The 144,179-nt window shown below is 42.8% G+C and overlaps 1 long non-coding RNA gene and 1 pseudogene across 1 annotated transcript; one reads left to right on the forward strand and one right to left on the reverse strand.

The window, feature by feature from the left end:
* Positions 1-23,981: 23,981 nt before the first annotated feature.
* Positions 23,982-111,590, reverse strand: LOC149868030 (uncharacterized). Its single transcript, XR_016440943.1, has 3 exons — positions 111,501-111,590; positions 25,765-25,935; positions 23,982-24,495 (listed from the first exon to the last, which is right to left on the reverse strand). It is a non-coding gene; the product is annotated as an uncharacterized LOC149868030 (long non-coding RNA).
* Positions 111,591-131,323: 19,733 nt separating this feature from the next.
* Positions 131,324-132,432, forward strand: LOC149868031 (uncharacterized; annotated as a pseudogene).
* Positions 132,433-144,179: the final 11,747 nt, after the last annotated feature.

Raw genomic sequence — 144,179 nt, forward strand, 5'->3', positions numbered from 1 at the left:
TTTTCCAAAGAAAAATGGTTTCAACCCAAACATTCTGACCAGCTTTAGTCATGGTGCATCATACACTAAAAAAGCATATTGAAAGTAGAATAAAAATATTTCATTTTAAGCTTTTGATGTTTGCAGCTAGTTTGAAGATACATTTTTGTGGTATAATATTAGTCCTTGTCAGCTGCTGGGCCAGAAACCCCTCTTTGTTCATTAATTGGGTAATGAATGGGCAGAGATAATTCAGGTCTCCTTTCAATACTGTGCCAATTTAGCTCAGTTTTACTCCACAGGACCACCCTGTCCTTAAAGTTTTGGTTAGAAAAGTACAAAACCTTGAAGCTGAAATTTTGAATCCCATGGATTGTGGAATATATTTAGATGATTAAAGTTCCGCGGGTATAAGTGAAATCAGAATGTTTTCCAGAACGTTACTTCCTTTACATGTGAGTAAACATCTTTTTTCTGTTCTTTTTTCCATTTAGAATAACATGTTTCCCCTGGTAGGGCTGTCAAACGATTAAAAAATTTGATCGCAATTAGTTGCGCAATTAAAAAAATTTAGTTGCAATTAATCACGATTTTAATCCCACAGCTAAAACCTCAAAATTATGCAAAATTATGCAGGTACTTTGTATGGTTTGGGGTGGGTGTTGGGGGGTGTGGGGGGATTTGTGAAGTTGTGGGGGCTGTGGGTGTGGGGTTGGAGCCTGGGGAGGAGGGGTTCCCACAGGGGGTCTGGAGCTGAGGGAGGGGGGACCCCCACATGTAGGGGATCAGGAGTGAGGGGCAGCAGCAGAGCTGGGGGGCTGTGGCTTGGGAGTGAGGGACAGGGGCAGGGCACGGACACATCACTGTCCCCCCCACAATCTTATCTCACACACACACACACACACACACACACACACACACACACACCCTTCTTTTCTGAAACTGGAAATATTGTAACCCTACAGGAATGCAGCCCTGTGGTGTACAGACCAGTGCCCAGCAAATACATCTGTGGAGGGGAAGGGGTGGGGGGAGAGGGAAGGGCAAGTCAAGGCCCCGTGGTGAGGGAGGGAGTGAGGCAAGGCCAGGAGCAGGGGCAGCGGCTGGGGTGAATGGGACATTGGGGCCAGGGCTGGGGGGGGGGGGGCTTGGAACGGAGCTGCCGAAGGCTCGTCCAGGGGCATGGGGAGGGGTTCCCCATTGCTGTGTGCACCACTGAGAAAGCGTGGAGGACATGTGCCCCCCAGATTTGTGCACAGGGCAGAGGCAGGCTGCCTGCTGTGGGCTGGGGCTCCATGCCCTGCTGTCTTTGGCCCAAGAGCCATGCATTGGCTGTGCCGTGCCCTCTACCCACCCAGCAATGGGAGGCATAACATGACATTGCTTGGCTCCTGGGGCAAATGCAGCAGGACACAGAACCCCAGCCTGGGTCCAGCCTGCCTCTGCCCCATGCACAAATCTGGGGGGCACATGCATCCCCCATGCCTCCCCCAGGGATGCACAGCAGTGGGGAGTTTCCCTCCCCTGCACCCATGCACGAGCTTCCTGTGGCTCCATCTCATGACCTGGCCCAGCCCTGGCCCTGGGGTCCTATTCACCCCAGCCCCTGCCCCACTCCCTCCCTCAGTGTGGGAGCCTTGATCATTCCTTTTGCACCCCTTTCCTCTCCCCCTGTCCTTTCCCTTCCACAGACTTATCTGCAAGACATTACTCTACTTGCTGCTGGGCTGTGTTCCTGGCCATGTGCATGCTAAAGCTGTGCACCTGCATGCAGTGTCCCGATATGGCACCAACATATTGGTGCACCTCTGGTGTGAGTCTGTGTCTGTGTAGTCCCCATCCCCTCACTTCCTGCTGCAGCAGCCCAGAGCCCATGTTGCTCTGCAGCTCCTTTGCACTGCCACCACTGCTGTGATGGGTGGCCTGGGGGTGGTGGTGATGGTAGCAGAGAGGAGCCCGGGTGCAGGCTCCAAAACCACATGCACAATTAACGCATTTAGAAAATTAATATGTTAATTGGTTCTTGCGTTAATCGTGCACATTAACTGTGATTACTTGACAGCCCTACTAACTATACACTGTGCAACTAAATAGGTACATAGAAGTCTCCATTTCTTGTGCTCCTTTCAATATCTACTAGGGTGTTTTATATGGAAACTACCAGGAGTATTTAACAAAACACGGAATTTTTCTCCACCTTTTGTTTTTTATTTAAAGCCACAGGAATGATTGTTAAATTTTCTCTATGTGAGGAGACTTTTAACATGTCAGAATTAAGTCAAAAGCCAGGGAATCCCAAGGCTAAGGTGAGTGGAGTTCAGACCCTTTAGTAGAACGGACTACAGTTCTTATGACTTAGAAACTCTGCTGAGTTCTTGCTGTCAGGTCTTGGATGATTCTTCTATACCAAATATTATTCTAAAGATGTTTGAAATTAAAATCTCATGTAAAGTAAGCCATTTTTTTCTGTGTGAGTGCATATGCATATTTTAGGTGGGATGAACAGCACCACCTATTTTTTATGTCCAATATTTTCCATTTTAAGAAACTGTTTTGACTTCCTTAGAACTTTAACTGTTAGGGCTTATTTTTTCTACATACTAGCTGTCTGCCTGATTCATGCCACTACCCTCCATAGCCATTCAACTGTTTCTAAGAAGATGGTGTTTTATCTTTAAAAATTCTATTGACCATTTCTTTGAAAAGTTCATTGTCCCTGTGTTTTGAAGCAGGGACCTGAGATTTGGCAGGAGAGGAAATGGGATGCAAATTATGCCATTCCTATGAAATCTACCTAGAATTGACTCAATTACAAAACTTAAAAATTACAGTTCGCCCATACCCAGTAAAAACTTACTCCATTTCTGCAGCTAAATTCTTCAAAGATTTGGGGCTAAATCCTATTTCACCTTTACATGCTTAAGTAGCCCTTCTGTAGCCATGTACATCCCATTTTTGGCATAGAGTTCTAGTTACACTTGTAGCTATTCTTGCTCTGTGCTTCCCTTCTGAACATGCTCAGAAGGCTTCATCTTGGCTATGTACAATTCAAGGCAAAATAGAATTGCCTGGGTATACACGTAACATCACGTAACCACCTGCCCCCACCTGCAAACTTTAATTATAGAAAAACCACAACTGCTGACTGCCAGTGAAAGAGGAGGACCCATCTACCTTTTAGCCCAGTGGCTGCCCAGGTTGTGGGAGACCTCAGTTATGGGTCCTGCTCCACAAGAGGAGCTTTGCGCCTGCATCTCCCTCTTCCCAAAGAAGTGTTGTAACCACTAGGTCCTGGGAAAGGCGTTATTTAAAAGTATTCTCCAGACTGTAAAGAAGATAACAAAGCAAAGTATGGTTCAGTAATACAGACTTGGCCCTAAAATAGAAGGGGCTTTAGCCCTTGGCCCCAAGTGGGGCAGAAATTATCACACTGCAGTTCATTCACTGAATATTTACTGCAAGGTATAGAAAACCCATTAGAGGCCACAGTAGCGAACTGATGTTTTTTCAGTTTAAAACATGGTCAGATTTGGCCTAATTTTTATTATGGCAAAACATCACAGAAAAACATCATCTTTGATATCACAGAAAACCCCAAGCCAAATTTCTTTTCTATGCGTCAGGTAATAGAAGCTCTGTAGCTTCTCAATGAAACTCAAAGAAGCATCTTGATGTAAGACTATTTATTGTAGCAAGGCAAATTACTATTACCTCATCTCATTGTCAAGAACAGCTGAACTGTTTTAACTGAAATGTTAAAAAAATGGCACCACACCACTATGAAAAATTTCACCATAATGTGTTAAAACATGCACAGAAAAAGGTATCTTAACAGAAACTGTTAGGCAGCCAGAACTATAGGTGATTGCTATTTCTGCCTATAATTTGCAGCAAAGAACACACTTCACACCCCGTTGCTCACAGAGAATCTTTCCACACAGAATAAGACTAGGTGAGGTACCACCTAGGGCGACTTCAGAAAGCCCACAACACATTTGCTCATATTCAGTGAGCAAGTTTAGCTTGACTGCTTTAATTTGCCCACAGCAAAGCCTTCAGTCAAGTAAGGTTGGGTGTGTGTGTAAGGCTATGCATTACCTAAACTGCTTGCTTTTCTATCTTGTAGAGTGCCCATGTTGAGAGTTCAGTCCTAGTTGTGTTTTATTTTTAATAATTGTTAGCTACTCTTTCAATATAGCTTCTTTCTCTTGGACTGAGAACTTGGATGCCAAGACTATGCACAGGGCAAATTGAAACAATCAGCTAAAAGCTTCCTAAATGCAGGAGTAGCTATAATTGTTCCTATCAATTACACATGCATTAGTGATCATTAGAACAAACTGAGGGTACAGTCTAGAAAACCAGCAGAAATGCTCCAGAAATCTTCCAGAAGATTACTGCAGTCATAGAACAACATAATAGATATTTGTTCACATTTGCCTTTGATTTACAGTGATTTTACAGTTATTATAACTCATGGTATGAATGAGTTCCAGCCACAAAACTGTAGATGTGGCACATTGCCTAGCAGAAGTTCTGCCATGATGGAAGTTTTGGCACTTAGTTTCTTATAAGGTCAGCCACAACGCGCCTTGTCAGAACATCGTATGCTTCTGTTATTTAGAGCAGCAATAAACGTTGATGATTTTAGCATTTATCTCTACCTCTTAACCTGAGTTTTGCTGTCCTCCATCTCAGTATGGTTTGTAAAGATTCTTACACCATTTCGGCTTGGCCTCTTTCATAGATACTGCACCAGCTTTTTTTTGTCAGATCAAGGTAAATGGGATTGCTCGTGTCTTCCATAACACCAAATACCAGAAAGAACTGGTGTTTACTACTGAGACTCTGTGTGTAGGAGAACATTTCCACTCACAAAGGTACCACTGGAGCCAACATCCCTTCACACTTCAGTGCTCCCCCATGCCCAGGAACCCCGTAGCGCTCACCTAGTTACATGCTTGCTGATAGTGTTAATGGAATAACTGCATGATGGATATCATAGTAGTGATGTATGGTGTTGAATTTCAGTGAAAGCTGACATTTGAACTCATAACGTTCTCACTCAAGAATTAGCACAATCTGTTTATTTGCACTAGGTCCTCTTGCTTTTTATTTCTTCATCCAACTTTTTTTGCTTATGTCCTTTCCCATCTCAGCACATGTCTAAATTGTGTATAAACTGCACTTACAATAATTATAATTCTGCTTAGAACAAGATTCACCCCATATCAGCAGAGATATTATTCCTTTATCTGTCTTAACCTTACCCTTGCATCTACTTCCAGAAAACAGCTCTCTCAAACAAGGCCCGATTCTTCATTAATTTGCACCATATGGAGTCATTTAGACCTGTGCAAAATGGATGTAAAATACTAACATCTTTCAAAGTGAGTGTAAATGAACCTAGAAGATGGAAAGTAGTGGACTGTCAAGCTTACGGTTTCTTAGGAAGAGGGTGGCTTCTGTAAAGAATAGATCCTTTCAGTTACTAATGGAAGTTATGAAAGTCACTCTGGGCTAGGTTTTGCTTGGCTTTTATGAGTATGAACAGGTTGTGAGGAATCAGGAGCCTGAACGAAACATTAGGTGAACCTGGTAGTTCACTTTCTCTCAAAAAAAATACATACATATACACTTATCTAGTAACTTTTCATTATTTTGTGTCACGCATCCCTCATTTGTTGCTATGCATATTGTGCCATTATAACAGGAAATTACATTTGCATCTTGTGTGGCACAAGCATGTTGTGAATATCATAAAAACACATATGGTCATAAATGATTTAAAAAAAAAGGCGATAAAACTGACATTTAGGAAACAGCTTTTGAAAAGACAAAACATGTTCCTAGAGCTTTCGTATATTTCATCTATGTGCAAAATTCTGTGATTTCACTTCAGAGGCATTTTAGGCAAACTTCTTAATTTTTCATATCATATTAGCCTTAATGTTGCCTGAATTTCACTTTGAATTTTGTGTCTGAACAAGCTAAATCTTTCAAGAGGATATTGAGTTTTCCCTTGTTATACACTGAAAACAACATTATAGCTATCAATATGCTACTCTTACCTGTCTGATTTTATTTGGGAGTGAACAAAGTCAGAACATGCATATTTTCAAAATGAAATTCTCTGAATTTCAATAGGTTTCGAACAGAAATTGGATCATGGTGTAAAGTTGGTGGGTGCTGATGCATAGGGTTCTTTCAGCTTTTACAGACATGGATGTCAGCATGAAAGCTGGATTAAATTCAAATTTCCCTGGTGTGGGAACAAGGGACACCTTTGAATATGAAAGTTTAGTTCATGTCTACACTTAGTTTTAACCAAGACTCTGGAGCAGGTGAAAGTTGCACACGACACAAAATCATAGTAAAAAAAATAGCTAAAGAAATAATAGTGCTAGGATTATCAAGTAATAGGAAGTCCTTTCAACCATAAGAAACTATAGCAAATATTCTGGCTTTTTATTTGCTCTATAAGCCGCTGCCTCCCTTCAACATTCTTTCCTTATAACTCTTAACTTCTCACAAGGCTAACCAGGATCAGAATCTACTCATTGTAATAAAAATGTACAATGGGTGATCTTCTAAATATGAATATCTTCTTAACCATTACTTATTAAAACCTTCCTCAGTGTTCATTATCTGATGAGGTAGGTAGTCTATTACTTGCTAGTCTATATAACTTTTATGCTTTGCTTATTATTTACAGGGACGTACCGTATTTTTCAGACCATAAGACGCACCTGACCATAAGATGCACCCAGTTTTTATGGCAGGAGAGACTATGTGTGCTGGTGGCCGGCCATTTTTATTGCCGGCTCCCGGCCACCGGCACGGGCGCCGGCTTCCGGTGTAAACAAGCGGCGGATGTCCCGCTCGGGCTCCGCCGCCTCCGCGGGCAAGCTCTGCCCCGTCTCCCCGGGACACGGCATAAACAAGCGGCGGGTGTCCCGCTCGGGCTTTGCCGCCTCCGCGGGCAAGCTCCGCCCCGTCTTCCCGGGACACACACCTTCGGACCATAAGACGCACCCTTGTTTTCCCCCCACTTTTGGGGGGAAAAAAGTGCGTCTTATGGTCCGAAAAATACGGTAATCATTTCTTCAAAGTTCCTTTTGCCATCACTGGGCACGTCTACACGAGATGCTACATCGCTGCAGCAACAAGCTACAGCAATATAGCTCATCTCTATAGTGACATGGCATTAGCAAACATAAACCATGATACCAACACTACTGTGCAGTAGCAATGTGCTACTATGCAGTAACTTGTTGCTGTTGTGCAGTAGGGTTGGAAACAACCCATGCACCACCAGGACTGCACAGTAACAACTGTTACTGCTAAAGTGAGTACTAAATGTCTGCACAGTAAAAACTGTACAGTTGGGCTCATATGTAGATGCACCCAGTCAACTGTAGACCTTGGCCAATCTTGGTGTCTCCAAAAAAAAAAAAAAATTGCTGCCACTCGTTTTTTGTGTTCACATCATGGCATTCATTCTAATTTCTCAAAACTGTAAATTGCAAATCTTTAATTGTCACCTTTAACAGAATTAGTGACAGCCAGATTTTATCAGCTAAAGAAGTACAGGTTGGATGACTGGACTATAAGGTGGATAGAAAACTGGTTGAATCATTGTGCTCAAAAGGCAGTAATCAATGGCCTGATATCTACTTGGCAGCTGCTATCAAGTCAGGTGCTTCATGGGTTGGTCCTAGAGCCAGTTTCATTCAACGTCTTCATCACCTGTCTGTAAGATGAGATGGAGTACCCTCAGTAAGTTTGCAGATGACACCAAGTTGGAGGAAGTAGCAGATACACTGGAGGGTAGGCTAGGATTCAGAGAGACCTTGACAAATTGGAGGATTGGGCCAAAAGAACTCAAGAAGCTCAATAAGGAAAGATGCAAAGTCCTGCACTTAGAACAGAACAATCCCATGCAATGGTACAGGCTGGGGATTGACTGGCTAAGAAGCAGCTCTGCAGAAAAGGGGGTTACAGAAGACAATAAGCTGAATATGAGCCAATAGTGTGTCCCTGTGGCCAAGGAAGCTAACAGAATACTAGACTGTTTTAGTAGGAGGGATGCCAGTAGCTCAATGGAAGTAATTCCTCTCTATTTGGCACTGGTCGGGCCACATCTGGAGTAAAGTCTGATTTTGGCCCCCCCCCCCCCACTACAGAAAAGATGTGAACAAATTGGAGAGAGACCAGAGGAGGGCAATGAAAATGGCTAGGGGTCTGGGACACTTGACTTATGACCATGAGTGACTGGTACCTCCTGAATCTGAGTTAGGACACCTGCAGAAACTGCCAATCCTGTCAGGGGAGGCACCAGCCCTACCAACAGCAACAGTGTCGGCTGTCAGGGGGGCACCGGCTCCACCAAGGAGGGCATGTACACCCCTATGCACCTGTCAACCAGTCGCCTATGCTTATGAGGACAGGCTGAGAGAACCGGGTTTATTTAGTCCGGAGAAGAGAAGACGGGGGCGCGGGGGTGGTAATTTCAGCCTTCCACTCCCTGAAGCAGGGCTCCAAAGAGCTAGACTGTTCCCAGCGGTGGCAGATGACAGAACAAGGAGCAGGGTTGTAAAGCACTGGAATAGGTTACCCACAGAGGTTGTGGATTCTCCATCCTTAGAGGTTTTTAAGACACAGCTAGACAAAGCCTTGGCTGAGATAATATAGTTGGGGATGATTCTGTTTTGGGCAGGGGGTTGGATTAGATGACCTGCTAAGGTCCCTTCCAACCCTAATTTTCTATGATTCTATGATCACCTGTCATGTTTCAAATCCTCCTGAAGCTTTCTTTCACTCAGATATTATGGTACTGATTCATACATAAACCAAAAACATGCTGGAGGATGAATAAATAGGACATCTCTCACTACCACATCTCTGCTCTCTGCATGAAATGATCAAAAGAATGGTTTGCCAAGCCAATTCGCTTTGGCAGCTCAGTAGGTTGTTTTGTAGGCAGCACCAAATCTATTTTCCCCCCAGTTAATTATTCTATTTTCATGCAGCTGTTTCTTGAGTTGTGTACTCTTTTGGCAAACTGGTTGTGTTAAGAGATTCAAAGAATCAAGGATTTGCATAATAGCTGAATGCAAAAAAAAAGTCAAATTTACTGATTTTCTATAGAAAATGGAGACCTGTCCTTCATTTGTTTGTCCTCCTTAGCTGCCAAGTCCTTAATCTTTTGTGCTAAATTCGAGTCAGGTGCTGTTTCCAAAACAATACAACCTTGCCCCGATTTTACAAACCTGTTCAAAGCACAGAGTGTGTTTTCATTTTTCCTTCACATTTTAGCACTTATATTCTGAATAACGTTCAATGAAATTCATTTAGCAGCTAGTTACTTTCACCTGGTGGATTTTATCCAGTTTCTGAAAACACCATCACATTCAGCCATCTGAAAAGTGAATGCTAACATGCTCTGCTGTCTGCAGAAATTTGAGCTGGAAAAATCACGAGTCTGCCTTCTCCCCCAGGTGCACTGCCTCCCAACCAGTACACCTTCCTTGGCTTCTGGCTTGTTTTAATCACACCAGCAAATGCTAATTAACACCACCACCAAGGCTGGACTTTATGGGCCAGATTCTCAGTTAGTGTGGAACTGCATTCACCCCTGCTGAGGCGCTCCCCAACCATGCCTTTATTGCAGTTCCCAGGATTTCTTGCCTAAAGCAAGGTGCTTCTGCTGTGTCTCAAGGATTTCATTCAGAAAATTTCAAATTCCTGGTAAATTTCACAACTTCCTTTCTCTCTGACATAGTAGTTACCAAATATCTTTGTTGCTCCCACTTTCGAGATTTTTTTTTTGTTTTGCTTTTAGCATAACTAAAATGCCTACATTAGATTGTCAACCGACATTAATTTCAGTGGAGCTAAACTGATCTATTCTACCTGAGCATCCAGTGACCTGATACACTGCTGCCTGTAGCCTGGAAATAAAAATGGGGAGAAAATAGTTCAAAACCAGGAATTTAAAGTTAGGTTTTCTAAATTCAATGTTAGGAGCTTCGGGGCCAAGCTGCAACTTGCAGGGGCACAAGGTGAAAGAAAGGAGGAGTGCTTACAGCTCTGCACTAGCTGTGCATCTTGTAGGTAGCAAAAAGGAACAACAAGCGAACTCCAGAAAGCCTGCTTGAATAAAGCTGAGGCAGGAAGAGGTCCTGCTTGGTTACCTGGGCTCTATCCTCCTCCAGTGCACCAACCAATATAGGTGCACAAGTCTGTCAAGGATCGTACGTTAGGCTGAATAAAGACCTACAGCAGTGTAATCCTGTGGAGCAGCAGGGAAACCAAGGAGAACATGACTCAGTCCACACCCTTCAGGGGTGGCTAAAGCATGGGGCCAGGGCAGCATTTGTGAGACCTTGCTGCTCATTACACAGGGCTTGTGGTAAAACTAGGACTGAGCTTGAAATAAGTAGTCTGTTCTTCAAAAGGGCTGCATCAGAATTTGCGTTACTCCCCAGAGGCGACAAGAGCCAAGTGTATAATGTAAAAAATATAGGCTGATTCATATTTTAAAAGGGAGAAAAATCAGTCCATGTTTGCATGTGGTACACGAGCACAGAAAGGGCAGAAATCCAAACCTTTTTCCCCTCCTTCCTGAGTGAAGGTGTGCACTGCCAACTTTTGTGTTGCACTTGTTCTGGGCATGAATACAGGATTCGACTGCCTAAACCCCCATCCTGCAAACTCTTGTGGAAGTGCTTAACCTCAAGCAATTGAACAGTTCTACTCAACCTGTGATTACTCACATGCCTAAGCACATGTGAAAATGTTGGCAGGAACAAGACCTAATCCAGAAGTCACCTGGGAGTTGTACTTATGTATCTGAGTGCAAAATTTGGCCCAGTATCTTCCAAAGTAGGCTTGTGTTTATATATTCATAGATTTTTATGGCCAAAAAAGACCTTAACTCAGGCCATGTAATTTTACCTAACAATTTCCTAGTAGTTTCCAATAACCTGTGGCTACACTAAAGCATAAGGAGGAGAAATGTAAAAAAACTACGCAATGAGATGGAAAATATCTCACTACTTTTAGTAAATCGTTCCTATACTTATTTTTATCCTGTTAGTCCTACTTATAGTTCCACCAGGAATACCCATTACAATTCCTCCCTTTGGTTTTAGTAATGAAATATTTAACCTTTTAAAGTGATTAGAATTAGGTAAAAGTCTGCTTTGGCAGAGCCTTCTAGCAAGGCATCCACTATGAGCCCATACCTCAGGGAAACATCTTTGCTTAAAATGCCATTATTTAAAATATGTTTTCCTCAGTGGATTTAGTTTATATGGTTAAGTACATCTCAAGTGATGTAAACACAGTTTTAAAAGAGGGTAAGGAAACATGGTGGCTAGGACATTAAGCAAAGTGTTGGGAGACTGGGGTCCAACTTTCTGGCTTTCCACAGCTGTCCTGTGTGACTGTAGGTAAACGGCTTTGGGTAAGTCTACACTACAGTCACATCGGTCTTGGAAATGAGTCAGCAAGGATTCCCTAACTTGCCTATTTTAAGCCTTCTGGAAAGTCAAGTCTCGAGTGTAGTGCTGGAGGTTTCCCAGGGTACCTTTATTGTCTTATTTCCAGGGTTGATATGAAGAGTGAGAACAGGTATTTCCTTGGCAATGTGACTGAACATTTTCCCACCACAGTGTATAGACATTGACTTTGCTCCTTTGTGACTTGGTTTCCCATCTGTTAAATGGGGGCGGTACTACTTCTTACCTCCCAGGGGTGTAACAAGGGTGGATAACCGAAAAGGCTGCAAGGTGCACTCATATTGTGGTAGTTATACATGCACCTGAATCATATGGACAGAGTTGTTCTTCCAGCCCCACTGAAAAATTAGTATTTTCTTTTGTTGTTATTTTTTAAAACATGCACACAAGCACACGCATGCACACCACCTCAGCCACTTCCTTTGTAAAACCATTTTATCCCTTTATTGTATTCTTTCACTGACCAGAGGAAGGGGTCCGGAATTCGTAGTGACATTGTACAAACTAATTCATTCTGTCTGTGGAAAAACTTAATTAGTACCAATGTGTGAATTTGATCAGAAGTAAAATTTCACCACTTACTTCAGCTTTGCATTGCAAACCTGGTTTATATGCCTCCAGATTTGTAAGGATCTGTATTCCAGTATTTAAGAGATTTGTCATCCTCAGCCTAATAAGCAAATCTTCATCATCATAGCCTTGGTATAACTTGTTCTGATCACTTATTTTCATTCTGACTTAATGTGAATATGAACATTTTGTGCTTCCTGAATTTAGATAGGTGTCATACTAGTTGCTGAGCACCCATAATTTTTGGAATAATGTTTACACTGAAAATGGAAACCTGTCATTTCTCCACGCATCCCTGCTACATTTAATTGCATCAGCTATTGTGTTTGAATGTTTCACGTCTCTGAGTTATCATAATGTTGTTGAGACTGAATTCAATGTACAGCCCAAAAATTTCTTTAAGCAGCTTTTTCCCCACTTTTTAAAATAACTGCAGCTATTAATATGCCAATAGATTTGTATTTTTGATCAGAATAAACTAATAAAAATAGGTGAGTATTACAGAAAGTTTAAACAGAAAGATAAACCAGGATATCTGATTTTAGCAAACTACTCCTTTGTTCAAGAGAAATCCAGCATTTGGAAATTAATTTGATATATGGAAGTAACAAGTATTCTGGGCCAGATTGTAAACTATTTAAATCAGCATAGAGTAAGTTAACTTGACTTCATCATATGATACTAGCTGAAGAAATGGCCTTCTAAGTTTTCCTGGAGCATTTCTGGAGATGTGAGTATCTGACACCTGTGTGCTTATGCAGTGAACAAAAGAGGTAAAGAATGTAATAATCTTAATAATGTTTGTAAAACTGAAACATAGTTCCCTTGGCCCATTATCTCCAGTAAAAATATAAGATGCATGTCTTGGGAGCAGATGTTCATTACCAACCGTTTCAATGTTCTCGGTGATCCTAATGTTGTTATTACTGCTTATTTGTGTTGCATTAGCATACAAAGGACACAGAAAAAAAGCAGGGCCCCATTCTGGAAGGCCAATACACTCAAAAAACAAAAACCTAAAAAAAAATCCCAAACAGTCTGCTTTGAAAAGGTTATAGTTCAAAACTAAATTAAAAGGATAGCTATTCATCTGTGGCTATATAAATACATGTATTACTCATACACACATGCAACAGTGGGAATAGAACCCAGAATCAAAACCAGGCTTATACACAAACTAAAGGAAAACAGCTATTAACTGTAGCAGTACTAGTGTTATGTTTTCCGTATAATAGGGAGTTGAGAGCAAATGATTGATCCTTATTTTTTTTTGAAAAGATGCTTCTTTTTATATAGAATAGAAACATTTTTCAAAAGTTTATTTGCCACTTCTTTTAGTACACCTAAGGTATTATTTTCCAGCCCTGTCTTTTAAGGATTTTCTCTTTGTCTGAAGTCCCAAAAGGCAGTGGTATGGATTTAAGGAACAACTAGAGCTGGGAAAATTGTCAAAATATTTTTCCATGGACATGCATTCAAACCTGAAAGAAAATATCAATTTGACGGTATTGATGGCCCTTTCCTGTGATCTTTATGCTCCCTTTCTGCCAACATACAAGTGTTTAATCTTCATTAAGGATATTATTTGAAAATACCCATTTGTAAATTTGAATGCTAATGTATTTACTGAAAGAAAACTCTGAACTTTTTTTTTTTTTTTAAACAGTCTCAAAAGGTCTTTTGTAAAAAGTGTACTGTTCAGGCACTTTGCTAGTTGTGCGACTGATAAAGAGATTTTGTTTTCTAACAAGATGCCTTACATAACCTATCAATTTAACACAGATTTTGAATTGTATTTTTTATTCTAATAATTGCATTTTAAGTTTCATGCTCTTTTGGTTAGTTGCATCATTATTCAGTCATGGAACAAAACCATTTTTACTCAACTTATATAACTAACCACTGCAATGCATACTGTCAGTGTCCACAAACTGCCATTTGTAAGAATTCTGTGTACCAAAAAATTTGAAGATTTTGCAAGGAATTGTAAATAGCAATTATGTTTGAGGATTTTTTTCAATCTGTTTACAAAAAATTACCATTAGGAAAGAACAGTGGACATCTGATTCCTGACATGCTATTTACTAAATCCTAATAACTAGGAACTATGGGTTTGTTACAGTGCTGGGAGATTTAGAATTGCTCTCCAGTGAATAGCTCATATTTGAGGATTAACATCATCTGCCTCAGGTGTTATGCAATGTCCTGACATATGTGCATGTGCATCACTACCCTGTTCTGGATAAATCTAAAACTTTTCTAATTAGTGTCGTGGGCCTTATATTTCAAAAGGCTCAAAAAAGATTCTCCTGAAACAGTAGCAGAGCACATGTTCTGTTCACCATTACTGCCTAGAAAAGGGACATCTATGAAATTTTAGGTGACTGAGGATTTACTACCATCCTTTAATTTCAGATGTTTCTATGAAGGAACACAAGTTACCCAAGGTTCTCACCTCCCCTGTGCATTACAGCCATCCTTGCAATCTGGGGAGAGCGGTTGTTGGCCACTGTAAAGACACCCTCCCATCTTCCTCCTTACATTACCAAGAAACAGTGGGTTAAGGCACCAGCACTAACCTTGCTTGCATTCTGAAAAGCAGTTTGCTTCACTGTACACAAGCTGCTGTTTTCAATCAATTATGTGGCTCTAATTACTTACACATGGAAAACTCGTACTGAATTAAACAGAACAGTCCTAATCTTCTTTTTGGTGCAGCACCAGTCTGGATCAGGACATTTTCAGCGAGATGTCTTTCCCCCTGCCTAATACACATAGCTTAGAAAAACAGAGGCAAACTCTATTGGTCATTCAATAAGCTCTACAGGCACTGAGGCATATTCTGCTTTTACCCAGTGTAAAATTCAGAGCACAGATCAAATCTCCTGGAACCAGCAAATTTACCCAGTGTGCCTAAGAGCTGAATTGGTCTCACTGACAGCAGCACAGCAGAATTTTTCAGTCCTCTTCCATTTGCCGGATTTCTGAGAATTTAAAATTAATATAACAGGTCTCTGTTCTCAATCTGTAACATGAAAAATCCAGCCGTGTGCCAACAGCCAAATGGTCAGAAAGGCTGCTGTACACTGAAGAATCTGCTTGAAATCCAGGGGCAACATCTTCTCCAAGAATCCAGATAATTAAGAGATTATGAAAAGGTAGAGACATTGGCAAGATTTGCACAGAGCAGAAAGTAATCAAATAGCCAGAGTTGCGTTTAAGGCAGTAAAAGATCCAACTACACAAGCGGAGCTAGAAGGAATTTATTATACTTGCCAGATGTCATAAAGCGCGGCAGAGTTAGCTAGAGATACTTGTGTACAGGAGCAAATCAGTCAGATGATTTGCAATCACTGCTCTGTTACAGGGGCTAATACAAACTATACCCACAGTGACAAGGCATTGCCAGGAGCAGTCCAGCCTGGCAGTTTGAGATTATGTTAACGAATACAGCTGAAACCAAGGTTAAGAGATGAAGATGTCTTCTACTGTAGCAGGGAGAACAGCCCCAGAGCACCCACGGCTCTCTAACAGCTGTGATTTGATTTCTCATTACTGCTGGTTGACTTGAAAATGGTAATTGTGGAGAGGAGCGAACTGTTAGATATGACCTGGTAGATCCAAAAGGGAAAAAATATTTCACTAAGACAGGAAATAGCATTGAAGCCATGTTTGTGCCACTGAACCTGTGAAGAGGAAAGAAACCAAGAAATGGGACAGAAAAAAGAGCAGAGAACGCAGGCACATGGGCTGGGTCCTTGGGGATCACTATAAATATTTGACATATTATAAATTAATAAAAAAATCAGTGTGTTTTTTAAAAACAACATAAGTAAATTGAGCATTAAAAATAATAATGCACAGGGATCTGGGATTAAAATAAAGGTGCAGTAGAGAAGACAGTTTGCTTTGTCAGTGAGTAAGCATTCAGTTACCCTGCTGGGCACCTGCGTAAGCCAGAGGTGAATCCATAATCCATAAAAAAACCTTAAAGAACATAAAACATGTTTGGCATTGTTACAAACTATTACAAACCAAAAAAAAGGGGAATGGATTGATGTTCAAACAGGCTGGCGCACAGGAGGGATGACTCCATTAGACCAGTTCAGCTAAACTTCAGTAATTTTACCCCTGAGTGAAAAAGGAGAGAAGTTGCTGAAGTTTAGCTTCACCTACTGCAGGCTGGGGTGAGGACAGAAAGATCAAGAGAGAAAGAGCAAGAGAGCATACATACACATGCATGGATGTGTTACCCAAATGCTGCACTACATGTTCAACTCTCCACTGTTTCTGGCTGAGGCTGAAAGAAAGCGCCGATGACATCAGCTAGTCATCATAACCAATGTGTTACTACAAGGGGCTCATCCACTATGCAGGGGAAGGCTGTACAAGCACCGTGGCAGCAGAGTAGAAGTTGGTTGTCACTTCATAGTGGGTAACTTATTCTTTCAAGAGCAGGCCTAGGGCCTAATCCATTGTCCAACAATGTTTATTTGGCATTCGGCGCTTGGACCTGCAAAGAAAAACAAAGCAACCCATACTTGGCAGTTATTTATGCAGGAGGGGAAGGGGCAGCTGCTGCTCCTTTAACTATAGGGTAGGGACAAATAAGCAGAGCAGCTGAGATCTTTTCATAGGAGAGGATTGAGAGCACAGAGCTAGGCCCTGCTGGAGCGAAGGCTAGGAGAGCCAGAGCTTGGGAGACCAGCAGGAATGGGGGAAGCAGCAACAGAATCAGCACCAGATGGTGGGAAGAATTGATCTTAGCAGGTCAGATAGGCTGTGTGGAGAGGAAACTGATTGTTTGTGGGGGGTATTGATTGGTGGGACAAATGAATTTGGTAAGGTTGAACTATTGTGGAGGCAGACTTAGAGGGGGAAGAATGAATAACTGGAGAAATGTAACCGAGTGGAGTGGTTAGGGGCAAAATTCAGTTATTTGGGGCAAATGTGCTCCTTGAAAAAAAACAAAACAATTATTCCAAATATATACTTGCTGCTAGCTGGTTCATTTCAGGCCCTTCTTTAGCAACATGTATTTTTATAATAGTTTCTTATAAAAAGGCTCTATAGACTTGAACACTCGGTGACGACTCTGTGACCTACCCTGCAGACTTCAATAACCAGGAGACAAAGTTCCTTTAAATTCTATAGGATGATACAAGTATCCTATACGAAGGAGACCATTTTTTGTTATATGTTATAGGCTCTCGTAATAATTTCTATGGAACCCTTATGCATTTCTGTAAAGCCCTATTGATTTCAGTTCCATTAAATTTCACTGGATTTTCCCATCTTGTGGGACTTTTCAGGAGAGCCAGCCCTGCCCCTTAATATGAAAATGGGGTTTGAATACACAAAAGCAGCTGGATATCACCAAAATAAAGAAACAGACAGGCAGTTTTGCTATGGTGCATTAAATGTTGCTCTCATTGATAAATGTGTTGTCTACTCTGCACAGAATCTGAACTTTCCCTTCCTTTCTTCTTTGCTGTGCTCCCTCCCACACATCTTGATAACAAAGCCACAGCAATGTAGCTAGGAAACAAAGGCAGTACAATTCTAGGCACAGTTACTGTGACCCAGACCCACAAAGAGCCTTAGGTGTGGTGACACTGGACATCACGACTCCCAACTCCAGGAGTGGAATTAATAAGTGTGAATTAGGCACTTGAATTTCCTATACAGTGGTTGCATTACACGAGACACTGACTGCCTAACCAGCTACTAAATGACTGCATGGTAACCAGTGTTACTGAGCAGTAGTGTCCCAGCATGGTTGCCTAATGACATGTACTGCTCAGTAGTTTGTTACTACTGCACAGTAGCGTTGCATCGTGGTTCAAACCCAGCAATACTACTGTGCAATAATAACGAGCTAGTAGTAATGAACTACTGTGCAGTAAGCGTCTTGTGTAGATGTGGCCAGTGAGTGAGTTAGAATTAGATGACTGGGATGGCATTCCCAACACCAAGCCCAATGTCTTTCTCTCTTAATCTTGCCTATACCTTGGGGGTAAGGGCACTCTCCTAAGAAGAGGGAGATGAGTGTCTTGAACCCTTTCAGACTGAGGAGATCCTAGAATCCAGATTTCAGAGTAAATGCTTTGACCCTTAGGTTGGTATACACTCAAAGAAAATTCATTTTAGTTTTAATTTAGCCCTGTTTGATTTTTATTGCCTATAAATAATGATTCAGTAAGAGGAAGACATCTCTAGCTAGATTTTTCCCATCTTCTCAATAAGGTTTGCTCTATCCCCGGGTGCTTTCACTATTGTTGGAAAACTAGGTAAAATCCTACTGATCCCTCACAGGTTAATTCACAGCCTGCTCCCTCCTCTCCAGCTGGAAAGCCAGTTGGACTCTGAGAATCAGAACTTGCCCTCCTCAACGTATAGGTATATTTTTTTCCAGCTACATCAGTCCAAAATAAGGCAAAGATGTTCTCAGCTTAGTATTAAGCTTTCTAGGATTAGAAAGCAAAGTACAGTAAAACTATTCTAGCAGCCAAGGCGACATTTCACTAAAATTGTCTGCCACAGGCACATCTGAAATTACGTTTAGGATTTAATGGAAAACAGAAAACAGATCTGAAAAAAAATCCTACAACCACCTCAAAACCCATCATTTTTATAGTGTCACAAATCAATTGAAAGAGAACCAGGTCCCTGTGGCCACATGGTAGTGTATTGTGTGGGCATGCAGGAAAGTCAGCTGCAAAAGGGATTGGGAACTCTCACTTCCATTTTGACAAGAGGCAATGTGACTGTGGGGCAATAGGAAGCATCCTAGAAGTACTATTCAAAAGGTACTTGACTAGTTGAATACCAGTGCTATGGACTCATTTAATAACTCCATCCCTTTGCTGCCACTCATAACCAAGACCTCTCAATGGTCATTTCAGAATATAAACATTGGAATCAGCAAGCAAAACTGGGATGAAAATGTAGAGAAAAGGAAAACAAAAAAAATGGACTTTTGGAAGCCGCTTCAAGCCCATAATCTCGTGATGTTTGTACTGAGAGAATAAATTAATGTTCCATTTCAGACTTGGAACAGTGTGGCGAGAAATATAAACAAGGCTGGATTTGGTACTTTATGCAGCCTGCAGTTGTAATGCCTTATGCTGTGCTTTTGTCAACCATTACCTGTGAAACAGTTGAGGTGTGGGATCTCAGAGGAAAATCAGGGGTATTGGTGTTTGAGGATTCAGAAAGTACATTTCCTACTAAAACAGAGCTATGCCAGTCCAGCAGAGAACTGTTATGTGAAGCTTAGGTTTCTACTTTTACTGAAGTTTAGATACGTTTCATAATGTGAATTTGTTATTCATGAGATAAAAGCACTCTGTCATTGAAAGGGACACAATTTAACAACTTCATTAGGAAAGCAGAATTCACATATCCATGCCAGTGTGTGTGTGTGTTATACAAATACTATGTTATAGTAGATAATATTATATTACTATATAATATTATATGAACTGGATGAAAGCATAAAAACATAAGATGTGCCAGACCAATGGTTCATCTAGTCCTGTCTCCCACAGCAGGGGTAGATGCTAAGAGAAGAACATTGAAACAGATAGGTCTAGAGTAGGGATGGGCCATTATTTTAGCTGCAGAGCCACTTAATGAGTTTTGGTGATCTGGCAAGGGCCACTAGGGTAGCCCCACCCCTAGACAGGTGCCCTGCCCTCTGGTCTCCATCTAAGGACCAGAAATCCCATCCAAACTCTGACCTTTGCCACTCACAGTGCTTCTTTGGGAGGGGAGCGGGGAGAGTTGCCATGTTGGAACCTAAACAAACCAAATCATATACTAAAAGTCAAACATCTACTATCACATATTTTAATTTCATTTCAAAAAATATTTTTATCCTGATTTGTGTGCGTTTGCATAGCATATATAGAGACAATTGCATAATAGCTCAAAAATAAAGTTGCGCGTGTGCACATGCATGCGTGTGCGGATGGAGTGGGCGCATGTGCGTGTGCAGATGGAGTGGGCGCATGTGCGGGTGTCTGGGGGCCTTCCCCGTTTCCTGCCACCACGTGCAACTCACGGGACTTCACCAGAAGTGGCATGGTGGGGAGCCCTGCATCCTGTTTCCCAGCAGAGTCCTGGCAGCTGCATGTGGAGGCAGGGAGCAGAGCCAGGCTGCCAGCTCCATCACATGGGACATCCCCTCCTTGGTATCATGCAAGTCCCAGGAGCTGCATGTGAGCCATGGGGAGACCCACACAATAGAGGTGGGGTGGCCTGGCTCTACTTCTTTCTACCATGTGCAGCTCCCAGAACTGGCTGGAGCCACACACTACCTGGCAGCTGCACCTGCACAGGCCATAACCACCCTGGGGGCCCACTGCCTGCTGCTGCTGCCACCACCAGTGGAAGCTGTGCACCATGGTGGGAGAAGTGTGTGGGGTGGTCCTTACACCCTCCTACCCTCCTTCACACACCCCCAACCTCCCTCATACCCGCACCATGTCCACCTGAGCTCCATGATCCTGCTGCACCCCTGGGCATGGGCCCTGGGCTCCATGCTCCCACCAGCCCCAGCTGGGACCTTCAGCTCACACTAGCCCTGGCCCACCTCCAGGCCAATCAGGACCCCAGGCCCCTGGCTCTTGGGCATCCCTCTTGGTGGGCCTCCTTGCCCTTCTGACCCTCCTGGTCCTGGCCCACGCCTGGGCCAGTCAGGGGAAGCTCTGGCAGGCCTCGCTGTATGACCCATACTGGTATCCTGGGGTTCCCCTCCCTGGATCCTCCTCCACAGATGTGGGGAGCTGGGGCTACCTCACACCATGACTGGTGCCTCAGGGTCTCACAAGGGACTGTCACTCCCCCCCCAGGCAGCAGATCATGGTACTACTACTGGTGTTATATTCAACCCAAACTCTGCCTCCCCACATTGGAGGACTTACTGGGGTCAGGACTCAGCTCTCTCTCTGGCTGAGCCCTCTCTCCCTTCACAGGGCTCCACACGCTGCCTCCCTCACACTGGGGGCTCCACACTGCTCATAACACCCCCTTTACTTGGGGTCTCAGGGCTTTCCTCCACAGGTGGGCTCAGGTGGCCATAGCCATGCCTGGCCCCAACTCTCTTCCTTGGGGTCTCGAACCCCCACAGGGCTCAGGCAGCCTTGGCCACACCTGGCCTCCAACTCTCCTCCTCGGGGCTTGCACCCCCACAACTACCTCCAGTGTACCACAACCCACCCAAAGGTGAGGACTAGGGGTTAAGGCACCCCAACCTACCTTTCACCAGGGTGATCACTGGCCTGGCATTTCCTGGGGGCTCCCACGCCACTGGGAACCCCACCAGGCCACGCACTCCCAGCAGGATGTAGTTCCCAGTCATAACCAGGACCAGGAGCCTCCTACCATCCCCTACAGCTCCTCCCTTATCTCCAGAGGAAACTTAGCAGCCCTCAGGCCAGGCAATGTTATTGCCTCCTCCTCCAGCAACCAAACTGCCTTCTTTATATAGGCCGCCCTGAGCCTAAAATGGCTGCCCTCTTTAGGCACCCGGAGGCTGCCAGCTCCAGGGTCTTAAAGTGGCAGGCACACATAGTGCCCTGCCACACTCTCCATTTCTTAAAAACCAGCAGAGCTAGTCTGGTGAAGCAAATATTGAAATTCACTACTGGAAGAGACCAAGTGCCAAGTACTGCCTCCTCTCCTCCACGAGGAGGGGAAACAGGGAGAGAATTACACCTCCAAATGTTGTTTCTGAGACCTGTTGGTGCTTTGGGGATGATGAAGTTTATCATGCTCAGTGTGGTTTCACAGTCTAGTTCCAGGAATAAAAATGAAATGGGGACTGTAATTGTAACTTTTATTATAAATAGTCAAGTTACCCCACTGTAGATCTAAGTCTATGTCTGCTGTGGGTTATAGTGATGGTTTTTAGACTCCATGGAGAGAGGACTTAGTGCACATAGCTTTTTGAGCTTTTAACAGAATAATACAGAAATTAGTATGTCTCTCAGGCATTACATTATGAGCCAGGCATTCACACGTACAGCTTGTGCATTTGTTCTTGTTTAGTCTCACCAAAGCTCATGTGAAGAATTTTGGTGGTTTCTATACCATGATTTCCAATTTTTTTATATTGTAAGCATGATGTTGCAGTTGTGATAGTCTAGAAATTATTTCTTAGAGTGATTTCTTATTGGACCAACTATGTAGTTGGGGAAAAGTTAGATAAGTTTTTGAATGCAAGATATTTTTCACCAGGTGGGACCTGATGAAGAATGCCTTGTATTCAAAAGCTTGTCTAATTTATTTTTTTTTAGACAATCTTTGTTGTTCACATGATGCTTCATTGTTCTGGGAACTTTAGAACATCTGCAGTGTCCTAACTTTCTGTTTAAACAGCCAAAGTGCTAATATTTTTTATAACCACAAAATTATTTTTCAAAGCATGTTGCTGCCCCAATTCAAATTTGCTTTGTCTTAACCAGGAAGGGTCTAGCAGAACAAAAAAATCAATGCGATGAACAGCGTTTGGAGTGAGGAGAGAAGTAAAATTAGAACAGAAACTATCAAATTTGTTCTTTTGCTGAGAGCGAATGTTAACACTCATTCAGTGTTTCATAATAAACTCATTCAGAACACTAAGTTATTTGGAAAAAGCCTCCACTCTGAGAAATATGCACATGCCACGGCTGACTCACAAGCTGGCATTAGTGACACTAGCACAATCTTTTAAGTGTACTTTTCTCTTATATATTCATAGAGAAAGGGCCGTTAGGAATAGAAAAGCTCACCTCCAGTAATGAATTCTTTGGGTCCATAGTTTGCTTTTGAGTTAGAGCAGGTCTTTTAGAAAGACAACCATCTTGACATGAAGATTTAGAGATGGGAAGTCTACTATCACTTTTGGCAAGAGTTTCCTATGGTTACTTTTTCTACTGTGATAAAAAATGGTGCCTTATCAGTAGCTTGAATTGATCCAGCTTTAGTTTCCAGAAACTATATCTTGTTACTTCCTTGGTTACTAGGTTAAAGAGCATTCAAATCTTTTCATGGGTAATTATAAACTGTCATCTCTCTTACCGCTTACCCGTCTCTTTTTGGTAAGCTAAAGATATTCAGCATATTATGTATCTCACTGTAAGGCAGGCTTCCCAGACCTCTGATGATTCTTGGGGTTCTTTTCTAAACCCTTGTTTGACAGACCAGACAGCGTATCCTTAAAAGAACAGATGGTAGAGCAGGTGAATCTATACTAGTGCTTTGGTGAACATTTTTCTTTCACCTTTATCCATTCAAATGGTTGTAATTTTGTAGTGGCATTGTGTAGGCCTAAAATTTACCTTTTGTTTTGTGCAACATTTGACAAAACACATTTTAAATTACAAAAACAAAGCTTAAATGTAAGTATGTCATGTCAAGTGTCAATTTGTAATGGTGCAATTTTATGTGGGAACTCATTTTTATTAGGGAAAAAAGGACCATTTGCAAGAGGAAAACTGTAAAACCTGGCAGATTTTTTGGTAAAAGGGGCCATTTTCTTGTTCATAATTAAAGGGGGGGGGGGAGGAATCAGGATGAAGTTTTTAGTTTGTTTGTTTGTGGTAAATATTTTGCATACTTCTTGTCTGAACTCACTGGCATTTGATACTACAGAAGGTGCCATTTACCAGAGAATCAGGCCCATTTTCTCTGTAAAATACAGACTCCTAACCTTGGCACCCTGAGTTATATTGCTAAGACAGACTGCAAAACTTCTCAAGCAACCTTTTTGCAATACTTTTATTTCTGAAGTTCAAGCACTGTAAAATCAATTTTTTCATACCAATCTGAACACTGCAAACAATTACTATCTTCTAATATCAGGTTGGCACATCTGAACTGTATGTAGAGGAAAGATAGTACGCACTGTATAATTATTATAGCAGGAGCTTAGCTGCATCTGCTATACTTATTAAGGTTACATCAGTATTTTCATTACAACCCATTTTCAGATGCTCAAAAATCTTTCTAAAAAAATTCTCCTTCCATAGAGATTGATAAACTGATGCTTGCTTAAAAGCAAGTTGGAAGTAACATGGAAGAGTTGTCTAAACTGTGGTTCACCTTGCCACCTTTATTCAGGCAAGAAATCCTTACATATGTCAGGGTCCCTGGGTAGCTGTTTCAGTCCTATTCACACTTTACATGTTTTCAGGATCTCTTCTCCCAGTTCTGGGTGTATTTCTCTATTAAGTCCCATAGATGGAATTTGACTTCCCTCGGTTCAGTCTATCCTTCCTTAGCTGCACACTTACCAGCTAAGTGAAGAAATCAAAATCAAGTTGTTCCAGGGCAAGCAAATCCAATTCTTCTCAATGAGGGTTGTTTCCACGACAAACATCATGGTGCAACTTTCAGTGATTTTGGCAAACATTTCTTCAAACACAGTTATCACTGACTGAAAAAAAAGAGGGCTAAAATTGAAACAGTTATGAACTTTATCTGTGGTAATTGCTATCCTAATGAAGACATACAGTTTCCTCCACAGCACACGTCTCCCTTATTCTTGTCTTTTATACCTGAGGAAGGATTGTGGAATGCAACAGTAGGAAAGGATGGAAAGGATCTCAGGAGGATCTCTAATCTAACCTCCCTGATCAAGTCAGGATCATCCCAACCTAAATTATGAACGTTTGTCTAACCTGTTTTACAAGACTTCCAGTGAACTAGCATGGAATTCAAATGATTCAAACCTGATTCAACTCAATTCAGTTCTATTACAGTTATGTGACTTTTGAGAAATCACTTAAACTAACAGTATTTCAGTGTCCTGGCCCTCTTTTTAGATGGTTAGGTCTTTGGGACAGGGACTGTTTGTTAGTCTCTGTTTGCATTGTGTCTTGCATTGTGCCTAGCACAATGGGTGTCTGATTTCAGTTAGGCTTCTAGAAGTCACCATAATACAAGTTAATAATTAAAATGTTCTTTTTTAAAACTGTGATTATATATATATATATATATATATATATATATAGGAAGATGTCCTTTTTATCTGACTGCCCCCCGGTGGTCTTTCATGAAGCTTTGACTCATTAATTACAAGGTGACATTTCCCTGGAGTGCTGAATTTAGTTGATTTTAGACTGTTAAGAACTGGTAAGCTTAGTTAATGTGGGGGAGAGTGTGATGCAAAGTTATGGTGACCTGCCAATGTATTGTTGTGGAAGTGCTGATCAGATCAAGCACAGATGGGCGACACAGAGCTGTCATAATCAGCCTGGATTTGAAAATGTTATAATTGGGATGGTAAACAAGTTCACAAGGACCCTGATGAGGCAATGAATTGCCATGGTAACAGACCAGAAAAGTCTGGAAATGAGAGAGGTATCAATAATTGGTGGCAGCAGGAAGCTATTAGAAGTGGGCATTTGAGGGATGCTGTTGTTCTACAGATCCTTTTTGACACCCTGGCAAAGTGCAACAAAACCCACAGGGGGCAAAGGAGACAATCCAGTCCCTTCACAGCTGTTATTCAACCTTCTGGACTGAAATAGTAGTCGATAGTTACAGAATCCTGCCCCTCCTCTAGCCATCACCAGATCAGCTCATGTTAACCCGGGCTGAAGCAGGTTGCAACTTGGATTGACGTGTCATGTAGGTCTTGCGCTGGTTTCTGCACTTAGGTGAATTTCACTCTCTGAACTGGTTATGTACAAACTTTACTCACCAGGATTTCCTGTTGAAGAATTTGTATTAAAGTATCTGAGTGCGTATGTTGGATATCCTTTGTACTTTGTATGTTTGTGGTCAAATTAAATTCCTTGCACAAAATTCCTGTCCCCTGAGTCAGCTGACTCGATGTTGTTCTTTTGAACAAGACTTCAAGGATCTAACACATCTGCAAACAAAAAACAGAGCAGAGAGCAAACCATTTCAGCACTTCCAAGTATCCCAAGCTATATCTCCCTGCTGGAACGGTTGCATAAAATGTTAGGGTGAGGCATTTGACATGTGGAATTTACAACAGGAAGGAAAACAAATATCCCCTTAATACAGCCGAGCCAAGGAATCTATTATTTATTTCAAAATATTTTTTTTTAAACAACCCCTATTTTGCTAATCAGCTATTTATCTTTAATAGGTTAATACTTTTCATTCCAAGACAAATGTAGCAATTTTCTCCACCCTTGTAAAACAATAAAATTAGTTTATAGGCAAAAAAGAAATGTTAAGGGCCCAATGGCACTAAAAACTCATTAACAAATCTTTTTTAAGTGGCAGCCTTGCAGTTTGAACAAATGGATGGAAAATAAAGTCCTGCTATTCAAATAATCCGATATTGAATTTGATAATCAATCTACTACAGGAAGCAGCACAGTGCATATAATGATTTCTTCTGGTTTGGTGCACAAGCTGAAAAAAGATCTTATTTTCTCACGTTTGTGTTTTTAAAAATAATTAAATTTGCATTGTGCTAAGCACAGTGGTATATTTTGAAGAAAAACCCACAGGGGGCAAGTATTTAACTTTAACACTTGAAAATTCAAAATATTTCATTAACACCTATTAACATTAAATCTTTGCAGTTTTTGAGATGATTTTAAAGCTTGATTGCCTGAAACAGTTAGACAAATCTAATAATTTCAGCTGAGACTATTTCATATCTTTCAGAAGAAAAAAGGTTTGCCTAAAATTTTTGCCTGACTCCTAAATAGGATACAGCATTTTAAGGACTACAGCAGCAGTAAGCCAGGAAGCAGATATTTGGAATATACTAATTGAGCTTCATGGTTCATTTTAGGTATACGTTCTTTTCCAACCACATGTGCAAACAAAAAACTGTTTGCTCGAAAGTTCACAGGGAAAAATAACATCGCCATGAGCCATTTCTCTGCTTTTAGCCTCCATCCAAATAAACTTGAGCATGACCATGTGTTTGGATATGTGTTATGAGTTGTATGGTTTTTTGTTGGTTTCCTTATTTGCTTGGTTGTTTTAATGTTTATCTAGTGCTAAACAAAAATGCCTCAAACTGTATACAATAAACAAGAGAATACACGGCCTTTAAAGGAAGTTTCTGGGGGAAGGAAATTGTGTGTGAAGATGGGTGTCCAATTTGCATATCACTTCAGTTAAATTTTGTGGAGCTGTGGCTAAATCGTTGCATGGCTTTATATAATTAAGAGTACCAAGGACGGGAGCTGGTGCCTTCACTGTTCTCATCAATTTAAATACAAAAATAAGGGCAAGTGCTAATTTAACAATGACTCTTTTTTTGCTGTGCTCTGTCTCAAACTGGTCTCAAACGCAAGTAATGTTACACTTTATCAGGTGCAGAATACACTTAGGTGGCTTTTAATGCCTAAGAATTATAGGAAGTGCTTTTGGGAGGAAGGAGGAATTTGTAAAACTTCTACATCCAGTAAACATTTCTTAAAAGGTCAAATGATGGAGCTTCTACAGCTTCCATGGGGGATTAGTCCACAGTCTAAGTTTTCCATTGGGAGAACTTTCTCAGTAATCAGGATCATTTTACGTATGGGTCTGAACAAGAAAAATAAATAGGGATTTATGCCTATGCTAGATTAAGAAAAGGCATCAAGAAACAATCTCTCAAAACAGGTACTTCTAAGGGGGCAGGAAATCTTCAGTATGCAAGGGAGCAGGCCCCATGGGCTGTGACAATAAATGATGCAGCAGGCAGGCTGAGTTTTACGAAAGAGATCCACTGGGTTATGAGGGGAGCCAGGGTTGGGACAGGTTTCCATCCCACCCCAGCCCCCACCCCATGCTGCTGCTGGTGGGGATGGGAAGGCTGTCTCGGCTCTGTGACAGCTGGGGGCAGGGCTGCCCAGCTGGCTGGAGCAGACAAGATGGGGTGGAGGCTAGCCCATCCAATCTGCCACAGGGAGGGTTAGGAGGGGCTGCAATGCATCCTGGGATTTAGGGGGACTGAGATATAACTTTTCGGGAAGGATTCTGGGACAGAAGTTTGATAGACTGTTTGAGCCTAAATCAGTTAAGATTGATACTGCATCCATCCAGGTCTATTTTCAACCAGTTTCAGCCATTTTGAAACCAGTCTTTGTGCACTTCTGTTCTGTTGCAGGTTTAAACCAGTTTCCAATCACTTCTACAAGTCTATGTGTCATGTCTGTCCTAGTCCTAAGGTATCCCCCCCAGAATCTTCATTTAGACAAGCCACACAAATAATTAAAAACCTGGTATCTGGAGATAATAATTGACATAGGTATAAAAAAGCTTATTTCAATAAGTTCTTGCTGCAGTTACGATGAAATAATCAAATGTGACTGTAGAATTCTACCTAAGTCATTACAATTAATATCAGAAAAAATTTTCAGTTCTTTATTTTAGACTGAGGATGAGATTCAGGAAGACGTTTCCATGATTCAAATCCAGACGAAAGAGAATGACTCAGGACATGCTCTCTCATTGAGTGCCTAAACCTGGTGCCACCATTTTGGACAACAGTTTCCCAAGGTTCCCAAGTCTATGCTTCCAAGTATGGACAAAAATGCTTCAGTCTGAGCAGTTAGGAAGCTAATGTTTATAACAACTCCATTGTAATCCAGGTACAAAGCAAATCAACTGCTATATTCTGCTGAAATCCCCAAAAGTCTACTTAAAATATTCCTAACACACAACAGTAGTATTGATTTCAGTACAAATTAAGCACTTTACCCAAAAAATAGCACACAACAAGCTATGGCCCATGCTTTCTGTAATGGCCAGATCCCAGTTCTTCACCCCAGTTCTCTCCTTCCCAGTCAAAACCCCTAACTACTAGACTATTCTGTCTTTCCTATTTGCTGTCTTCTTAGCTCCATGAGTCTTGCACTACTGACTGCAGCTGCAATAAGAGTTGGAGGGTGCACTGCCACCCAGCCTGTTCTATAGCCCAGTACTTAGGCCAGCCTTCTAGGAAGTGGGAGATGTGGGTTTGAATCTCCTCTGGCAGTGGAGGGTATAGAACTTGTATCACTTACTTCTGTGAGAGTAAACTTGTATGCAAAAGGTGGGTGACATGATACCATCACACTGTTATTTAGGCACTTAACACTCTGAAGAGGAGTGCAGGTCTTGGACCCCAGATGGATGGAAACTCCAGAATAGGGCAGGAGTTCAGAGAAAGGCAGCACCTCTGTGCTCTCTGCTTCCAACTATCTAGCTCTAAGTGTCACTACCCTCAGTACCTGGGCTCTCTGGATCACCATTTAGAAGCACCTAACTCTCCCCATTTACTGTATAGACAGTCTAGTTGCTTAACCCTCTTTGGACCATCCTTTAGTACGCAGCTGCCTACTTTTTAGTCATTGTGACATCTAAGTTGGACCAGGGCTGGATTAATGCATGGGCAAATTAGGCACATGCCTAGGGCCCTGAGCAGGAGGGGTGGGGGGCCTGGTCCTTCTCTCCATGGTGGTGGCACAAATGGCCCTGTCCACCTCCCTTCCCTTCCAGCCGGGGCTGCTGCTGCTGCCACCTCAGGGACCCGCGTGTCTTCCCCAGCCTCTGGCTTGCTCTGGGGACCAGGTATGAAGAGGGCAGGTGGAGGGGGGAGGGTTTGCATCTGAGTGGGGGGCAGAGCTCGGGTGGGCAGGGTGTGGGCGTGAGGCACAATGGGCAGTGGGGACCCCCTACACACAGCCCCTGCCACCAGCAGCAGCAGCCCTCAGGGCATGCTTGTTGCCTGAACAGGCCCAGGCATGCGGCTCCAGCCAGTGATGCATGGTGGGAGCGAGGAGCACAGCCCCTCTGGCTGCCTCTCTCATGCTGGGCTCTGCACAATACACGTGCAGCTCCACACTACCAGGGAAAGCCCAGAACTGGCTGCCTTCCCCACCCCCTGCTACACAAGTCACGGGAAGCAGGGGACAGGGAAGGCAGCCGGCTCCAGCCCATACCATTTCTCCCCCAGTAGCATGGAGCTGCGTGTGGGCTGTGCGGAGCCTGGTGTGAGAGAGGTGGCCAGCGGAGCTGTGCTCTTCTCCATCACCATGCACCGCTGGCCAGAGCCATGCGCTGTGAAGCACTGGTGCCTGCGTGGGCCCCAAAGGCAGCCCCCGCTCATAGTGGGGTCTGTGTGCCATGGGAGGGATCACCTGGGGAGGGTCTCCCCACCCCCCACCCTCCCTTACACCCCACATACCCTGCCCCCACAGCCCCTGCTCCCACATATACACCCCAATCTAACTTATTGCCCCCCAAAACACAGCCATACCCCCTCACAGCCCCCCCCACACACTTCCCACCCTCATTGCTCTCTTTGAAATGTTGGGCTTGTTTTAAAAGGCAGCACTGGAGGGGGGTGGTTTCCTCTAGAGACTTGGCAACACTGCTCTGAGCCCTGTTCCCCTCAGGCGGCAGCACCAGGGTAGGGAGGAGGGTCTGCCCTGAGTTTATTTGCCTAGGGCCTATTAAAAGGTTAATCCAGCCCTGAGTTGGAGATGTTTAATGCGACCCTCTGAATCGCTGAATAAAAATCCCAGTTTCTTCTCACATAGGCCCCTGGAGTTCAACCAGGTTTCACTAGTGTAACTTGCCTTGTAAACACATCCCTGCTCCACACACACCACCTCCCCACCAACTACTTTGATATAAAAACTCCACAAGTGCCTAGAGTTCCCCATTTTTCTCTTTGCTTCAGGAGCTGATCCCTTGAGATGTTGAGCAACCTCAGTTCTTGCTGACTTTGCTGGGAAACCCGGGAGCCTAGCATCTCCTGGGAGCTCTTTCATAAACAGGCCCTTTACGTACATTTCTATTCATGCTACAACTCGGCTAACCATGAAGAATCCGAATGCCAAATAGCAGTCTTTTCCAAAAGTGAAGATCAAACGTATCATTATGTAGCAAAGATGAAAGCCTAGATTTTTTCCACCCCTATCATAACTGTACTGCAGCACTATTTATCGCTTTTCCAGTTGCTGCATTCTGTTCCGTTCATAATGAGTTGCTATGAAATACCTTTAATAATAACTAGCCACTAAGACCTATGAGACTTCATTTATTATGGCATAATATACACATTACCTAACTTGTGTTGGACCATATGGAGAGCTCTCTGTTGAATTTGGCGTAGTTACTGGGGTGAAACAAGGATGAATTTTGTTCCTCATTCTCTTCAATTATGCCATAGATTGGATCATGCAGCAAACTCCAACAGATCATCTGGGCATAGCAATCAGCCCTCAGGACCACATCACTGATTTAGTCTATGCCAATAAACACCGTGTTATATGCTAAAACACCAAAGGAAGGATATGTGGAACTGAACTGCACAGATCCCTAGAGCAAATCAGTAGGGTTTAACACTTACCTAAAGCTAAGGTTTTCTCAGCAAATGGGCCCAGTCACTTCAGTTTGTCACTTGGAGGCAAGAAGTGTTTTTGAAATAGTAAATTTGTATCTCACCTTGTAAGGGAGATAGTGATAAAATCAAAACTTATGCAAACTAAGGTCAGTTAAATCACTGTTTGAAACAGCAAGAAATAGAGCTGTAAAGCTAACCTGTGCAGGAGTAAATCATTTGGCAAAATGTGCTGTGCAAATCATCCATAAGATTATCCTGCCTCACATCTTTTATGCATAAACATGTGCATGCTCACATATAGCCACACATGTGTCTGTGTGCATGCATTTTATACATATTTACAGCATGGGTTGGTTTTTTTACAGACCTTACAACTTGCTGCTACCAAATTTAGTTAACTAAACTTCACCCCTGCCTGGCTGAAATTCCATGAAGTTGAAATTTTGCATGAGTTTGAGGGACTCAGCACCAGGCAGGTATGCTCAGCACGTGGCTGGATTGAATCCTAAAGGTTCTGGTGGTTGGCTGAGACATCAGGCACTTAACACCAGAATGACTGTGCCTGAATTTAAGTCTATCACAAAACCCCCCTGACAAATAGACTCTATTTGACTAAAATCCCCTTTTTGGTAGATCTGTACTAATAGAACATGACATTTATTATTCCAAAGAGGTGGCAAATGAATCAAAACACTGATTCAATGTGAACAGGCAGAATATGATCCCATCCTCCTGTCTCTCTGCCTCTCTCTTTCCCTCTCTCAAACATAAATAATAGAACCGTTCCCATTCCCATTCCATTATCACTAATAATGAGTTATGGGTAAAGCACACCCTGTCCCTTGAAAAAAGAGGAGATATGTCTACGCTTATGGTTGATTATTAGAGGATAAAATAAAAAGATTGATGCCCCCCAAAAAAGTCTAATTAGTGTTAGTCTATTGGAGAGGAAGCTGAGCATGCTGCTCCACCACTGCCAAATGAAATTAAGGCCCAATTATTGATAAATGAAGAGTGGTTTGTGCTGGAGCCTGGCCTGGAGTCGAGGAAATACATCTGTCATTTGGCCTGCACAGGAGTCATTCATGTGTGACATAGCATCCTGTGCATTTATCATGCATCTGTAGATTTTTGTTTTAATTCAGTTAGCTGTCTAACTAGATTCGGTGCTGGATGCCTTGTATGTAGTCAGAATTTGGACTGACAGATGCAATTCTAGTCTGAAATGGTGTGTGACATGACTAGCTATCCTGCATATTAATTATTACTGAAACAGTTATAGCCAAAGCCACTAATGGTCTATTTTGTTATCTGTTTTTGTGACTCCTATGTTTAACAATTGCCCAGTTGCACTGGGCCAGGCAAGAGACAAACTAGATCAACAGACCATTGTTGTTCAGCGCCCTTACTATTACCATGAAAATTAGAATTGAGGTGTTTGAAATGTGGGAGTGAAAATGCCCCTGATTTACCATTATGCAAAATGCAAATTCTATAAATGAGATAAGTGGGGTCAGGGGCTGAAGAGTGGGATCATTTTTATAAACCTTAAATTGGTAATATAGTTTATTAATTCCATTGTCAAATGCAAATGGAAAACAAACATTTGTTAAGATGATAAAACTGTAATGCTGGCATGACTGTTCTGACGCCAGTTCAGCGCAGTCAGCTGTGAGACTTATTTATCCTGTCGCACTAAAGTTTGATTTAAAGTTCATGTAATTTCATCATCATATTGTAGGGAGAATTGAAAATAAATGTCACCTTCATACAGAAAGAGCTAATGGGGTTTTTCAAAAGTTCTGAAAAAATATTATGCATGGGAAACATTAACGAAGGCAGACTCCTGGACAGCTTTTGTACTTCAACCTCTTATGCACATTTCCTTTGCCATTTATTTGCTTTCTTCTGATCACATGGCTCTTGTACCAGTGCCTGAAGTTTGACAATAACTTGTCAGAAACTTTTTTTGGTCCTGTTTGCATGGACTAAATTGATATGACTTAAGTATACTAAATCTTAGTCTAGAACAGTACAGGGAACCAGGGACCTTTTATTGGGCATTCAGCACAGCTGGAATGGGGCTGTTTTTTTGACTTCACATCAGTACAAGCAAGTGAAAGATGCTTTGATACCACAGCGATGGCTGCAGTAGAAGAACCTAAATAATACATTCTGACACTATGATAAAAATCAGAAATAATTTTGATTAGACAAAGGGTAAAAATAGACACCCGAGTCCCATTTTCAAAACTGGCTTAAGCTCATCTCATCATCGATATTTAGGTATCTAAAACCCTTGTTACACAGGTTTTGGGAGGTTGCTGGAGCTCTCAACAACTGAATTGTCTACACATTGACACCTGAAACTAGTTTGAAGCACTTGTTACACCACTCCTTGGCAGGATTATCTCTGATCCATGTTTCCCAGCTCATGTTATACTAAGGTGCAGCCACTCTAGGCTACATCTTAGGATGCTTACACAAGTTAAGTTTTTTGTGCGATTGGGCCCCTGAAAGTGCTCTACAGTTGTGGCATAACACAAGTGCATGACTGCAGAATGCTTCTGAAATGGGCATTCATGCAACAAAAAAATAACTCTTGATAAATCGGGTATTAGCTGAAGTCGCTATAGAGCAAAGCACCATGGAGAACTTGTGTTCAGGTTCCCTCAAGGGTTAATTTTTCATGACTTTGTGGGGCTTGGCTGGTGGGAAGGTGGGAGGGAACTGAGGGGAGCCCCCCCGGGACAAAGGACAAGGGGCAAGTCGAGAATGGGAGGGAGGGGATTCTTACCTTTCAATCCTCCAGATCCCTCTTGGCCTATGAAGTGACTGCTCCAAACTCAGGTTAGCACTAATACCGATCAACATTTGTACAGCTCATCATGTAATGTGCAGCAAAGCCTACTGATCTCCTCTTATCAGTCTCAAAGAGGGTTAAGTGTTAAAATCCCTCTGAGGTTTTGAACCTTAGGGCCAGATCCTAAATGCCTGCTCAGGCTCTTTCACTTAGGCATTACAGCATCTAGAATTTAGGCACCTTGACTTGGGGCAAGGAGAGGAAGACAAGCCTAACTGACAGAGTTAGACATCCAGGGCATCTATTAGGGCTGTGCAAAATGGCACCGGTCTATTTCGACTTGAGTTGCAAGGCTTTGACAGCACAGCGTGTCATTTCAAATTTCATTTCGATTCAAAACCGCTGCTCCATTTCGCTTCATCAAAACAGTGATGCTGTTTCAATGTTTCACCCATATGCTATAATGGGGAAGCTTGAAATGGCCTGTCTCATCCAGCAGGTGGATGGGGGCCTGCAACCCCAGGAGGGCTGCAGGGGCTATGCCAGTCCTCCCAGGGCTGTGGGCCCTAGTCTGCCTGCCAGATGAGGGAGGGAAACCAGGTGCTGCCACCTGGGACTGGGGAGCTGGGGAAGGGACCTGAGCCCGATCACTCAGTTCCCTCCCCAGCGCTGCGATAGATCCGGCTGGGGGAGGGAACTCAGCCCACCTGACCCGAGCTCCCATCGCCAGCACTACAACTGGGCTGGGGAAAGGAACTCAGCCCAGCTGGGCTGAGCTCCCATCGCCAGCACTAGATCAGCTTGGCTGAGTTCCTTTCCCCAGCCTGATCGTAGCACTGGGGAGGGGAACTGAGAGATCAGGCTCAGTTCCCTACCCCAGCCCAATCTAGCACTGGCAATGGGAACTCAGCTCAGCTAGGCTGAGTTCCTTTCCCCTGCACTGTGATCGGCTTCCTGCAGCCCAGCTGCAGGAGGCGGGGAGAGCCAGAGCTGCACTCCTGGCTGAGCCACACGGAGCTGGGAGTGCAGCCCTGGCTCTCCCCTGTCTCCCACCACCTGGCTGCTGCTGCTTTGAAACTTGAAATGTTTTGAAACTTTTGAAACATTTCGACTGGCCCTGTTTTGAGGCTGTTTTGAAGCCCTTCATTTCAATTTGATTTTACTGTTTCAAGTTTAAATTGAGTCAAAACAGTGTTGAATCAAAACAGCCAGTGAAATTTCACACATCCCTAGAGTCTATACATGTGCTCCAGGATGGAGAGCCGATCTAATTAAAGTGCCCACAGTGTTACATGTATTCAACGTCCTGCACTTCAGGACGTTGGCGTCCTGGCAGAGGTGCTTTAACTCAAAGCACTCAAAATGGTGGCAGAGGTGCTTTAACTAAAGCTCTTTCAACGAGCTTTAATTAAAGTGCCCCCACTGCCATTTTGAAAAGCGGAGACACTGAATACACATGATGCAGAGACTGCTGGAGTACGCTAATTAGCATGCTTCAGCAGCCTCAATTAATCAAGTCTCCTCTGACACATGCTAATTAGCACACATTGCAGCAGAGCTCCATCACGTATATAGGTGCCCTTAGGCTTCCTATACAATGAATGGGAAACCTAGGTACCTCCCAGGGCAAAAAAATTGCCAAGAAACTCATTAGGGAGGTGCTTAGAGCTAGCCAAAAGGAAGAATAGGCACAGGGGTATATCCAGGTTCCTGCTCCTCCTCAAAGCTTACATGCTTGCACCGTGTCAGGATCCAGACTGCTCAGAGGGGAGATGTTTACTTGAACCAGAATGACTGAAGTGACAGTATTATTGACTTCATTATAAAGCACTGAGCTGGAGAAGCCAACATTTTTCTTTTCTCCCCCGCCCCCCATCTCAATTATTTTTTCCTAGGAAGCTAGCTCAACTTTTTGGTTCTGCCAGCTAGATGCATGCCTGGGGTTCGTCCATGTACCAGATCAGGCCCTGGTGGTACTAGCACTGTCCCCTGCCACTCCCTCCTGCCAGGATTGGGCTGTGAGAGCCCAGCACCACCCCCTTCTGTCAGAATTGTGTCCTGGGTCCTGGCACCTCCCTCTCCCACCCCTATGTGCTGGGATTCGGCCCTGGGACCTGGCATTGCCCCCACACAACCCTGCATGCTGCAATTAGGCAGCCAATCCAGTGCACAGGGCTTGGGGTTCCCCATGGTTCATGGAATTTGACAGCAGGGGAGCAGTGCCACCACTCGGCTGCCAACAAATGTCCAGAGTTGTGGGGACTCCCATGGACTGGATGACATGGCACTGCAGGTTGGATCTGCCCCATGAACCATGGGCTGGGGGTTGAGCACCTCTGATCTAGAGGTTGGAGTCTCTTGGAAGACGGTACCCTCAGTTCTAGGCAATTCAAGCACCATTCCCCACTCCTCAGAAGAGTGCCCTAAATCATCGGCTCAAAAAGGACTAGCCCAGCATGTTTTGTTGAAGTTGGCCACTGTGCAGCTGGCAGGCCAAAGGAAGACAGTGGCTCACTGACAAGTGCACTCCTCTGGGAGAGCTGGTCCTCTTCCCTCTTGCCAGTGTCAGTTCTCTGTTTCAGCCAATGATGATCTAATATTAAATGCTAAATAGCTTTAGCAGCAGGGACCAGGAACTTTCATAATTGGCTTCCCAGCAGGTGATCTTCAGCTGAAAGAAGGGCACTGTCTTGAGAACTGGGTTCTTTGGGTTCAAACCCCGTCAGGCTGGGGATGTTGTTTGAATCTGGATCTCTCCATTCCTGGACAAGTGCTGTTATCACTAGGTTGCACGCAAGGCTGCACACAAAAGATGCACTTGGTTTTCCCCATCTAATGGATGTGCCTTGTGAACATAGCAGAACCTAAGTGGGATTTAGCACTTAGGTGCTATTTGGGGTGCTTCTAAGCATGTATAAGAACCCAAATCTATGATTATTCAATATCTTTAAAGGGCAAAATGGAGGTGATTAATGGATCTAGGAACCTATACAGTTTTGTGACCACAGAGCAGAGTCCATGTGAATCACTCTTTACACCTTGAGTGCCAAAATACATGCCCCGGAGCCCATATTTCTTGGCCCTTGCCCTTAAGCTCATATTTAAGGGTATTTATATGATGCTTCACTCAAGACTGTAGGACTGTTTTAACAATACCTATGTGAAGAGATTTTCCAAAACAGCTAAGCACTAAAATCAATGACAAATACTAGGTTTTGAAAATCCTACTAGGCATTTATCTGTATCTTTAAGTGCCAAATATCTATGAAGATCTGCACCCAAGTTTATCTCTAAATAGGACAGAAAATGTCCTTTAAAAAAAAAAAGAACAGAAAAAAAGCTGTAGGCAAGGATAGCATTTTCTAAATCACCTAACATTGCTTAAAAATCAGATTTCCATTTGAACAGTGGCTTAGGCTTAGGTCTTCAGAAAGTGTTTAAACACCAAACTCCTATTGATTTCAAACGGACTTACTTAGGTGCTGAAAGGCTTTCTGGGGTATATACATCCAAACTAGATGATTTTTGAAAACCCCACCCAAGATATACATGCGCTTTCCTGTGGGTTAAGAATAAATGCACTTCTGTTTATTATGTGTATGTCAGTCAAGTCTACATATTTAACATTTCATTATGATTTGCTGCTAAAGCATATAAACCTTTCATTTTCTTTAAACAGAAATCCAATTCATTCCTCATAGTTAAGACTCATGCAAATGAGATACTAATAGAATTTTCTTCCTGGGGTTTACAATATTTTAATCAGTATTCTAACCAGTGAATGCTCAAGAAGATGCATCCTGTCTGAAATATGTTTCTTTTTGTCTTACTTCTACTTGAGCCCCCTCAAACATACGGATGACATCCCATTCCATTCCAAAGCCCTCTTGTTCGAGTACACTGTGCCTCTGAGAGGCGAGTCTCAAAATAAAGAATACAACAACCAAATCAGATTCCCCTTTTTCATCAAAATTCAGTTTGGGGATGACATAAGCTAAGAGCCATACGGAGATTTGCTGGCCACTTCTGTTGAATGATGCAGCATTTCTGAAGGGAAGGAGACTGCATTGCTCTGCCTTGGCAGGCCCAACACAGAGTCCAGCATACTGGATGTGAAACACAGCTTGACTCTTTGGTTCTCCATTGCTGTACCCTCCTACAGTAATGCCCAGCATTTGCTTTCATAGGCAACAGCCTACTTCATCAGCTGCGTCAGACAAAGAATACTCATACCTCTTTGAACAAGTTAGTCTCAAAGGTGCTACCCTGTTTTACCTTCTACCTTAAGTATTCTGTGTCAACTAGATAGCATCAATAAAAGATATTCATAGAGCCCTACCTCAGAATGCCTTAAAGCCTGGTAATTAGTGCTATGGACCATGTGGATTCAAGTATTAGGGAAGAAACTTAAGTCTTACCCACCTATATGGTAGGTGAGGAAATTCTAACCACACTTGTTGCATTAGTACATCCTTCCCTGGTGACTGTGCTGTCTGAGAGAGGGCTTAGAGTCATGTCACATGGGACACTTAGCTTGGGTTGTATTTAGAGTGTAGTAAACAGTAACACACCATATTAAAAGGTAGAACTCATTCAACCAGTTATGCAGTAATGCTTACTGTGATCTCAGCCCACCCTGGACAGGGCTGGAGCTGACTGTGCCCCCTTTCCCCCTTAACCTGGCCCTGGCACTGCATGCTACACATCCACCCTACTCCCTCTCCACTGTATGCCCAGCCTGGAAGTGCCTCACATCAGGGGGTGAGCCTGGTCTCTACCTCAGGTGGTGGGCAGAGGAAGGAATGGGGAGCCAAGCCTGGGAGAGGGTGCTACCACTCCTGCCATTGGATCAGCATCTGCCATTGGATCCACAGGGAAAACTTGGTGGGGCTGGGGCTGGGACTGATCAATGGCCAGCACCACACCAAAATCTTGAATTCATATTATCTCCATGGAGCAGTCCAATACTAGCTGAACATGCTACTCGATACAATCAGGAGATACTCCTCCCATGAAAAGTTGTGACTTTGCTATGCTACAATGGCACTGAACATGTATTTTACTGCTTGAAATCATGAGCTTCTGCATTTTAAGTGCAGTTTACATGTCCTACATGTAACATGGCACTTAGATATGCAATTGCTGGAAAGGATGCGTGTCTGTGTATCCCAAGGACCCTACCTGGTATTTCATATTGATGAATATAGCTAACTCTCTGCTCATAATGTTGGCCTATGTGGGTGTCCTTGCTTAGTACCTACTTCTCCTTATTGCAGGTTTTGAAAGTGATGGGAGGAAATCCCTTCTGCATTTGGTCTCAGCAGCTGATCGATTAGACCACTTGTCCAGGAAGCCTAAGACTCAGGTTTTAACCAGTCAGGGTTTGAACCTGCATCTCTCTAACTTCCTAGCTGGATGCTCTAACCATCATGGCATAAGTCAAGCATTTTCCACACCTCTCTCTGGTGCTCTTTTTGAAGCTACTTACATGGCCATACTCTACATGCTCCATCTACACACATACCCTTATGTGGCCATATTGCCAGGGAAACAGAATCACTACTTGCACATAGGTGCCAAAAATACCACTTATACAGCTAAATAGCTGGCACTAATATGTGTAAAGGAAAAAAGAGTTGCACCTCAGGATCCTAACTTGGGGGTTGTAGCTTCTATTAGAATCACAGAGAAGTAAAGACCTAGTCCAGCACCCTGCCTGAGGCAGGATGATCCCTATCTAAACCATCCCATACAAAACCTTTTCCCAACCTATTAGCAAAACTATACAGTGAACCCTGACACAACCATAAGACATAGCACCCTAATCTACCACAGGCAAAGCAGAGGGACCACAGCAGCAAACATACTACTGATTTAAAGGCTGTCCCAATACACCTGAGATCCAAGGAAGAGGGCCACATTTCCTGCTATAGAAAAAGGAAAAAACTCCACAGTCTGTACCAGTCTAACCCGGGGTAAAATGCTTTCCTGACCCCAAATATGGCAGTCATTCTGAACTTGAGCAGAGGGGCAAGACCCTGGGGCACTGGGAACCTGACTCGGCAGAAAAAATTGGCATTCCCCAGTCAAAATTCCCAGTCTTGGTTGCAGATAGTACCCAATACTTGTGTGGAAGATATAAAAAATCCTGATACCTATAGCAGCAAGAGGGGAAAAATTCCCACCTGGCCCCATGTGGCAACCAGCAAAGCCCAGACACATAGGAAATACCCATAAGGTGGTTAGGTGCTAGCCACTAGAAGATGTGAGTTCTTTTGTGAATTGAGCATTTTGTCCCCAATTTAAAAAAATACAAATATGCCAACACAAACATCCGACAACTTTGTCAACTCATTATTGAGGAGAGGAAAAAAAGCCCAAATTTGTGTGGGCTGAACCACATGCCCTTTCTTGTGTGCATGTATATTTGGCTAAAAATCTGTTTCATGCTATTTTCCTCTACCTATTTATGATGCATTTATAGTGGTCACCATTTAAAAAGTCAGCATTTGACAACTGTTATCCTATAATACACAGACATTGCTTTTTCTAATGTACAAAATAATTGCTACAACCTCTGATACCTCTGCGCTATACTAGGCAGCAACAACGACTACCACCCTGCTATTTGCAGATAACAACTGTTTGTCATGTTCAAACAAATTGATTTGACAGGGCTCATGCTTTATAAGTAAATGGCATCCCAATATCTATTTGTAAGCCTAGATTTATATTTAAAGTTTATGATCTGATATTTGGCTGATACATGCTCCATAATTGCAAATGTTTTCACTTAACAATATGGCCCCTGACTGGAAGTCAGGATTCTTTCAATTTGTCTCTGGCTCTACAACTGAACTTGTGGGCCATGAACAAGTTGCTTTATCATCCTGTTTTCCAGTTTATTTACCTGTACAGTGGATAGACCTTCTCAGAAATGAGGGGATAATACACCTCATAATCTGATCTCCCTACAAACACATTTTTGAAATATTCCAATCAGCCTTAAAAATGCTTATTATCACACCACCCTCACAGAATGTCAGGTCACTTTATTAATTAGCCTTTATATATAGTTACTTTGTATGCCATTTTCTGTATATAGTATGACTTAATCATCATGCCAAAACCACGCTTCATTCAGATCCCATAAGAAGTCACTTTTTCTGCTATGTTCAGGAGCCCTTCCTTGCCCCAGATATAGACCTATTGTAATATAATTTTCCTCTACAAAATAATACATTACTCCTTATGCTAAGTGAACTGTTTTTTCTTCTTTTGCTGTGTCTAGCTTTTAGATGCAAGTAATTCAAGGTAATTACTATCCTTATCTTTGTCTTATATAGCACCAAACATCTGATCAGGTATTAGTAATTAGTGATAGCCATATTCATCTGTATGGTAAATCCACTTATTCCATAGCAATTGATAAGCCAAGGGAGTACTATTAATAGCTATTTAACTAAATTAAGAAAAAGGAATGTGAAATGACTTCCCTGAAGGTACACAACCCAGGAGAAGGATAGTTCAGAAGACAACTTGAATCCCAAGACTATTGAACCAACACTCTACCTATTTAACCACAATGCATAAACTTCATGCATCTTAAATAATAATTAATTCCTCAACTTTTGTAGAAGTGAGCCCTTATAAAGCATTTGGACCAACATATTTCTGTTCTGGAAAATACTTTTGATGTGTATCTCATGTAAGAACTAAGTTAAAACTTGAGTTGGGGCATCAGAATCTGGCCCAGTATTAATGATGAGAACAGCTGATCTTACTCTTTCACCTTCAAGTTCTCCCACCTGCATTGTGACTCCATAACTTTCATGGAAAAGCAGTTTTTGCTGCCACAACAGTTTTATTTTTACAAAAGAATATGCAAAATAGCACTAGGTACAGAATGACTTTTTCTTCTTCACAGAGAGACACATTTTAGTGCTGTTTTGCTTTGGGTGTTTGACTATTTTAAATTGCTTTACTCATTGTACCAAATTAAAGAACTGCTGTTGTGCAGCAAAGAATCTGGCTGTAACATGTTCTGTATGGCACACGCCTTGTACTTGTTGCTTTCAGAGTCCCAAACAGCCCACATGCAAACTACAATGCCATAAGCATGTTGGTGAGCGTAGTTTCAAGCATGTGGTGGATGTTTGGAGCCTCACCCCTACTACCATAGACACACCTTGTCAAAGAACAAGCTGGATGAAAATGTTCAACACATCAAAACTTCACATTTTACTATATGTGGTTGAGACGCTTCTAGACGGTCTGAAGCTTTGGTAAGCAACCAAGGTCAGAAAAATGTATAAAGCCATCACTTCTACTTACTTGACACCCATTTTCCCAAGACATCACCCCCAAAACTTGTGAAAAGTGTGAGAATATACAAGACTTATGTTTGACTTATACAGAATCTACCTTCATGCCTGGAGGATTAAAGCATTAAATGGGCCTGAAATCAAAGGCAATACTGTTGCAGGCCTGCTTCTAGAAACATGAACTGCTTTACACTTCAGAATCCATAAAGAGCTTCAAAGGACAGATGACAGGTTGGTAGGAAGAGGTTTCCCTCCAACCATGCACACACACACCCCCCCACATACGTCTTGTGTGTTAAAAGCAGAACCAACACCATAATCCATATAAGTGAAACTCTCTGAAATATTCTTGTGAATAAAGCTGCTTCTATAGCTAGAGTTGCACACCCTTCATAAATTCATAGATGTTAGGGTCGGAAGAGAACCTCAGTAGGTCACTGAGTCGGATCCCCTGCCTTGGGCAGGAAAGAGCACTAGGGTCGGACAACCAGAGCCAGGTGCTTTTCCAGTCTCCTCTTGAAGACCCTCAGGGTAGGGGAGAGCATCACCTCCCTTGGAAGCCCGTTCCAGATTCTGGCAACCCTTACTGTGAAGAAGTTCTTTCTAATGTCTAGCCTAAATTTGCTCTCCATCAATTTGTGGCCATTGTTCCTAGTTACTCCAGGGGTGCCCTAGTAAATAGAGCATCTCCTATTCCCTGCTGCCCTCTTTTGATGAATTTATAGGCAGCCACAAGATCACCTCTCAGCCTTCTCTTGCAAAGGCTGAAGAGATCTAGGTACCTCAGTCTTTCCTCATAGGGCCTTGCCTGCAGGCCTCTGACCATATGAGTGGCCTCCTCTGAACCCTCTCAAGATTCTCCACACCCCTCTTGAAGCGCAGTGCCCAAAACTGGATGCAGTACTACAACTGTAGCCTGACCAGTGCCGCATAGAGCAGAAGCATCACCTCCCTGGACCTGTTCATCATGCATCTGCTAATGCATGATAAACTGTGGTTAGCCTTGTTGATCACTTTGCCACATTGATGACTCATGTTCATTTTGGAGTCAACTATGACTCCAAGATCCCTTTCCGCTGCCGTGCTGCTGACAAGGTCATCTCCAGCCTGTAAGTGTGTTGGCGGTTCTTTTTGCCCAGGTGTAGCACTTTGCACTTGTCTTTGTCCTTCATTTCTCTCTCTACAACTTCCGGACCATATGCAGTTCAGGAGGTAACCTAACATACCTGGGACTTAGCATTACAGTTCCCAGTAGCTAAAACCCCATCACCCTGTAAATTCCTATTGCTGGCTTGAGTGTACATAGTCACTCTGAAGTCAATAGGGAGCTGCTGGGCACTTTGAAAATCAGATCGCTAATACCTAAATACAGAGCTTGATGCCCAAGCCCCCATTTTGAAAATGAAGGTGTTAACCCTTTCTTTGGTACTCAAGCTTGGAACTTCAGGCACCCAGGCTTGTCAGGTTCACGTCCTCCAGGAACGTTAATTTCCATCTTCAGCCTAAGGTTAAGAAGCAGTTGTAAGAAATAATTACTTCCCAAATTTGCTGATCAGTGATTCTAAGTTTGCCCATTCCCTAATGCAGAAATAAGTGCTGCCCTGTGGTGAGGAGACACATAGGCACAGAAAGCCTAAGGATACAAGAGAATGGGCAAGCACACATGTGACTTGACTAGCATGGAGGTATAGCAGCACACATGGGAACCCTAAGTAGAGAATTAGAGCAGCCGCAGCAGCAGGCTATTGTAGCTGCAAGAGAAAGGGATAATGGAAGGGAGTAGAGGGAAAATAATGAAAGAAGCACAAGAGGTTGAAAGAGGGGACAGGCCAGAGCAGCAGGATGTAGCTGTAGAGAAAGGAGGCCTCAAGGCTATACAGAGACTGCAGAAAGACAGGAGACAACCAGCCAGCTGTAGCTGTATATGTAATGTTGTCTATTTTCCACTCCATATTTATATAATGCTTATAATGTATTTATAAGCCCATATGCACAAGTTCACTCTGTTCCCTTATAGTTAGTTGCTTTACATGTAGCTTGTGGAATGATGTCTTGTCAGTTTAATTTCCCTCCCAGCTCTAATTACAGAAACTGGTCAAGTTAATTGGCATAATTAAAATGCACCTGGGGTATAAATACTCCATTGAGAGTTTTGTTCTGGGGAAGAGGGTGATTGGATCAGAAACTGGTTTCCTGTGGTGTCTAGATAGGAAGAATAAGAAAGCCATAGAAAGAGCCTGGGATTGTGAATAGTACCTGCTGTTTGCTCTGTTGTTTAATATGATTTGGACCTACAGGCAGTGCAGCTCACATAAATGCACTGGAGTGAAGTTTTGGATGTACTTAGTTACTAGGTGAATTGTATTAACAGTAGGAACTGTAAGAAGTTGTAACACAACAACCCTCTGCAGTGGGCTTCACTGTTATTTAAGTGGAGATATGAAGCGGAGTCTGAAGCTATAATATGTGGCTGTAACCACTAGCCAAAAAGCGAGTTCTGATTTTCAGTTGTCTTTTAGGACAAAGGGCAGGAGAAGACCTTCAACTCCAGGAGTGGATTCAGGGTTGTTCCTCAACAATTCCTGAATGGAGGGAAGCACATGAGTTTTTGGAAAGGGCTGAGGTTCTAAGATGCCTAAAATCACTCATAGGAAATGTTTAGGAGAGTGTTGCAATTCCCAAATTAGCTTGCCAGCTTATTTGAATCCCATTCTTAAACACTTAACTTCCCCTATGAGAGTTAAGCATTGAGGACCTAGATACTTAACTTGGAGATATGAAATCCAATATGTATGCAGGTGCCTAAAAATAAGATATTGCAATAATGAACTTAAGTCTTCTTTCAGGCTGCAGCCTTAAATCATTGTTGTGGCTCCATCTACGTAAATGGGTATGAAAAATTACACACGGATCCCAAATTTCTAAAAATGAGATATTCATTAATTAAGCTTCCAAAGTGCCTGTCAGGTTTGTATGGTGTGTGCTTTGGTTTCCCATTTTACTGGTAAGGAAACTTAAAGAAAGAAGCTATGGCTTAGATCCTCACTTGAATCAATGGATCTCGAGAACCTGGATCTAAATAATTCCTCCAGGTTTCCTGACCAAGTTAGCATATGCCTTTTAAAGTTCTGTCTCCTGTCCAGGGGCACCACCATAAGCATGACCCATTTGCTCTCACCCTAGATGCCAAATTCCCAAATGAGACAATATAGCCAAATGGTGCTGCATGCCAACCAGCAAACATGCCTCAGACAGAGTCTGAGTATGGCACTGATTACATGGTTAGCACTGTTCTAATAGATCTAATGTTCAGAATTTAGCATGTGTGGAGTGGGAGTGAATGGATGGGATGTGGTTCATGATGGCAGTGCAAAGATTGTGTAGATGTGACATTAAGGATACAACTGAGATTAGAATCTATGCATAAAATATTGGTCCCCAGTGTAGTCTATGAAAGCTTTCTTTCTGACTTTTCTGGAGTCAAGATTTCACTCCACATCTCTCCAGCCGCATAGTCTGACAATTAGACTATCCCTAAATTATTTCCATTGCACCATTGCTTTCTCTTAACTACTCAGTCACTGGAACATTATGTAGACATTTCTGCATCATCCACTGAAGGATTTGTTATAGTTCTTTGTGATCTGCTTTTCTTTTTTTCCTCTTTAACTTATAAATTCGTCCTTGATCATCCTGACTCTAGTTGGAAATGTCTTATAATTTAAGCTTTCAAAATCTTTTTAGCCAAAATTAGCCTTGGTGGAATTATCAGCTGGTTCCTATGGAGCTCATGTGAAAACTGCCATTTTGGAACAGAGTAAAGGGCCCAATGGTGCTTCTGGCCTCTGACTTTCCAACACAGAAACTCAGGAGAATCTAGATTAAATATTTTAATATAGTCTATTGGGACTTCCATAAAACAATACAGTACTGAGCCAATTATAGTAAAACTCACCCAAGGTTCGACAAGATTTGTAGTGGAATCCTAAGATTTCCAGTTAAGCATGTTCTTTTAGGATTTATTTGTCCTGCCTTGGCCAGGATCACCAGTGATTAAAATAAAGTCCTAAGGTCCTCCTATAATCAGTAACAGCAATGGGGATCCTTCAGCTGCAGCGTGCACAGTACCTGGAAAGGTAAAACCATTCTGTCCCAAGAATACCTTCTAGAAAGGGACTTCCATGGGATGACTTGAGAATAAAATTACACAAGTGCTTAGGTAGTCTGTTTAACTGGTCCCTCAAAATAGGACTGAGATTGCCTGTAGGTCTTATGCTGCCCCTTGCACATGGATGGGTAATATCACCCACAGAGCCTTATTTCATTTTCACAAATGTAAGTTGGATCTTTCCATCTTTCTTTAATGAATTGATATGTTGGTTAGTTGGATCATTTTTGGTTTGCTTCATTTGGTTTGTCTATTTTTGGTTTTGGTTTTGTTTGTTGATTATTATAATGGTTATATTATTATTATTATTTTTATTATTATTGTTGTTGTTGTTGTTGTTGTTGTCTTTATGGATCTGAACACAGAGAAAAATCCAGTGTCATAGAATCATAGGATTGGAAGGAACCTCAGAAGGTCGTCTAAGCCAAAATCTCCTAAGATCAAGGTATATTGCATCTACTGCTCTCCCCCCATCTACAAAGCCACAAAGCATCATCAGAATAAGAAATCAAGTTGGTTAAACATAGGGTGACAATATGGGTCTTGGTTTGGCTAAGACAGTCCTGGGTTCCTCAGGCTGGTCTGGAATGGTTGTTCAAAAGTCTGGGGCTGGAGTCCAGCAGGGATGCGGAGGGGCACGGTGTGCCAGGCAGGCAGGTGGGCAGGCACCACTGCTGTTATGCAGAAGCAAGAGATGTAGGTCCCTTGGATATGGGATCTTAGATAGGGTGATCATATGTCCACCTGCCTTGCTCCTGCACAATGGCAGCTATGCCTGCCCACCCATCTGCCTGCCCACCATGCCCCTCTGCTTCCCAGCTGGACTCTGGCTCAGGACTGTTGACCAACCAGCTGGGACCCGCCTATGGAATCTAGGACTGTCCCCGCTCAACCAGGACTCTTTCCTGCCATGGCAGGGGGTCGGACTTGATGATCTGCTCGGGTCCCTTCCGACCCTACAAACTATGAAACTATGAAACTAGGACGTATGGTCACACTAGTTAAACATGATTAGCTCATGACAAACCCATGGTGGTTTTTCCCAATCACCTTGTTATCTGAAAAAAGGAAGTTGATTCTTTGATATGCTACAGCTCTGGTGCCCAGCGCATCTAGCCAGGGGTTGGAAGATTGGCATGTGGCCAGTCTGTGTGTCTGATCTGGTGCATGGGGCAATGTTATCTGGTCTGTGGGGCTCCCCATATCTTGGTCACCTCTGTGCTACAGTATCTTTCCAGGTATCAAAATTTGACTGACTAGTCTGTAACTCCCTGGCTTCTCCTTTTTCTCCTTTATAAAGCTGGACACAATATTCTAGTCTTCTAGGACCTTTGCTGACTTCCTTCAGGTCTTAAAGTTATAGCCAATCACTGTCTATTACCTTTGCAATTTTTTTTTTTTGAATACTGCAGATTTAAAACAATCACCTTGTTTAGGTAATTTCTTTCCCAACTCTAGGTTGATAATTGGCTCCCTTCCCTGCAACTAATTATGCCTGTCCTACAACTGCAAAAGCCCCCTTTACAGCCCTTAAGGTTCTTCTGCTCTCAGTAGAATCTGTTTGCTACCAGAGTCTGACTTGTGACATAAGGCCTGAGGGAAGATACTATTTTTTAAAAATTTCATCTTCTATTCTTCCAGGTTTAGTCAAGAATTGCAGTGTCTGCATGCTTTCTGAAGCACAGGGGAACTTTTTTTTTTTACTTTGATTAATTTCTTTTTGCTCTTCACATAAAAGAGCTTAAGAATCCCATTTATTCAACAGCAATGAGATTAATTTTGTGGTATCATTAAAAATACATTCATATGCACAGTCTTAGCTGTCCTGCATGCATTGCACTAGAACTGTGCACTAGGCATTCTTACACAGAAATGAGACTGGCAGCATCCCTTCTTTCACTGTGCTAGCAGAAATGTGAAGTTCACCTTTTATCAGAGTTGTTCCTTTTTATCTTTGAGTAAACTACTCGGTGCATACTGACAACAACACATGTACAGCAGGAGAAGAACAGGCCAGGAGGTGAGATCTTTAAGCTGCATCATCATCTTCTCTTAATCAGAATCTCATCTGTGTGACCAGGGTCCTCATACCTACGGGGAGAGTTTGGGCCTTGTTACATGGTCAGTTTGGGAAACTCCTGGAACTCTTAACACCTGGACTGTCCACACATTAGCACCAGAAACTAGCTTTGAGCACTTGTTAGGTGGCTAAAAGTTACACCGCTCCATGGCAGGATTATCTCTGATCTGTGTTACCCAAGTCATGTTACACTAAGGTGTAGCCACTGTAGGCTACACTTTAGTGTAAACACCTCACTTGCGCTCCCCCCCTCCTTCTCCACCCCATAGGTGCTGACTTTTATTTTTGTGGGGGAGATGGGGGGCTAAGATGATAGATAATATGTGTACGTTTTACACATTTCAGGTGACAACCCTCTTCCTGAAGGGGGCTAGGGCCTTCATTCAGGCTGCCATGTACCCCCACCCCACCCCACCTCCACTTAACCTCCAAGCTAGTGGACAGAGATAGTTTAAAAATAGGTGTCACCAAATGAAGTAGATCAGCTATGCCAGGATATGTCCGAGAACAGTTGAGTCCCTTCATTGGACAAAACACACATCACTACTTGTCCACTTGTTGATATTGTAGGACAATGGACAATAAATTCCCTACTGCCAGATATGTAGTCCCAGCAATCTCAGGGTTCTCAGAGATTGTTGAGGGTGTGTCTGTGCAAGTGGAGGAACCCTGACTTTGCCTGCTTCCCAAGACTTGCCGCAGAAATCCCAGAAGGGTACCTCTTGGGAAGTGGGGAAAAGAGGGACACACTCTGGGGTGGTATGCAGTTCTGGGGCTGGGGACACTAACTAACTGATTGGCATCACCAGTCCTAGAACTGCACTGGAGTGTCCTGAATTTCCCTACTTCCAGAGATACATCCCAGAGATTGCCAATGGTGCTTTCCTACAGAAGCAGGAAAAGCTGGGCAGGTGCTCCTGGGGCTTGAGGAGCCTGATCCTGAAGAGGAATTCCTAGGGTGCACTAGACTAGGCCCCTCAAGTTCAGGGAGCATTTGCCCAGGACAGTAGGAGGGTGCAGGCAGCTTAAGGTTGCCCATGCTCTCCCACCACAAAGCAAATAGATATCCACTACAGTAAAGTGGCAATAGTGTATTACCACCTTTTGTCATGGCCACATTTTGGAATGACAAAAGGTTTTGGTGTATATTTGCTCTCACGTTGTGCCAACATAAACAAAGGCAAACTCTGTTTCTGTCAATTTAAAGACACGATCTCCTTCTAGCCCCTCTTGGTGATGGTCCACTGGGCAGCCAAGAAGGAAATAGCCATGAGGTCAGAAGGAAATAAAAAAACCAGGGGAAGTCTAACTGTGTTGTAGGGGGAAAGACAGTGCCCTAAAGGAGAAAGAACTACGAGTTTGAGTTCCTGCTTCCAAGGTTCATGCATTTTGCCCGATGAACCTTTAACCACAAATAAATAATGTACCAAGGTGTATGTCCAGAGTCTTAATGTAAGTCATGGCATTATAGTAATGGGGACTGAAGGGAGGTCTTCAGTTGAGCTTGTGAATCTCAGGTTGGCCTCCTTGGTCATCTACGGACTCACTGATGACTTCCCTATTTACTGGAAGACTGTCATCCTCATACCAAGAGGCTGCTGATGACTGCTCTGGTACTGATTTGTACTGAAAAGCTCCTGTAGATAAGGAAACTAGGACATAGGGCTACTAGCAGCATTGCTCCTGTCTATTATCCTTCATATTGCTATATTTTAGGGGCCTTTGCTATATACCAGAGGGCAGAGGGATTGGAAATTTGGCCTCCATAAAACATTCTTTCCTCCTAATGGCTCCCTGATCTTTTCACCACGAATGAGTTGCTTTTTAGCAACAGGGAAGAAAAAAGACCTTGGTTACTAAACCAATACTTCTTAGCTACTCATAAAGTAAAGATCTCTGAAACTGCAGTAGCGAGGGCAATGAAAATATCTCAACAAAGTTAACTGTGAGACTAAAAATGCTTAAGTGGCACCAACAGGGGTTGTGGATATACAGCCCAATACTCCCTAAGCAGCAAAGGAGGGAGGGAAGATTAGACGTTTGCTTTTCAAGTCTCATGTCAGGCTGCTGATGGTCAATGCAATTGTGTACCCTGTGAACTAGGCCTGTTAAAACGCATTAATGAAAACAAGTTACCAACAGAAATAATTAGGAATCCTAAGGATTTTGTAGGAAATTGAATGAGTTCTGACTAGTGGCTGCCTACAATTCAATTATTGTAGTGCAGAGACAAATACCTTTCAACTATCTGTGACAGAGACATGCTGATCCCCTGATGATAAGCTTCTGGACCACATATCTTCCATACTGTTATTAACTTAAGCATGGGGGGTTTTCTCTAATGAGGATAATCACCCAAGCAGTTATGAAACAAAACATAGTGAGGGCCCCGCCAGACCACAACAATCTCCAGTTAATATAATAGTAGTGATAGTATATATTTATGTCACTTCCCCTTTCTTATTGCTGAAGATAAGGATGGGTCTATTTTATTCAACTTGCCTATCAATGGAGCATGGTAAGCATGCAGAAGAAGCATCAGAAGGGCTTAGAGTATGTTACAGAGGGTGTATCTATATGTGTAAGTAATCTGGGAGCAGTTTATTCCCAAGTAAATTACTTGAGAGTAAACTCTCCTGGGCACATGTCCCGTGCAGGGACACGGGAGCAGATCTGCTGCTTCTAGCAGCAGACTGCTCCTTCTCCCTGCAGCCTTGCAATGGCTGGGACATTGCTGCTGCTGGGGTTAGCTCTACCACCAGAGCCCAGGCAGGGACAATGTCCCCCTGCCCTGGCAGCAGGGAGCTCCCACCCTAAGCCCTGTGGTCATGGGGCCCAGGCTGGGAGATCCTTACTTCCCAGCACCAACTTTCATAGTTTCATCATTTGTAAAACTTTGCAGTTGTCAGGCCGGCACTAGGAGATCCTTCTCTCCCGGCATCAGTTCTGCAGTCATAGGGTGAGTGCTAAGAGATCCTTCTTTCCTGCAGAGCTGGCACTGGGAGAGAAGAATGTCCCAGCCTGGGCCCCACGACCATGGGCCTTGGGCTAGGCGATAAGGATCTCCCAGCCCCAGCTGGAAGCTCCCTGCTGCCAGGGCAGGGGGACATTGTCCCCACCTGGGCTCCAGTGATGGAGCCCACCCCAGCAGTAGGCAATTCCTGGGGGCAGGGAGCAATCTCCTACCCCCTGCTGCCCAGCTGACCCAGGCCACTTTTGCTCCTGGTCAGGCATCTACGCGTGAGCTACTGAAGTGAACAGTAAGTAATCTCAAGAAAATTTGCTACTTGCAAACTTGCTGATGTGCTCAGAACCAACCATTTTGCTGCACACACCTATGTACTTTTTTGTTTTATCCTTATCACTGATTCTGGAAAGAAGGGCAAATTAATGTTGCCTTAAGATACTTTCCAGTACTTGTGGCACTATACAGATAGTCAATGCATTTGATTCCTCATCCTTAATGTTTCATGGTTTATGCCAGGAGCTCCCACTGGCTTTAGGAAGGCACGCTGGAGCCAATAAGAGCCATAGCAAGATTTTTCAAAAGAGCCTAAGGGAACTAAATGCCCGGTTCTACCTGAAACTTGCTGGGAATTTGTCACCTCACTACCTAATACTAGTTCACAAACCACAGCCTTTCTATTTGCATCTTCAGTTTTTTATTTGCCCTATTCTGATGCAAATGCAGCTGAATATATTAAACAAGCGGCTGCTGCATTATGGCTGAATTAACTTATGAAACAAGACCCAGGCTACAAGCTGGATTAGAAACATAAATTACTGTAACTTTTCAAGTGAACATAAATCATTTTTTCTTTCTTTTTATCTTTTTTTAAGTGTTGTGGAATTTAGAAACCGTAAAGCTGAATTATACCAACACAACAATTGCTTGAGGGCTGAGACCTTATAAAGAAATCTTGAGCCTAGTGTAGATTTTTACAGTGAGGCTTTATACTACTTTAAAATGTCAGGTTTGATTTTGACATGGTTATTTGTGCCTCATAAAAATAAAGTAACTTGAAGACCCTTTGGGGCCGTAGAAAAGCTCCCACACTTGCTATATAGACCTTCCTTCTCATTTTGGCATAAGCTGTGTATTGCCTTTTGCAATACTGTGGTTATTAGGTTAGATCAGCAGCACTCCTATTAGAGACCTCTATTGATCATGTACAGTACTTGAATGGTCGGCAGCTTTTTATGTGAAGAGAATAAATGATATACTTGTTTCTAGCTATTAAACTATAGGGTTAGCAAGGGATTGAATAACTGCCCTTAATATGGCAATTATTTTTGCAGGTACAGTATTTGGTAATGTTTAAGCATAATTACCTAGTAATCTGGTATTTACTATGTTACTGCAAGTGTAATATTTGCACCCTGTAAAATAAAACAAGCATTTAAAAATATTTAATGCTTTCTGGCTCTCCTTTGTGTTTCTGCCTGTGTTACCCAGAATGCAGTGCTGTAGCAGGTTTCCTTTCAACCAACCGCTCGTAATTGTGGTAAGATTGTGTAATGCAGAATTTTTTTTTAATTTATGAGATTGGCATCCTGCCCTCTCCACTGAGATTATCAATTTGCCATTTTTCACAGGGCCTGTGACTTCCAAACTCACTGGTAGCATAGGATAGAGAGCTGTGGTGGTCTCTGAAGCCCAGAGAAACTGTATATATGTTAGTGCTGTGATGGCTTGAAGGTAGATGCCTAGACACCATATTCTCAAGCCTAAGGGAAGCTTAATTAAAGTCAGTAGAGACATTTTCTTTTCACTTGCTGATGATTAAGGGAGGAAAACAGTAATTTAGAAATCATTCGGGGCATCATCCATATTGTCTCCTCCTCCTCATAATCTTTCTAAAGTTTGCTTCAGCGCATTGAAATAACCCGTAAGTATCATGACCAATGTATTTCTAAGGTTGTGTGAGCCCTGAAGGGTTTATTCTGTGAGTGGAATGCAAAATGAACTGTACACATTTGATTTATTTGAATCGATTGATTTGAATTGGAAGCAAAAACTGTAGTTTAAGCGTGGTGCCTGAAGGTTGATTAGGATATTTTGAATTTGTCCTGAGGGAATACTCTGTGGGTATGGAGCCTACTGTGTAGAGAGAGGTTTGCATCTTAGGCTCTTAAAGAACCTTACATCATGCTTGCAAACATCTCAAATGCCCATGTGAAGTCCATCCACCCTCCAAGCCATGCTATAATCAAGTGGATATAATGTGAATATTGTCCACTACCATAAATACTGCAAGTTTCAGCTAAATAGAACTTGTATTAGAATCATCTAAATATTAAGGGGGTGGTAACCCCAATGAGGAAAACTTTTAAAATTAGAAATCCAAAATGTTTGAAAATGGCAATTGACAATGGGGAGAGAATTAATCCAATGACCCAAACTCTCTTCTATCTCTAGTGCTTATAGCTTAAATTAAAGGTGTGAAGACTGCTGACAGTGAAGGAAGTTGAGGGATCAAGTTACTGGAGGAAGATGGGTATTTGTGTATGATAAGACTGAACCAATTTGAGTTCCTAGAGAAATAATTGTCTATGGATCCTGTATGCCTCTTAGATACAGATGCTCTGGGGACATTTTTTAAGCATTGAAAGGAGGCTAAACGCCCCCTTCCCCTCATTCTCCATCTCTCCTGCCTACTGCTGATGCTTCCCCACTGTCCCTGGGGCAGGGGAAGCATCAGAGCTGTTCCTGTTTACCCTAGCGGGACTACATGTGGCCTGGGCTCAGCTGGGGACGAAGTGACAGTGGGGACGGTGGTTACTCCTGGGGGATGGAGCAGGGAGAGGAGAACTACTCCCCCACTCTAATGTGGCTGCTGTCCCCATCCCCAAACTAGTCTACCCCCCACGCAGCTCAGCTGACGTGGGCAAAAACAGCTCTGGTGCTTCCCCTGCCCCCAGAACAGCAGGAAAGCAACAGCAGCAGGCAGGCAAGGGATTTTCACCTGCTTTAGGGACTTAAAAAAGTCCCCCGGAGAAGTCTGGGGCCTGGGATGCAGCCACCCCTGCAGTGCAGGTTGCTGCTCCTGCACCCGCTTTGGGAAATCCTGGATCTGCCCCTGCTTATAACCAGTGTATTAACTAAACTAACAAGTATATCAAGCAGGATTTGAGGCGGTATCTTGTACTGGATCACCTGGTAGTGGAGAAGGATGTTAAACAAGCTTGTGGATGCAAAAATGTCCTTCCCCAGATCTGGGGCACATTAACTAAGAAATCTTGCTTCTTGTTCATACCCTGTAACTTCTCAAATATGACTACAATACTATAACCAACAAGGTTCAGTTAGTCTTAAAACTACTTCATGCTGGGCACATCTCCATGAGACACTACGTCACTGTAGCAATGTACTATGGTGATGTAGTGTCAGCAGGCAAAAACTGTGATACCACAGCGACACTGCCGTGGCAATGTGCTCCATTGGTATAGCACGTCACTATGGTGATGTAGCGACTAAAAATAACTATGCGCTGTCGGCATGGTGCAGTAACAGCTGTTACTATGCCATCATTTAGTGCTTCCTAAAGGCACAGTAACAATGTGTCACAGTAAATGATGGCACAGCAACAATGGCGCCATGGAGGCACGTGTGGATGCACCCACTGTTGCATACACCTATGAAACATCAACACCATTGTTGACAGGATGTGATAAATCCATTCATTCTGGTTGTGCCACGTCCTGAGGGTCTGCTCCTTCAGCCTTGGCCAAAATTATTGTCTCAGCAGCCCTTATCCCCATTTCCTTCTCTAATTTGGAGAAGGTGCTACCTTTTTCTCCGTATTCCAGGTTAATCTGCCCAGAGCAATAAAACCAGTGATACCAATACGGCTGGTAACCATAATTTCCTGTTTTCATGAAGACGTGGCAGTTTCTGGGACTTCAACTTCTTCAGAGGTTTTTGTTTTGCCATATCTGTCTCTCTCTGTATCTGCAAATCCCCAGTTACCCTGACATCAGTTTCTAACAGTGCAGGCAATCTTGCTGACATTTTGTTCAACAAAAACCTGAAAACGTGTGACAACCCATTCTTATTTAGTGCCTTCCTGTAGTTTAGCAGTGCTAAATATGGATCAGAGTCTGAGTCTGTAGCCTTTTTTTAGTAGGCGCTTAATTATTTTGACACTGTTTTTCTATCAGCCATTTAGATTTGAAATAATGGGGACTAGTGGTGACACTTCTAAACATGTATTTCACTGCAAACAGCTTAAATTCATGCCCGATAAACTGTGCTCCATCATCAGACAATGCCAGGTATACTGTGTCTAGCTTTAGTATCTTCCAGTAAAGCTATCTCAGGGAAATGAGGATATTAGACTAGGACTCATACATCATTTATTTTTTCAAGCCAGCATAAACAAGTTTATGCTTTCTTTGTTACCACAGGCCATTTTTTCCATGTCCTATCCACACTGTCTCTTTTGCTTGACTTGGCTTGGGTTTTTTTGGCATGTCCAATGTGCATGAGCAGCTGTCTCAATGTCATAGTTCACTCAAGGCTAGTAAAAACATTTCCAGCCTTCTTCTTAGATTTTACATTCCCTAAATGGCCTTAATACATCATTATTCCTCCTCCCATATTTTCCTGCAATGCTTCAAGAATGAATGCCTTGGTGCTTTTGAACAAAATCCCATCCTAGGGAGCAGATTGTTCCCTATGAAAGTGCTAAATTCTAGCTCTGGAATTTGCTTTCTGCAGTCTTCACATTTCCTTAAAAGCATGTTTACAAGGTACAAAATCTCTTCCATGTTTGTAAGCAATTAAACAAATTGTAGAAGAAAAATCATTGCTTTATTCTCAAGGTGGGATGATGGTGCTTGCTAGCCCCTTTGTGACAATGACAATGGGAGTCTCGTGGCTAGTTTCAGATGACAATAGCCTCCCATAAAGACATGAAACCTTTACATCTATGGACTAAGGCCAACATTTCCTTCTCTCTTTGAACATAGGGTCCAGCAATTCTGTCTCTTTCCAAAGCTGCTCAAAGCTTCCAGCCATGCTCTTCTAGTCATCTATGCAGCCCCTGAACACCCCTAATACCAAGAAATCGTCACATTTGCCTGTGAAACACCTTAAGTGCTGAACACCGACCAAATGGCAGGATGAGGAAACGTGCTTCCCAACAAGGGCACTGATTGTGTGCTCTGTTTCATAAAGGCAGTTGCCAGAACCCTACTGATACATTAAGCATGGAAAGATATTTAGCACTGGGCATCTCTTCCAGAATGTCTCCCTTTGTAGACAGTGTATCACAGCCCCTTTAAACATATGCACTGAGCGCTTTGGCATTGTATTCATAAGCAAAAGACTCTATCTTATTTTACAAGAAACATGAGCAAGGAACATGAACAAGGATATGGGTTTTCTGTTTCCCATGGAAAACAGAAAAAAACACAGATTTCCCCTTTTAACTGAGAAAAACACGGATTTGTCATTTTAATGGAGAAACATGCAAATTTTCCACTTCTGTGAAGAGCTCTCTGTAGGCTGGCAGAGTTCCAGGCAGCCTGGAGAGCAGCTCCAGCAGGTAAGTCTGGAGAGTGGGGATTGAGGCCCCCATAGGAAAGGAGAGAGGAAGGGCGGGAGTTGGGCAGACTGAGGCTGGGGCTGCTGCCCAGCCAGGAAGTGCATGGGGCTTGAGGCTCAAGGCCAGAATGCATGGCTGCAGGGCTCTGGCAGGGAGCAAGACAGGGTCACAGGCAGCTCATCCAGGGGGAGGGGGTGACGGGCTCCGCACTTCTGTGCGCACTCCAGGAGGGGCAGGCAGGGGGCATATGCCCCCCAGATCTGATCACGGGGCTGCAGGGGACTGTGGACCCAAATCCCTGGCCCTATAGTCCTGGCAGCTGGGAGCAGGGCTGAGGGGTGTGGGGGGCTACGGGGTGAGGGTCACTAGCAGGGCTGTGGGGCTGTGGGCAGGGAGTGAGGGGCCTGGACCTGCATCCTGGTGAGCAAAGGGAGCAGAGGGAGCTCTGATTTTCCATGATAAAAAACCCAAAATCAAACACCAACATTTAAAGGAATTTAGAATTCATTTCATCATAGTGATTGAGACCCTGGTAGGCTTCCAAACTGCCTTAAAATTGTACCAATAAAACATTGTGTTCAATTGATGCATACATACATATAGATGTGTGTGTGTGTGTGTGTGTGTGTGTGTGTGTGTGTGTGTGTGTAGTGGTGTTTCATTTTAATTGTGGATTTGGGGGATTTTATCAGAGAATTTGTGATTTTTAAACAGAAAAAACGGGGATCCCTGAACATGAACATATCCACTCTGTTGGTTCTTGGTCTTTGAGTCTCATAACAATTAATTCTGATCAGCTCTTCTTTTGCCTTGGGATGAAGAGAAATTTTCTGAAGGTATACAAATGACACCCTTAAACTCTTTATACAACATGCTTCCCTATGTCTTGGAAGTATTATCAAACCCTTATTTATTTATGGTCTCCTGCTCCTCCAATGCCTTGATGAGTCTAAGAACATGATATTTTTTCACACAACATCCAGTAGAATTTTTCCCCTGATATTATTAGAAGTGTCCATTTTCAACTGTTTACTTATACATTTATTTTTATAATCCCTCAGTGGGAATAAGCTTATCACCATAAAGCATGGAGTATAACCTATTTTTCTTCCAATGCTTGTGGGGGGGGGAAAGGGGGTGTTCAGTACTAATATCACTCTGGCATCACATTTGCGCCTGCACCTGCGTCCAACCTATACTTAATAAATGTTCCATTTGCTTTCAGCCTGATAGTCCTTTCATCTTTCCCTGCAAAGTCATCCATTGGACCTATTAAGAATTCTCTGAGCTAATGGTGCTGCTGTCATCCATTTTGTCCATGCTGTGTACTCTGATGCTTGGAAGCTCTTGCAAAGTGATATAATCTGCTAGGCACTGCTTCAGCTCGTGATGTTTTGCCCAATTATGTGCAGCTCCATGTTTTACTTGTTGTGGACTCTGGCTTTGAGTTCTGCCTCAGGTCTCTTTTCTGGTAGTATGCTTGGAGTACGCTACATCCATTATGAGCACAGACCTGTACTAAACTCCTTTCTTAGGAAATTCTAGTGGTTTTATCAAAGGTTCATTCCAGGTCTTTCAGGAATTTCTTTCAGAGACTCTTTTCTCTTTTGTTCCACAGCCCAGTCACAATCCGCTCTCTTACTGAGGGCTCAGCTGCTCAAAGCTGCAAGATTGTAAGTCATGGAAGGATGAACAATCAAACTGGCTATGTTTTCACCTTCATTTTCTATCTTTTAAAAAGGGTCCATTCCTATCTTATTTTTTTACCTGTAGTACTTCTCACAAAATATTCCTCAAATCTTGGCAGTATAGTTTCATAGCCTCTTCTGCCCAGTTAACTGAAAGATGTCTAAAACCATCACATGCTTCAGAAGACTACCAAAAATAAGACATTCTAGCAGCACTACTTGCAGAGTAAAAGGCTGTTGTTTAAACCTTTTCCAGCTGTCCTCTGCTGTTTTCCAAGGCTCTGTTATTTCACGATGTATACTATCTCAAGAGAGTGCTCTGTTATTTCTCTGATAGCTCAGAGACAGACAGAGGCTCCTTTACTCAAGTGTCTGAGATCTAACAGATCAATGTTGGGCATATCTACATGAGACACTTTACTGCACAGTAAAACTAATTATTGCACAGTAAGCATCCATGTCTACACGTACAGATGCTTACTGTACAGTAATTGGCTCTAATGAATACATTTGCTACCTGCAAATACAAGCAAGCAAATTTACTCGAGATTACTTACTGTGCAGTAGTGCATGTGTAGACACCTGACCAGACATTTGCTCCCAGTCAGCTGGGCAGCAGGGGGTGTGAGATTGTTCCCTGCCCCCAGGAGCTGCCTGCTGCAGGGACCGGCTCAGCCACTGGGGCCTGGGGAGGGAAAATGTCCCTCTGCCCCAGCAGCAGGAAGCTCGTAGCCCCCGTTCCATGATTACAGGGTTGGGGCTGGGAGATCCTTATCTCCCAGCACCAGGTTCATGGTCACAGGGCCAGCACTGAGAGACCCTTCTCTCTCAGCACCAGCTCCATAGTCATGGGGCTGGTGCTGGGAGTGTCTTCTGTCCCAGTGCTAGCTCCATAACCTCAGAGCTGGCTCTAGAAGAGAAGGATCTCTCAGGACTTGCCCTGAGACCATGGAGCTGGCACTGGGAGAGAAGGATCTCCCAGCCCAGGTCCCATGACTGAGGACTCAGGCTAAGACAGAAGGATCTCCTAGCACTGGCCCCGTGACCTCAGAGCTGGTGGTGGGAGAGAAGGATCTCCCAGCCTGGCCCCATGATCATGGACTGGGTATTGGGAGCTCCCTGCTGCTGGGGTAGGAGGACATTGTCCCAGCCCAGGCTCTGGTAACAAAGCCTGTCCTGGAAGCAGGCAGCTCCTAGAGGCAGGAAGTAATGTCCCAGCCCCCGCCAGAAAACAGCTGTCTCCCAGATTATTTGCACATGTAGATGCGCCCAGTGTGTGATGTGTGCCTCAGCAAGATGCAATTACCTGCTCCAACTGGCCAGATTGTCTTAAAGGTATAGTTCCCAGCAGAAACCAAGGGTTCTCCACCCCCTTTCATACATTACTTTGCACGACCATTCAGAGTAAATGACCATCTGGCTTGACAATTGTAGTTCATATACTCACCAGTATAAAATTCACTGTAGAATTGGGAGAGAATTAATTTGAAGAGACTAGTCTGATAATGTCTTCCTAATCTCTGGGGAGTTGGGTTGACCTCCAAAAGCCACCAGCCTAGAACCCACCAAATCCTGCTCAACTCTCACCTAAACTGGGCAGCACAAAAAAGGCCTCCATGTTGGATTTAAAAAGTAGGGCTTAGGCATTTAGGTCCCCTGATAACTAGTGGAATTAACATCACATCAATAATAGATAATATCTACCTATACTAGATAGATAACTAGGAATGGGTTCCACAGAAGTCAGCATTTTAAATGGGGAGCTGTTGACCTATAAAGCTGAGAATGATAAGAAGAAGCATGCAACAAGCCCTTAACCCCCTAACTTGGATCGGGATTCACAGTCATAGAATCATAGGGTTGGAAGGGGCCTCAGGAGGTCATCTAGTCCAACCCCTGCTCAAAGCAGGACCATCTCCAATTAGATCATCCCAACCAGAGCTTTGTCTACGCAGGTCTTAATATTGTCCAAAGATGGAGATTCCACAACCCCTCTGGGTAACCTGTTCCAATGTTTTACTACCCTCCTAGTGAGAGAGTTTTTCCTAATATCTAACCTAAACTTCCCTTGCTGCATCTTGAGACCATTGCTCCTTGTTTTGTCATCTGCCACCACTGAGTCCAGCTCCATCCTTTTCATAACCACCCTATAGGTAATTGAAGGCTTCAATGAAATCCCTCCTCAGTTTTCTTTTCTCCAGACTAAATAAGTGCAGTTCCCTCAGCCTCTTTTCAGAACTTATGTTCGCCTGCCCTCTAACCATTTTCATTAATTTCCCTCCACTAAACGCTCCAATTTGTGAACGTTCTTTCTGTAGTGGGGCCCAAAACTGGGCACAGCACTGGGCAGAGCCCAGATGTGGCTTTACCAGTGCCAAATACAGGGGAAGAATGACTTGGCTGGATTTGCTGGTGACCTTCCTACTAACATAGCCTGGTGTGCTGTTAGCCTTCTTGGCAACAAGGGCACACGGCTGACTCATATTCAGCTTATTGTCCTTTGTAACCCCAAGATCCTTTTCCGCAGAGCTTAGCTGCTTAGTCCCCTGCCTGCACTGGTGCATGGGATTGTTCTGTCCTAAGTGCAGGACTTTGCACTTACATTTATTGAAATTCATTGAGATTTCTTTTGGTCCAGTCCTTTAATTTGTTTAGGTCTCTCTGAATCCTAGCCCTACCCTCCAGTATATATACTATTCTCCCCACCTCTGGTAGGAGATGGGGGTCTCAATTTCTTCTTTTGAAGCTGTTCCAGTTTGCATGGAAAAGTAAATATTCACTAGGTCAAAGTGCATGTGTGTAAGAGAAAGAGAAGACAGGGAAAGAATGCATCTGTAGCTTAGTAATAAGAGCTTTCATCCAACAGGGAAAAGATCTGGGTCTTCATGTGGATCTCATGGTTAAGCTCCTTAAGCACTGGACTGAAAAAATTTGCTTAACTCAAGGCTCTGGATTCTGCTAGGAAGCAATGGCACATCTATACTACCAACCCACTGGGCCAGACAGCAGTAGCTTCTGACACGAAGAGCTGCTCTGTGTGCTGCTTTCTGACTTAGAAGCAACATAGTTCTATTCAAATGTTGATATACCTGAGTTAATAAGCACTGCTGGGAGTCAATGTCATTAAGCCTGTTGGCAATGCCATGGGTATACTGCTTTGAAATCAGGAACTAGTCTGTGACTGAAAGCACTGCTATCTGGCATAGTAAGTTTGCAATATAGACATACCTCAGGATGTCAGCTGGTGTAATATCCATTACTTTTATGGAACTGGCTCTGGATGCTTTAGCTTTTTGAAGGCTGCCTATACATGTGCTGGTTTGCGTTCTAATTAGAACATCCCAGCATGGCCTCACCTTCATGTATATAAGACCTCACGCATTAAAAAAGGCTGCTCCTTGTTGAATGAGGTTTAGATAAAGCAACCTGCAGCCATTTTTAAACCCATGGGGACTTAATACACATAACAGTGAGGTGTTTTAATTAGAATGGTTCTCTGGGAACTGCTCTAAATAAAATGCCCCCTCGCCACCACCTGCATGTGTAGAGACAGCCTTAGTTTACAGTACTTCAAGTGGGAGCAGATATGGAAATCCATTCCTTTGGGACATGTCTAAACTGCCCCTAATAGGATTATTAATTGATCATCAGTTCCAAAATCAGCTTTCCTCTGATCTTTTATTCACTTGTATTATACAAAACTGTCATAATAGTCATCACCTATTTGGCCACAATGCCATCGCAACCAAGATCTGTTGAAGTCCACTGAAATATTCACATTTACTTCAACAGGTACTAGAACAGGGCCTGAGAGGTATGAATATGCATATGTGTATCTGTTTATGCAGCCGTGATGCCCGAGTATGGGATGACAGTTCTGCCATATCCAGTTTAAAATGTAAGATGATATAGATGTAGAAAAGGTGGGGGAGAGGGACACAATTCAATATGCATACTGTTTATATGCGGTTATTATTTTTTAAATAAATTCCAACTACCACTGGATGCATCTCATCCTATTCATTACCAGTTGACTAATTTCTGCCGAGCATCTTGAGACATATAATTGTGGTTTAGTTTTTTCCATCTCTTTCCACAGCAGTTGCTGCTTTGGGAAGAGAAGAATGGACAGAGTTAGCTGCTAGGGAGCTCTGTACAAGGATTACTAAATTGTCAAATGCAGTAATGTGTTATGACATAGATCAGCTGTTGCTTTCCAGTCTCAGAGGAAACCTTGCGGAATCTCATTCCTTTGACTGTATTAAATTATCTGCAAATGTTGTCCTTTAAACTCCACTCAAGGCCCTTTTATTGTAACATTAGGCACAGGTTGCATGAATGGAAGAATCTCTTTAAAACTATTCTTTCTTTGGATATTTGATTTACCTTTTAGTTTTACAACAAAGTAAATTAATAATGAAAGGTTAGGAGAATTGTTACTATAGCAATCCCCATGGTAACATAAAAAATTCCACTAACACTCATCTTTTGAGTATAGCTCCTATAAGAGCTTAAGTCTGAGTAAAATGCAGGGCTAGCTCTTCAATCTTGGTGGTTACAAAATTAAGTAAAATGTAAATTGTCTTTAAAATTGCACTAAAAATGCTAAAGGTTATCACTTAAATAAGAGTGTCTTGAATTTCTCTGAAGAAATGCAAAACTGTTAGTTCAGAGATGATACCTTTGATTAAACCAAGAAATCGCAAAAAGAAAATCTTTCTTTTTTGCAATTTCTTACTTGATCTAATAAAAGGTATTATCTATGAACCAAGAGATCTAGAATTTTGTATTTCTTTTTGTCTCAGACCAACACAGCTACTGATACATCCTTGAATTTCTCAGGTCTCTTAGAGGAAAAAAGCATCTTCTCAGTTTACCCCCAGTAACTACGTTCCTAAGAAAATATTACTGAGTTGAGAGATTTTACATATTATTTCTGTTTCCTGGTCATAGGACTGAATAGTATTCTTGGGTTTTCTGGGTGACTTGCATTTTTCTATTGGGTTTGCGTAACTTTTTTGTTGTGAAACAGTTTAACAAATATCATCACAAGATATTGCACTCACATTGGCAGGGTGCTCGCATTTTTCTTCAGTCTCCTCATGTCTATACAGCATGTGATTATATTGTAACTATTCAACTCTTACCATAGGTCATACTACCTATATTCAGAACAACAGAAGGACCAGCTGCAATGGGGAATACATACCTACCTCAGGATAAGTAAATGTCTCATTGACTTAGTTGTCAGCTTGAATACTTCTAACCTGGACTTAGAATCTAGTCAGAGTAATTATTTTGTATGAGATTCTCAATACCCTGATATTTTACTGCACAAATGGTGCCATTGATTTAAAGGAAACTATTAATATAATCAAACATTATTCACCTTGAGTTAGGTTTGCAGAATCTCTCTCTAAACAGAATATTGAAAAAGTCTTCATTCCATTTTAGCTTCATTAATCACTTTTCTTGTACTCTGGTTCAAAAATGAACCACATTTACTATTCATGGAAGCAAGCACAGGTTCAGTGAAATTTATACCTCATTATACCAGTCATCATTTTGGCCAAAACCTTTCAACCTACATATCTAAAAAAAACTGGCCAATATATTACAGTCTCTGTATCACTGTTACAAAGCTGAAGGTCCCCTGAATAAGAAGAGCTAGTGGTTAGAGTATGAGCCTGGGCCTTGAAAGACCTGGCTTAACATTGCCAGAGATTTCTTGTAAGACTTTGGAGGCATCTCTTCACGCTTCTGAGCTTCAGTTCTCCAGCTGTAAATTGGGGAAAAAAACAGCATTTCTCCTCTTCATAGGGATGTTGTTAAGATAAACACATCAAAAATATTATAAGGTACAATGGTAAGTCAAGAAATCAAGTTTGCCTCAGACACAGGAAACCTGTGAGTTATGTATGATTGCCTGAAGAGAGCTTTGGCTCAACTCAAGTTTTGAGATGGCAAAGTAAAAATCACTGACAAGAACAAGCAGATGTCATGCTGGGTCAAACATTACTTAGAGCTTTACTCCCACGAAACAGACATCTCAGGAAAGGCACTGGATCAACTTCCAGCTCTAAGGGTACTGGCACAGTTTAGATTAGATATTAGGAGGCGCTACTTCACAGTCAGGGCGGCTAGGGCCTGGAACCGGCTTCCAGGGGAAGTGGTGCAGGCTCCTAGCCTGGGGATTTTTAAAAGGAAGTTAGATGAGCACCTTGCCGGGGTCATCTGACCCCGGTGCTCTTTCCTGCCAAGGCAGGGGGTCGGACTAGATGATCTTCCTAGGTCCCTTCCGACTCTAGCTACTATGAAACTATGAAACTATGAAACAGCTAAGACAAAGGACCTACAGCCAAAGAATTTGGTAAGGCCATAGACTCTCTAGCAAGTGGAAAAGCTACCAGGGGAAGATGGCATCCCAGCTGAGGTTCTCAAGTGCAGAAAGCCTAGCTTGCTACCACATCTTCTAGCGTGCTGCTGGAAGGAAGGCCATGTACCCCAGGTACAGGTTACTAACATAATCAACCTCTACAAGAACAAGGGAGACAAGCATGACTGCAAGAACTATAGGGGCATCTCTCTCCTCAGTGTCACATGCAAGGCTTTTGCCAGAGTCATCTTGAAACTCTTGCAACAATTTGCTGACCACATCTACTCAGAATCACAGTGTGGTTTCAGAGCAGGAAGGTCAACAGTGGATATGATATTCTCCTTACGCCAACTGCAAGAAAAATTCAGAGAACAAAAAAGTCACTAAACCTAGCATTTGTCAACCTGATGAAAGCATTCAACACTGTCAGCAGAGCAAGTTTTTTCAAGGTCCTGGTAAAGACTGGATGCCCCCCAACATTACTCCTTCCATGAAAACATGTAGGCCACAGTTCAGTTTGATGAATCACCTTCTGACAGGTTTGACATGAAGAGTGGAGTGAAGCAGGGTTGTGTTCAGGCACTCACAGTCTTTGGGATTTTGTTTTCTATGCTGCTACATTATGCTTTTGATGGCTTTTTGCTGATGATGCTGCACTCACTGCCCATGAAGAAGGCCAACTACAAATACTCATGAATAGCTTCTCCCATGCTTGCAAGATAAGGATGTTTGTCCTGACCATCAGCATCAAGAACACGGTGGTTCTAGGACAGGGTGTTCACCTGTCACCATCTATCAGCCTTGATAACACACCTCTTGAGGCAGTGAACACGTTCTGCTACCTTGGATACACAGTGAGCAACAGCCTATCACTGGATGAAGAGTTAAAGGTGCACACTGGAAAAGCAGCTACCACATTCAGTAAGCTGTCCAAATGGAACAATACAAAACTCACAATCAAAACTACACTGCTTGTATACAAAGGGTGTGTCTTTGGTTTCCTTATGTATAACAGTGAGATATGTCAACATATGCATATTAAGAAAAGAAGCTGAACAGCTTTCACCTATGCTGTTTACAGTGCATCCTTGACATCAAGTGGCAAGACAGAATCACCAACACAGAGGTCATCACCAAAGCCAACCTGCCAACCATCGCTGTACTACACAAACAGCAGCATCTATGCTGGCTTGTCCATCTTCACAGGATGGAAGATGGGTGCATCCTGAAGGACATCCTGTATGGGCAAATTGCTGATGGGTAGAGAAGAGTAGTGCTTCAAGGATATACAAGCACGATATGAAGGCTTTTGGCATCAGTCCAAACCTTTAGGAGGCCTCAGCACAGAGGTGGGCAAAATGGTAGATCCAGCCAGTAGCCAGACTCCATTTTCCAGAAGCCCCTGCCTGCATTGCTGTAGCTGCTTCCCATAGAGACCCTAACAGCAGTGGTGCCGTGACACTGTGGGACCAGGGTTTTCATGGAGACCAGCCTCAGCAGCACTGGCAGGGCATGCAGCTGGGCAGGGAGCTCCTCTGGGGCATGTGGGCAGCAGGTCACAGCTCTGCCCTGGCTTTGGACCATGCTGTCACTGTCACAAGATCCCAGGCCCGGAGCAGCTCCCCATGCAGCTGTGCACTCTGCCAGCGCAGCTGGGGCTAGTCTCCATGGAAACCCTGGCCCTGTGCTATCATGGCACCACCAATCCTGGGGTCTCCAGCGAAACCAGCACAATTGTGGGCAGGGACTGCTGGGAAACAGAATCTACCACTGGCCCAATCTGGCCCACAGCCCAGACTTTGCCCACCCCTGCCTTAGCAGGAGACATGACAAAGTGGCACTCCCTTCTCATTCATGGAACCCAACATCATGGCAGGAAATGGCCACCCAAATTACAACAGAAACTTGACCGAAGGAAACATCCCATCAGTACAGTACCCCTAATGCTTTGTACACCTGTGACCACTGCGGCAGGACCTACAAGTCTAACATCGGTCTATACATCCACAAGAAAAAAATGCACCAGCAGTCAGGCGAATAGCTACAATACCCAGCATCACTCGCTGATGAATGGATGCTATACAATGGGGACCACAGCAAGAAGAGAAATCCAACCTGTTTTGAGCTAACCCCTAACTGCTGTCTTAAGGATTTATCAAGAGGTGGCATGTCAAAGTAAAGTGGTAGTGCTGTCAGTCTCTTGCACGCTAGCAATTAGGGGAAACTGGAACAGTTTGTACAAGACTGTTGCCACCAGACAGTATCTACAATGCCAACCTATCCACCCTTGCCCAATATACCAATGCTTGGACTATTTATTGAGCTTGCTTAAGAAGGTTTGGGTTTTGTGAAGTCCACTGCGATCTAAACTGATATTACCCAAACACGCTATAGGTAAACACACTGTTTTGTATAGGCTAACTTTTGAGCCAGAAGCAATGTGGTTGCATTTACACCTCACCACTGCACAAAAACAGCTAAACTACTTCTGGTTCAGGAAACAGTGCATGGAAAGAACAACCATGGTGTGCTTGAGGGCTCTGGTGCCTGAAATGGTAAGTGTGCAGTGCCTGCACTGTAAATTAGAGCATTTCTGAGGTTGCCTTAAGATGTGTGGGAGTAGACTTGGCAGCCATCTGTTCCCAGGATTGGGTAAGTCATCTTTGCCCTGACTTTGGGTCTTACATCTCAGCCAGATTGTAAGATCTGGCCCAAAATTGGTTTTAAAAAGTCTCTCGCTTTTTACAATTACAGACTATCTATACATGCAGCAGAGTCAGGACTCCCCAAGGCACTTTTAACCCAAATTATGTGCGCCAATTATTCAGCACTAAGAGCCAGTGGAGTGGGCACTATTGTGAGGTAACATACTATCTCGGGAAGTGAGTGATCCTGAAGTGAATTACTGAACTTTCTTGAGAGGTCAATGCTGCATTTGATGGTTTCATTCCTACCATGATACATCTAAAAATTAAGTTTACCGGCTCTTTTATTATTTTCTCAAATGTACAGCAATGCCTTTAAGGATTAAATTATTGTAGTCTCTAACAATATATGGTGTATTTAGCATTATCCAACAAACAATTATAGGTTCAACTGACTGCCAAGGCAGAAAAGCTGGTAAATAAGATCTGAGAGAGACATTGATTTATAAGAGGCTACAGGGCATTTAGACTCTTTCAAAAGGATAAGAGAGAGCGAGAGAAAAAGGAACAGACAAATAGATATAGAGATATTCGAAGACAGCCTGAGGGACAGGAAAGAAAAAGGAGTTCAGTTCCAAATCTTGCTGTAAGAACAAACAAATCCACAACCAGTCCCCCGCATGTGCTCACTAGAATGTATTAAATGTTACAGTCCATTTTTGTGGTTCATGACAACCCTAATAAAAACCCTCTGAAAATGAGGAGAACTCCTGCAGCAACCTCCTCTCATGCTTTACTTTTTGTCAGTTAATCGTTGCTAAATTAATATCCTCAGTGACTAATCATTTATAATATTTTTAACCCCTCTCCTAAATGATGTGGCATCCGTAAAGAAAGCTCAGCACTGCAGTAGATCTGTTTACAAAGCATTCCAACCTACCCAGCATATTTCTTTCTATTTTCCACCCCCCCCCTTTTTTTTAACTTTATTAAAATGTGATTGGTAAATGTGTTGCTCATTGTTGCTCCATAATGCTTCAGCATTAAGGACTTAGTCACTGAAGGCATTTAGGTATCTAACTCATGTGCTAATGGACTGTTCCTCCAAAGATTTCTTATTTCAATGATCTTTTGGGGTCAGGTACTGAAGAGCGGAGGCTAAAGAGAAATATCTAGAACTAGGCATAGCGGTGAGCTGGTGACTGAGAACTTTTCATATATAGGACTGTAATTAGATTGATTTTCATACTGCCGTTTGTAGCATAAAACAACTCCTAGGCTTCACGTTTTTCCAGGCTGGAAATTGCACCAAATTATGGTGTAGTTGCTGAGTAGTGACTAGAGAACTGTTTTTTTTTCCTTTACAGATGGAAAGTATGGGCTCCTATTCACATGAAGGGAGCCCGCTCCAATGCGCTGTAATTCCAGGGTGTCAGAGTAGACTTGTTTAATTGAGGCTGCTGGAGTGTGGCAATTCCCATGCTCCAGCAGCCTCCAGCATCATGTGTATCAGCATCCCTGCACTGAAAAATGGCGCTGGGGCATTTTAAACTAAAGCTCACTCGACAAGCTTTACTTCAAAGCACCCCACCGCCATTTTTCAGCACAGGAACATTGATACACGTGACACTTCAGGCACTTCTAATTAGCATGGCTCTCAGAGCTGAGCTAATTAAAGCACCGCCATGCTTCCTGGAGCATGGGTACAAACACCCTATGAGCTAAATTGTACGAGCTTGGCGTGCCTGGAACCCCAGCCTCTTCTGGTCCATCAAACAGGTACATGGCAGTGCACGCTTCTCTATTCAACCACGAGTGTGTCTCAATCCTGAGACAGAGGGACTTTTGCCATAGATGACAATGTAATCTCCTCCTCTTATCCAAGAGACCAAACCTGGGACTACAGTGAGGCAGCAAACAAGGGGCCAGCTTCTGTGAAGTCAGTGTCCACTTTGATCCTGCTGAAACCACCAAGCTCATTCCTCATTTATCAGCAAATGCTCAGCAGAGGTTAAAAACTTTTGGGATTCTTTACACTACCAAGTATCGTAAAGCAACTGTAGTGTAGCTAAAGATCAGGTTCTTGGTCACCAGTGATCGAGGCTGCATTTGAACTCATTAGTGAAATGCTCAAGAGTCCATCAAAATCTCCTGAAACATCTCGTCTCCCATATGCACTCTAATTTTTAGGATTTGTCAAGTGAGGACAAGAGGAACAGATTAGTTTTTCTTGTGACCTAAGCCAACAGAGGTACATTCTTTTCTCAAGTAAAAAGCTAATGGACTGACTCATTAGCCTACCAGACTTCCCTTTCATTCATCCTCAAATGTTTTTCCTTCTTTTTTCCTTCCAAAAACAGAGCACACCAAATTTACTTGTCATATAACACCTCCTGATTCTCTATGTGGAAAACTTGATGACTTTTAATAGGGGTTTGAACTTTTAGACTCAGGCTATCCAAATGCAATTTCATACCTCCACACAAGGAGAAATAACATTGATGGAATTTCAACTTATCTTTATGCTGACAAATTTTTAAAGGAACACATTGCTGCTGTTTTACTCCCAATGAAATGATGTGGAGGTTAAAAGTGGCTGGTAATATTTTATTACAACAGTGTAAATCTGGAAAATTAAAAGAATAAAATGAACGCTAGCCACAGAGCCGGTGCTGTGCATACAGACCCAAGGAAATAGGAAACAGGCTCAGGGAGTGAAAACTCTTTTTTTCAGCTCGGCAGTGTAAGTGTTCAAAGAGTAAAATGTAAAGTGAGCTGCAAGGGTCAGATCTGGATAAGAGCCCACATTCTGTGTCTCAGCATCCGTTCAGGGATAAATCTGGCTCTTAATCAGGGCTGACAATTAGGCCGTACAGTTAATATTTTTACAGCTGTTTTATTAATAACACATACAGAGCATCCAGCCAGGATTTGTTGGAGACACCTCAGGAAAACGAATGATGTAAATAACAGATGGATGTAGAATATTCTTACAAACAGGCATAAAGATATTCCCATCTTGTTTAGAAGGAATTTAAATAGACAGATTGTAGATAAACAGGCAGACCAAAAAAAAAAGGTGTGTGGGGGGGGGAGAGAAAATTTAATATATTGCATACGTGCAAGACAGTATATAGAATTCTCTGTATTTTTTATATTTACATTGCTTGACATACCCACTTGAAGTAACATTAGCATTTGTAATAGCAACAGTGCCAAGGGTCGTTGTGCAACATTTTTTCTGATTGTCAACATTTTTAAGCAGATGGCACCACAAGTACAATGCTTTCTCTAATATATACCCGGTGTATATCTCTGAGACTCGCATACTGTCTCACTGAAGACTGTACTCTGCAGCCACTGCAACGAAGTTTCACGTCTCTGAAATGACTGATTGCCTGTTTTACTGTATTTTTCATTTTTCACAATGGATGGTTATGAATCTAACCAAGCCAGGTTCCTGCTTCTAAAATTTCTCTGTCATTTATCTGTCCCCACTGCCTAATTCCACTTTCCTTTGTTCACCCCTGTAGCTGTTCTCCCTTTCCTTGAAGAACAACATGTTCTTCACTACCAAGGTGGGTTTGTCTTTTGGCTCTGGTGACTTTCCCTTGAATATCTCTGGAGCACATTGGATGATTACAGGTTGTAATCCACAGGTGTGAACTCGATTGTCATCTGTGTAAATTACAATTTTTGTACTTGCACGCATAATGGTAGCATTCAAATCATTTTCAATCTAAATGCATTTTGAATGATTTCTTTAAATATGTCTTCATACCAAACCTAATTAACCTACAGACAGGTGGCTAACGGGTACTATATGTATTGCAGAGATATATATATTTTTACAATAACATCCTGCCATTATTAAACAAACATTGAAAGCCAAGAGACAACCCAACAGGTATGATTAGCGTCTAATAGTCTTTGGATTAAATTGATGTTAAAGACACTTTAGATGTATTTATTTCCCTCATTGTATCATTACAAGGCAAAGTTAAGGTTGTATTTGTGTTCATTTCCCAGCAACAATGTGTTCAGATTTCTTTGTACATTTAAGCTTACCTCTGAACTTACTTGCCTTGCCTTGCTATGCTTGCTAAAGAGATAATTACAATATCCTTGTTATGATTTAACCCTGCATCTGCTTAAGGGCTTTCAACCTTCACTGCAATGTGATGTAGGTCTTTATCTGGGAATCTCTTATGATTTTTTGAACATGTCAACAAAATAGAAGGGAAAGGAAAACTTATTATTATAATGTATGGAGGCTTTCAAAAAGGTCTTGATAAAGTACCTAACACCAGGCTATTAAGGACAATAGACAGCCATGGGGTGAGATGTAGAGTACAGTAATGGCCATTTATAGCAGCAATATAAAGAATCCTCAGCTACAGTGGGATATTTTTCAGCGAGATTTTTCAGAAAGGCAATAAACTCTCAAGCTTTAGGGCATGAGAGTCAGGAAAAATTTCCCTCATGGGTAGGTGTTTCTATTATTGTTCACTATAGTCTTTTGTGAAATATATTTTGGAGTACATGGTACTGACCATAATTAAAGATGGGCTGCTGCAGTTACTGGAACATTGGTTTGATTGGATACAGGGATTTCTGTACTCTTAATCTTGCTGCTCAAGTGCTATTGCATGAATATTTGTAGCAAACAAAGAGACACCAGCATAGAACAGGAGACTTTATTTTTAAATGTTAATCACCATGTACATGGCAAAAAAAAAAAAAAAAAGGAGAGAAAAGAAAATATTCTTTGGGATGGATTCTCTAGGCCTCTACATTCACTTTGTTTATCCAGGGCAAAGTGACCTAAAGCCATCCAGAGAACCCCTAGAAGAAGCCATTGTATAGGGAGGCTCCCCAGCTGGGCAGCAATGTAACAGTTTGGATTCTATTTCCTCCTGTAGCAGAATTGGATCACCTAGATATGCATGTACCTAACAGAAGTAAAATGAGGACAGAGTGCTGTCTCTTAAGCATACTCAGAATGGAAGCACAGGCAAGCATAGCTACATAAAATCCAAAATGTTCAGAAGTGCAAAAACTTTGCAGATGTGTCCTGCATAAATATCACAGAGGCATATAAATGTAGGATTGAGCCCAAAGTGTCTTCTGTCAGTTCAGCCACCTGTCACTGCTTCCTCATCTGGAGCTATGTGCCTGGGGTTGGGAAGGGTATAGCAGTGAGGGTATAGCAGGGATGTGCTTGTATGTATAGAAAAGGCAGGGTATTGATCAGGGGTGGGCAACTATTTCAGCTGGAGGACCACTTAATGAGTTTTGGTGAGCTGTCAAGGGCTATAAGGGTAGCCCCATCCCTTGACAGGTGCCTTACCCCGCCCCCCGTCGCCATCTTGGGACCAGATGTCCCATCCCTGACCTTTGCCACTGGAAGTCCCTCCCTCTGGAAGTACTCCTTTGCAGGGTGGGGTGCCATCATGAAACTAGAAAAAAAACCAAATCATATACTAAAAAAAAAAAAAAAAAAATCGAACATCTTCTATAACTTATTTTAATTTTATTTTTTTAAGTATTTTTCCACATTTGTGTATGTTTGCATACTGTATCTAGAGGTGATTATGTAATAGCTTAAAATACACTCTTACTCTAGCATATTGTGTGAGGGGGTGTGCAGGGATGTGGGTTATATGGTTGGAATGGGAGTGTGTGGGAGGATGGGGGTGTGGGTATGGTGGGGTGGGAATGAGTCTGCAGGCTTTAGAAGGGTGTGAGTGTGTTTTGGGGTATAGTAGGGATGGTGTGTGTGGGAAGGTCTTGGTGCAAGTGGATATGGTGGGGGTCTGTGAGAATGTGTGGGTTATGGGGGGGGGAGTGTGTGGGAGAGTATGGGTGTGTGTTCAGGGTATGGTGGGAGGTGGTGAGCCAGCCCCACCCATCCCATCCTGGCTGTAGTGCGCAGTTCCCCAGCGGCAAGCCTGGGACCCATATGGCGCTGCACAGGGCCAGCCCAGCCCAGCCCAACGTGGTTCTGGCTGCAAGGTTGGGACCCACACAGCGTGGCACAGAACCGGCCTGGCCTGGCCTAGCACATCCTGGCAGCATGCAGTTCCCTGCTGCATGGCCAGGGCCCAAATGGTGTAGCATGGAGCCAGCCTGGCTCAGTCCAGGGGCATGGCGGAGTGCCAGAACCACGGGAAGTCCTGTACCATCAAGCTGGGCCAGCTCTGTGCCTCTACGTGGTGCTCCTGGCACTCTAGCTGGGAGCAGCACATGGAGACACAGAGTCCTGAGAGCCCTACGGAGTAAAGCGATCACTGGCAGTTCCCCACCCATTCTTTAACCCACATAGAATGGCCTGGCAGGCCGGATCCAGCCCACAGGATGTATTTTGCTGGCCCCTAGTATAGTTCAAGGAAGGGGAGGTCTGGGTGGTGTGGCTGTGACAGAGAAAGGCTGCTCTGTGTCTCATTCTTTGCTGGTGGGTTCTTTAACAGGTATTTAGAGCAGCCTCCCTATAAGGACTGGATGGCAAAGGATGATGCTTCTAGTTCTCCCTCTCCTGACATGATTTGAATGTGAATCTCCAATTACCCACCAAATGGCTCTAGCCCCCAAGCCATGAGCAAGGCAGGGGCTTTTGTTCCTCCAAACCACTGCCTTATCCCAGTACCTCAAATCTGATTTCCTGATAAACCGCACCAATCAAAATCCTTCTGACCTCACTTTCATTTTATAAAGCATATTTGTAGAAAAATCTATGTTTAGAGCCAAATATGACCTTACAGGGCCCAATTAAAGAAAAGCATGTAAAAACACATGCTTGTGATGCCTGTGTAAGCTTGTATAAAACCTTTTCAGCAAAGAAATTAAGCACATGCTTCAAATTAACAATGTCTGTAAATTTTTTGCTGCACTGAGGCCTCCAGTCAATGGATTTCTTGGAATGAACCTGCCAAAATTTGTGTACAATATTAGGTGATGAACATCAGCAGTGTATGACACATTAATGCTCTGCACATGAGTGCTAACATCATGTGATGGTAAGATCATTCAGTGAATGAGTAGATAAATCATATGGATTTGCAGTTGTACACAGGAATTTTCTTTTGAATGTTGTATAAGGATCTGACTTTACAGCTGTAACCGACTGTAGTTACTGGGTTATCCAATTCATGAAAAAAACTAGAAAAAGCAAGATCAGGACTAGATCATTCAAAGAGATGGCCATGATAGATTGAAACCTGAAGGAAAAATTAGATGAGGCAAGAGGTCAGGGCTGATGGACAATTTGAAAAGAGATTGGAGGTGAGATTTTGCCTCACTTTTGCAAAATAGTTGTGGAGCTGGAAGGTTTCCACTGCTTAGCACAGATTAATAGAAAAGTAGGACTGGAAGGGACCTTATGAGTGGCGTAACTGGTGGAGGGGCAATAGGGGCAACCACTCCAAGCATAGATTTGGAGTTGGGCAGGGAAGGTGTTGATGGCAACCATGCATTTGTGGCAACAACCAGAAGCCGATGCTTCAGCTTTGCCTCAGGCACCAGGCCCCATCCCTGCATCTAATCCAGCTCCATGCTCCAGGCAGGATCGTTCTGATGTAAACCATGATGGACAAGCATCTGTCTAATCTGTCCTTAAAAGCTTCAAGAGCAACTCTCATGCACAACTACCAGGCATAATGACGGAAACATCAAAAGCACCAATAACAGAAAGTAGTTCACTAAATGTTCTCCAGATACCTGGAGAACAGGATCGTGCCACTGGCTGCACAGAAAGCAAAAAAAAATACTGTCCTTACCAGTCTGACTATAGGGTACAATTCCTTCCTGATCCCAAAGGTGGTGATTGGGCTGACCCTGAATGATGGAGCAGGACCCTGTAGCCAGGAACATCTGGATTTTTTTAAGACCCAGCAGAAGCACCAGCATATCCCAGTCATAATCCTCAACACAACAGCAATCCATAAAGAGGCACAAAGGTTTTGCATGACACAAGATGCCAAGAAGGTAAAGAAAGCATGGTCCTATCTTCTTTGCTGTCCTGTTGTCCTAGCCAGTGAAACTTGCAAGGATGCTGATTAAATAAATTCTTGATACGCTTATATTGTGGCACATTAACTCAGGTGCTCCTATGGGCAAAATAGCAATTATCACAGTGTTTTGCCCTAAAGACACACAGGCACCTTTGAACTGAATGCTGTTCCCCAAACAGTTGCCTGATTCAGAGGTGGTAACTGCTTTTCTATGAGTAGGTAGGTGTTCACATGTCTAAAAAGCATTCTCTTCACTTGTGATTGTTCCCCATTTGTGTTTTGCTCTCTGTGCACATTCTTGCAAATGGTTTTGTCAGCAGAATCGCTTAAAATTAATATAGCACAATATTTCCAGAAAGCAAATTTGGTGTTTGAATATGCTCGTAGTAGTTTTCTACTCATCTGATCAAGGAATAAAAACAGGTAATATGACCCCTATGTCTAGTCAGAAGGGTTTATTTTTTAATATTTAGGTAGTAGCGAGGAAGTAGATATAAGCAATCTACTAAACAAGACCTATACCTAAAAATATGAATAATATTTGAGTCAAAGACTCTTCATTTTATCATGTGCCTTGCAATGTTGCGCTTTTTTTGTTGTTTTGGAAAGCCTTAGGACCTGGGGGTACTATGATTATATGAAAATCTCAGGGTTCTTGCTTTTAAAAGGTCTTTAGCCCTTAGTGTTGTGGAGATCTCAAAACTGGGAATGCTAAAGGCTAAAAAAAAAAAATCAGGCATATAAAGAACACGTCGATCCAGATTTAATGTATAGACTGTGATTTGCAAAAGAAGGCACCTAAATATCGACCTTCTGGTTTGTATTTAGTCAACTAAAGAAGCCTGGTTTTCAAAAGGATGAGTACCCTGCACCTTCCATTGAGTGTATTGTGAACACCAACACTAGAAGCTACCTTGACAGTTTTGCAAACTGATGGCCCAGCCCTACAGTGAAAACTGTGGACACAGTCTCCACCTGTGGTGATCACCTGGCAAGACCAGGAACATATATACACAAGACTATATGCAAGTATAGGATCTTAGCTGTAGGCACACATCTTGATACAGAAATGCAGGTCTCTCAGTTACATATTTAGGTATCAATATATGGTGCTAAAGATCAGATAATGTTTGTCTTAGCAAAAATGTAAGTTCCAGTAATGATTATATATGAAGAATTATGTATAATTCATCTTCTTTTCTGGTTACCAACTAACTTGGGTGTTATTTTATCACCGTTTTCTTAAATGTTTGTGTCACTTAAATGAACTATAAGGTTTTCTTTGTACTTTCTCAGGATGCATTTAATTAAACAGAAACTCAGAATGAGGACTAAGAGAAAGTTTAAGGGATTCATTTATAACCAGTTAGAATCAATTTCTGAGTAACCTTCAGTTTTTCCAGTCAGTAATCGTAAAGCTTGTGTGATCTGCACCTGAGAGAACTGGAGGAATTTAGAATTTGAGATTCTGGACACAAACATACTGCAACTCATAAAGGCCGGGAGTATTTCTAAGGGATTACTAATAACTTTGCAGATTATTCTAACTTCCAGCTATTTTAGAATCATTTGAGTTCAACTTTGAAATGGTACTTTCCATTTCTCTTAACTATGTATATTTGTATGCCACCAGAAGCTTAATCCCAAACCTAGGAAAATGAGCTGCACTGTGATTGTTATTATTAACAGTAATCAAATTCAATTGTAGTTGGAATCTATCACTCCCTGCTTCACGTGCTAAACTCTTCCTGCTGTACCCATGCCCAGCTGTACCGAAACATACATGGTTCAAGCTAACACGGAAAGAAACATACAAAATGTATCAGAGCAAAATGTGAGGATACAGTAGACCCTTACCAAGTTTTTCTTTTGCCTTCTATGAACTGTTTGTGTCTCTGTACAAACAATTACATTTCTTTAGTGCCTTATCAGAGCTGCCGTGTCAAATGTATTTCAACTTTATTGTAATACACTGCTCTGCACTGTAGGTAGTTTTACTTATAGATGTGTCTATGGTATTTAGCAACATATTTGAGCATCTTACAATCTTAGATATTGTATGTTTCATTATTTCTATTCTTCTCATCACTGTGTTGAATGGGCAGCTCACAAATAATATTAATTAATCCTCATTCCACATTTTTGAGGTAATAAAGTATTAGTGCTACTTTAGTCTTGAGGAGCTAAGGTACAGAAGGTGATATTTCCAAAGGCGCTTTAGTGGTTTAGGAGTGTAAGCTATTCAACTTGTGTTTCTATATCACTTTATTGCTTTTAAAAATCCCACATAGAGAAATGAGATCATTTGTCTAAGGTTATGCAAGAAATATGTAACAGACCTAGCACCTGAATGCAAACTATGTGTGTCCCAGTAAAGTAACATGACCACAAGTCTATTCTTCCACCAACTTACCCCATGTATATCCAGCAGGTAGAACTTCCTCATTTTAATTTTCCTCTGAAATGGTAGGGGCTGGCTGTGTGGGTGATTTTGTACTGGTGTCATTAAAGAATGGCTCTTTAGAGGAATGAGAGTTTAAATTCTTATGTCTTACAGTAAGCACCAAAGGTGCTGAGATTAGAGCTCATCTTGAAAACCTGAGAGAAGTAGTATCATGCCTATACCTCACCAAAAATGTCCTTCCTGTTACTGTTACCAAAATGCTTCCGGACAGCACAGCCAACCAAACCATTCCTGTTCAATTACAAATTGTCTACATAGTCATATAGGTAAAGTAAAAGTTCTGCACTGAAACATGACTAAGAACTGGCATCCCAGATGAAAGGCAAGTCAACAGTCTGTCTGTTGTGAAATTATGTGTGTGCGTGTGTGTATCTATAGTGGGACAGAGAACAGAAAAACCTGTCCTAAACAGAAGCAAATACATGAAAGTGTGGAGAATACCACTGAAGGCAGAAATGAATGAGATGTTTATGGAAATGTGATAAATATCAGTATAATTAACTTCATTCCAGAAAACACAGATCTCCTAGAGAATGTCTGCCCTATCAATGCCTTTATAAACATGCTTTCTCCAGACCCGTGTGTGGAGGACAGGGTAAGATAATCAGGCATGCCTTTCCCTTGCCTGCTCACCCATAAGGATCTAAATTAAGAGATTGTGTTATCAATGAAAAAAGTTCAGAGAGGGTTTATTTGAGGGTTTTTAAAGAGGAGAATAAACAAACAACAATTAACACCATATTTAACATCTCTGCCGTTTTGTGCAGTCAATTTCTAACAGTGATAGGAAGAGAGGTAGTCTATTGAGTTATTTGTGTCAGCAAAATGTTACATGCCTGGCTGAATAGACAAACTAGAAATACAAGAGAATTGCTCCATCCACAAGCAAAGGAGGATGGCCCCGCATTAAGGGCATTTGCTAGGGGGTCTGGAGGCCTGGGTTTAAGTTTTGGCGTTGCTTCAGATTTCTCAGCTTATCTTGAGGAAGGTGTTTCAGTCAAAATTTCAGAAGCATCTACTCTCCTCATGTTTTGGCAAACCAGCCAGAAAGAGTTAACGCCTGGAATGAGACAGACAGCTTCAGTTGATTCAAACTGTATTTCTAACTATTGTTGTTGCTATTTACTCTTATCAGTGTAGTGTCTGCAGTGATGATTTTTTGGGGCATTTTTAAAAGAAGTTTCAAAAGCACCGGAAAGTCACTTAGGGTATAGACAGAAGTAATAATTGTATCACTTGCATCACTCTGTCAGAGAATGTGGGTACAAGCTGTTATGAAATAACTGTAAAAGTCCCACAATCTTGTAGTGAAACAAATGTAGCAAAATTGCTCTAATTAATTCTGCCTCATTCAAGATTAAGGTGAGGGCAATGTACCTCATCTGTATCACATCAGAAGTAAGTCAGCAGCTCCCAGTCTTCCCTAAAACTTGCATTTGTCTATACGATAGACATCTAAATCATTGAGGCTGGCAACAGAGGTCATATTCAGCATGTGATCAGCTGATCTGTTTCACTGATGTCTGTAGACATTGCTAGGCCTATCGTCCAACAAGGTTGGGCCCCTGCTACTCCTGGAGCTTCAGGAGTCCAATCCTGTGGGAAAACAGCCCCAGGTGCTGTGCCCTGACTTGGGTGCGCCTCTGCATGCTGAGGAAACCTGTTCGTAGAGGCGCCCCCAGTGTTGGGGCATGGGAGAGTCCCCCTGCAGAGGACTGCCATGGCGCATGTCTACAAGCGGAAAGGGGAGAACTCCCATAGGGGCACTGCAGTGAGAAAAGCATATCTAGTGCGTCAGGGCAAGGCACCCATTGTTTCACAAGGTTGGCCCCTTGAACCCCTGGGAGCTCCTGCGACAGCTGGAGAGTACAGGCTGCCCCAGGCTGCCCCCACGCTCCCACCATAAACAAACAGATACTGACTGCAAAAAGGCAGCACAGATTATGATTGGGGACATTGCTGTCACAAAATGTAGGCATCTGTGGCATGACAAAGGCCTAAGATGTCTAGTGGTACAAAGGTACCATCTGTTTGCAGCCTTAGGCTTTGTAGTGCTCTGTAAAGCAATACCAAAACATCTACAAAAGTCTGGATATTGGGGCTACCGTCATAACAGGACTAGGTACTTAATTGCTACCTTTGGTGTATTAGCCCAGAGATTCCCAAACTTTTTCTTATTGCATACCCGCTTCCAGATTTATCAGCTGCCTGCATACCCCTACCAGCACATTTTGTATCTTAATCCCTTAAATACTGACTATTATAAATGAAAATTAAATCTGGCATTACGTCATTTTTCCTGTGCACCCCCCAGAGATGTCTTGTATATACCCAGGGATATGCATATCATAGTTTGGGAACCCCTGCATTAGCCCAAAATGTAAATCCTCAAAACCCTACCTCAGATGTTGCCTCACCCTCTAAGTGCCTATTTCTGACAGTAAAGTTCCCTATGCACTCTTTTTTTGCTTCTTGGAAAGCTTGTCAGGATTCAAAAAGTAGGTATTTTTTTCTCATTTGTCTTCTAGGGCCCATTGTGGAGAGGAAAGTAGCACTGGTGTTGTAACAGCCCTCACCTGTCTTTTTTACTCAAAGATCCACATGGTAGAACAGTCATGTGAAATGTGAGATACCCCGGTTCACATCCTTCCTCTGCATGAAAGGACTTAAATCAATATTGCCTGGTTTTTAGGTGAGTTCCCTAACCACAAATCTAGAAACTATGCTGCAGTGTACCTGTTTCAGTCGAAGCTTTTCCACTGTGTATGGAACAATTAAGTATTCATTCATTCAGCAAGAGCAAGCATGACTATGAGTCTATTTTCTTGCCTGGCCAGGGAAGACCTGGGCTCCAATCTCTTGTCCAATTAACGTCACTGTAATGAATAACTTAATGTTCAGCACAACGTTAACGAATACTAAAGAACTGTATTTCACTGCAAATATTCCTAATGTTTAATATTGATCTGTGTTCCCAGTCTGGACAACAGCTGGATCATAAGCTATCCCCCGAGGTGTTCCCATAAAGAAAATCCTGATCTATGAGTAGAATGAACAATACATATTAAGTTTATGTGTACTTATAGTGGTCTTAATGAAGCCTGCTCCCTATGTTAAACATTATGATTCTCTTTTATATACTTATTACCCATTAGGATCACTTCATTATAGGTTGGCTTCATAATTAAATTTTGTTAACTGTAAAACATAGAAATACAAGCTTTCTGAACTTCAAAGCCCCCTTGCCAGGTATAACAGACAGACATAGAGCCATACGGTTGAGTGCGTGCCAGCAGTTGCTCTATTAGATAGATAACAGGATAATCAGGCATTTTAGTGAAGATAGTTAAAGGATAAAAAGTAGAAGCAGATACTCTACTGTGCTTAGTTTACTGATTTGCACATCTCTACAGTACAGACGTCTTACACATAAATTTAACAATTATTATTGTGTTGCCCTTTTCCATGAAAGGGTAAAGGAGATTTGTAGGAGCACTTAACACATGTAAATCCCTACCTCTTTAAACCCAAGCAATGTGTTAAATGGGTCCATAAATATTGTAAGTATTCTGTCCTTTTAGAAATCATACTTTTTTTTTCCTTTTAATGTAATTAAATCTATACCTCATTATAACACAACTCTTGGGAACTAGACATTTAAGACACACTAAGCGGGTGTTGTTAATAAAAAGAGAGAAAGATTTTTACTGGGTTCGAGGAAGGTAGGAGCCCGAAACATATGAGGACTATGTAAAATTTGGTATGGTATCAGAGTTTTCTAATTGCTTTTATCAAAAGAAAACCTGATCTCACTAGGCCGGCAGTGCTCAATTCCAAATTCAAGTAAGAAAACCAGCACAACATCTGACTGCCTGTAGTAGTCACTTGTGACAATCAAGGTGTCCACATTTCAGTATTAGGCTCTCCATGTTGTTGCTGTTGTTGTGATAATATATTGATTCTTTTTATCATTATTACTAATTGCCAACACAACAACAGGCTCACTCAAGAAACTTGCTGATATCAAAGGACATAAGAGGACATAAAGTCTTCAACAATATCCCCTGTGTATTTAAAGACTTAAATCTGCAAGGTCCTAACCCAAAGTGTGCTCAACATAAACCACATGACTGCTTCTCTTCTAGTTAATAAATTCTTCATGTACTTAAAATTTAGTGAATGCTTAGGCAGATCAAGACTATCAAACTCAGTATAGTATCTTGCAGGATTAAACCTGTAGTGATAGTCCCATACCTAGGTATGGTTGCCATGGCAGTTGGGATTGGCTATTTTACCTTGCCAAGCCACCTGAAGGTCCCTCCTTGACCAACTTAGGAACCAGGATTGCTTTGTTCTATAATCTTATTTGAGGTATTCATCTGAGGGATGTTAGCCTGTATTTTTTTAAACAGAATTGGTGAACTTTGTGTCAGTAAACTGTATTTTGTTTCTCTAGCTATTAATTGTAGAATACCTTCAATAAATTAATTATATAAAAGGTGCCTAATGTGCAATTTATATGTTATGATTATTGCACAAAGCCCCAGTTATAAATTAATGCAGTTGGACTGTAGTTAAAGTCTGTATTCTACTCTTAATATTCACTCACTGGCCTTCTCCTTTTATGATTCCTGTCATAACTGTGTGGTGTTGCCTCACTGCCAACTTAGCTACACTTTCACCAGTATGATGAATAAGGAAAAATGAAAATTGCATTTGGCACTTTTAATCCGATAATTATTTTTAAGAAACTAGCAGGAATGTTAAATACATTTTCCAGGTTTTTTTTTCCATCTGTTCCAACCAACGTGCAAGACTGGCACTCAAATAATGAGGCAGATCTCATGAATATGCCTCATAATGAATATTTCAGGATTATCCACATACAAAGATGTATATGTGATAGCTGTTTTGCAGGACATCTGGCTGCAACATGTGCTTCATTAAGTTACACCTGTAAACTTGAGGTCAGTTTTAAACCAGTAATGGTAATAATAAGGAGTTCAAGGAATACAATTATTAATGATGCCAGATGTTGGATTTTGTAAGTACTAGTGTGTTGACCAGACATTGGTAACGTATTTGTTTAATTGCCCTTGTTCCAAAATTTCTGGTGTAGTGTGTCCAACAGCAGGGCTTTAGTTAATCCCTACTAAAGTAGGTATACACTAAATATTGTTTCCATACTGCCTGAGAAAATACTATACCAATTATGCCTCAGGGATATAATAATTTAGAACAATTCCATAATTTGTAACTTTGCTGGGGACAAACCAAAACTTATGTATAAACTAACATGAATGTATGCTGAAGGTATCTGAATCCCAAGTTTCTCTATTACATGTAAACGTTCACTCTTTCTTTTCGGTTTTGTGATCCCAGTGGCCATGTCCCCATGAGCAGGAATGTGTGGTTTCTGGTACCTCAAAGCCTTTTGTATTACCACGAAACACACACAGTGCTTGTGATTCTGTTCACTTTGCTACATATTTTCAGCTCAGTGGCAAAAGTAGATATGGGAAAATTATGGCATCTAAAAAACTTGTGCCAGAAAAAAAGTGGGGCAGCTTAAAATGGCTGCAGCGTGCACCACCTGAAACCAAAGGCTGGCTGGCCAGAGCCATGTTCCAGCTGCCAGCCAGCCTCTGCACACCCAGATCACAGAATCATAGAGAATTAGGGCTGGATGGTGTTGGCTTAAAAATGGCATTTAAAGACCTGTTTTGGGAGCATTGGCTTATAGGTATAGATATATGCATTATAATGGGTCAAGAGGGGCAGCAGGGTTTAAATAGATTTCTAAAGAGCTTGGGAGATGCACACACAGCTTCTCATGGCCCTGAGAGCAGACAGGCTGTCTAACACAACAAGGCCAACGGATGGACACTGCCTGAGAATGAAGTGGGGCATGCCATAACACAAGATCACAGCCTTCAAGACAGACAGGTCATCTAACACAACAAGGCCAACAAGGACGGACACATGGTCTAAAAAAACAGCCTGGGACCAACGGAAGTATGTATCATACTGTCCCATAACACAAGATAAGTGACACCAGCAAGGTCCCAGAGCAGCAGGGGGGGCTGAGTCCTGGTTTTGGGGGAACAGACCAAATTAGGAAAAGGCCAGGACATATGACCACAGAGAGACAACCAACCAGAGAGAGCCATGGATGAAGAGTCATCAGAGTCATCAAGGAGGAAAGAGAATACAAAAGCAGAGACTTAAGATTAACAAATGGACCCACCTGTCCCTCCTTCTTTTCCTCCCAGTCCTTCCTTATGTCCCATCCTTCCCTGTCTCTCCTTGTTCCTCCTTCTCTTCCTTGATCAGGGTCCCTGTCCCCATCCCCACTCCCCGGGAAGGGTCCCCAAGGCCACCATGGACAGAGGGCACAGACCAGCAACCATCTCACGCACTCCACTGGAGCTATATGTCTTAGGCTGACACCTAAGAGAGAAAGCCTCAGAGTGGAGCCTGCATCCAGATGAGATGTACATTGATTGACTGATGATAACCCTAGGATTGGTAGATATACAATTGTTTCATTGTTTGTATTGTTTCTTTTTTGTTATCACTCTGTACCAATAAATAAGCCTATTATCAACTGGCAGGTGTTGTGGTCAGTCTGAGGGCTGTGTCCTCCTGGAACAAAGGTATAGGGCCTGGGTTCCTAAAATCCAGTGTCAACAGAAGGGACTTCAGGAGGTCATCTAGTCCAACCCCCTGCTCAAAGCAGGACCATCCCCAAATAGATCATCCCAGGCAAAACTTTGTCTAGCTGTGTCTTGAAAACCTCCAGGGATAGAGCTTCCACTGCCTCTCTGGGCATCCTAATATCTAACCTAAACTTCCCTTGCTGTAACTTGAGACCATTGCTCCTTGTTGTGTCATCCACCACCACTGAGAACAGTCTAGCTACATCCTCTTAGGAACCACCCTTCAAGTAGTTGAAGACTGGTATTAAATCCCCTCTCTGTCTTCTCTTCTCTAAACTAAATAAGACCAGTTCCCTCAGTCTTTCCTCATAAGTCATGTCCCACACCCACCGAACCATTTTTGTTGCCCTCTGCTGAACCCTCTCTAATGTGTCCACATCCTTTCGGGGGGGGGGGAGCGGAATTGAACATAGTTCTCCAGGTGTGGCCTCACCAATGCTGAATAGAGGGGTTCCCTTGACCTACTGGCAATATGCCTACCAATGCAGCCCAGTATGCCACTAGCCTTCCTGGCAGCAAGGGCACACTGCTGGCTCATATTCAGCTTATTGTCCACTACAACCCCCAGGTCCTTTTCTTCAGAGCTGCTTGCTGCCCAGCCAGTCAGCCCTCAGCCTGTACTGGTGCATGGGATTGTTCCATCCTAAATGCAGGACTTTCCTCTTGTCCTTGTTGAATCTCATGAGATTCCTTTTGACCCAGTCCTCCAATTTGTCTAGGTCTCTCTGAATACTAGCCCTATCCTCCAGCGTATCTACTCCTCCTCCCGCCTTAGTGTCTTCTGCAAACTTGCTGAGGGTGTACTCTATGCCATCGTCCAGGTCATTCATGAAGACATTGAACAAAACTGGCCCCAGAACTGACCCCTGGAGCACTCCACTTGATACCGGCTGCCAACTAGACATTGAGCCATACTGCTCTCTGAGCACAATGCTCCAGCCAGTTTTCTATCCACCTCACAGTCCATTCATCCAGCCTGTACTTCCTTTGCTTGCTTGTAAGAATGTTGGAATAGACAGTATCAAAAGTCTTCCTAAAGTCAAGGTATTACGTCCACTGCTCTCCTCACATCCACAGAGCCAGTCATGTCATTGTAGAAGGCAGTAGGTTGGCCAGGATTGTTGGTTATGACCTGCCCCTGGTGAATCCATGCTGACTGTTCCTAATCACCTTCTTCTCCAAGTGCTTAGAATTGGATTCCTTGAGTATCTAGTCCACGATTTTTCTAGGGATTGAGGTGAGGCTGACTGGTCTGTAGTTCCGTGGATCCTCCTTTTCCCCTTTGTTAACTATGGGCACTAACTATATTTGCCCTTTTCCAATCATCTGAGACCTCTCCTGATTGCCATGAGTTTTCAAAGATAATGGCTGGTGGCTCTGAAGTCATAACAGCCAACTCCCTCAGCATCTTTGGGTGCCTCCCATACAGTCCCAAGGACTTGTACATATCCAGATCGCCATGACTGCAGGCCCAGGAGGCCCCCAGGGTACCAGGTAAGGCTGCTGGGGCCAGCTCAGGTGCTGGTTCAAACCTCCCCTACACCTCCAAGGACAATTTGCCCTGTGCCTGAGCATGAATACAAAGGCATGCCTAGGGACAAGTAGCAGCTCCACATATATGAGCCACTGCTATTTGTCCCTGGGGAAAACACATGTTCCTATTCATATGGACAGACTCAGTTTGTCCTAAAAATGGAAATACCTAACAAGATTCAGAAAAAAAAAGCAAATGAAGGATAGATCCATTCCAGCCCTAGAAAAGAATCTTCTATTCCTTGAATGGTCAGGTACTACTACAGCATCTGTATGTATAGGATTTTATAGATGACCAGTCAAACTAGCTTTCTAGCAGCTTTTATAGCACAAGTGTGACATAGCAGCCAGAATCTGGCTTTACATAGAAAACCAAGCTACACGGCATATGAGACAGGAGGCCCAATGGAAAGACTGAAAAAATTCAGTGCAAAGATTTGCATACACCTTGTCTGCCCTACAAACTTAATGTAGCAGACAGAGATGTGCTAACCATGCTGCCTTGCACTGTACATGCTACAACCCAAACCAGCTATACTGTGCCCCCCCTACAGCACTGTGCTAACATGGGTTTTTACAACTGCTGAGAGACGATACAACTTGTTCGTTTGCAGTGGCACATGAGTGTGGCTACCCTTCCTCTGAGTTGTCAGGCACTGCATCTAAAGTTCAGCATTATGTTTAAACTGGAACAGCAAGTTTGTGCTGTAGACACGGTCATAGATGTCAGACATGGGTTCAGATTGACTGTTTATTTGTGTTTGAAGGAGAAAGATAGGAAGGAAGATACATTATTGAAAATAGCATTAATGTTTACAGGTCAATATTTACAAGCATCTAAGAGCTGCAGTCCCACTGTTTTTTAGTTGTGTACAGGTGCAGATGGGTTTCTAGCATGATTTTCAGAAGTATCTAGGTGCCTAACTATTTCTGAAGTCTTTCAACTGAGGAACATGGGCTGTAAACAGACATCTCATTTGAAGTGGCCCTGAGTGCCCCAGGCTTTGACCCACATCAAAATAGGAGCCACACAGCCATTTATACACACAGCCTTTCAAAACTTCATTGCTGCTCTTCTACTAATAGGTGGCCAGCAAGAGCACACAGCCTAGAGGTTTGTCCATGGAATGACCCACAATTAACTCACAGATGCACACACAGAATCAGAGAAGTCGGGTTGGAAGGGACCTTGTAGATCTTCAAGTCCAACCCCCGGCCTGAACGGGAGAAAAACTGGACTCAAATGAGTCCAGCCAGGTAGGCATCAAGCCTCTTCTTACGGACCCCCAGGGTAGGAGCCAGCACCACTTCCCTTGGATGTTGGTTCCAGCTCCTAGCCGCCCTGACTGTGAACTAGTTCTTGCGGATGTCTAATCTAAACCTACTCTCCAATAATTTGTGTCCATTATTCCTTGTTATGCCGGGGGCGCTAGGGGAAACAGAGTCTCCCCTAAACCCTTCTGGTCCCCCCTAGTGAGTGTATAGACAGTCACCAGGTCCCCCCTCAGCCTTCTCTTGTGAAGGCTGAACAGGTTTAGGTCCTGCAGTCTTTCATTATAGGGTCTGCCCTGTAGTCCCAGGATCATGCGAGTGGCCCTCCTCTGGACCCTCTCAATGTTGTCCACATCCCTCCTGAAGTGGGGCGCACAGAACTGGATGCAGTACTCCAGCTGTGGCCTGACCAGCGTCACATAGAGGGGGAGGATCACCTCCTTGGCTCTACTAGAGATGCACCTATGGATGCACGACAAGGCCCGGTTAACCCTGACAACTGTGACCTCACATTGTCGGCCCATGTTCATCTTGGAGTCAATAATGACTCAAAGATCCCTTTCTGCCTCTGTGCTCTCAAGAAGGGAGTTTCCCATCTTATAAGTGTGCTGCTGGTTTCTACTGCCTAAGTGCAGCACCCTGCACTTGTCAGTATTGAAACGCATCCCTGTTTATGTCAGCCCACTCCTGTAACCTATCCAGATCTTGCTGCAATCTTTCCCTCCCTACTAGCGTGCTCACCTCACCCCAAATTTTGGTATCATCAGCGAATTTAAATAGGTTGCTTTTCACCCCGTCATCCAAATCACTGATGAAGAAATTGAACAGCGCAGGCCCAAGGACCGAGCCCTAGGGGACTCCGCTGCCCACAGCAATGTTTCAAGGAGTAGTGGTAGCATGTTTTATCAAGCATACTTCACTGGTACTTAAGGAAGGGCAATGGATTTGTACATCTGTAAAATTCTAGGACAAAAGGTTTTCTCATGGGAGAGATGTGACATCTATTTACAGCCTAATAGCTTTATATGCTGGACAGAGGGCAGAACTTCACATATTCATTAAGCAGTGGTTTACACATTAAATAACAAACCCTAAATTAAATAAGGGCTTTGTTTTGAATTGGGTAAACTTCATAGGCAAAAAAATATTCTATATATGTTAACCCCTTTCTCATTCTTCAGCCTCTACATGAATTTGTTCATAATTAGAAAGTAGTCAACAAATATTTCCTAAGTCCTTTTAACTACATGCATTTTATGCACACAGTCTTGAAAATCCTGTTATGTTCCTTACTATCTCCTGGGAAATGGGATTTATAAATAAATCCTTCAGTGGGAGGCACCTACCTAGGTCTCTCCATTCACTGTTTAGCAAGCCTTGGCACCTAACCCTATTGATGCAGATCACCTTTCTAGGGCACGGTGCTTAAAATTTAGGCATTGTGACACCTCAGTTGAGACACCTTAGATCAAGATTAGAATTTCATTGAAAGTCAGGAGTACTTCCCTGATTTAGATGATTTTGGAAACGTTGCCCCATGTCAAGCCTTACAAAGTTAAGTCTGATAAGATGAAAAGGAAAAGTTAGACAAAATATCAGGAAAACTTCCCAAAGGGGAGAACTTTGCCATTGTGGTGAGGTTTTCCAAGGGAAACAAAAGCAGCTCTATTGTTTGATGCACTTAAAATAAGATTGAACAAAGCACTACTGTGGAGAACAGCCCTGCTTTGTTGGCTTAGTAATTGATTTAGCAGGTCTTGTCCATCTCTTATATATATATCAGGTTTCTAAACTCTGAAGGTTTAGAGAAGCATCTAAAGCTGCTCTATTTCAGTAACTTGTAAAGTTTGCCTTCCTATTAACAAGAATGCTGTGTACAACCAACTGGACTGATGCAGTTGGAAGGGGGAACATCTCCTGAGTAATTTTGCAGTTGCTATAGTGATTGATTAAATTAAAAAAATAACTTGTAAATTCAAAATCCTAATTGTACTGACAACAATCTAAATGTGGTTAGAACAGTGAGTCACACTCCAGATTATGTGTCTCAAATAAGGTTTTAATTTAAATTTAACAAGGCAATTATTGTACAGTATGTTAATTCAATACCATTTGATTAACAAAAACTTGTTGCTGAACTATAACACCTACCGTATTTAGTAAGATCTATATCTATTGCATAGATATACTTGCTGCTGACAATTAACATACAAAAACTATTGCATATAAATGCATCTTTCTACATTTGTCAAGACAGCAATCAGATGTTTATTACATAGGAGCAGATTATTAAAAGCGAATGCCTTATGTAGAGGGTTACCAACCATGTTAGCAATACATATTTATAAGTACTGTATCTATTAAATATATTACTCTCTATAAATATGTTTTAACAATTATTTAATATGTAATAAAAACCCTGTGTATGTAAATTGAATGGGTAGTTAAGGATTTTTAGGATACATAATTTAGAGTGCTACCAAATCTGTTTTCTAAATGTTGCTTTCCCTCTTTAGTAAATCAAAATTAAACACAAGTTACAGGATTTTCATTTAAATCACCTGAATGAGTGGCCAGAATTTCAGACTTGCAGAGAAACTCCAGCTGCCATGAAAACCAATGGGAGATATACATATTTGGCATTTTTTCAAAATCCGCTTGGCACATAAAGCTTCTTAAAAATTGTTTTTAATGTCAGAGGTAATATGATGTGAAGACTTCAGATGCTGATATTATAGTATTTTATATCATTGCAAATATGAGACACAGGGTTTTTTGTGAGTAATCTTTTATCAGACCAACTTCTTCTTCAGTCTGTCCCAACTATGCCAGATCCAGCACAGGTGGCACACACTTGAGCCAGTCCGGGACTATACTTCACACGGTGCCCATCTTAGGCTAGTTCAGGATATGCACTGCATTCGGCAGCCAGTCTGGCTGATCCGGGACCCATGCTGCATCCGGTGTCCACCCCATAGCAGCCAGGGTGGGTGCCAGATGTGGCATATGTCCTGGACTGACGGGAATGGGCACTGTGCTTGGCATGGATTTAGGGCCAGCTGAGGCAGGTGCATGCACAGTGTGCAGCATGTGGGTCTCTGGACCCAGGGGCAGTGCTTGGGGGCTGGATGATGAGGCTCTGCAGGCAAGATCTGTTGGACTGTGTTGAATGATGCAAGAGAAAGTCACCATGAAAACATGTCTTGTCCATTAATTCCAAATGTGCTTGCACCAAAAGCAGAAAAATGTAATGAAATCAGCCCAGGGCACACACAGCACCACTTAGGCTGTATGTCTCAGGCATGCTCATGATATTGGCACTAGGCACAGCCACCACAGAGTGGAGACATATGGGGGTCTAGGCAGAAATACTAAATGTTAGGAGTTCAACAGAACCCAAGAGAACAGTAGTACAGGGTTGTGAACACTGACTATTGTCTGTAAATTATAGGATAAATGAAAACAAAAACCAAAAGAGTAGCCAAAGGGAGTGATGTGAATGGATTTATACTTTGGTAAACATCAATATTTACCACCATAAATGTTTGGCAAAACACCTGTTAATGACTTTGACCTATTTTCAATATACTTTGATAATATGGGGATCAAAAATTGAGATCTGACTGAAGAACCCAAACCCAAAAGTTAAACATTAACACTAGGAAGCTGAAAATCAAGAGAGGTATTGAGTTTCTACAGGTCTTACTTTATTGGAATAAAGAGTATTAACGGACTTTGCATGCAGTGCTGAATGATGAAATGTTGTAAGAATTAATAAGGATCGATAACTAGAAAAATATGGAACTCTATTAGGAATGCATGCAAAATACAAATGAAAATGTGTTTGTAAAGGACAGAGATTATTACCACCGCTCTAGAACAGTGGCTCCCAAACTTTTCTTGCTGTGACCTTAAATCTCCGGGTTGAGACCCCCCACCTCCGCCCCTGCTGCTGACTCACTCATGCCTGGCAATGCCAGCAGAACCTGGGCCAGACTAGGATTGCAGGGCGCAGCAGCAGCGAGTGCCGCGTGGACTGTGCACCAGGAGACACCCCCGGTGGCTCAGCAACCATGCCTCACACTGCTCATAGGGTGCCCTCCCTTCTCTCTCATCTGCCATGCCTTGGTGTTTCTTATGGTTCTAAAAGGGAGGCTGTCCCTGGGCCTTCACGTGACCCCCAGTCCAACTGGACCCCGCACTGGGGCTCCTTAGCACCCCACTGGTCTCTACTGCTCCCAGGCCCCTTGCTGGACCCCTTTGGTCAACTGTGTCCTGCAGGGCACCTACAGCCTTAAGGGCTACATGTGTAGATTCAGTTCTTCCCTAAACTACGCCCCAAGCCTCATGGGTGTTACTGCAGTCACTGTTGGGACTCCGGCCTCCTCAGCATCTGCCCCTTTACTATAGCTAGGCCTTTTAAACTGGGCCCACTGTGTTGGGCCTGGTTTTGAGGCACTAGCTCTGCTTTGGCCCTTTTTGGTCACTGGGCCCCTTGCCCTTGTCTGCCAGACCCCTGGCCCCTGTGTGTCTGCACACCTCTCAGGTGCTGGGCCCATCTGGCTCTGCAGCTTCACTCTATGCCCACTGTGGGAACAATAGTCAGTCGAGCCTTGAGCTTTTCCTTGACAGGGCTCAAGGTGATTGCATGCCCCTCAGGCACTAATGGGACCTCCACATACTGCCCCTACTGTCCCAACGCAACTGCCAGTATACCTATAACATAAGCCTAAGCCCCTGGGCTACAACATAAACATAAAGGGGAAGCATCCCTCTACCTCTTAGGAGAGAAAACTTTGCTCGTCTCTTGGCTGGCACACCTGTGAGCTCCCTGAGCCTCACTGTTCCCACAGGCAGCACAGCAATTGGCCGAGGGTTCCCAGGCAGCTCTCCTGGGCAGGAGCTCCTTCCCTTGCAGCTGCAAGGGAGAGACTAGCCTGCCAGCCCAAGCCCCAGGCTTATATCCTCCCAGAGCTCTGCCCCCTTGGAGTCAGCAGACTGCCTGGGCTGCTTGCAGTTACCTGCTGATCAGCCTCATTAGCCTGTTGTCTCTGCAACCTGCAGCTGCTGCACCCTGCCTGGCCTGCAGAGCTCCTTGGCTGTGCTGCTTTTACCTTAAAGCAGCGGTGGGCAAAATGCAGCTGGATGCAGCCCACCAGGTCATTCTGTTCAGCGACTCTCCACCTGAAATAATTGCCCGCCCCTGCCTTACATGAACCAGGAGCCCCCGGCTCTCTGTTACACGAGGCTAAAGCTAGTTGTTTCTTGCTCAGTTGTCACAATTCACATCTTGCTCTCAGAAACTGCTACATGCTGCTTTCAGTTCACAAGTTATATATAAAATTTTACTGAAACTGTACTGGAAATTGGGGGAAGAAAAAAGGCAGGGGGATTTGGGCAGCATAAAAATCGACTGAACTGATATTAACTTAAATAACACAAGGATGACTGTGCTGCCTGTTTTACTCATTTTCGTATTAATCACATAAAAGCCTCTTTTTTTAATACTGGAAGCTGCCACAGAATCCAGGGCTGAGCTCCAGATATTAGGTCAAAACACAGAGCCTTGATAATGAGTGGCTGGTGACTCAACTTTGAGACTTGGCAAGAGTGTGAGGAAGTTCTCTGAGCTGACTTGGATCCTTCCTTTCAGATTGATCCCAGAGGGTTGTAATGACCAGCTGCATCTCTGTGTCCAGCAATCACTTGTATTTATCTATGAGATTTCTCCATTAATCTATTTAATATATAGATTATATATTAACACAACTACATATAGAGGTAGGGAGTTATCGTGGATATGAATGCCACCGTGTGCAGATGACATCCAGATCAAGATCTTCACACCAAACGCAAAACAGCATTTCACAGTTCTCCCAGTGCCTATTCAAGATAAGTGCCTGGATAAAAAACAGCCATAATATTGTATATGCTGGTAAAAGGGAAATATTTTAACGAATGAGTTAGAACTATTGTGCTACCTTTTGAGAAAGGTGTATCACTACTACTGGACACTCAATAGCATTTACTAGGAATTACCTTCTGCAAACTATGGGTGGTGAGGAGAATCTGTCCCACCTCACAGATATGTACAGGGCTACCCAAGAGACAGCCACTTTGCACAGGAAAAATGATAACTACAATCACACAGACAAATAGGGTGAACCTCTCCTATTTAACTTCCTTACACAACTGGTAATTATAAATCTTACTATATGAATGCAAGCCTCACCTCTTCAGCTTTGTACCACAATGCGATAGTGAACAAAAAGAATCTTTTAGCATCTTTTGTTGGAAAGCGGCATAGATAAGAAGTAAACTATGCTTATGCTACTCAGTGACTTCAGGTAATTTCTAAAAGACATTTAGATGGGATATAAATGAATATCCTATTATTATTCCTTATAAAATAATATTCTCAAGCATCTAAGTCTAGTAGTGTCTCTAGGTTGACTCCAATCCTCAACTAAAGTACCTTTATCCAAGTATTTCGGTGCTAAACAACTGGACTCGTTCTCATTCATTCTTCCTTTAGAAAAATGAAACAGAGCTGAAAACAAGTTACCAGTAATGGTTTACAGCACCTATGTAAAGTGCTAAAGTTGTTTTCCTATGAATATAGATTACATTTTTTTACACAGCAAGTAAACAGATGCATAAAGATGCATTATTTCATAAGCATAAAAAACCTGCTACAAGTATAGTGCTTTTAATTTGTTTTTATGATTACTTGTAATTAATTAGCATCAAAAGTAAATTATCAACATAGCTAAAAACTGAAATTATACCAGGGAATGCAAGAATTATTTCACTGGTTTATCTTTATACTGAGGTAGAAAAGAAAGAAATTATTTTTTTAAGCTACACTTAAATTAAAGTGTCAAAAGCTAGTGGCAGCAGAGCCTAAAACTGCACCAAAAAAAGAAATAATATTCTATAAATACAAGTTGTGCAAAAAGCAAGCCAGGCACATAAATATTTAAGGCAGCTCTAACAAGTCTGCCTTATTACTATTAAGTTGGGTTTCAAAAAGAAAATTTAGAAATCATGTTTACATGTAATGGAACAATTTACGAGGTTACTATTTATACACCTCATCAAAAACTTCAGCCTTCAAACTGAAAGCCATAAAACAGAGGCATTTTGACAGGATCTGGAGATTTTTAACAAGTCCTTGCCGTTTGGCTCCACTTCCCTCCCTTCCCAAGATAAATGACAGGGCTGTTTGTGCTTTGGTCAACCTAAAACCAATCAACAGGTTCAAACAAATGATCTTCCTGACCCCCATCCATTTCCCTTGACATTTACTGCCATGTCTTGCTCTGCTGTCAAGTCGTTTACACAACCCTTTGGAGAGAGGACATTGACATGAAAAGAAACTAGGTAGTTGTTTTCAGATGCAAGTTTGCATCTGCAAATAATACATGCAATGCTTTAAAACAGTTATTCAGGTCTGTCTAGTTAATAACAAGATGTATCTGATCCTCAGGACTTAATCTTTCAAGCACAGCTATCCAAACTTCAAAAAAACAAAACAAGGACAGAAAAAACTGGCAGATGAATAGCTACTGTATATTTTTCTAGATTGTTTGGTAAATCTCTATAAATTCTGCATTTCATGCCTCCAGTAGTCTAGTAAGTGGCATCCAACTAGAAAGAAAATCATGACTACACATTTCATCTAAGACGACAAAGACCAGTGTTACCAGTACAGTTCAGGAATGAAATGTTGCTATTGTTTCTCTTCCATCTAATTGAAAGAATAGAATAGATTCCATGTAGGGATACACTAAGATAGACTTTAATTAAATCACTATCAAAGTAACTGTGTATAAAGCATATTATGTTGGAATAAGATATTCTAGCACAGGGTGACTTGGGAGGCGTCTGTAATGATTTCCTTCTCTTCCATCAGGGATTCTAGTCCAATTAAATGGAAGTTTCATGTACTGCAGTGCTGCTAGGCACTTTGATGCTTACTAAACTCATGATGATAAAGTTAGGCATCCCTAAAGGAGAACGTGGATGGCTGCATTGCAGATTTGTCTTTGAGGTCTTTCCTATGTCCCTCTCCCCTTTGTAACATTGCATCCCATGGGGATGTTAGGCTGCTGTAGTACCTTGAAACTTTTAAACATGTCAAATGTACCAAAACCTCAAGGGAAGATGCTGAAGGTGTTAGGCCCTACAGACTATAACTTCTGTGAATTTCCCTGTAAGCACTTTTGTAAAGACTCATTGGTTCTATTGTCTTTTGTGCCGTGTGCTCCCACAGAAAGGAGAGGGGCTAAGGGTTGGGCATAAATTGACATAAGCTATGAAGCATTATAGCAAATACAAATAATTTTGTCAACTGTATTTGTCAACTTCACTCTGACAGCTTCATTTACTTTACACTGAGATTTCCTAATCTGTCTCATTAGGGGGCTTGGATTTAGGGAACTGGACTAGATGACCCCTTGAGGTCCCTTCCAACCCTGATTTTTTAATGAATTTTCTATAGGCATTTAGTCTATAGCAACATAGCACACCTAGAGAAGAAGGTTATGGGTAACAGTAACTTTGAGGATCAATCAAGCACACATCTTTCAGCTTCAAGCCTCCTTTATCGGTCTTCAGCTGCTACTTAAACCACCGATTATGGGCCCAGTTGAACACGTCACTAAAAATCAGCCTGACAAAAGAATGGCTCCTGTGATTGTGGTAGTGGGTACACAGTGCATGCATCTACACGTGCATTTATGCCAGCCTAAATTTACTGCGCAGTAAGCGGGAATAAGCCAGCATCTAAACATGCAAGCATTAAAGCACATTAACGCTGTGTGGGAACTGACTTTGGACTAAAGCTAATCCCCAGTCAGTCCGTGCACACAGTGCTACTGCATGATGCAGGTATCAAATTTACCCTCAAGTCAGTGCAAGTTGCTGTAGTTACTGCGCAGTACAGGCATGCATGTGTAGATAGATGCAAGGCCCATTAATTTCAGTTACTGTGCATTAAATGCACATGTATAGATGAGCCTAGTGATATCTATGGTGAAGAGTGCCCTACTATGAAATGCACTGGTGGGGTCTTCCAATTCTATAGGGTGGGACAAGAGCTGCCTTGATGCCCAGAAATGTTTTGACTCATTTTATACCTATCACTCTGAATTCTTGTCTTTATCACAGTCCGTGGGAGTATGGCTATTTATGTCAGTGGGGCCAAGATTTTACCCCAGATTTCTACTTTTTGTGGTAAAATGTTCAGGATGGGGGAGAAAATATTTGCAAAGATCTTCTCATGGAATTTCAACAACACCCTTCCGTGGGTGGAGACCAGAATATATCCCCAGTAAAGTCTGGGCGAAGGACAATGAGATGGTTCTGATCAAGACCAACAGCATTCTTCCTCTGGGGCAAGGGCCATTTCTGCTACATCTGCACAAGACTTCACATCGATGCCTGTGGCTACAGGCCTCTGGCTACTATAAAGTATGTAAGGATATGTACAGATTCTTAACTGTAACTGCTATTTCAAACCCTTGTACTGTCTCCATTTCTTTTCTGTGGCACAAATATGTGAAAAAGTAAATAAAATGTCTCCACATTTCAGATCTCTCTCTGGTGTCAGTAGAAGAACTTGTCTAAATCTTAATCTATTCTTCTACAAGGTATGAGTATCAAAACTTGTCCGAAGTAAAACTACCGATAGCAGTGACAGCAAAGTACCAACTCACAGCCAAGTCTATAGGATCTGCTATGATGTGGGGGGACCTAGCTTCTGGCATTTCATGGCAACTACCACTGCCTTGTTCTGCAGCATCTAATCCTTATCACTCTGACCTTCCAGCCAGCCATGCAAAACTGACAATGAGTGCGTCCTGAGCACCACTCTATAAAATTGTGTGCTGGCTGCCGTCCTGACTGAGAAAACAAAGACTGGAGTGGAAACCTCCAGCGCAAAAGAAGTCTGAGCTTTAATTAAACAGACATGCCTCCTTTACTGAATCTGTAAGACATGTACCCTGCAGATTGAGCACAGGGAGGGAGCTGTAGCACATACACTGACTAGTGAGTTAAAATAGCATGCATCATTTCCCCGGGTAACACTTACTACATAGTAATAGCATAGTTTAGGTAAATGCAGAACTGCACCACATATTCTACTAGAAAACCATTTTGTCTTAAAAACAACAACAGATCTTATGAACCAAAATACTCCCCCAAAGATAGACTGCAGAGGGCTTAAGGCAAGCTACATCAAATTTGAAAAATTCTGGGCCTGCAAAGAAAGAACAGAGAGTTAGAAAAAGAAGAGTTCTTGGTGGGTCTATCAATAACTTTGTTTAGTTCTGCTTTTTGACTGCATCTCTGAAATTCATCTTTCAGGAGCCTTTCTGTAAACCACAGAACTTGCTAAACCTTTTCAAATGCGCATGCTGCTTGATAAGCTCTTTTTAAACACCACTTTTACTATTAAATGCCAAATCTAGAGCTCCATGCACTGCCTCATTAGTTATTAATGAAGCAACATATTTGTTCAAAATTTATGATTGTTGATTTGCTCCCATCACTGTATGAAATATTAACACAGCATTTGTACTTGCAACCATTTTGCAGACATTAGCTTGTGAATTTGCATATTCATGAATGCTCATAAATGTTTAAGGAGACAGCACAGAAAGCATGTGAGCTGTCAGTGAGCCAGTAAAAAGGCATATTTACAGTGTTAATAAGTATTTGAGTTTATAGGACAAAACGGCAAGTAACAAATTAAGTGAATTTCAGTTCGCCTGTTGCAACAAACTGCTATAGGCTTTCCCCCCCTTTTACTAAGCTGAATAAACTTAAAAACTTGCCTGTGGAATTCTCCAATAGAAAAAAAAGAGTCTTTGAAAACTCTTCCTCCTTCAGCTAACTTTTCTTCACATCACATTTTAATATTAAAATAGTGTAAGTTTTACATAGCTTCTTATTTTGTATATCTACTTCTCTGCTACCAGCATGAGAGCCAAAGGCTGGATTTCCATCTGGTGTGACTCTTCACAGTTCCACCGAAGTCAAGGGAATGATGAGGATTTGTCCAAGCTTTTTAAAACACGGCTGCTTAGATGTATATACTAGATGTATATACCTTGAGAAACTGTAGTTCCCATTGGCTTCTTGTGGAATTGTATTTAGGCCCCTCTGAAACTCAGATGTCTTATACATACCTGGAATACAAAATGACTTGCTTTTATTTACCCGTGTTAAGAAATAAGGCTATATTTACAAAATTGTGCATCTAAATTTTGCACACAAAACCCAATAGTGTTGTGTACACAGGTCTGGGAATTGCTAGTGCCATTTGGAAGTTCCCCGTTTTATCAGCAGCTGCCCAGGAAATTTTCCATTTTTTGGCTTGATATAGGAAACAATTACACATCTAAATAGTCTCACTGAACTCAAAAGAAAAGTTACTTCTGTGCATAAGTGTTTTCAGGATTAGGGTTTTATATATGCAGTGGCAGATTATGAATGCCCAAGTCTGGTGCTCACTTAGGAAAATATCTAAAAATTGACATTGCCTAAAAACCCACAGAATTAGATGAGTGAAGAGGGATTTTTCCCTTTATGTGATGCAAATAATGTGGATCTTCTCAGGAGGAGGATTCAACTGAAACTGGATCCCCACTTAACCACTGTGTAAATAAGACAAAGATTAATTGCTGCTGACACCAGATGGTATTTGTGGTATGGGGTCTCTCCCATGCTGTACATGTAGCCTCAGCATCACTCCAACTTGCAAACAAAAAGCCTTTGACATGCAGGGTAATTTGTTAACACATAAAACTGACTAATAAATGGATATTTATTTTTACGTAAATCTTGGAAACTGAGGCAGCTACTTTACCAAACTGATTAAAGTTTTAAAAGGCACTATCACCAGTAGGGAAACATAAACCCATTATTTACAATGGCTGTATTTATAATAAAATGCTAAATTAATTTTATTAAATAATAATTTTTATATTTATGAACTTTCTTAAAGCAGGACAATGATTCATGGGCAAGACAATAAAACTTCCTTTTCTGCTTACTGGATTTTTTTCCTCCCAAGCGGAGCATAAATCACATTTTGTGTGATGTGTACATCCTCACTTTGAGCTAGCCATGTTTTAATGGGGTAGCAAGTCAGTTATTTTAATCTCTGGTTCTTTATAATAAATGCTTTTTATTGATTTTTTATTGTACACTGCCATGAATTGAATAAACTAAATGCATGAGCAGCCGAGAGCAAAAAGGCTGAGAGAGAATATGTGATCAGCATGTTTCAAAGTTAAAGGTAAAAACATGATGGTTAGCATTTTCTCTGGTTGCAAATACCAGTGAATTCCTTGCAAAGGAGTAAAGAGTGCAGTGCATGTTAATCTTTCCTCTTAAGGCGCTGGTGTTGGCGTGATTGCTCAGGATTAAAAAAAAAAAAAAACCTGCTGAGTTTTAAGAAGTTCTCTTTTAAATCAAAAAGTAAAACAAAGATTTTCTTGAAAACCAACTTATTGAGGCATGATTCCATAATACCACATGCATGTAGGAGAACGTTACCACCCAGCTGGCATTCAGAACCATCACCAAACCTCACTACCTCTACTGCAAGAGCAAGGCGTACTTCCTCGGCCTGCCTTTTGGCATAAACACAGCATGGCATGTAACCTGACATAGAACAAAAATCTACACCAAAATTGCTCAGGTTAAAGTTCAAACTTACATAAAATCGAACAGCTAGCCCTGCTGCCACTTTACGGAGAAAAGGGAAAACTGGGCCTTACCTCGGGGTTAGGCTCTCCTAAGGGATGTACTCTGCCTAACTCCCAGTCTCTGGTGCTCCTAAGTGGGCATGTCTACACATTCATTAACGTGCTGCAGTTACTGCACATTAAGTTTAGTAGTTGTATAACCAAGTACTAAATCAATGCACAGTAGCTGGCACTACTGCACAGTAGCACCAGCACACAGCTTTTTAGCGATGCTAACTGTACGGTAGCCTAATAGTACTGCTCAGTAGCATATTCGCACAGTTTTTACTATGACACGCTACTGTGCAGTAATATTAGGCTACCGCACAATTAGCATCTCATGTAGATGCACTCACTGAGTAGGAGTTATCTTATGGCAGTAGAACCACGGTTAGGAGGGAGGCAGAGTAAACTTCATCTAAGTTTGTTTCTTCCTGCCCCCTTCTTCCTTAGGAAAAGGGAAGTGTGGTAACTTCTCTTCTGTGAAATTAACCCTAGTTTTGGTGCATATGCATTTTGCATTGGATCATCAGTGGTTTAAAGCAAATAGGAATAACCCTGGTAGCAGTGACCAGAATGCAGAATTCCCCCCCACCCCCCAAGGGAAATGCACGTCTCACTGGGCTTCAGAGGCACATTCCTGCTTGCTTGCACTCCTGCTAGTTCCATGAATCTTGTGTTTTTGACTGCCTAGTGGGCCAGCTTTAATAGGAAGAGTGGAGGGGGACACCCCCCCCCCCCCCCGCATAATGCATAGTCATTGGGAAGATGAGAGATGTTGGTTGAACCCCCCAGGTTGAGGAGGAAACTCCTTCTTCCTGGGTGAGTGGTGTACCCACCTGATTACTGTGTAACAGATGGGCTCCACCACTATCACTGACATTCAGGAGTAAACAAGGGGTGCACTGCTCTGTGCTGAGCCTAGTACTGATGTCAGTTAGTTACGAACCTTCTCTCCAGGGATTCTGGATCCTAAGACATGCAAGCCCTTCCTCTGCAGCCCTGAGCCAGGTGCCTAAATTCTAGCAATTCCTGTTAGCTAGCATTAGTGTCCTTCCTGCTCAGCACCTAGGAATTCCCGATCTCTCTTGGGAGCTGGTTAGGCCCATCCCTGCACTGACCATATAGGGATCCTAGGCAGGTAGCATCATCCACCAGAAGGAAACCGTCACATAGGTTTCAATGCCTAAGTGAAGGCACCTACAAGGTCAATTTTGACAAGCCCCTCAGGAGCCATTGAAAAATCCCACTAAGTGCCTTTCGGCATCTTTAGGCACCTAAATGCCTTTGAAAATATGATCCTTCTTGGATTCTACAGGGCAAGATGGGTGCTGGAGTTTCATTTCCTAGTTCACAAAGAAAGGACTTCAGCAATTTACAGCAATACATTATCATCTTGTATTCTGGGAAGTAGGTAGCCTGGACTGAGAGCTCTCTTAAATAGGAATAATTGTAAATCACAGGTAAGACTGCAGATTTGGAAGAGTTCCAAAAAAGGTGGAATTTTATTTTGTCAGTTGTTACAAATATTTTGCTGACTGTTGTGGCCATCGTGTGGAAGAGCTGGAATTTGTACAGAATGCTGCCAGTCTTTATTGTAAAGTTTATTCAGAATGAACACTTTTATGTGTTCATAGAGTACTTAGCATTATAGGCCCCAGTGATGATAGAGGCCTCTGGATGTTGTTACAGTACAAGTAGTACATAATCTTTTATACTTGTCAACTTATTTTACAGACTCGTCTTCTGCATAGCTGGGAAAGGAGGAGTTGCAAACCCCACTGTTTGATAGCCTGCCAAGAGCTGTATAATACATAAATAACTATTTCTTTAGCCATATTGCTCTTTCCAACCTAAAGCACATACTCCTTCCCCTGGGGGGGAAGAATCTTAAACACAGGCAACAGAATGACACTGGTTTATTATTTCACCGAGTCCTTTCTCTACAGATGACCTATAGAAGTGATTTAATACTGAACTGCTGGAGTTCCAACACTTCCTCTGTGCTCTTCAGGCTGAGACTAGTTGATTTCTTTGGGGTGTTATAACTATGACCTGCTCCATTAAGTAGCAAACAAAGTACAGCTGGATATAGCAAGCTCAGCTTGACTCTTAGCTTTCACACAACCTGCTTGATTAGGAAAAATGCTGTGCCCTTGTCACACAGCTCTTGGTATAGTCTAGAAAGATGGGTATCCATTGATTTCTGCATAATATGGATTCACACTGGCTTTCCACAACAGCATGCCTTTCACATCCTAAAATAACCTGGCAATTTTTTTTAGTTGCTGGTTTAGCTGTAGAACGTGTTACTACTCTAGGTAATGTGCTGCATATTACACAATTACCTGAAGTGCTTTACAATGCATTAATTACTGCTTGATTTAAACATTTCCCATTTAGTAACCAAGCTATATCATCATGACAAATTGCAAGTCAATAATCTGGTTACTAAAAAAGGAGAGATGAAGAAGCTGAAGGCTGCTTCATTTATCCCATTAAGGGAACTAGCCTACTGCTAAGTAAAAAGTCAAGCCAGCGGTATCGTCAATATTGTGATGCTTCTGCTGAGCTTCATATTGCATAAAAGAGAACACTATAGGAGTACAAATAACCTATACTTCTTGGAGTATTTAGCACTCAAAAACAATAATATTAGGATCATAGGAAAGTAGGACTAGAAGAAACCTCATGAGGTCGTCCAGTCCAGCCTCCTGCTCAAGGTAGGATCCAGGGAGGAGGGGAAGGAAGATGAAGCAGGTTCAAAGAAGGTTAGGGTGTCATTCATATGCATTGAACTGAGACCCCATATCCATTGAATCTTAAAACCCTAACTTTCAACATACAAGTTTCGTCCTTTCCAACAGTCATTACCACACCAGCTGGAGGATGCAGTTAAAGAATAGGTAATCTGTCCAGAACCTGAGCCAGCATGGCTTGTAAGATCCTTGGATAGAGGATCATTATTTATTTGAATCCCAACATTACTTCCGTTCCACACTAAATTTAGTGTTCCCCCAGACTTTTCCTGATGTAGCTATTTTCAAAGTAGATCAGAATAATAATACATGTGATGGGCTAGCTGGTAATGATTTGGCCCAGGGGTTTTGAAAGGGTAAAAGATGATTGGAGGGCTTTGGATTCCTTTTCCTCGGCCCCAGAGACTCACCCTCCATGTCCCCTGATTGGCCCCTTGGGTCACCTGGAGGGGGATAAAAAGGCCAACGCAGCTGACTCAGAGGAGACCAGCGAGGGACCATGAGGAAGGAGTTTCAAAGAGCTGGGCAGTTGCCCCAGAGGAGCCTGAAGGAGTGGGACCCACAGACAGCAGTTGGACCCTCAGCAGCATGGTGTGCGGCCAGCAGGAGAGGCTCCCCACTGGGCTCCAGGATCCCCTACAAGAGGCTGTGGCCAGCAAGAGAGGCTCCCCAGCTCCAGCAAGAAGCTGAACAGTGACCTGAGGGCTTCCCAGCTCTGCTTCCAGCTCCTCCAGCGAGAGGCCAGGAAGCTCAACATGAAGCAGGAGCTCCTGGAAGGTCAAAACCCCAAGCAGCTTAGGCTAGCACCAGCACTGGGGGCTGTGTGGTAGAGCTTCTGTCTATTATGTGCAAGATCTGAGTTCAAGCCCCAGCTGGGAAGAACTAGAGTAAGTGACAGGGATAAATTCTAGTTGCAGTGCAAGGGGGGTCATTGTGTTTTCCCTCTTTTCCCCCCTCTAGGTACTTACGCCCTATATTTCTTGTTATTTGACGTTTTGTGCATTTTATATTTCGCCAACCAGTATTGTTTGTGTTTTATATTTTGTTAAACCTGTCTTTTGTCAACTGGATGCATATGTCTACAACTGTAAGTGCCTAACCTTTATTGAATCCTGCCCCCTTGGTGCACTGTAGTGTCCCCTATACCCCCTGGTTTATATATGTTATGTTCCCACTGCTGTTTTTCTCATTAAAAGGTACATGGTTAAGTCCACATTGGTGATCTGGCTCTGCTCTAAGGGGAAGGAGGGTCCCTACACCTCCCACAGTGCTTGTGCACCTGCTCTGATCCCTTCAATTGGAGAGGGGGTACATCTTGGAGTACCACCCGGGTTACATACAAATGGGTAAAACCTAAGCTATTTTAAGTTTCATGCATGGTGGGTTTGGTGTCTCACATTCACATTTAAACCTTACTAAACTGACCACAGTTTTTTAGCTAAGAAAACCTAACAGAATATGGAGAGAGAAGGAATATGCTTGGATGAAAGAGACTCTGGCTACATCTGCAACCTGCACTCAGACATGCATAGTCATTTTATTGGGTGCTCAAGTTTCTAAGTAATTTGAATGGGATTTCAATATAATTAAACCTCAAGATGTAAGTGTCATGAGATTAAATAATCATGAGATTTCAAGTAGCAATAAATCTTCAGTTATTTTTATTTATTTTCCATTTTATACTGTCAGAGTCCACTGAGACCTTGGGTTAAAGTTTGACTCTGCAGTCATGATGGCAGCAAATGTTCTAAATATCTGGTATGCTTGCAAAACTTGTCTCCAGGATCAAGATTCTTAAGTAAAAGGCAAAATTAGCCTTCCAAAAAATTTGCAATAGTTGGCAACAATGGGTTTCTCTCTGCTACCAAGCAAGTCAATAGGAGTTCCATTGATTTCACAGGAATCCAAATCAAAGCTAAGGAAGTCCCACCTCTAATGTTTTTACTTCCATTTGCATTACAATTTAGGTGTGTGCACAAAGAAAGACATGGAAGTGTCTTAGTATAGCAGGGGTTTGGGCACAGGACAATTACGAGGCAACACCATGTCCAGAAAGGCCCTGCCCAGCTACCCAGGTTGCAGACCAGGAAGATGGCCGGGTCAAGGTCAAGCAAGAAATAGGGAACAGCTGGGAAACACTGAATGCAACAGCCATGAGACAGTTATGGGGGGCAGGTGGAGCTCCTGGCTTAGGTGGCAGGGCCACACATATCACAGTTGAAGCTGTTGGAGGCAGCATGCACAGGAAGGAAGCACTGGAGAATCTCTGGAGGAGTGGAGTCTCACCAGAAGCCCCCTCCTTTACTGGAAAGAAGACTTGGTGGGTGGCAGGTGGCAAACATGTTGGCCTGAGGGCTGTGAGCAGCTGAGTTGGCCCCAGCCAGACAGCACCCAAAGAACTGGGAAGGGAGTAGCCAGAGCCAAGGAACAAGGCTTGGGAAGAAGCAGGAGGGGGGGAAACCCTGCAGGAGCTGTACCTCTCAGGCTTCCAGAAGTGCTACTACACTTGTTCAACTGACTCACTAAACAGGCAAGGCAAACCCAGGTCCTGTTTACTGGTTTGAACTGGTGGCCCTTAAAGGGGCAACACTTTGAAACAGGGTCTGGCATGCCTTAAAGGGGCAATGCTGGAGGCAAAAGGGGAAAGGAAAACCAGAGAGGCTACAATCATAAAACAAAGCTGTCTGCTCTGGAACACCTCATCTGGTGTTCAGAGTGTAGGGCGGCAGGAGCCCCACAAAGACATCTGTCAGGGCTTTCCCTAACCCACACAATAGACCACCTTGAAGACCAGGTTCTTTCCCCTTCACCCTATTCCATCACTTAAGTCCAAGGCATGGCAGGTGAACCCCGGAGCGATGGGAAGGGAGAGTGGGACCATCAGTTAATAATTCTGCCACTGAAGGCCCTTGTCCCACCTACACGTATCAAAAGACCATCAAAGAAAATAAAACTCTAATGTGAAAATAAAGGGATAGTGCTCCTGTATTAGGGAAGTGCTACTGAAGTGAAGAGGAAAACACATACAATTGAATGATGAATAAAATAAGTTATAAAATGATAGAAGTCAATATGAAAGAAAGGCATATGGATTAGACAAGGAAAAAATCTAGATTTTCTCAAGATACAAGAGTAAAAGAAAGTCAGTGTGCCTGATAATAAAATAAATAGAATGCATAGCAATATTCTCAAGACTAGTTTTACAAATTGCTGCTAAAGTTCTTTTTATACTAACATACATAAATATGTTCTGTATGTGCTTCCATACAGTGTTATTCCAGGGAGGTCGTATTTTGCCCTCACAGCAAACTCCAATTAATGTATGAGGTTATTAGGGAGTTGTCACAGCAAACTGACCATGCACCAGTTCCAGCAATAGCCATTGGATTCTTAAACCGATGAAGGAATGGCAGCATTGAAGGGTGTCCTACTGCATTTTCAACATACCTTGAGTTCAGAGCTATTGAACAAGAGCCAATTTCATCAGCAGAACTCCCTTCCATTGCATTTTTGCTTTTTTTTTTTTTACATATTGACTCTAAATCCATTGTGCCAATCATAACAAAACCTGGCTCCTTGTTTTTACGTAGCACAGTATAGCTGGTAGGTAAGAGAGATATTCCTGTGTCATTAAATATTTCAATCATACCTAAGACAAAGTAAATGAGTAGGGAGTTAATCAGAAGATCATTGAGTGATGTGGCCTTATTTCCCATCTTTTCCAGAGCACCTGAGTCCAACAGCCACTCCCTTCTGCTTGTAGATTCCTTCTCTGCTGTTGTCAGTCTCTGCCTTCTTCCTCTATTATCACACATCATTTATCAGGTAACAGTAGAAGAGGATGCTACACCCACCCAATTGAATGATTTTCCAGGAATTGGACCCTTAAAGAGTTGCATGGTCCATCCCCATACGTAAACCAAGCATTTAGGGCTCCCTTCATCCATATGCAATTAGCATACCTAATTAGCTGCCTACCCTTTGCCAAGCACCAATTCCTAAGTCTCATGTCTGGAGTCCTTCTCCACCCAGCTCTTCCTCTCAGGAAACTCATCTCACTTCTGCCAGGCCCTTCTTCATGGACAGCACACCCTTGCAGCTATTGTAGCTTCTTCCAGCAGCTGAACCCATCCTTAAGTCCCCTTGTAACAAGGGGCCATCTCGGGGCTGATTTGCCTTTGGCCCACCCACCTGTTTCTGGGCCAACCACCTGCCTTCTCCCCTGCCATGCCTTGTTGTTATCTAATTAATGTTCTTAATTAGGCAGGAGGCTGCCCATTTCTTGCCCCAGTGCCAGGGGGCACTATCTGCAGCTCTGTTCCTCCCCTATACCTCAGCCCAAGCCTCATAGATGAGACCCCAACATAAAGAGGAATTTATGAATCCCAGCAGCTGTGGGCTTACCCCTTTTCTCTCTAGCTAGGCCTGTCAGTCAAAAACCCACCAATCACTTGACTCCAAGGTTCTAGCTCTCAAAAACTCACTCAGGCTCCTATAATACTGAGCCCTCTCTGGCGCTGGGGTCCGCTCACCCCCGAAAACTGCGCCCCCTCTGCACTGGGGTCCCTACACTGAAGTGGGCCCCCAATGAGGCCTCCTTCTTCCCCATTAGCCTCAGCCTGCTCCTCCAGCAATTAACATCCATTGCAAACCATAGGCTCCTATGGCCATATAATAGAAAAATAATAATAAAGAAATAAGAGAGGCAACCTGCCTGCTTACTTTAGATGACCATGCTTTTGGCTTACAGTGTGACATATTCTTCTGAAAGAGCCAGTTGCCGTGGCACCACGGTCATTGGGAATCCCCCTCTCTGGCCTTCTCCACTCACTGTTTATAGGGTTCTGGCCTTCCCCTTCGTCACCTGACCGGCTGGCAGGGCTTGAGCCTTAACCCCTACTTGACCGGCTGGCTATGACTGGAAGGTTCTGGATTTAAAGGGACCACCCTGTTCCTCGGTAACAGGGCTAGGGTTCCCTGTTACACCCCTCAACAGCAACCGCCCAGCCCCTTGCAGCTGCTCTGTAGTCTTCAGCAACTAGCCCCTTTCTTTGCCCTCATTTTCTCTTTTTATCTCCCAACAGATCTGATACCTGGTCATGTAACTCCTTGTCAGATGAGTTTACTCATTGGCTCCACCAGGTGGAAGCTAGAATTGGTGCAGGCATAGGTAATCCTTTTTTCCTCATAAAGGCCCAGATAGCCCTGTGTCAGTGGCTCTTAATCTGCTGTCCTTCTGATCACAATAGTGCAAGCTTTATTTGTGTTTGATTGTGTGCATTATAATGCTGTTTGGGCCAAAAGCATGTTTGAAGCCCAGGGGCACTCTGAATACCGTATATACTTGATAACGCACATAGACATAAACAGCTGGCTTTAAGAATAGACACAGAGCTAGAAATAAACCAGCTGGGCTATCCTTAGAGAACCAAGCATTAGGCTAACTTAAATGATGATTGATGAAACTATTGACTGGAAAGGATGGTCTTGTGGCTAATGCACAAGACTGGGGCTTAGGAGATCTGGGCTCCATTCCTGGCAGGCATCTGGACCTTCACGTGTGTCTTCAGGCAAATCACTTAGGGGTAATTTGTCAGTGAGATAATAAATTATCTTATATATTATTTTAGTATTATTTTTCTTACAAATAGCTGCATGATTAAAGTAATTCAGTCTGTTCTCCATAGTTAGAAGTGTGATTTACACCTGAAAAAGAGGCCTTCATTTTTTAACCTGCAATTGTAGACAAATCAAACTTCCCACTTTTCACCAACAAAGGGAAGCCAGACTGCTGAAAAGTTAAGTTTTTTTCTATCTTCACACTAGTTTTCTCTTCTGTGAAACACATGCAACAGCTACGTCAGACGGCCAGCAGAAAGCTAAATTTATTATTGGGGAAATAATTCAAAATCCATGAATGGAAGGTGCAGCAGAAGTGTTAAATAATCAAAATCATCAGGCAAGAAATAATCTCAAAAGTCTCGTATGCATGGATATCATGCAGATGGATGACTTGGCTACAGGATCACAGGATCAACACGTTCACAATCTTCCATAAAATCAGAAGGCCCATAAGTATGAAGACCTGTGTAACAGGGAGCCAGGGGTTCCCCATTACTTTAAAGGGAAAGACACAGAAGTGAACTCCTCAGGCAGAGGAAACATTGCACCTGATGAGCTGGCTACAGGGAAGAGGCAGCCATGGGGCCATAGACTATCGCTGCCTATTGCAGTATTCCCTGCTCTGCAATAGGGCAGAGGTCTACTACAGGTAATAAAGGCTCTTCCAAACCAGACAGAACAGCAGTTGCAGGCTGTTCAGAAAGCTAGCCATCAGGCTCTGATTAGAAACCTCTACAGGTGCCTGGAGAGCCACCTGAGCAGTAGAGGCAGGGATCGGGGGGACTTATAAACCAGGGGCCAGAGCTAAGAGGGCAGTCTGGCCCTACCATTGCCAAGGGAACAGCTACCTGAGCAGAGGGCAAGAGGCTGAGCTACCTGAGGGACTGTGAATCAGAGCAAAACAGCAGGCAGCAGTGAAAGCCCAGGGTGGAGGCTGCTACAATAAGGAAGGCTGCTCTGATGTGGGGGAAGAGGTTTTATCCTTAAGGCAGTAGGATACTCCTTTTGTAGCATTTGTTTGCCCAGAAGGGAAGGTTTTGTGTTATAGCCAGAGGGCTTACTATTTGATTAAATTATACCGGTGGACCAGAAGGGCCTATCAGGGGAGGTAGGAGCTTCCAGTGGTACCCGAGAATCACATGGCAACTTGAGTGCTGCCAGGTCCAGGGGATTAGGGCAGTCAGAGCCTGATTCTGAAAGAGCCAGATCACAGCCCCGCAAGGGGAAGAGCTGGGGCCAGGGACCCAAAACTCAAGGGGGGCCAAACCACAGCCCAAGAGGAGAAAGAGCCAGGGCTGGGGGCCCACAGACCAAGGAAGGTGAAAACAGAACTGAGCAGGGCAAGATAGTGGCTGGAAACCAGAAGCCAGCTCCAGTAACCGTAGGCCAAGGCTAAGGGGACCAGCAAGAGAAAAGGCAGCGGTTGAGTAGGGCGCACTGGCCTGTAGTGGTCAAGTATTGACTAGGGGGCAAATTGCCCCACCTGAGTGATGACTGGTAACATCTGTGAAGAATGGGGGTAGCTGTAGGGGAGGTTTTAGGCAACAGAATTAGCTTAAGGCGATTAGTGAACTGCAGCAGACAGGCCAGGATGACCCACCTAGCACTTGAGGTGTAAGTTTCAGGCTGGTGGTGTCCAGGACAGATTTGCTGGTTACGAGCAAGGATGGGGGCTCACTCTGGGATCATCAGGCAGCCTCCCTTTCCATCAATTTGACTAATTACAGCCAGTCATGGCAAACAACAAGGAAAGAAGAAAACTCAGGGAGCCAGAGTGGGTGCAGGAGCTGCACAGCCACTACGGAGCATCACGACCACCCTGGGGCCCGGTTTTGCCACACCCAACATTGAAGCGGAGTAAAGAAACATGGACTAAGAATATCTGCATGCTGGACCTAGCTGAATAACCTGCCACACTTAGCAGATGTAGGAAGGAAACATTTTGCATGCTTCTCAATATGTATCGGTCCATCAGGCCTAATTTCTGATGCACCATATTTTTGTTATTTGAATCGTGAGACACTTTCATGTAGAAACCTAGTGTAATTGGTGAATATAGTGGTTTTGTGACAGACTGACTGAAGGCCTTGTTACATGGTAATTTTCAGAGGCTCTTGCAGTTTTTAACGTCTGGATTGTCTGCACATTAATACCTGAAACTAGTTTTAAGCACTCATTAGGTGGCTCAAAGTTACACTACTCAAGGGCAGAATTATCTCTGATCCATGTTACCTCCACTCTAGGCTAGCTGCCTATCTACCCCCCGCCTCCCAACACACACACCCACTGATCAGATCAGGCTCACTGTCCCCCTGCCACCCTCCCCAGCACCTGTGTTCACTGTCACTCTCCCAGCTTACTTGTGGCTGTCACTCTGTTTGTCCCAGGGGAGCAGGCAGGGAAGGATGAACCTGCTTGCCCAGCTGCTGCTGCTGCTTTCTGGACTGAGGCAGCCTGGAAAAAAACAGCCTGGCAGCAGTGGTGGGGCCAGGCAGGAAGGTTTATCCTGGGGGAAACCCCAAGGAGCAGGCAGAAGCTTCCAGGGCAGGGGGAAAGCTTGGAGGGATTATTACCTTTCAGTCCTCCACGCCCTTGCTGGCCTGCACGTGTGACTGCTCCAAACTCGAGCTACCACTAACACTGATCACCATTTGTGTGGCTCACATGTAATAAGGCCCTAAGGGTTTTGAAGTAAAGCAAAGAAAGCATTTTACTCCCCAGCTGGATTGAAAATTATGTCTCTCTAAAAGAAAAACCTGATGGTCTCCATTCCTGAACTGTTTGTAAGACCAGGCTATATTTCAAAATGACTCGAGAATTGTTACAAAGATCTCTGAATCTATAAAGCTGCAGAGAACACAGGTGAAAAGTCCGTTGATTTCAGTAGAGTCAATATTTCATGCATTTGAGCCTACAGATCTTTAAAATGAGGGCTTAAGGCTGCTGAGAGCAAAAGCAATGCTTTTAGTTTGCTTAGTACCAATACCATTCCCATTTATTTCATAAGTAATTACCACAGTTCATAAACCTACAATGGTAGCCTTAACAGCAGTCGTGCCAAGGAATAAATGGGCACAGACTAAACTGCCTTTACATGTTAAGGGACAGTCTCCTTACAGTTAAGCTCAATCACATTGGTGAGATAGTGGAGGGAAGCTTATACTGCTGATATAGGTTTGGTTCATTGAATAAATGTAAAAAGTTACAGTATCCAAATGATGTCAGTCTAGTATGTCTGACAAAGACTAAATTTACTTACAACTCAAATATATAAGTGTTAGGAAATGAGTTAATTAAAAACCCATACATGACTGAGAAGGATTAAAAGTTGAGTAATAATTCGCTGTGGGCCAAACTTAAAGGAAAAATATAAACTTTGTGTTGTAATTTGACATACTGGGTAATTTTTTTCAAAATCACTTAGGGTCTTCCCCCCTTTTTTCAAAAGTAACAAGCAATTACTAGCCTCTTTCTTACTGCAAGTCAAATTGTATCTTTTTTCCATATGAAAAAGTGCTGGAGAATGAAATAGTTAAGCAACCAGTATGGGGTTCTGTAGAAATTAGTCCAGAAGTGTATAGAGTTTAGTTAAGAACTGTGTATGCATTTTTAAACATACTAGAGAATTATATAACAAGGATATAAATCTCTGACAATTCAACATAAGTTAATTTTGTTCTATTAACATTTTTGGAACACAAGGAGTTTTATCATGGCTATGAGCTAAAATGGGTTTTAGTTCCTCCTCCTGTTTTTCTTGTTGTCTACAATCAAATATTCTATAGGCACTTATATATACCATTATTTATTAATTATTATTTGCATAGCAGTAGCTCCAAGAGTCCTAGTTATGCTCTAAAACATTCATTATACTTGATGAGAAACAAAAATAGGATGGTTGATGTATAGACTACAAGAAACAATGCAAGTTTTCACGCTGGGGAAACAGAAACAACAGTATCTAGAGGAGGTATATCGAACAAAACTCTAGTGTGTTCTGAAGCTTTGGTACCATTATAAAAGAAAGGAGTGTCACGGGTGGGAAAGGTAAAATTTACTATTTGCATATCTGGCAAAATATTCTTTTATTGGTCTGCTTAAGTTTATCTTTTTAAACCGTTCTCGTGGGAGTCACAGCCTTGTCAAAATTGCTTTAATACCACACAATTAATGCATATGTCTGCATGCTTTGCTTCAGGGGAAAATAGTTTTGTAATAAAACTATTTTCACTGAAATCTGAAGCAATGACTTGAAAAAAATGCCTAGTGGTTGTCTTGGAGTCACATGTTGATCAAATGGCTGTTTTAGAAACTGCTAAAATTTCATGAAGCTTTAAATTCCTGACTTAATTTCTAATGAGAATATTACAAATAGAAATAAATTATAATAGACAACTTTACCATTAGGATGAAATTCTTTACATTCAAATAGTAACTCTTAAAGCCAAAATAACCAGTTAGTATTAATCAGTATTTGCAGGCTGCAAATATTTTGCTTGTTTCCATAGTGATTGGTAAGCCCACATACAAAAATTACCTTTTCCCCACATACGTTATCATCACTTCCTAATACTATAATCATAAAAACATTACTCAGACCAGACTGAGAGGAGAATAAACACCATTAATTAACAGATTTATAAAATAGTGGAGGAGGAGGTGGCAAATGAGGTATTGAGTGTAAAATACATATAGAAGTAAAACAAGATAGGTTGGGCATTTTTTTATTTTTCAAGAAAACTTCACTAACTCTTAATTATCTCACAAAAATACTAACTGTCACTTTCCAAAAATAAAACATCTGACAACTGTTCAAACCATGCTGCACTCGCACCCACAAAACACACACATTTAAGTAAAAATATATAGTGCCATGGCTGTGAAGTGTCAGAGTAATTTATTTGAAATAGAAAAGTGAGACTTTTGGCATCCCACTTGAAGTCAACTGAGAAGTTCTTCGCTAAAGATGGATGCCTTAAAATTCCTTAACTGAAGCTGCAGGGAATAGGGCACATTACAAAAGTGTAACATTTGGCCAAATAGTAAATTAGTAATGTAATTTGCACAATGCATACAAGATTCCACACAGGAACAACAGTTGTCTTAAATAATCAGTCCTGTGAACAACAGATTCTGGATATAATGAAGCTTAAGTTTCCCAGTGCAATCATCCGTGTCATGCTTGTATTACACATTCTTTACTTTTCTGGTAGTGTTCTAATATATATCTATTTATATACAGGAGATTGTGTGCGTGTGTGTGTGTAATACATAAACCTCAAAGCAATTCAAAAATAACTAGCATTAAAATTCATCCATCACATTGCATGATCAACTGTAATTAAATGTAGACTGAAAGAAAAATTCAAACTTACAGTGATACCAGGAAATGGGAAGCCTTGAGATACTTTGGCAGTTGCTTGAATCAGCAGTGCTTTTACATTAGTAAAAGGATAATCTAATCCAGACCACACTTTCCCAATGACCATTAAAAATGCTGTGCTAAGGGGAAAAACCTGCATATTTTAGCTTTTTTTTAAAGGTTTTAAACTTGAAATGTTGAGAATTGGCTAATGACTTGGAGAGCCTCTTTTTGGGGTTATCAAATGCAACAGCTGAACAGGGAACGCTTTCTAAAGAACAAGTGCCCTTCCACCTGGGCAACCCAAGACTAAGGAACCCCACATTATTAGTTACTTCTGAAATCTGCTTATATCCATCTATTCTGCCCTTAATATTTATAAAGGAAAATACACTTTTGAAAAACATAAATAGAAGATGGTAACATCTACACGATCAGTTAACGTGACATGATAAACTCTAGAGCACTTTGAGCTGAAGTGAATTGCTCCTGGGTGCAGCATCTACACATGCACCCAGGACAGCAGCAATTTGAGCCAGGGTAGAGCAGGCCCCCAGCTGGCTGGGCTGACTGGACCTAATTTACACCCCTGGTCACTGTCTACATGTGTGTTTCAGAGTAGTAAAGTACTCCGGCATAAGATAGTACTGTCCCCAACAGTACTATCCTACAGTGGAGTTAATTAGTTTACTGCACACTAATGCCAACATGCATGTAAGACAGTGACAATTTACTGTGGAGCTAATTAGTCATCTCCACAGTAAAGCACATGCGTATATACACCCAATATAAATCTTTTGGGGGAAAAAGAAAAAGAATGTGAAGAGCTATAAACCCTGTTTGGGCTTATAGAAACCTGCGAGTTTGAGAAAATTGAGTTCTTGGGTTTCCAGGTATTTTAAATAATAATTATTAAATAATAATAGAAATAAAAATTAAGAAAATAAATCAATTCTCAAGACAATGTATGTCAGACCCTGATAGATATGCTCAGGAGCGAAGGAATACTGGTCATATCAAGGTCTGACAGTTTGAATAGTCAATGATTGCTCTATCAGCTACTGTTGATGATATTATACTACTACTACTCTTAATGACCTTGTTAGTTGTAATAAAAAGAATATAGGCTTTTGTTCTTAGTAACAAGGACTCTTCAGGGTTTATTGTTCACGTGAAACACTATACCCCAACATCATGCCCCATTCAGGCATGGCACTAGCAAGGTTTAAACCTGTTGAAAATGGCACAGCATAAAATATGGCCCCTAGCTCAATGCACGGCATCCAAGGTTCCCAGGGTCCTTTTATAATTTCATCAAAATACTTCTTGTTTACAACATACACCTCCTAGTTCTCACCAATCAATAAATGTGTTTAAGTCATGTCATTCAGATCCATTTCTTACCAGGCATTGGGTGTGTATACATGTGCCCCAGGTCAGGGGGGAGGAGAGAAGAAGCCACTCCTGGACAGTCACTCTAATTAAAAAACTGCAGCATCATGTGTATTCAGCATCCCACATTTTTTAATGTCTGCAGGGACAGTTCAACTAAAATTCATTGAATGAGCCTTAGCTAAAGTGCCCCTGCTGCCATTTTGAAATGTGGGATGCTGAATGCATGTGATGCTGCAGCACGTTGGAGCATTCTAATTAGACTATTCCAGTAGACTCTGATTGAACACATGGGAGCACGTGTATAGTCACCCATTATGACCTCCCATGACATAGGGAAACCCATTTACAAGGATCTCTTTTCTTCTCATCTTATCCATTGTTTTCCATATGTTAGCCTCTAGAGATGTCTAGAAGTTAATGCTCCCAGCTTTCCCAGTGCTTCTGCTTAAAAGGAGCATATATGGTCTGCTTTCTGGACACCAAAGTCTATGGCTCAAGCTATTTCTGAGGCCTACTTTGGTTCACGCTGCTAACGGGCCTTTGTATGATTTCTGTATACGCTGATCATGGCTTCACCAATCCAGCAAGGACTACAATGTAGTTCATATGCAATTATTAAGATTATCCTTCACAACAAAAATGGAAATACCTATAAGTGAAAACAGGGCTTTTAAGTTTTGGTGTGGTACATGGGGTACACACAAGAAACCAGATTCAGATATCATATGCACTATTGTAAATGCATAGTAACTCTATTGAATGTAACAGATTTACAATGGATTTAACATTCATATATATGAGATGAGAATTTTGCTCAAAGACTGATGTTTATAAACTCCACCTATTTAATGTAGATATACAGTATGTCTTAATGTTAATAGTTTTTGGTTTCATTAATACAATGTGCTGGTGTCAATAGATAGGCCCCAAGCCATTGTGATTTGGAAGAATGAGGTCAAGAACGACACAGCTGTGCCTGAAAGTTGTGAGGCACTTGAACAACTATGTGTAGGTGTATCTCACTGATTTCTGTGGGGTGACTCTAGTGAATATAAGTACTTGTTGAATCCCTTGCACTGTAGCTATAAAGGAAAAGTGTTGAATAATTCTTAAGCCTGAGGGCTGCCCCAGTCTATTGCTTATAAAAAAATCTTAGCAGAAGTTAGGGATGATCCCCTACAGTACATGAGTAGCCCCCTGGAGAATGCTACTACTTGTCCCCGGAGAATGCCCATGCCATAGGCCAGATGGGGAAGTGGAGGCAGGTTACGCCAGGTGCAGTAGGGAAGGTTACCCTTGATGGAGTAGGGGAGCCTTACCTGGGCTCCTGAATGTCTCCCAGGGCTGCAGCTGGAACATGGCTGTAGCCAGCCAGGCTCTGGTTTTAGGTGGTGCACACTGCTGTCACATGCGCTGCCCCACTTTTTTCCATGTTGTCATTTTTGACCCCAGAATCTCCGATGGTCAAAAAAACCCCTGTGCTACAAGGCAGCAGCATGGGGAATGCCTGCATGTGCATTGTGTGGTGCCACAGACAAGCTGCAACACCATATATCTCACATCCACGCTCATCTGGACGTGGCCCAGGAGTCTCTAGTTAGCTGTACTTTTTGCTGTATCCGTTCCTTAATTTTAAAATAAAAGAATATACCATCCTCAAAAGATCCAGTTAATTGAAGAATGAAGATGTAATAACCAGTTTTAGAAGTAAAGTGGCAGGTTGTTTTTTGGAAGCTTTGTATATTCATTATCCATTTTCAAATGTATTAATAGAGCAGGTAAAAAAGGGATTTTCAAAAATGAACCTTTTGGAGAAATACTGTTGACTTTCTTTAAAAAATCATATTATATGAACATTTTTAATTTATTTTAATGATTTTTCTATTAAAGTCTGGATTAAAATGTATTTAAAAAATAAGCGTTTTGGTAAAAAGACAACAAAACATCTCACAACCTGAGAAAAGTGAAGAGTTTCATTATAATACTTTTTTCAATTTGTAAGCAATTTTGTCTGAAGTCTAACAAGAGAGATAACTGAACATTTTCTCTCTCTACTAAGTTTTTTACCTGGTGCTTTTCATACAGAAGTCTCAAAGTGCATCACAAAGGCCAATAGTCTCTTCTTTTTTTTTTTAACCAAAGGAAGAACTCAGGCAAAGAAACTCCCCCAAGTTCACACAGAAAATGAATTAAAGCCTGGGAAAAGAGGCAGGTTTGATATTTTCCTGGGAAGTACCTGTCAGATTACATTATCTTTAACTTCAAATATTTAACAAAAGAGTTATTAATATTAGAGTTATTATGATTATTTTTATTACAGTAACACCAAGGAGCTCTAGTTAACATCAGCATCTCATTGTGCTAGCCACCATAGACACACACAGTGAGACACAATCCCTGCATGGAAAAAACATATAGTCAAAACAGACAAATGATTTTCCCAGCATGCGAGCAGTTGAATACTGATCTCCTGACGCTCACCTTACTCCCCTACCCACTGAACTATATTACTCTTATCTTCAAGCCTTTAGCAAAACAATATGAAGTTAGTAATATTTTAATCACCTGCAGAAATCTAAATTCAAACTCACCAACTTTAGCATGAGATGAAAAACCTGCCTGCTTAAACCAGTATTTCCATCAACAAATGTCAAGAGCCATATAACATAGAAGGAATAAACCACTAGCTCCTTATAATTGTATGGAGCTGGCTTAGCAAAAGGGAGATGAATTTTACCCTCTAAATTGTATTGTTGTATCCTTAATCTTATAAGACATTCAGATAGTTCAGCGAAGAGTGCTACAGAAAAAAATAGGCTGGCTAAACCCTAAGCAACTGCCTCTTATGAGATTTATTATTTTCTTTTTAAACTCATGAGATTTCAGTGCTCATGAAAAGTGCCAGATTGGTAGCCCTGGAGACTGCAGTACTCTCAGAAGATAGATACAGCAGAGAGAGCAGCTATTCTAGCCCATAATACCCACACCAATGTTCTTCTGAACTGAAGGGATTGTATATAGAGATGTAAGGTATGATTTTCAATTTTCTGTGCCCCTATTCTCACTGGCTCCTGATACGATAAGACTGTTGTTCAGGATCTGTACGGTGGTGATTGTTGATGTGGACAGATGTTCAAAGATGAGGAGAACAGAGATGACCAGAGACTATGGCTGATGTTACTACAGTAGAGGCAGCCCAGATTTAGCCTCAGCAAGGTTGTTTTTTAATTGAGATGAAAAATATGTCGATTCCTTTCTGTTTGATTGGAAAAAAAAAACCCCCTAAGTTTGGAATTTTTAATGAAATTTAGAATTTCTGCTTCTTCCCCTACGATGATATAACATTTGTAATCTTAAACTAGTAAAAGAGCACTGAGATCCCATTATACTGGTACATTAATGGCAGCTGGATAGCTAGCAACAGTTTCTGTTGATTAATATCATATAACCATCTGTAAAAAGAACGGAACATATATACAGGCTGCAACATTTAGCAATCTCAAATGACATCTGAGTAATGTTGATTTTGTTTAGATGACAACCTCATTATGGTGTATAATTGCTAAGCAATCTCCTAGCAAATACTGGGTTAAAAACTACTGGAAGATGCTTGTTCCTCTCATTATTAATTAGCATGTGTCCACTCCGCCAGATCCAGAGCCCAAACTTCATTTGTTATGTTCAGCCAAATGCATGAATAGCTTTTGAGTAATTATTTTCCAACATCATCTAATACCTCTCTGCACATCAATTAAAAATCCTCTTAACAAGGAACTGCATTTTGTTTGAGATCAAATGCCTAGTCCAAAGCTGTATCAATCATGTAGAGCTAATTAGTGGGTCTGCTTTATATCATTTGTTTTACTTTATTATTCTATTATACACTTCCTAATGAAACCAATTGAACAATTTTAAAATCTTTGTTGAATTAATTGAAGGCTTAAAGGCCAGCTATCTAGTCAGGCTTTCTTTGCTTTAAAAAAAAAAGCATACATGGAAAGAAAAAAAAATTAACCCTACATGTTTTATATCTGTGTTTTATGCAGTAAATGCTCTACAGCTGTTTTAAAGGTTTATCACTATTTTTATATTGCTTTGCAAATAACTCATTGATTGCCAGATCCTGAAAGCCTTTGTTCACATGGCATAAGATTTGGAGAAAAGACTTAAAACAATGAAACAAAACCTATAGCGATGAGCGTTAATCTCCAGACCAGAGCTTCCAGGTTCCTTAAGTTATTGTGAACTGATGTCAGCATTTTCTAAGCCAGATATCAGCATTCCCTCCAGTTGCAGCAGAAAGCTATGAAAATGATGTGACTGGCTGTCTTCTAGACAACAAAAGAGGTTTTGATTCCTCTGTACTGGAATATTAGTGGATCACATATCACTAAAGAAGGCCCTGGTTTGGCAAGAAGCTAAGGGCATCCTTTTTGTTGTTTCAGGAGCAATCAGTTTGGTTATTCCTATGTGTAAAGTTCATATGCTTAAGTCTTTGCATTATCAGAGTCTGGACACAGCAAGACATGATGATGATCTGGATGAGGACAATATCCATTTCTAATCTTTAAAAATCAACATGCTAATCAGTAGAGGAAGGAAATAATGTACAGATAAATTGTAAGTGACCATAATTTTAAAACAGTTCCTTTCAACTTTGTTTATACCCTTTTCCTGTTTGTTTTTCATAAATATTGTAATACCAACACAGACCAATAACTGACAAACAAAACGATAAATTCAAGTTGTCAGATCACAAATTTATTAATCTTATGCTCAGGAGGGGGGTTTCGGTCCACTTCCCACTCTCATATAGCAGGCCTATTAATGGTCATTGTTTGGGTTTACAGCACTCACATCATGGGAGCAATAACTCAGCAAAGGACTTCGTCCCCCTTCCCTTGTTTACTGCAGAGGTTATCAAAGGGGAACCTTTAGCTGCAAAGCCTCAAGTTTCCCCTCCAGACCATCCAGCTAAATTATGCATCTCATATACTTCTGGGAGTTGGCCCTTCCACATTTCACACCAGGCACAATTTCCAGACCTAAACAGTCTTACCTTTTCTAATATTAGACTTTCATATCCTATTGCTCTGAATTCACTTGTGCTTGTAGAATTCTCTCCATGAGGAAAGCCAGTGCTCCCACTGGCAATTGGTCATTTGGGCCCAATGGAAAAAATTCCAAATGATTTCAGAATTAGTCAGACCTGCAATAGAATGAAAATACATGAGAGCCTTTGAAAGTCATGGAACAGCTTAAATAAGCCGGTGGAGCAGGTCAGAAACCAATACAGCCCACCCAGCCCCGACCAATAGGAAGGCAAAGAACATAGAAAGGGGAGGGGTTAGCCTTGTTTTGCCAAGCATATGCTCTTGCATTTCCTGACAACTCCCTTTGGTAGGCACTGGATCGTATCTCCTGCCATCCATTTAATGTTCTCCTACTTATCAAACATGCTTTGTTTGAAGTTCTACCCTAAACAATATTCATGTAAAATATACACTGAATAATTTCAAAGAACAAACAGATTAGTTAAAATTGCTGCCTGTCTGAAAAGAATTTGCAAACACAAAAAATGGTCTTAACTGCAAAATATTCATTTCTTATGGATTATTCTTACAGCAGTTCTTATCACTTTGACCTTTCATTTATGAAGCCAAAGGCAAAAAACAAAGCTGGTATTATTCCCCAAGTGTAGAAAATTTTCTGCCACCAAAGTGCATTTTTACCTCTTCTGTGTTCATTTTAATTTTCCAAACCTGCCTAATTTCCCAACTTTTTATGCTAGGAAGTTTCATATGTCACAAAGCGTATCATAATTAACACAAAATCAGGGTAGTTAATGTTGGTAAAGTAGAACTAATTTTCTCCAGCTAGCTTGTCTAAATGGTCCCCTATGCAGCAAAAGTGAATCCATTTTAACTAAACAAAATTGACAAATCAGCAGATGCTTAGGGGCTTACAGCAAATGAACTATTTCCTTTTTCATATAGGTAAGTTGGGTAAAAATAACTTTTGCAAGCATTCAGATTTCTTTGTAAAAAAAAACCAAGATAGAATTAGAGAAACCTTTGAGGAAAAGGAATTCAGATTTAAAACTCAATAAATTAGTTTCTGAGAGCTAACTTTCCATTCTTTTTACAACATCTGAAAATCCCCTGGTCTTATGAATGGGATTTAAAGACAGTTCTCCCATAAAGCCACAATGCTTAGTAGTGATAATATAGGGTAAATTCAACCGGGTTTTTTACATGAGCAGTGTCTAAAAAAACTTCCAATCTTTCAAGGAGAGTTGCAGACATATCTGCATCTGGTGTGGATCCACACCAGCTGAGAATCTGTCCAGATGTATTCAGTGTATTTGGCCTTTAGTTTTGTCAGCATAGGTGGTAAAGCTCCCAGTCTTGCTCCTAGTAAAATCTACAGCAACACTCATGTTGACTTTTACAGATTCCATGTGATCGTTGCTGTACCTGGTTCTAAATGATAATGAGCCCTAAAGCAGGTGCGGAAGGGAACAGAGGGAGGTAAGTCCAGGCTCAGGCTACCGGATCTTAACTGTAGTCATTATAGGAGAAATGCAGCTGTTGCTTCTTCCTCACAGGGATCTAGAGAAGTGAAAAGTGTTTGGAGTGATAAATTCTTTGCCCCAGAACAAAAGGGCTACAGTAAATTGTTGCCCCTTCCCACACCAGAGAGGAAGAATGCCATCAGAGGACACTTGTGCTGATGAGGATTGCTCATCACTCCAAATTTAGGGCTGTGCTAGTTGTAACACTTATACTCCTATTTTATTAAATAGATCTGTAAATGTATTAAACTTCTGAATAAATCTGTTTTTTAAATTATATCTGCCCAAGAGTTATATTAATCCTGTTAGGGGTGAGAAGATGTATGTTGCTGTGTTGTCAATTGCTAAGGCAGCCATTTATTATGAAAGGAAAACCACGCTGTAGGTAGTGATTTCCCTATGCAACTTTACCTGTACATCTTGACCCAGACCTCCAACACTCATTCTCTGTCCTGCTAGATCAAGCATGTCCTGAGGCTGTTCTCTGCTGCTCAGCTTCTGAACCTGGACTTGAGCTGTGCGTCAGTCTGCCTATGAGCAATGCAACAACATACCTAGGAGGAGGTATCACATGCATCTCTTACGGGCCTGGTCTTAATGCTTAGTACTGTGAGGACTGCGGGAAGCCCAGACATCAGGTTTTATGGTATAGATCCTGAATGCAGGCACTGACAGGTTGCATATTCCTGAGAGGCCAAAAGGAGGAGATGGTCTTGGACATGTAGAGTATGGGAGAGAGTGCTAGACAGAAGGAGATCCCTGAACGAGCAGCAGAAGAATACTGGGAGTATTTATAGTTTCTGTGTGACTCGCATGGTGACACAGGCTTGGTATTATTCTACAAGCAGATTTTATTTAGTTATACCTCTATAACAGATGTTATAAAATTTTAACAAACATTTGTAAAAGTGCATACTGGCCCTACCAATAGCATGGCACTCTTTGTGGGAATGGATAAAGGTACAAATATTTTGGACTTGAGTGCCTACAAATTGAATAGATATATTTGATATTAGCCTCCCCAGGTGTCAAACACTCTTGGTGTTGGGAATTTGGGGATCACTAAAATTCCAAATTTGCAGCAAACCTGTTTTCTGTTTTTACTGATTCTTGATACAAAAATGCATCATTTTTGCATTATCTAAACATCCTGTTTTGAGACGCTTTGCCAAAAGGACCAGTTACATTTTACATCCAGCCAAAAAAACTAGATAAAATGGACTAGCTGTGTTAGAATGGAGTTGTCCTCCCTCTCTTTAGGAAGTGACTCACCTTTCCCACAAATGTAAATAAAGAATAACTTTCAAAAGCAACAGAACTTTATGGGTGTTAAGCTGATATAAGTGCAGTATAAAGCGGTCCCTTAAATGATAAATCCCAGTGATGTCAATGAGGACAGACACAGTTCTCTCTGGATGCATTTACATGAGACTAATTAGACAAATCAAGTGTCAGTGACTTCACATGCATGTCAATTACTGCACATTAGAATCACAGAACTGAAGGAGGGAAGGGACCTATAAGATCTTCAAGTCTGGTCCCTTGCCATGAGCAGGAGGTGACTGGGCCCATATGAGCTCAATGAGGTGCCTGTCCAGCCTCCTCTTGAACACCTCCAGGGATGGCGACTGCACCACTGCTGCTGGGAATGTGTTCCAGATTCTAGATACCTTTATGGAAAAGAAGTTTTTCCTTATGTCCAACCTAAATTTTTCCCCAATTAGCTTGTGCCCATCAGACCTCGTCCTCCCAAGGGGTGCTTTTCTGAAGAGTTTCTCCCCAAGATCTTGGTGTTTACACGTGATATATTTGAAGGTAGCTATCAGGTCACCTCTCAGTCTTCTCTTACTCAGGCTGAACAAACCCAGTTTCTGGAGTCTCTCTTCATAAGGCCTATCCTCCAGGCCCCTGATCATGCAGATGGCCCTTCTCTGTACCCTTTCGAGCTTATCCACATCCTTCCTGAAGTGCGGTGCCCAGAACTGGACACAGTACTCCACCTGTGGTCTTACCAGCACTAAGTAGGGGGGGAGGAGCACCTCTCTAGATCTGTTGGCATGAAGTGGAACTAGGCCAGCATTTACATATGCAGGCATTAAAATGCATTAATGCTGTGTGTGGGCTGACTTGGAACTAAAGTTAGTTCCAAGTCAGTCTACACATGCAGTGTAACTGTGCAGTAAGATGTCTACACGTGTGTTACTACACAGTAACTAATCAATCATAAAATTGACACCTGAATAATGCAGGCTAATGCACACCAGAGTTCTCTTTACCCTGTTGGTGACTTCATCACACTGTTGGCTCATATTCATCCTCTGGTCAATTATCAACCCCAGGTCCCTTTCAGATGCGGTGTCAGCCAGTGGACCACCACCCATTGTGTAGGTGTAGTGAAGGTTCTTCCTAGCCAGATGAAGAACCCAGCACTTATCCCTCTTGAACCTCATCTAATTGTGATCAGCCCATAGGACCTGTCAAGGTCATCCTGGATCCTTGCTCTGTCCTCAGATATGCCCACAGTTCCCCACAGCTTGGTGTCACCCACAGATTTAAAGAGTATAGGCCACTGGAGAAGGGCCTCCAGGATGAGGTTATCCCATCGATTATGACTTACTGGGATCAGCCTCTGAGCTAGTTGCTAACCCATCTTACTGTTGACTGGTCAGTACCTTCTGAGTACCAGGGGCCAACCTTGAGGCCTGATCCCAAAGTGGCCAGCACACCTGCCTAGGGTAGTTTGCCGTGACTCACCTGCCATGACTTGATTGTTAACTTGATTTATTAAGTTGGAGGCTGCCCATTTCTTGCCCTGATTCCAGGGGGTGCTAGCCATGGTTCCAAACCTTCCCTGCACTGTGGACCCTTCAAGCTGCTTTCACAGCCCTACTCAGTCCATCCCTGGTGCAGTCCTTCAGACCACTCTTGCAGCCCTAATCTGCACCCCAACACACTCAATCATTCAGGCACTTCTTATTGCACCCTACTCTGAACAGGCCCTCACACTGCGCTCCACAAGCTATCCCCTCTGGGGTCTCCAGGATCTTACATCCCTGCTGGGCTCACGTTTCTCACTACTAAGCATCTGGCCCCCCTTGCTCCCCCTGCTTCCACTATTACCCACCAGATGGTGGGGGCTGTGGTTAAGACACCTCTACCCTCGTTCCACCAAAAAGGTTCATGGTTCTTGCACTTCTTGGGGGCTCTGCCAACACAAGGAGCCCCATCAGGCCTACATACCCTGGCAGGGTGCAGTTTTTGGTCATCCTCAGGACAAGAAGCCTCCAAACTATCCCCCTAGCTCCTGCCCTTACTTCCAGGATGCTCTAGGCCACGAGGGATCTGGATGGTGCTACTCCCTTGGCTGCAAGAAGCCAACTGCTGGCCCTGCCTGGGTGGCCTATGTTTGAAAATGACCACCCTCATCAGGCATCTGCCAGCTTCCTGCCTCAGCCCTTAAAGTGGCAAGCACCTACAAATGTACTGCCATACCCTCCAACTTAATTCATAGTATCATAGTATCATAGTAGCTAGAGTCAGAAGGGACCTAGGTAGATCATCTAGTCCGACCCCCTGCCTTGGCAGGAAAGAGCACCGGGGTCAGATGACCCCGGCAAGGTGCTTATCTAACTTCCTTTTAAAAATCCCCAGGCTAGGAGCCTGCACCACTTCCCCTGGAAGCCGGTTCCAGGCCCTAGCCGCCCTGACTGTGAAGTAGCGCCTCCTAATAGCTAATCTAAACTTACCCTCCGCCAGCTTGTGACCGTTATTCCTGGTCACTCCTGGCAGCGCACGGGGGAACAGGGACTCCCCCAATACCCGCTGATCCCCCCTGACCAGTTTGTAGCAGGCCACAAGGTCCCCCCTTAACCTTCTCTTGTGGAGGCTAAACAGGTTCAGGTCCCGTAGCCTCTCCTCATAAGGCCTGCCCTGCTGACCCCTGATCATACGAGTGGCCCTCCTCTGGACTCTTTCCATATCGTCCACGTCCCTCTTGAAGTGTGGCGCCCAAAACTGGACGCAGTACCCCAGCTGCGGCCTGACCAGTGCCGCATAGAGGGGGAGGATCACCTCCCTGGACCTGCTCGAGATGCATCTGTGGATGCATGACAGGGTACGATTGGCCTTCTTGACTGCCTCCCCACACTGCCGGCCCATGTTCATCGTGGAGTCAATGACGACTCCAAGATCCTTTTCCGTCTCCGTGCTGGCAAGAGGGGAGTTCCCCAACCTGTAAGTGTGGTGCCGGTTCTTCCTGCCCATGTGCAACACCTTGCACTTATCAGTGTTAAACCCCATCCTATTCTCATCCGCCCACCGTTGCAACCTGTCAAGGTCAGCTTGTAGTCTATTGCACCCTTCTAGTGCACCCACATCCCCCCACATCTTAGTGTCATCAGCAAACTTGAACAGGGTGCTTTCTACCCCCTCATCCAAGTCACTGATGAAGATGTTGAACAGTGCGGGCCCGAGGACCGAGCCCTGCGGAACCCCACTGCCCACGTCCTTCCAGGTCGAGAAGAACCCATCCACTACCACCCTCTGGGTGCGGCCCTCTAACCAGTTGGCGACCCATTTGACCGTGTGGGCATCGACACCACAGTCTCCCAGCTTTTTGATGAGGACAGGGTGAGAGACAGTGTCGAAAGCCTTCCGGAAGTCCAGAAAGACTACATCCACAGCAACCCTTGCGTCTAATGATTTGGTGACCTGATCGTAAAAGGCCACCAGGTTGGTCTGACAAGACCTGCCACTGATGAACCCATGTTGGTTGCCCCTGAGCATGCATTCCCCCGCAAGGCCCTCCTGGATGTGTGCCAGGATAATTTTTTCAAAGAGCTTACCCGGGATTGAGGTAAGACTAACTGGCCTGTAATTTCCCGGGTCCTCTTTTTTTCCCTTTTTGAAGATAGGGACCACATTGGCCCTCTTCCAGTCCTCCGGCACCTCACCAGAGCACCACGAGTGCTCATAGAGCCGCGCCAGGGGTCCCGCAATGACCTCGGCCAGTTCCTGTAGAACCCTAGGGTGAAGATCGTCCGGACCAGCGGACTTGAACACATCCAGCCTCTCCAGAAGTACCCTAACTAACTCCTCGCTAACCCCTGGCCCAGGCGTGTCTCTCCCGGGGCCCGAGGGGGGCCCAGCAGGGAGGTGGCTGAACTGGTCCCTACTTAGGAAGACAGAGGCAAAGAAATCGTTAAATATGTTAGCTTTGTCATCTGGCGTGATGACTAAGTTGCCCATCGTGTCCTGCAGGGGCCCCACATTACCCGGGACCCTCTTTTTACCCCCTATGTATTTGAAGAAGGACTTCTTATTGTCCCCAATCCGGGAAGCTAGTCCTATCTCCATCTCTGCCTTGGCCCTCCTGACTGCCCCCCTACATCCTCGGGCGACAGTAACATAGTCCTTCTTGGTGATGACCCCATCTCTCCATTGGGTGTATGCCTCCCTTTTAGCAAGGAGACATTCCCGGATGCTCTTAGTGAGCCATGGGGGTTTATGTGCCCTCCTGCTCCCTTTGACCCTTGTTGGGATTACCTCCCTTTGGGCATGGAGGATCGTCTCCTTAAGGAGCAACCACTCCCCTTCGACATCTGATTCCCTTCCCCTCTGGGTCCTCAGCGCTTCCCCAATGATCCTCCTTAGCTTGTTGAAGTCAGCCCTCCTAAAGTCTAGGGCTGTTGCCTTGCTGCAGCCCTTTGCCACCTTATGCTGGATGGTGAATTCCAGCAAGCGATGATCACTGTCTCCCAGGTGGCCCATCACCCGCAGCCCCCTCACCAGGTCATCACCCGTGGCCAGCACCAGGTCCAACAAGGCGTCTCCCCTGGTGGGACTGTGCACCTCCTGGGTTAGATGGAGGTCCTGCACTCTGGCTAAGAACCGACATGAGTGATCAGACTTGGCTGACTGCTCCTCCCAGCAGATGTCTGGGAAGTTCAGGTCCCCCATGATGACCACATCCTTAGCCCTCACTGCCTCTGTGAGCTGACCTAAGAATTCCTGGTCGAGCTCTTCTCCCTGGTTGGGAGGTCTATAGTAGACTCCCACCGTTAAGTCTCTCTCCCCTGGACTGCCTTTTACTCTAACCCAGAGCACCTCAGAGTGCCCCCCCTCTACCCCCTTGCTGATTAACGAGGAAGTATATTCCTCCTTGATGTAGAGTGCTACTCCTCCACCTTTCCTTCCTATCCTGTCCCTCCTGTATAGCCTATAGCCCTTGACACTCACCGCCCAGTCATGCGATGAGTCCCACCACGTTTCTGTGATCCCTACTATGTCAGGGCTGGTGACAGCTAGGAGGAGGGCAAGTTCCTCCTGCTTCTTCCCCATACTTCGAGCATTCATGTAGAGGCATTTGAGGCCTCCAACGGTTGTGCCCACTGACCCCCTAGTCTCAGCAATGCCCCGTCCCCCATCACTTACCTGTTTCTCCCTTTTGACCATTGGTCTGGGCTCGCTGGCTGTTGCTGGGCCTGGTAGTTCATTGTCTCCTCTGCCCTCATCTTCCCCCTCCCCCGACGAGCCTAGTTTAAAGCCCGCCGAAGGAGGTTCACCAACCTGGAAGAGAACACACGCTTACCTTTAGGGGAAAGGTGGAGCCCATCCCATCCCAGCATGTCTCTCATCACGATGTGCCGGTCATGGCTGAGGAAGCCAAAGCCCGCCTCGAAGCACCATTCCTGTAGCCTCCAGTTGGTCTCCGCTATGCACATCTCGTGGCGTCTGCCTCGACCGCTCACTGGCAGGATGGAAGAGAAGACCGCCTGTGCGCCCATCTCCCTCAGCACGCCTCCCAGAGCATGGTAGTCCTCCATCAGGCGATCAGGAGAGGATCTTGTGGGATACAGTATCAAAGGCCTTGCTGAAGTCTAGGTAGATTATGTCGAGCTCATGTCCCATGTCCAGCTGGTTAGTCACCTGGTCGTAAAAAGACATCATGTTTGTTGGGCTTGACCTCCCCTCAACAAAGTCATGTTGGTTGTTTTTCAGTACCCCACGTGTTACAAGCTTGTGGTTGATGGCTTCCTTGACAAATTTTTTAACAGGGTCAAAGTCAGACTGACTGGTCTATAGTTTGCAGGGTCATCCCTCTTCCCTTTCTGAAAGATGGACACCACTTTATCCTTCTTCCAGTCATTCAGAACCACTCCTGAGTTCCATGACTCTTCAAACAGCCTTGCCAAAGTCACCACTATGAGTTCAGACAGTTCTTTCATGACTTTTAGATGCAGGTCATGTAGCCCAGCTGACTTAAAAACATTCAGGTGGTCTAAGAGTACCTTCGCCTGTTTGGGACTGATTTTATGTGGAGTGCTGTTGTCGCTGTATTGTCTGGGCTGCTGGACAGGTGATAAGTTCTTGTCTGATTCTAAGAATACTGATGTGAAATAAGTATTTAGTAGGCCTGTGTGAAGCAGCTAGTATTCGCTTTGGATTCAGCCGATTCAGGGGTCAGTGATTCCATTTGGTGATTTAAATCACTGTCCCAAATCTATTCAGCCAAATCTAATTCAGAGACTTGGCTGCCGCCAAATCTGATGAATCTCCAAATCAAAAAAAAAAAAAAAAGCCCCACATTCACTGGCTCCTGCCAGGTTGGGGGCCAATCCCTGCTGCCCCTCACTGCCCCACACTGCATGGAGGACTCTGCTACAAGCCCCCATCCCCCACCTGCTCTCCTGGCCCCAGCATCCTGGCTCTTAAAAAAAAAAAAGCCCTGCACTCACTGGCTTCTGCCATGTGGGGGGTAATCCCCACTGCCCCCCGACTGCCCCACACTGTGTGTGGGGCCTCTGCTGAATCTCCTCTGAATCCAAACAGCACCCAAAGCTTTCCACATCCCTAGCATTTAGGAGTTCAGCCCTTTTGCAGGGATCCACTGTGGGCTTCCCCTCCATATTCAGTAGGGATCCCACAGTACCTATAGAAGGACTTTTTGCTCCCAAAGTACCTATAGAAGGACTTTTTATTGTCTTTTAATTGGGATGCTATCTTGATATCCATGCGGGCCTTGGCTTTCCTTGTCTCATACCTGCAGACCCTGGCCATATGAGTGTACTCCTCTCTGGATGTTGAGCCATTTTTTCCATTGCCTAAGCTCCACCATTTAGGTGCCACTGGAATTCCCAAAACTCTCACTAATCTAACTCACCCGAAGACCTCATAGTGTTCTGGTTTTTACTAATAAAGTCCTGGAGGGTGAATCTACACTTGCACATTTACTGCACAGTAACCAAAATTACTGTACAGTACAGGCACACATCTACACACGTGTGCCCAGACTGCACAGTATACATGGCAAGGTATGCTGATTTGAGCATAAATTTAACACCTGTATTATTCAGGTGTCAATTTTATGATTGATTAGTTACTGTGTAGTAACACACGTGTAGACGTCTTACTGCACAGTTACACTGCATGTGTAGACTGACTTGGAACTAACTTTAGTTCCAAGTCAGCCCACACACAGCATTAATGCATTTTAATGCCTGCATATGTAAATGCTGGCCTAGTTCCACTTCATGCGCAGTAGCTTAGTGTGCAGTAAATTTATGACAGCATAAATTCACGTGTATATACACCTGGAAAGTATTAAATTTTGCTGCTGTACAGTCCTAATGCTACCACACATTCAGGTGCCTTGCTCATTCCTAAATCCTGACAGGATTTATCCTGTTGGGTCCAATCTACTATGTAGATGCACACATAATGCAAGAAGGTACTCCTTTAACCTCTATGTGAAGGAGATCTACACATCCCAACAAGCTAAGATGGTCACCGAAGTAGGATGACTGGAGACCCTCTGGATTAGAATACAAGAGGAACGTGGCAAAGGGGATACAATGATAGGAGACTACTACAGACCTCCAAATCAGGAACAAGAACTTGACCATGAATTCACCATGGAACTGGCCAAGACTTCACACTTTTGGTGCATGGTTGTCATGGGAGACTTCAACTACCCAGACATCTCATGGGAAGAGCACTCAGCCATATCTGATCGGTCTCAAAGCTTCCTCACATGCGTGGATGAGCTCTACCTGTCTCAAGAAATTTATGGACCAACAAGGGGTAAGGCACTGCTGGACCTGGTACTAGCCAAAGGGGATGATCTAATCAATGACCTAAGAATCGAAGGGAAGCTGGGTGACAGTGACCACAAGTTGATCACTTTGACCATCCATCACAAATCTGGGAAGTCAGCCAGCAATGTAGTAGTCCTCAACTTTAAGAAAGCCAACTTTCATAAACTCAGAAGGCTTGTTCTTGAGGCTCTGAGAGACCATGATGTGACAGGGAGGGGAGTTAATGATGAGTGATTGCTCCTTAAGGAAGCAAACCTAGAAACACAAGGGAAGTCCATCCCAAACCATAGGAAAGGTGATAAATGGGCTCAACAACCTCCTTGGCTCAACAGTGACCTCCTATGTCTAAAAAGAGAGGCTTACAAAGGATGGAAGACAGGAAACACCACTAAGGAGAAGTACTCTGCACTAGTCTGCACCTGTAGGGAGCAAACTAGAAAAGCCAAGGCTGCAGCTGAACTCAAACTGGATACACAAATCAAGGACAATAAAAAGTCCTTATTCAGATATGTGGGGAGTTGGAAGAAAAACAAAGGCATCATTGGACCCCTGCTAAACCATTTAGGGTGGCTGACAACTGACACCCAGGAAAAAGCTAATCTGTTTAATGATTACTTTCTGTCAGTTTTTCACTATCCCAAAAGGACCACTCTGCCTAACATGATGCAGGATGGCCAGGATGAGTGTGAAAATATGCCCACCATTGGCACAGATCTTGTGAGGGAGCACCTTGGGAGGCTGGACACCCAAAAATCAGCTGGTCCAGACAGACTGCACCCAAGAGTGCTAAAGGAACTGGCAGACATCATAGCACAGCCACTGGCAAGGATATTCAAGAACTCATGGCACTAGGGCGAAGTACCTGAAGATTGGAAGAGGGACAATGTGGTACCTATCTTCAATGTGGTACCTATCTTCTAAAGTACTGTGTGCTTTAAACTAGCTTCACTGTTGGATGGGGCCACAGGGGGACACAAGGACACTTCCCAGCCAAGACAGGTGATGAGCACAAGAAGTACCCAGGTAAGTGACAGGGGTCCGGACAGTCCTGGGATCAGGGGGGAGGGGCATACACCCATAGGATGCCTTAAATGCCTCTACACTAATGCTTATAGTATGGGGAACAAGCAAGAGGAACTTGCCCTCCTGCTTGCTAACACAAACCCATATATAATGGGGCTCATTGATGCCTGCACAGTCAGATGGGTCACAAATTGACTAGAGGGGCAAACCCAGAGAGTGATGGTGGACAGGTCATTTTTGACCTGGAAGGATGTGAGCAGTGGGGTCCCCTAAGGCTCGGTCCTTGGGCCCGCACTGTTCAACATCTTCATCAGCGCCTTGAACGAGGGGGTGAAAAGCACCTTGTTCAAGTTCGCAGATAACACCAAGATGTGGTGAGAAGTAAGCATGCCAGAAGAGAGGGACAGGCTACAACTAGATCTGGACAGGTTACAGGGGTGGGCAGATGAGAATGGGATGGGTTTCAATACTGACAAGTGCAAGGTGATGCACCTGGGGAGGAAGAACCAGCAGCATACCTACAGGTTGAGGAACTCCCTTCTCATCAGCACAGAGGCAGAAAAGGATCTTGGAGTCATTATTGATTCCATGATGAACACAAGCCACCAATGTGAGAACGCGGTCAGTAAGGCTAGCTGCACCTTGTCATGCATCCACAGATGCATCACAGGCAGGTCCAAGGAGGTGATCCTCCCCCTCTGTGTGACATTGGTCAGGCCACAGTTAGAGTACTGCGTCCAGTTCTTGGCACCACTCTTCAGGAGGGATGTGTAAAGCACTGAGAGGGTCCAAAGGAGGGCCACTCCCATGGCCAGGGGGCAGCAGGGCAGGCCTTATGAGGAGAGGCTATGGGACCTGAACCTGTTTAGCCTCCACAAGTGAAGGCTGAGAGGCCATCTATAAACTTACCAGGAGTGACCAGCGGGGAACGGGAGAGTCCCTGTTCCCCCAAGCACTACCAGGATTAACTAGGAATAATGGCCACAAGTTGACTGAGAGTAGGTTCAGGCTAGACATCAGGAAACACTTCTTCACAGTCAGGGTGTCCAGGATCTGGAACCAACTTCCAAGGGAAGTGGTAATTGCTCCTACCCTGGGGGTCTTCAAAAGGAGGCTAGATAATCAGCTAGCCAGGGTCATTTGACCCCAGCATTCTTTTCTGCCCGTGGGAAGGGGTTGGACTAGATGATCTGCTCAGGTCCTTTCCAAACCTACCAACTATGAAACTATGAAAGAAAGGGAGGAAAGAAAATCTGGGAAACTACAGGCCAAGCAGTTTGACCTCAGTCCCTGGGAAGATCTTGGAAAAAATTATCAAAGAAACCATTCTTGACAGATTAACATAAGGCAGCATTCTGAGGGACAGCCAACATGGGTTTGTTGTAGGTAGCTCTTGCCTGACCAATCTCATTTCCTTTTATGACCAGGTGACATAATACCTGTACAAAAGGGAAGAGGTTGATATCATATATCTGGACTTTAAAAAAACCTTCGACCTGGTGACCCATGATGTCCTCATGGAAAAATTGGGGAACTGTGGCATTGACTACACTACCATTCGATGGCTGGGGAACTGGTTCCAAGGTCAAACCCACAGAGTGGTATTTAATGGAACCGAACCAAAATGGCACCCAGTGACCAGTGCTGTCCCCCAAGGCTCTGTGCTCAGACCTGTACTCTTTAATGTCTTTATAAATATTCTGGACTCTGGTGTCAAAAGCAGACTGGCCAAGTTCGCTGATGACACCAAACTTTGGGGAAAAGTATCCACACTTGAGGATAGACTGGTGATCCAGGCCAACCTCAGTAGGCCTGCAAGGTGGGCGGATGAAAACCTGATGGCATTCAATATGGAGAAATGCAAGGTGCTCCACCTCAGCGGGGCGGGGAGGGGGGAACCTGCATCACACTTATAGGTTCAGCAGTGCTAGTACCACTCGCTAGTACCACAACTGAAGAGACTTGGGGGTCATGACTGACCAGAAGATAAGTATGAGCCACCAATGCAATACCGCAGCTGGCACAGGGAACAAAACTCTGGCTTGCATCTACCGATGCATCTCGAGCAAGACCCAGGATGTCATCCTCCCACTGTACTTGGCCTTGGTGAGGGTGCAGCTTGGAGTACTGCATCCAATTCTGGGGTCCACAATTCAGGAAGCACATAGAGAAGCTTGAAAGAGTCCAGAGGAGAGCCATGTGCATTATCAAAGAGCAAGAGAACAGGCCTTATGAAGAGAGGCTGCGAGCTATGGTACTCTTCAGCCTGGAGAAGCACATGCTTGGGATGACTTGGTGGCTGCCTATAAGTACGTAAGGGGTGTGCATCAGGATCTGGCGGAACATCGGTTCACCAGGGCACCCCAAGGAATGAGAAGGTCCAATGTTCACAAACTCCTGCAAGACCATTTTAGGTTGGACACAAGGAAAAACTTCTTTACTGTCCGAACCCCAAAGGCCTGGAATAGACTCCTCCCAGAGGTGGTGCAAGCACCTGTTTTGGACACTTTTAAGAAACAATTGGATGCTTATTTTGCTGGGATTCTTTGACCCCAGCTGACTTCTTGCCCTTTGGGTGGGGGGCTGGACCCGATGATCTTATGAGGTCCCTTCCAGCCCTAATGTCTATGAAATCTATCAAATTTATGAAATTTTTTAACCTAGTACTTTAGGAGTCAGATTACTCACTGAGAATATTGGGGAGCCAGGGTTGGATCTCTCTGCTATCTTGAGGGGATGCAAACCTACTACCAGGCCACAAGAGAACCTGGAGTGGCATGTGCTTTCCCTGTCTTCCCTTCCTCTACAACATACCACTGAAACTGTTCCATAGTGTATAAAATACTGAAATATTGACCAGCCTATAGGTTCATTCTGCCTCTCAGGCCCATTTAATAGTTCAGCTGTACACACAAGGCAGAAGAGCTTTCATGAGAGAGATGTAGAGACCACCCACATATTGCTGGGAGGTGAGGGTTCTGGCAGAGGAGAGATTTGAAGCTGGGTCCCACATCTCCAGTGACTGACCCAATTACTTCATCACTGGGCAAAAAGGAGAGGGGAAGGCTCCTCCAACTGTGTTTTGAAAGTAATAATTGACCCTGCTTAGGCATCCTAACTCTAGGGGGGATTCAGAGCTGTGAATCATATCTGGATAAGCAGCTTCCCAAGCCCATAGACAAATGCCTAAGTCCTTTGGAGGGGGTATGACTCACGCCGTATCCTTTACCTCAGCCTTGACATTCTCTACACTCCCTACTTGGCATGCTTGCCTCTATGAGTCCCATTTTCAGGCGTCGAGCTCTCCTCATGAACTGTATTAAGGAGCTTGGTCAGCTAACTCAGACTGCTGAACTCCAGGGCACCCAGAAGTTCAGTGTTGCAACACGCCTCAACTCCCTGATACATCCAGCTCCTTTATGCATTCTTGCTTGAAAAAAAAAATCAGCCTGAGAGTCACAAAACAAATTTTCTACCCTGTGCATTGGTACTTCGAGTGGTAAAACCCAGAATCTGCTGTATGGCCTGTTTTCTATTCTCATGATAACTGTGCTGGTCAAGGCTTCTTCAGTGTGTCTAAGATGACCTATTAGCCTAGGAGTGGCTGCAAACCTAGCCTAACCACAGGGCTAATACCAGGGCCGGAGACAGGCATGAGTGAACTGGGTGGCTGCCCAGGGCCCAGACAGAAAGGAGGCCTGAAAATGGTAACTCTTTGATTATCATTATTATTATCTTTGGCAAAGCGGGGCCCGACACCAAGAGTTCACTTGCAGCCACCAGGAATCTAGGTACAGTGCTGGGTAATACCCTACTCTGACACCGCATGGCTTTGCTTTCTTTCCTACCTGCATGCCAACCACTTGGCCCTGAGCTGATGCAGTGACCTAGAACCAAGTCCACCCCTCCTGGCCAGTGTTGGGCTCCAATACTGGAGCTGAATATCCCTTCTTCCAATATACAGTAGACCGGCAGTTGCAAATTAATTGTAGGATTCTCCCGGTCATCCAGTAACCTGGGCTCTGGAACCAGCTCCTGATTTGTGGAAGCAGGTGTCACCCTTTCACCCTGTTTACATGCATTCTGACTGGGACTGGGATGAGTAGCATTAGTAGGACTACTAAAACACATCAAAGTTACAAGTCCACTCAAATTTGCACACTGTGTAAGTACTTTACTGGCCAACAAGCACGCACGTGTGTAGTGCATTTCTGCTTATATGAAAAATTCTTTACTTAAAGTCCTGGATCAAGGACGCTGTACATGCATGCACATCTGTTGGCTAAAAGATTTTACAAGCTCTGATGGAAGTTACAACCAGGGCATGCAAACCCTACAAGATGAATTTCCAAATAAGCATGGGAAAAGGAGCTTGTAAGCTCCATTGGGAAAGCCAGTGGTGCTTGTGAAGTGCATCAGGTGAATAACAAAAGAGTTGCAAAGCCAGTTAATTCAGTTCATGCAATCCTTAGACTCAAGACTCACCAAAAAGAAGATATCTGATTCTAAATTGACCAAATACTGGAACTTGCAAGTGAGTAAGTGAACTTAAACAAGTAACACTGAAAAGGGTAATCGGCTGAATAGGCTGAAAAGAATATAGGCTGTACAAAGGATCCAAAATGTATCTTTGACCAGAAAATCTAGTCTCTGGGCCACTTAAGTCCACTTATGAACTCAAAATATGATTTAAGATCTAAAAATGGTACATAGTCCTATTCTGCCTATAGGAGCAGGGATAATTTCAGCTCCACTAAACGTTCTGAGCAAAGCCAAATTTTCTTAGCATTCTGGCTTGGTCACAGTCTAGTGGATGGGCACCACTGAGGGTCAGGTATCTGGGACTTCCATTACCAAAGCAAAATGGAGAAGACAAGTATTTTTCCAAACCAAAGCATATAAAATATGTTTCAGGAAAGGAATAAAAATGGGACGCGCAATTTTGTCTTCATTTCCCATTCCTCCCACTCCGTCCTGGAGAATTACAAATCTATAACATTCAAAGAACAAATGCTCCTCTGTCCTTTATTTGTTTTTATGGACATCAGCTTGCATTGTCTTTATAATTAATATATACAAAGATGATGTGACAGTTTCCCCCCTACCCTCAGTCATGGTTCACATCAGTCAAGCTTTTTTTCCTTCTTGTGGGTCAGGATGTAAGGCGAATAGCCATCTGGAAATTAATTCTGAACAAAATATAAAACAGAGAATATTTTTGTGATCTAATTCTTTAGGTAACATTATTTAATTTATTTACACAAAGAAATGAATATGGAGACAGATGCAAAATAGAACTTGAGAGGCAGAGAGCACATTGTTCTGTTCTTCTTCTGTAAAGAGCCAATTATTCTCCTTTAAGTCCTTTAGTTTCAGGGGCTGACTGAGTAGTTTAAAGGATAAAAGTATTAGCCTTTCATCTGTAGGATTCAAGTGGCAGTCCTCAGGCAGACCAAAGCAAAATGAAGTGGGTTGTCTTATTTTGCTTCTTAATGTATTATTATATAATGGTATTATTAAACATTAGCAAATGGAGAATTGAAATTTCCAGCCCTGACAGCTGATTAATTTTTTTTAAGTAAAAATTTTCACTCATCATCAGAAATATAAATTAAATCTTTTCAAGCAACATTCAAGGAAGAGGCACAATGGCTGCTATTTTGTATGATTATAATGCCCCTTAATCAGAGGATATTTCTTTTTATCTTTGCAGCAGAATTCAGATTTTATTCTTTGCAATTTTATAAGACAGAGAAATGAGGTTTGTTTCATTAAGACTGGAAACAAAAGAGTCCCATACTTTGACAGGATGTGTCTTTGTATATGTGTTTTCTGTGCCCAAATTGGCAATTTGCAAGCTAATAGTCAAATTCTGGAGTTGCTGTGTTGCCTTGGGTACCTGTGTACATACTCTGGCTCTGTTAGCCCATCTGTATAATAGGCATAATAATATTTACCTTCCTTTCATGGATGTTGCGAGAATTGTTTGATTCGTATTTGAATTAATCCTAAATTGAATTAATATCTACATTGCCTCTGCCTACCTGAGGATAGAATGGGCCCCTAAATATGTTCTTATTTGTTAAAGTCCTCCAATTCTGTCTTTTGTCATTGTTATTCAATGAATTATAAATGGCATAGACATGCTGCATGCTTAAACTGACAACACTGATTAAAAGGATGACTTTCAGGTATCAGCAAACGAGCAACATCTATTCACAGGGGTAAAACACAAGTCTGATGTGTTAACTGTTTACTCTTACCAATACTCATCAGTCTAACAAAGGGCTGTGTAATACACCCCTGTGTAAAATCCAGAGAAGTGAAACAGAGGAACCTCGCTGAGGATCAGGTAATACACCTCTGAAGATGGGGAGCTTAGAGCCAATAAAGAGACAGAAACAAGTCACCTCCAAGATCCACAGATTCCAGGTATCCACGGAAGGAAAGGCAATATACCAGTTGTTCCTCGCTGGGGAAGTGGTATGCTGCAGCTTTCAGGAGCTGGAGCACAGCAGTCATATCAGGACCTGCCCTCACCCAGCATCTTACAAAACTTTGACCACTCTACATGTCTGTGATATTCTATAGTTAAGATATCCCCATGGTTCCCTTAGCGACCCGCTGGCCCTACATGGAAAGGAGTATACAGAAATATACATACTTTCATTTAGCTTAACAGATTTCTGATCAAAACTTCATCTAGAAAGCTTTGGGCTAATTTCATTCATCAAAGACTGAATAAATGTCTTGACCACACAGGAAAAGATAGATTCATAGATTTTAAGGTTGCAAACTAGAACATACCAGCAAAGTTATTCAAGAGTGCAGGACCTTTTATACACCCCCAAGGGCACTTATACACCTTATCTGTTGGAACCAAGGAAGGGAATCTTCAAGTTCTCACAGGGGCTCTGCGGGTACTTAGCCAAAGGAAAATGCTAAATGGAAGTCACCCTGGCCAAAATATTTCCTGGCCAGAGCCATTCAGATTATGGACTATGGTGGCTCTTAATAAAGTTATTAAAACAACGATACTATGCACCTTATAGACAACCTAAATAACGTGTGTGTGTGTGTGTGGGTGTGTGTGTGTGTGTAAACCATAAGTGTTCATGAACTCCAGCTCACTTCATCAGATACTATGGAAGGACGAGCAGAAAGTCATGTATCAAGCTGAGTGAAAATCCTTAGCTCAGAATGAATCCAGGCCTGAACCAGGTCTGCAGTCTTTAACGAATATATCACAGTCTATACTGCCACATTCAGTCTTTTACAGCGTGGACAGAATCTAGCACAAAATGGAACAGCCGTGCAGCCTGCAGGCTTGAGGTTTTGCATTTTCACAGGGATTTACTCTGGTTTTGATTACAATATTCTGAGGTTCAGTGCAGGAACCAGGAAAACTAATCTAGAGCATCCAAAGAAAAGGGCAGTGATGGAAAGCTGGACTCTTTCCAGGCCCATGGTCAGCCTGGCTCAAGTACTGATAGCAATCTAGACACAGCAGTATGAAGCTCAGGCTCACATCCAAGTGTTTTCCCTGCTTCTCCTATGGATTTTCCAGTGCAAGCTGAGTTCCCACAGCTCCAAGCAAGCTAGCTGTGGGCTAGCTTAATTATGTGCACACTGCAGTGCAGTTTTAATAATGACTGTACTGTAGCCATACCCTTAGTGACAAACCAGTCCCACCTTCCTAAAAACCCATTCCTGATTCCGATTAGACTTTGTAGTAGTCATGGGCTTGGCAGCCTCTTTTCTATTTGTGACATCAGCTCTGCCATCACTGCTTCAACTGAACTTTGCTGCAAAGCCATTTCTTCACAACTTGTTCTGATTCAGCTGGGTCTCACCACAACCCTGGATTAGCCTGTTCTGTCCTCTGTGTAGGTTCAATCCCACCGAGGAGCTCCATGCAACTTTCAGCATCTTCGGGTGGAAAACCCATTAAAAAAACAAGACCTTTGCACTGCATGAAAACTCTTGGGAAAGCACACCTGGTTCCTGAGACAGTACATTCAATCCTCCCCCTGTTTTACTCCAATCCTGATCTCCAAACAAAGCTCGCCATCTGTAAACTCAAGGAGACGTCCTTGCTCCAGGGCACATATTGTGCAATTCCTCTGCCCTTTCTTTATGGTTAAAAGAGCAATCTTAGTCTTTGTACTGCTGATACTTAGCCCTGACAGGTTCAGGAAGCGCATGAGCAAGAGGTGGTAACCACAAGCAGTGCTACTCAAAGAGCCATAGAAAGATCTACACCCTTAGGTGAATTGTATTTAATACAATCCAGGTCAAAAGACAAAACTTGTGGTATTTGTTCCACACTTGATAGAAAAAGATAGCGTGTGTGTTGCATTATTCATGACTTCAGGAAACACAGCCCTAGTGCAGGCAGTACAAAAAATACTATGATAACATTCTCTGAAGAGGGCTGCAAGTAATAAGTTGAAGAGCCACTTGTGGCTCAGAAGCCATGATGTGAATATCACTGGAAAAGAATCAGACCAGAAAAGGATTCCAGCTATGGCAATATAATAATCTATGTAGTAATCTAAGTAGGTGAAATTATGATCCATTTAAATGTGGCTGGCCATACTGTCTTTTTCTTTACAGAAAAGAGGCTGTGTAGCCATTATTTAAGAAACCCTTGTGAAACTTTGGCTCATTCAAGATCTGCCCCAGTGGACAATCCTCAAAACTCCTGGCCCTATACTCATTTGTGAGCATCTTTTTAGCCCTTCACTCCAGCCGTCACACAACCTGTTGTGATGCATACACTACATCAGCCACAGGCTTCAAAACCCATAGCTATATGAAAATGTGGCTATTTACATAACTTGGTTGGAAGTCCACATGGGTGGAATTTATCCCTGTGCAAGGAGTCAGCAGGAAGCTGATCAATCACTTATATCACATCTAAGGTGATAAGTACTGCCTATTCCCTGCAGTATTCCTGTGTGAAGGCATGTCCGCCACCATACAAAGGGCTCATTAAATCAGATGCTAAGGCTTGGAGAGAGGAATAAAATGGCTACCTGTTAAAAAAGCAAGAGAGCATAAGAGTCCCTTCTCTAAGTCCCATCTGCAGATAGTCCTCTGGTTCCCTGGAGCAGGCAGCTTTCAGAGCAGCACATCCGTACTCACGTGCAGACTACGATAGGCACTGCCAGTAGTAATAAAGAAAAATGGCAAAGTGAATCCAAATAGAATCCTAGAAACGTTCCATCATGTCAGCAGTTTACTGTCATGTTGTAACAGGTTCATTTGAGTAATTTTGTTTTCGCTAATAGGATACAATGAATAAAATAATCGTATCAGGAAGTTTTAAAATTATATTAGGAAAAATAAGCATTGACTAGAAATATGAGATTAAAAAATGCAGGTAGAAAGAGATATTTTGGGACCTGATTCCATTAGATATTTGTGCAGCATTAGTTATGGGAACCACATTACTGTCCATGCCAATGCATTTGATGCACTGCCTGTAGTTATCTGGGAATGGCAGGCATCTTTGTCATTCTAGCATGTTTATATGTTGGGAAAGGAATATGTCTTCTTGACTCATATATGTTTTCCCCAATAATGTCCTTATTAGCCTTCCGTCTGCTCAGACTGCAGTAACTGGATGACTAGTGCAATATGTTTTCATTAAGAACTGAAAGCAAAACGTGGAGACAGACACCCTGCTATTCGAAAAGTATAACTACACATGCAGTAGCTCTCAGCAAAGGATGTGATTTTTTTGCTTTGCTCTTGGAATGTGGAACTGAATGGCACCATCAGGGGCAAGGAGAAGTTAATCCAGACAAGTTATGTTCTGATCTAGCCAGGTACGTCTATTCTCGTCAGTTATATACCTTGTATATCAAAATTGTTGTTTTCTGTATAATTATATTTAGCACCTAAAAGGAGAGATATTCCATCATAAAACATCTTCAGTCATTCAATGCTTTTGTAATGCCATTCAGATGTAATTTATCTCAGAACTGCTTTAGTACTGCGAGCAAACCTTAAGGCAGACAGGTAAACTCCTGTTGATTTCAAAGGCGCTTTTCTGTTCCATAACTTTTGTCCAAACTCTTCTTTTTTTTAATAGTTTTTACCTACACACACCACTTTAACTATACCATTGTATTTAAAGAAATACAAATCCTTGCTGGTTATGCTGGAGTAAAGATGTTTATACTACTATAAGTTGATCCCTTATGAGAAGAGGAATAGCTATACTGGTATAAGATGCTTTTATACTGATATTAACAGTATTAACATTATATGCAGCAATTGTTAGACCTAAAAAATACTGCCTCCTCACAGCCATAATTCGATTTACACATAAACCTGTGTACACTGGGATGTAGGTGTTATTGAATGGTAACAATTACAAAACTAATTATAAATTAATGTGACCTCCTTATTTTATTTTGAAGGCTATTTTGTTGCCATATATTACTTTAAGAGCTCACAAAGATCCCAGAAGATAATCCCTGCCTTGAAGGCTTTACAGTCTAAAGAACCATCACCTTTTTCGTGACTTTTGTGTCCACATATATACCCCTTTCACCTTCCTTTTGATTTCCTCCTGATTTGCATATTCACACCACAGCGTTAACTGCTGTGGCAGACACCTTTTAAAGTGTAAATTGAACTTTTTAAAATGAGGTAATTTGCCTTTTTCATGATAGCTTGATTTAAAAACAGAGGCAAATTCATTAGACTAGTGAAAAAAATCTTGGGGAGTGTCTACAAACAAACTTGCAGTGGTATTAGATATAAGCCCATTTAGTTAAACTCATAGAAATGCTTCTTGTTTCAGTTTAAGGGTGGGTGTGATAGCCAGGGTTATTTCAAATTAGTTTAAAACTACTGAACTCAGTATAAGCTAAATGAAACAAACTCCATTTAAACAGAAAGAAGTATGTCCACACAGCTTTTTTGTGCATTGTGGTAAACTCATCTCTCTTATGAGCGTGTGAACAACTGCCTGTGGCCATGTTCATACCCCACTAGAAATATGTTTACCCCTGAATGAAAATGTGTCAAGTTACCTTGCATTCACCTCAGGTAAGAACATGTACACAGACATTGATTATGGAGCAGCTGACAGGCTGTACATTCACATCCTTGCTTACCTTGTGAAATTTTTGTAGCTAAATACAGACAGTCAAAAAGCCTGAGGCTGAATCAACTGTACCTTTGCAGGTTAGTCTAATTCGCCTAGATTGAACTGATAAGCAAGTGAACAGACATTTACTTTTGATTCCAGAAATGCAGCCCCATGTCTGCAGTGGCCCAGGCCAGAAGCCATGGGGTGCAAGAGTATGCCTCCCTGCTTGCCTGGTGCAGACAGCTTGGGCCATGGCTAGCTCACCCACTCTGTGAGGGGAGGGTTAGTGGGGCAAGTGCAAAGCATCCTGGGATGCTGAAGGGCTGGGAGTTATGTTGAACCTGGAGAGAATTTGGGACAGAAGTTCAATAAGCCAATGTAACCTGAATCAGTTATGCCTGATACTACATCCATCTAGGTTTATCTTAAACTGGTTTCAGCCATCTTGAAAGTAGTTTATGTGTACTGAACTTTGGTTGTGTT

Source organism: Crocodylus siamensis, chromosome 3 (genome assembly GCF_052110815.1).
Source record: "Crocodylus siamensis isolate JL-2025a chromosome 3, ASM5211081v1, whole genome shotgun sequence".
In the NCBI taxonomy this organism is placed as follows: Eukaryota; Metazoa; Chordata; order Crocodylia; family Crocodylidae; genus Crocodylus; species Crocodylus siamensis.